Source organism: Pituophis catenifer, unplaced genomic scaffold (genome assembly GCF_029215685.1).
Source record: "Pituophis catenifer annectens isolate HBS135680 unplaced genomic scaffold, rPitCat1.0.hap2 SCAF_1, whole genome shotgun sequence".
NCBI classification, from domain to species: domain Eukaryota; kingdom Metazoa; phylum Chordata; class Lepidosauria; order Squamata; family Colubridae; genus Pituophis; species Pituophis catenifer.
Genome location: NW_027256881.1, coordinates 266,335,300 through 266,478,422, shown reverse-complemented (window position 1 = coordinate 266,478,422; position 143,123 = coordinate 266,335,300). Strand labels below are relative to the sequence as shown.

Sequence of the window (143,123 nt, the reverse complement as noted above, 5' to 3'; positions counted from 1 at the left end):
CTAACACCTACAACTAGAGAAATTGCTTCCTGTTATGTTATTACTGAAAGAACGTCTCATGACTGCAAGGCTTTCCCTAAGAAAGGTGAGCAATGCATCCTTAGAACTACAGTCAACAATACTGTAAATAAGTGCTTTTCTGCTTGGATATCAAGCTTCCTTCATCCTCTGGGGTGACAGAAGTTTTAAATTGTTAACTTTAGCTTAGTCTAACAATTCCGATTCTCTTGTTTAGTTCTTAGAAGCTATATGAAGTGGTTGTTCCAGTAACTGATCAGGCAGTGTATAAATTGAATAAATTATAATAATGATTTGTTCAGTTTATATACTACCTTTTCTCGTCTAGGTGCTCCAAGCAGGGGCGCAGAACAACCTCGACTCCAGTTTTCAAAGCACCCTGTTGAGATGAAAGTCATTCCAGATCAGGATCAGATTATTATTAGATTTCCCTCTCCACTACTTCCCTATCCAGGCTCTCAAAGAATATCAAAATATCCAAACTTGGTCTGAATATGCCATGATAACCACATATGATTTATTTTACATTTCAGGTACTTCCTTCCATGTTTTCGATTAGCGATCCCCTAACCCTAACCTTTTGGGCACCAGGGACTGGTTCTGTGGAGAGAGGTTTTTCTGCGGACTGGAGGGGGCGTGGTCTCATGTGCTGCCTGTATCCTGGGAATGTTGCTTTGTTTTGCACAGCCTGGTGGCTGACATGCCATGGATTGGTACCAGTCCACAAATCAGGGGTTGGGGTCCCATTTTAGATGATCTTTACTTGGACTAGGACCTAAAATTTAGCACCCCGTTTTTCCCAACGTGGAGCCCCCAGATCTATCGCACTACAACAGAATGATGCTACTATTGGGCATGTTTCAGTGTTGATAGGTTGGAAAAGGGTTAGTTCTAAATCATGTCTACAGTTATGTGGGAGTATAGAAGTATCCCTCTTTTCCTGCAGATGGAGAATGGGACCTTGCTGAAGTAATTTTTAAGACTTTTAGGACTTGAAAGTACTGTACAGCTGAAAAATTAATAGAACAGGCTTGTAGGCCTTTCTAGCCCTTAATTCTTTATAGAAATATATTTTAATTTCTATTATATTATAAGTAGATCCTAATAGTTTACTTTTGCCCTTTCAAATGCCTTTTGGGTAAAAAATTTTTTCCATGGGATTACACCATATTTTCAAGCTTTTTATTAGTTTTTTTCTTTCCTGACTTATCCTGTATTTCTAAATTTCCAAAGTTCTGTTTTGCTATCTTTTTTTTTTAAAGCACAAAGCAGTTGGCAAGGGTTATACTTGTCTGTGCTAGCATGGAGGGATGTGGCTTTGGCAGAAGAAACACACACTGCCTGAGGTTCCTTAATTTAGTTTTACAATTTTCAATGGAGAAAATTTGGTTGTGGAAGCACAATTCCAAGAGGTTGGTTTTGTATAAATCCAATCAGGGATATTCCCTGGTGAGAGAAGGTAAAAATAGTCAAGACAACACAAGCATGCGATCAAAAATTCAACCCTTTTTATTACCTAAATACATGTAAATAGGGGCAGATTTTTCAAGGTTGCGGCTGCTGTCTTCCTTTTTTTGGCTCACCTCCAAAAACACTCCTACATCCAATTACAGGTTATCATAAATATAATTATAACGCAGCTGTGTTTTTTTTTTAATCTAACTCAAAGAACATTATTAATTGGGAGGAGGCAATGGTTAAAATTGCTTTTGTAAAAATGAAGCCATTGAGATACAGTATATAGCATGCTGCACATAAAATACAATATGCTGTTTGATTTAAGCTAAACAGACAAAAAGCAGGGCCCTGGAATATTTGATAACTGTACAGAGAAAGTCCCAGGTTGGAAATTACAATGTGAGTCAGGGCCCCACAGAATATTTTTGTTGCTCCAGTGTGGGTAAGATCATAAACATTGGCCATTTGTTTGATATTTTGCAAGATTCTTTGGATAATTGAAGGAATAACAGAACCACTTCAAGATTTGTACCCATTTCACTCTACTCGGTGGCTCTAACTCTATCCAGTTTGGGATTATGCAAAGTGTAAATTTAACGGACCAAGTTATTGTGTAGGTTTATTTGTATTTATTCATCACATTTCTACAATGTCCGTCTCACCTAAGTGACTCATGTTTTCATGAGGAAACAGCTTAAGATCATGTCCCACTGTTAGCTATTAGCATATAATAGCTTGAAAGGAGTCTGTATTATTTCTTTTTATTATTACTTTTCACAACAGAAAATTAAGCTGTTACAGACCATTGCATGCTGAGTTACTGGAAAATACAGCCCATGGCTACATCAGTATCCATGGATAGGGTTGCCTGGTTTCCCCCAAAATAAGACATCCCCTGATAAAAAGCCCAATTGGGCTTTTGAGCACATGGCAATAAGGCCAAGCGCTTATTTCAGGGTTCAAAAAATATAAGACAGGGTCTTATTTTCGGGGAAACACGGTATCAGATACAGGCACGTTCTTTGTGTTCATCTTAATAGGCCTGTGAATAAACTGTCTACTGTACATCTATACAGAAACAGCAAAAATTAGGAAAATCTTTTAATTGAATAGAACTTTGCAAATCTGGCTACAGAAATTTGTTAAACTATTATGTGAAAGCAAAATGTTAAACATTTTTCTGTGTTACTTTGCTGCCATCTAATGAGCATTCATTTCTGCAGCCCAGGCACTGGTTGAGGGCCACCTTATCTTTAAAATTATTTGCTGAACATGAGTGCTTTTCATTCTGCCATCTGCTCTTCTCTTGATCTTCTTCCTTCCAACAGCAAGGAATGCAGGGGAAAAGGAAAAATGGTTTCCTCAGGGTCTAAGTTAATAAGGCCTTTTTGAGCTGAATACACTTATAGGCTGCCTAGTGCTGATATAATGAAACTTAAATTGAAAAAGATTATATCAGACATTATTGTATTTTTTAAAAAAATTATCTAATGACAGTCTTCTCTTATGAATTTTTAATTCATTGCCAGAACAGTCTCTTCTGATTAATCCTACTGAGTTTCAGTTTCTTTCACAGCTTCTTCAACATAATCTGCTGCTAGATTCATTCGACAGTTCCTTAGAGCTCTTATTATATCCTCCACCTTTGCTTCCTTTCCTTTTGATTTTTGCCATTCTAGAAGCGATTGCATCAATTGTTCTTCCAAATTGTAGGGATTAGCAACCATAATCCTATCCATTTTGGCATCTGAAATTCCAAGTGTTCGAGCGAGCGCTTTCCAGTTCCTTCCAACATTTTCACATATGACTTCAAAAGCTCTCTTCAGTTTATCTAGAAAGAAAAGCATACTACATATCAAATAGGTGAATTGCAGTGGGACACCTCTGCATCATCTATTATGTATCAGTTTTATCCCTTCCTTGTCCTTCTCTGAAACTCTTGCAGCTTAGGGGTTCAATACTATTAAATAAGTATTTTCAAAGTTCTCAGTTTCAATCAGGGTAGATAAAAATCAATGATTTTTTTAAAAAAAATAAAAAAATCACATTTTTTTAAATTTAAATCGGATTTTTTTTATTTAAATCGGAGTTTTTGATTTTTATTGAATTTATTTTAATAAAAAACTTTTGGGGTAAAAATCTATCGTAAGATAGTTTTCTATTTAAGATACATAAATAATTTAGTTTATTCAGCATGAAATGGAGCTTAGTTATGTAGCATGAGGCTGTATATTCTGCAGCATTGGGACTATCGGTGAGTCAACAGTGCGTCAAAGGAGTAGCAGAGATGACAGTTGCTCTTTAAAAATTATGATTTAAATCAAATTGATTTAAATCAAGTTTTTTTACTAGTGATTTAAATCATGATTTAAATTGTGATTTAAATCAACTCGATTTAAATCAAATCCACCCTGGTTTCAATTTCTAATATGGTAAATATTGATAGCTATAACCCACATTGCTTGTCCCAGCTTCTGCCCACCTAGCGATTTGAAAGCATGCAAATGCAAGTAGATAAATAGGTACCACTTTGGTGGGAAGGTAACAGCATTCTGTGCACCTTTGGTTATAGTCATGCTGGCCACATTATCACATAAGTGTCCTTGGACAATACTGGCTCCCTCAGGCGGGATGTGGCTATCAGAAACATTAATATGGGGCTATTCATGTCCTCTTCTACAAGCTTTCTGGGAATCTCAGAAATTTTGTTCTTAATCAACACCCTTCAATCGCCATCACCCTCCTGGAAGATTAGTCCAAATTAAACAAATGAGATTCATTACAGAACTACCACAGGTTAATGATGATTTTAAATTTACTACACGTAGTCCTTGAGTTATGACTAGCTGTAATTAATGTCAGTCGTAAGTTGGGTCACCCATGTGATTGATCTGTTTCATGACCTTTTCTGTGCCAGTCACTAAGCAAATGCTGCAGTTATTAAGGAAACCAATGGTTTGCAATGGGCCCAGTTTTGCCAAAAACTGGAAGTAAACACCATTTTTCAGTTGTTGTAAAATGTGGGGCAATGCAAATGGATGTAAATACAGCCTGGTTGATGAGCGCCTGGTGTGATCACATGACTGCAACAACCATCGGAACTTCTAATTTGAGTCATAAGTGCCCCCAGGGAGGTCCATCATAACTTTGAATGGTCACAATGTGATCAGTATTAAATCAAGGCCTACCTGTAAAGCTTCTCCCTCCAAAAGCTGAAATCTATTGTTCCCAAAGTATCCAGTTACATTTTTTTAAATATATAAAACTCCTGAATAGGACTGAGCAAGGTGCAAGGGCTGCAGTTACTTAATAATATTCTTTCTCCTATGCCTCCCTTCTCTCCTGCAATTACCGGAGGAACAAGAGAACTCTGGGCAAGGGAAGGTGGGATGAGGTGCCAAGAACCAACAGTTAATATGGAGCAGCTTGTTTGGATAGAAACAACTTGCCTTTTGAACAAGACACCTTAGACTTACACATTCTACAAAGTATTCCTATGACTTATATTTCACAAAAATAACCCCAAAGTGTCCTATAGCAGTGGTCCCCAACCCCCGGTCCGCGGACCGGTGCCGGGCCGTGGAGTACCTGGCACCGGGCCGCGCAGTGGCCGGGGGACATAAACGCTGCAGCGCAAAGGCTCCTGGGCCGTGCGCAATGGGCCGTGCGCAAAAGCTCCTGGGCCGTGCCCCCACCCCTGCGCGCGCTCAGCGGGCCGCGGCGATAAAAAGGTTGGGGACCACTGTCCTATAGCACCTATAGATCAACCTTAGCAGCCTGAATATTTACCAAAAAATAAATCCCCCCAGAGCCAGTGTGATACATTGCAAACTGGTGCATGGAAGACTGCAGCCCTGCCCCTCAAGGCAGTGGTTGAATTCAAATTTTTTTATTACCGGTTCTGTGGGCATGGCTTGGTGGGCGTGGGCGTGCAGGTGAAGGATACTGCAAAATTTCCATTTCCACCCCACTCTGGGGCCAGCCAGAGGTGGTATTTGCCAGTTCTCCAAATTACTCAAAATTTCTGCTACCGGTTCTCTAGAATCTGTCAAAACCTGCTGAATTTCACCCCTGCCTCAAGGTCCAAAGCACCTTTTTTTTTTCCAGATCAAATAGTAACAAGAGCAACCTACATTTCTCTTTATCCTCTGGCTGACGATCTGGATCACCGTCCGCTGTTTTGACGTACTGCTCTAGTTGGGTTAGTAGATCTTCTCTTTTCAGACTTTTGAGCATGTATCTCAAAACCCCAACATTGTTGTACGCAATTTTTTCCTGTTCCAGGAGAATCGTGAAGAGCTCATTGCCACTGCTTACACCCTCCAGTTTTTTTTTACCAATATGGCTCTGGCAAAGAAATTTAAGGTCTTTGAGCTCCGTGGGCGACAAGGCCCTTGAAATCGAGTGCAGCAAATCCAAAAAGGGATCCATTCCCGGAAACCTGGAAAGAATACAAGGAAGGTTCAGAAGCTTTTGTCAAGAGTCAAACTTCAAGCACAGGTTTTTTTTAAAAAAAATTATTTCTCTCTTTAATTCTGATATCCCCTTTTCCGGAGTCTGCCACATCTGGCTATTACAACTCCTGGCCAAGCAGAATCCTAAAACAAAAACTACAAGTTCTTGAAAAACTTTTGCGCAACTACTTCAGCTTCAACCACAATACACGAACAAATAATAAGATACAAACTCAAGATAAACCACTCCAAACTCTGTTGAAGAAAATATGACTTCAGTAACAGAGTGGTCAATGCCTGGAAGGCACTACCTGACTGTGGTTTCTTCCCCAAACTCCCAAAACTTTAATCTTAAACTGTCTACTATTGACCTCACCCCATTCCTAAGAAGTCTGTAAAAGGAGTGCATAAAAGCACCAGCGTGCCTACCATCCCTGTCCTAATATTCCTTTTTACTTACTTTTTTTCCCTTTTACTTACTACTTTTTTTAGGCGAAAACGCGTCTTTCTCTCCAGCCAACTAGTCTGCAGCCTTCTACTTCTACAATGAATCCGGTTCGAGCTTTAATGACATAGAAATCTTTTTTGGACTTTTCTAAAGTGCTCCAGCTAACATTTTGCGCGATCCTGACGAGATATACTCATTTTAAGAATCTGGACTTTTTAAAAAAAAAAAAAGGAAAAGAAAAACCTTAGGACTTACTTCCTGCTTCTCCGCGACTTTGCCGCTTCCAGGCGTCACAAGAGGAAGAGGCTGCCCCGCCGGAGTGCGCTCCGCCCCGCGTCTTCTTTCAAGGGAGACGCTCCGGAAGGTGGCGGTGCTGCCCAGCTTTTCCCACCAATCCGTTAAATCCGTGCACTGTTTGATCCCATAGGCGTTGGAGGTGTTGCAGACGTACGGAAGAGCGGAGATAAATTGGTTGCTTTTAATAGCTAAATACGAGTATTGACATGTTTTAAAAAAGGGTTTGATGTCGCCGGAAGGCTGGTCTAAAGTATTTCTCTTTTATTAAAAAGAGCCCGCATAAACTCATCCGTTACTCTGATGAATCTTTAAAGAAAGGCATTTCCGAGTCGCCGTTTGTGTTCTTCATTCCCTTCCATTTTTTACTTAAAAGATTCAGAACTGTCTTTCCGGGAGCTCGACAGATGTTTCCAGGTGAGTTTTAAGGAGGAAATGGTGATGGTAGTATTGGGTGCAAAATGTTACCCTTTGAGAATGACAGCTTCTAATATTCTTAGTCAGAACACAAAGCCAAGGTTCAAGTTCCTTTAAGCTGAGCTCAGTTCTTGGGGACTTCGTGGATCCATACGTGGCATCAGGATCAGCAGGTATACAGCATCAGGACACGAATGGTGCCATTGGATTCTTTCTGGTTTTCTCAATTTCATAGTCTAGCTAGCACATTGCTTCTCAATCCCAGCAACCTGAAGTTGTGTGGACTTCAACTCTCAGAATTCTACAGCCAGCGTGCTGGCTGGCAAATCCTGGGAGTTGAAGTCCAAATAAATTCAAGTTGGTGAGGTTGAACAACAATTAGTCTAGTTCACAGCCCTGGGGCTCCCTTAAGGTCTCCCTTGGACGTAAGAACACAAGAGAACCCTAGGGCTAGGCAAGGAACTTGAAAAATCTTGTGGTCTCCAAGAATAAACCGGATTTCTTTAGGTTAGCCACATACTATTTATTCAACAGATATTTCAGTATTTGCCCTAGTATCATAGGACCTCAAGGTATGAACAATTGTTACCATCTAAGATGTGTGAGTAATCCTAATTCATTCTATTTTAGAAATGCAGTAGGTGTTAACATGGGATCCCCAGACATATTTAAAAAGAAAAACAAAAAACAAAGCTACTTGCAGGCATTTTTTCAGCTGCATGAAAAAATTTCTCTGCAAATTATGCTGTGGCTATTGTATTCCTGTTCTTGTAGAACAGGGCTGTCAAACTCGTGGCCCGCGGGCTGGATGCGTCACACATTGCCCACACCCACGTCCAGTTTAGCAAAGAGGGAGGGGGGTGGGAAGTTAACAATACATCACGTGACGCCGCCGTGACTACGCGAGTTTGACACCCTTGTTCTAGAAGGAACTAGAATGATAATACTGATGCAATCTTTCACAGTGAGTGTCAATCCAGTGATGATAAGCTTCTGGGCTAATAGGCCATGATGTAATTATCTGATATAATTTCCACAATATCATTTTGATGCTACTTTAACTGCTTATTTACCAGATTTCCAGTATTTCAGATAAAGTCACTTTAGGCTAAATTCAACTTGATCTCCATAATATGTACCTACCCTTAGCTTGTAAATATTTATTATAATTTGATTCTAAAGGATTGTTAGCATACACTGGATGAAGAAAGAACGTTTGACCCAAATCCAAATTCAGCTCAGATCAAAAAGAATACCCTTCCCCCAAATGGCAACCTGGTCATGCTCCAGATGTTGAAGAACTACAATTTACAGAATTCCTCCCACAGGTGATGCTGGACAGCTCAGCCAGAAACTGTATAGAAGGTTATATCATTGAAGAAGCACTGCACCCAAGGCTGTTTCATCCGACAAGAATATGTAAGATGTACTTGTTGAAGAGCACTTGCATTGCTGGAGAAAATAAACAGGATGCAATGAAGGGGATCTTAAACTGGTTGGAAAACAAGTCTGGTTTGCAAAAAAAGTAGTCTGTCCTTTATGAAATGGTATCTGCTGAAATACAGGAGAAAGAGCTCATCAAAGAGCCTTGGTGGTACAGGGGTTTAAGGCACCCTGTTATTAAGCTTATTAAGACCAGCTGCCTGCAATTACTGCAGGGTTCGAATCTCGCCAAGGCTCAAGGTTGACTCAGCCTTCCATCCTTTCTAAGGTAGGTGAAATGAGGACCCAGTTTGTGGGGGCAATAAGCTGACTTTGTATAAATATACAAAAGGATGAAGGCTATTGCTGAGCACATTGTAAGCCGCCCTGAGTCTTCGGAGAAAGGCGGCATATAAATCAAATTTAAAAAAAAAAAAAATTAGAAATGACAGAAAAATGTGCCTCTCAATAGAAATAGCTGCAAACATATTGGTACGTGAAAGATATGGAATTATCATGCCAGTGCACATGATCACATGTTCTCTATTTGGATGGCAGCCTAGTCAAAATCAGTTGAAAGACATAAAAGGAGATCGAAGGCCCTAAAGATACCTATCAGCAAAAAGCATTTGCACAGCAGAAAAAAAAAAGATAGCGATTAATTATAATGAGAAGTGAAGCATTTAAATTGTTTGTCTACATGATAACATATGTATTAATATATTAAATATTACAATGATAACTCTTTTTCCGTGGATGGAATTAATTCCTTTTCTTCCTGGTATACATAATTTTATTTATTTATTTATTTTATTTTATTTGTCAAGCATACATAAGATAACAGGTAAAAGTATAAACATAATTTGAATGCATGAAAAGAGTAAGAGTAAAAAGGAATATTAGAACAGGGACGGTAGGCATGCTGGTGCTTTTATGCACTCCCCTTACAGACTTCTTAGGAATGGGGTGAGGTCAACAGTAGACAAGTTTAAAGTTAAAGTTTTCGGGGTTTGGGGAAGAAACCACAGAGTCAGGTAGTGCATTCCAGGCATTGACCACTCTGTTACTGAAGTCATATTTTCTTCAATAGAGTTGAGTGGTTTACTTTGAGTTTGTATCTATTACTTACTTGTGTATTGTTGTGGTTGAAGCTGAAGTAGTCATTGACAAGTAGGACATTGTGGCAGATAATTTTATGTACTACGCTTAGGTCAGACTCAAGTTGGCATAGTTCTAAGTTGTCTAAGCCCAAAATTTGAAGTCTGGTGGCATAAGATATTTTGTTCGAGCAGAGGAATGGAGGACTCTTCTTGTGAAATATCTCTGGACTCTCTCAATTGTATTAATGTCCGATATACAGTGTGGGCTCCAGACAGATGAGCTGTATTCGAGAATTGGTCTAGCAAATGTTTTGTATGCTCTAGTTAGTAGTACAATATTACCAGAGAAGAAGCTACGCAAAATTAGATTAACAACTTTTAATACCTTTTTGGCAATGTTGTTACAGTGGCAGCTTTGGCTGGGATTAGATGACACCAATTTTTTAAAATAAGTTGTGTGTATTTCCTAACAAAGAAAGAAGAGGTTTTTAAGAGAAAAGCTCTCCATCCTGGAAACAGGATTAAGATGCTTTTAAAAACATGGTACTGACCAAGCAACTTAAAATAGGCAGTTGGATGAGTCTACACTTTCTTGAATTTTTTTCCCCTCTGAAAAAACTCCAGGAGAGGGAGTGAGAGAGGAAGAGGCAGAGAGAGAGAGAGAGAGGGAGAGAGAGAGAGAGAGAGAGAGAGATGCAAGTTTAAGTGATATAATCTTCAGTAATAAATTGAGATGTGCTGAGATTTGTGTACTGGCTGCTGCTTTAGTGCAAAAGAAAACAAAGGAGGAAGCCAGAGTCATCCATATTTCCCCAGGTATGTGAAACAACAGCTGTATATGTAAAGAAACAACAGTTACTACTGAAATAGAAGTCTGGGAAAAACCCCTAATTCTGAATACAGGGTTGGTTCTGCTGTATGCTGTTATGCGTTCAAATTCTAACTTGGTACGTTTTCTCTGTCATGAGTCATCTCCCCGTCTCAGGAAGTGCAAACAATTTTGCTTTGTTAACATTCTATGTACAAGGGAGTAGTCCTGCCCATTCCCAGAGAGTGTGTTATCTTCAGTTCTATCAAAACATTGTACAGGATATGACTGTATGATTACTCATACTTATTCAGGATGGTGCATTAAAATTAATGCTATACTTCTGTCCTATTCTCCCTACTTTTTAAAATTATTGCTCTCTGTTTTAGCAACCCCAACATTCATAGTGAAGCTCAAACATAAGCCTCCTCTGTATACAAAATGCATGCCAAGCATATATTGCTATTTGCCAAATTCTCAAAATACAGTATACATGGTCTTACTAATATTACCAACAGCGCAGTATGACTATACACATAACTTTGAAGCACTGGCATGAGAATGCATAACAAGGTGAAAGTTACAACACTAGATAAGTCAAATGAGTAATTTTTATTGCTTAGCTTTAGCTTGTATATCCTGCCTTACCTCATGGCAAGTAACATTTAACTAACAATGTAGTTAATTTTCTTTTCTTTTCATTAACTTGTATCTATTTTGAAGAGTAGTACATCTGCTCAGCAGGTGAAATGCACTTACCTTCGCTACTGGATCACAAATGTGAGCGCATGTGCCCCCTCCACACATGCACAGAGCCTTCTGCGCATGCGCAAAGGGTAAAAAAAAAAAAGGGATGTGATGATGTCCGGGCAAGTGGGCAGAGCCTCCCGCCACCGACCCTACCGGATTGCGCGAGCCGGATAGATCCAGCTGGATTTCACCACTGCTACTCAGCTATAAAAAGAGGTAGGTTAATTCAGAGTAGGCAACCTGATGCTCTTCATCCAGATGCTTTGGGCTTCAAATCCCATCCATTCCAGCCAGCACCCCAATCCAGGGTCAGCCATGAAGTTAGTGTAGCAACAGTATTTCCTTGTTATGCAATTTGAGAAGTTTTCTTGCTGCAGATAAGTGCAACCATGTCCTTGCTAAAACTGTGTATTTTGGCTGTATCATATCACACAATTTTCTCTTTAAGTATAATATTCAGTGTGAATTTAATATTCTTCTACTGAAATTCCCATTGTTGCATGACTATTACTGCATCTAAATTCTGCATCCAATAATCATATGATCTTTGACTTGTCCAGTTTCTGGATCATACTTCTTCAGCAATTTCTAAATAAGACCCAGAAGATGCTTGAGCTACATATATGATTTTAAACTCAAGTCACATCTGTTAAGTTCCCCCCCTTATTTCTCCAATTCTTTTAATTCTGAATTTATTTGAAAATATTGAAACTAGTCACATAGATTAAATCATTATAAAGTAGGAGCCTGAAATATTTTATCTTTTTATATTAATAATAAATTCTGCAATATAATCAATTTATTATCTTTTCACTGAGCAAATGTCTTTATGTTTTCCTCTGCATAAAATAAAGCTTTAATAATAAAGCAAGTGGCGGGGGGGGGGGGAGAAATGCTGGACATATTTATTTTCCTTATTTATCCCAGGCATGTAACCCTTTGGAATGGGTTACCCACCGAGTTCCGGACGGCTCCCAATCTCCGCACTTTCCGCGCTGGCCTGAAGACATGGCTGTTCCAGCAAACTCCCTGATCATTCTACGAGGTTTTAAATTTGAGGATTTTAATTTTGGATTGGTTTTAGATTTTATTGTTATTGTTTTTTATTTATGTGAGCCGCCCCGAGTCCTTTGGGAGAAGGGCGGCATATAAATTTTAATAATAAATAAATAAATAAATTACATGCCATGGTGGCACAGTGGTTAGAGTGCAGTACTGCAGGCTACTTCTGCTGATCATCGGCTGCCAGCAGTTTGGCAGATCAAATCTCACTAGTTTTCAAGGTTAACTCAGCCTTCCATCCTTCCAAGGTGGGTAAAATGAGGGCCCAGATTGTTGGGGGCAATATGCTGACTCTATAAACTGCTTAGAGAGGGCTGTAAAAGCACTATGAAGCGGTATATAAGTCTAAGTGCTATTGCTATTATTATTGCATGATCAGTTATAAATTGTTTATTTTGATTTGAACCAATCTAGAGATATTTTGTGCAGACTGCCTGGAGGTTCTCCCCTTCCGTAGAGGTGGCCAAGAGCTAAGGAGATACAGTCCCCTTTGTATTCCATGCTAAGCAAGTGGCATGATGTTACAGTTTAAAATTTGAAGCCACTCAAATCTTGCACAATCTTTTTATTGGACTATAAGGAATCCATTACTTGTACTGTATATGTAAACATTTTTTGTTTATGCATATCTAGTGTTATATTTTTCCAGATCTGAGATTTGAATTGTGTTGTGGTCCGCCACCGGCCTGCGGAGCTGGCAGCAGAGTCGGACAGTGAGGAGGCTGGGGAGGAACATGGGCCAGTCCTGGAGTCTGGGGAAGGCTCAGACCAGGGCTCTGCATCAGAGGCAGCGATGGGGCCAGGGCCATCTGGGAGTTATGTGTGGACTCCGGAGCCTCCAGAGTCAGATATCAGCGAGGCAGAGGAACAGGGGGAGCCTGTTCCCAGTGCGAGCATGTGCAGAGCTGCCAGAAGGCAAGAACAGTTAAAACAAAAGGGACGACTCAGGAGTAGGGCTTGGAGATGATTGGCCCCTCCCATAACACATAAAGGAGGAGCAAAGGCACGTGGGCCTTAGCAGGAAGCAGTGTTGGCCAGTTTCACTTCTGCAGCTCCGTTTTGACTCTGTGTTCCATGTGGCCTTGCAAAGTTAATTGCCAATTAGGTCTTGGCAGCGTGTCAAGGGAGATAAAGGGGGTGCTTATCAGCCTTATCCCGAAGGACTGTGGCAGACTTCTGTCGGACTCTTTACAACTATTTGGGACTCATCTGTGAATGAACAGATTGAGAATGAATAGGCTGCGAATGAATAGAATTCACAGCCATTGAAATAAAAAGAGGGTTTTTGGGACTGATTGTGTACTTTTACTGTATCAGGAAGCCTAGGTCAGAACAAATTGTTACATCTTATGCTTGCGTGTGTACATATAAACAACGAGTAGCAAATAGATGTTAAATGTTTCAGCAAGATTTTTTTCATCCATATTCTATTTTCAATCCTGTTTAAAAATTGCTTTATCAAAAACCAATAACCCTCATCTTTCCATTTAATAAATTCCGTTCTCATCTCAGTTCAAACCAGTTTGTTTGCTTTTGCAAGGAGGTTTTTGCAAGAAGCTTGGCTACTCGATGGCAAAATTTTGTATAAGACAATTTCCTATGTTTTTCTAATCCTTTCTAAAACAGCTGTAGAGCAAAGTAGATCATATATTCTAAATGTACCATGTTTCCCTGAAAATAAGACCAGGTCTTATATTAATTTTTGCTTCAAAAGACGCATTAGAGCTTATTTTCCAATTAGGGCTTATTCTGGGGAAATACAGTACTAAAATGTGTCTGTCTGGCTGACAATCTTAACTGGGGCTTATTTTTGGGGTAGGGCTTATATTACAAGCATCCTGAAAAATCATGATAGGGCTTATTTTCTGGTTGGGTCTTATTTTCGGGGAAACATGATAGAAAGCTGTAGATTTGATCCCTTATATTTCTAGGTAGGGTGAAGAGCTACTTGCAGCGTTAACTGGCTCCAATGTCTCTCTGCATGGAGTAGAGGATTTGCTACACTTGATACTCTAATAGAGATGATAACATTCTTGTCTATGTCCTAGCAGATGGTGGCTTGATAGTATGATCTTCTTTTGGGACCACTGCGTGTTAAATGGAGTTGATTTCAGTTTATTTTCCTGCTGCTGCTGTTGGGCAGCTTACACTTTTAAAACTAAGAGCAATAAAACAAGAGGAAAAGATCATGAACGTCTGAAAGCAACGAACAGAATATGCCAAGAAAAAATTGACAGGGATTCAAAAGCCACTTTACACCCAGGGCTAGGAGTAAAGCCAGGTTTTCAAATACTTTTGGAACATCATGAGGTTAGGAGCTGCAGGCTCTCTGGAGGAAGATTTTCCATCCATTTTGCAAATTTATAAAATAAGGCTAAACACAGCAGTAAAGTCTGAATGGGTATGAACCCAAAAGATGACATACTGGTTGGATTCATCTCTCTGTGAAATCATGGCATTATATGAATGCTGCCTTTCTGTTATGTGTGTGTGTTTGATGCTTGCATTGTGATAATGTTTGTAGGAAAACACCAGGAACTCTTGTATATATTGCCATGTTCATGCAGCTACTGTTATAACTATCATGGTTATAGCAATAGCATTTTAAGCAAGGTGCTGGTACAGGTAGTTACATTTATCAGCATGTGACTCTCCAGATATATTGGCCCATTTCTATCTTGCCAGATTACTTGCCTTCTCTGCCACAGCACCAGCACTTTAGAACATCCAGCCCTCCAGAGTGAGATCTGCCCCCAATCTCCTATTTTTTTTATAAGAGTCTAAAGACTTGGCTCTGCAAATTGGCCTGGGAGATCCAATGGGGGAATTCAACTTTGGAAATGGCTGCTAGATTGACAGCAGACTCCTCCTCTCTGTTCCCCACACACCCTTCTTTTTTTAATCAGTCATATCTATGTATTTTCTTTGTTTTCTTTTTCCTTGTTTGTTTCCTTGTTCTATTATTTTAATTATTGTTCAGTTTATTTTTCAGTTGCTTAAACTTCCTCTTTATTTCTTTGTCTTTTTATGGTGGTAGCTCATGGTGAGATAGGTGGCAAATAAATTTGATAATAATAATTATGGGATTTGGCACCTAACATTTCTACTGCATAAAACTCTATTATGTTTACTGATTAGATAATGTCTCATTCTCTTCTATTCATAACAATGCTTTACCCCTGACAAGTGTCCCTCACCATTAACGATTCTTAGTACTTCCAATCTGAATTGTTTTTATGAAAAGAAATTAGATGGAAGAAATGAGGAAATATGGAATAATTATATATGGAAAATTTTGCCTGGACCACCCATACAATTCTGGGCAAAGATCAGACAAGGAAAGCCTTATCTGGAAGCACCCCAAACCTCAATTTTGAAAATCATTGTATGTAAGATGATCTTCCAGATGGAAAGAAGTAACAATGAATATATGTGTCCCAGGATAATAATGCGAAATCAAATTTGAGTTGGTCACCAAGACCAGAGATTTACTCTTCTGAATTTCTAAGAAGTAACAATGTTCTCAACACTTATTGAAATACTGAAACATAAAACCTTTTCAATTGACATATTACATATCTTAACTTCCACACTGTTCTCTCCTCTTTAAATGAATGCAGAATGGCATTTTGTGAGAAAGTTTAAATGAATATTAGTTATAGAAATAAATATTCAACAAAAAACTAGAGCGCTTTAGTATGCATTTACTTTTTTTTTTTAAAAAAAAGAATCCATGAAAAGGAACATTATATAATTTTCTAGATACAACATTATATACAAAACCCTTTTTCAAAAAATGCAGTACAAAAGAAACTATAAAAGAGTCATAAGCAGTTATTATTTTTAATGATCTCAAAAAAATTGAACATTTCTAAGTATATAGTTCTTATTTTTATCGGAATGTCAGTATTATGCCAACATTTTAAGATAATGTTTTACGTTTCTTTTAGTTTCACATCGTCCCCCTGACTAATTCGGGCTATTCATGTCAACTTCATGTTCATCACCTATGAAATGAACCTAACATTTTTTTGTACAGTACATTATTCCTAATTTCTAGTGAAACTAATTGAGATATAATAGTTCAGTATAAATTATACCTGAATATATATTAGCTAGGAAGACTAATAGTAATAGAAAAACCAGAGAAGGATTAACTGATAGTTGTGAAAAGAAGTAATTACATCCTACCTTACTATTTTTTTTTATTCCCTTATAGTCATGCCCATTTACAACCACAATCTGTTTACAATTGTAACTTGCTCTCCTCAATGTTTTTTTTGTTTTGTTTTGGCTAATGAAGAGAAATGAAACCAGCTCCTGTCTTAATACTGAATGTTCTCAGGTGCTCTAATGTTGCATAAAGCTGTATTTACAAACAGAATTGGTGACAAAATTCCTAATCAAGAGTGAGTTCTGTTTTTCATCTTTTCTCTTCAAAAACATACATTAGTAGAGCTGCAACAGTGCTTCAGATATGAAGGAGAAAAAAGTATGAATGCTTATGTACCCACATCTGTAACTTCTTAAAGCAGCTATGACTTTTCCTGGCTTGTGTAATTGTCCTCTACCATTGCAATGTAATTCAAAATTTATTGGAGCAGTGGATTTTGTGGATAAATGCTACGTGCATGATTTGCAGGCTCTCAAGAACCTTTTCCCTTCCGAATTCTAAGTGCTACTATAATGCAGTAGTCTGCTCTGCTCAGATTTTTTTTTGGGGGGGGGGGTTTATTATTGTAATAAATAATTCTCAGTAGTACTTTTTTATACATTGCTTCAAAAAAGTTGGGTAACTGAATTCATAATTAAACCAAGAATTATATAATTGGTGTTTTGCAAGTTTGGCTTTTGTTGAAAATAAACTTATCTTGAGTTTGTGATTAGTGAGTCTGTAGGTATGTTTGGTAGTAGGGGAGATTGAACAGGAGCTCAAAATGCAGTGACAGAAACTATAGTTTGTGTATCTATATCTGTATGCACAAATGTTTATTTACATTAGAAAATATATAAACTTACTGAAGCCTGGAACAGATTAAGCTTTAAATCCTAGTGTATGGCATCACGTCTAACACAAAACATTTTTTGACTATTGCAAGAGGAAACAAACCTCCATCTGCATCAAGTAACAAAAAGAAATGTGAAGTTTCATCCACAATATCCAGTATCTTTGGCATTTGAAATTCATTGAATGCTTGCATATTTAAATCCAAATTCATGCATACAGGTCAGTATATAAACAAATTGTTTTACTTTGTATAAGGCTCTTAGCACAGCTAAAACACATTTATTGGATTATGTCAAATATTTTCTTTCATGGATTCTATGTCAAGAAAGGTAGATCAGGCTGATTACATTTATAATAAAACACTAATGATTTTAAAATAAGTGACATTCCTGCAATGCAGTTTACAAGAAGCAGTTATAAACAAAAGATAAGCCCTTTATTCAGAATAATCTTTGGCAAGAGTATTATGTTTGGACAAAATTTCATTAACATAATACATTTTCACTTACACAGAACATCTTGGATAAATTATATTTAAAAAGAACTGAATTCATTCATAATTTATATTAAAACTAATAAATATTATAAAATGGGGATTTTACTTTAAATAAATTTGCAACAAACTTTTAAAACTGAAATATAACAGTCTTGGGCATTTGCTTTTTGAATAAATCACACAGTAGGCTTACTTGCAATATACAGATAGTCCTCGACTTACAACAGTTCATTTGGTGACCGTTCAAAGTTACAACATCACTGAAAACAGTGACTTATGACCGTTTTTCACACTTAACAACCGTGTGACTAACTTAACAACCACAATGATTCACTTAACTGTATCAAGAAAAGTCATAAAATCGTACAAAACTCACTTAACAAATCTCGCTTAGCAACATAATTTTTGGGCTCAATTGTGGTCGTAAGTCGAGGACTACCTGTACCCCCAAATTAGATTAGTCATCTATACTACACGACTAATTTGTTATATTTTATGACGTCCTTATATTGCGGCAAACTGTTACTTAAAATCATGCATTCATGAAATCTTCATGGCTAAAGTGAGAGACTCTTGCACAGGTTTTATTTTTGGGAAAATAAATAGGTAAGACTGAACAGATGGACTGTCAAGGAACATACACACTGCACTGGTATCTATAATTCTGATTTTGATTTCGCAAACCTTCATTGGCTTATCTCTCTTTTAACCATATGTTTTCAGCAGTTAATTACTCCTAAGAACCTGGCCATGGTACCTGGACTTTGATGGGAGAACATCCACAAATACTAGGCCTACAACCTAGACTTGAATGTTGAAAACGCCCAAATCCAAAAATCATCCCAGAAAATGGCAATGGCAATCCACTTCAGTACTGCTGCAAGAAAGCCGCATAGTGTCAAAGCCGTCACTAGACATTGAGTGTGGCTCCAAGGATGCTCTGTTTTTTATCCTACGCAAAGGGATTGATATACTAGCTGTAACTGAATGGTCTTCCAGGTTTTGGTTTATAATCCAGATCTGCCTCTTGGATTACCTTGGAAGGAAGGTTGTCATGTTCCTTGGCTGCCTAGACCCTGTCAACAGTGCTGTTTGTTTTCAAACGTTTGGCAGAACCAGAGTATGTGAAGATTGCGTAGTGACAACTAATTGATTTTCCCTATTCCTTCATTTCTCAAATCAGATGATTCCTGTCAAGAGTCTAATAGATGCTGCTGGACTTTCAGCCTGAATGAAGAAGCAAATACTGCATGCTGATTTTTCTTAGGAAGACAATGAAGGTTGAACATCTTTATATATATCTGTCCATGATACACCTGCATCTTATCAACCTTTTCAACAACATAACATATCTGAAAAATTCTGAATACAAAAAGCATATATATTTTTATACATAATGAAAGTCATACAACTTCCCAGTTGGAACTATTTTAAAGAGACAAGGACAAACTATGAAACATACAAACATGACCGTCAGACCTGATGAGAGCCATGTCACATACAGATTGGTTCATATTTGCCATCTATATCAACAGTCAAGGCCCTGTGGATTCCTTTTTCTACCTTGGTTTGCTGATATAAAGGCAACATTTAAAGTGAAAATTGGCTTGAAGGGCTATCTTTACCAGGATTTATTCTTGTTTTGGCTAGACTTTGATATGCTCAGAATTGCATTACAATATGCTGTTGTGGCAAGTCTTAGGATTCACTGACACACAGTCATTTGATTGCTGTTCATAGGTTCCATGACTTTCCAGGAAAAACTTTGGTATATCAAAATCTGTAATGTATTTGTTTTCTCTGTTCACCACTTTGGCTTGCTGGTTTTCTGTAACATTCATTTCTATCTTGGTCTCCTTGAATTGTTCTACTGCTTTTTTTTAAGATTGGAAAGATTATAAATTGCTCCTCCATTATCCTTCCAAAACAATTTTAATTCAATTCAATTGAATTGAATTAAAATATGTAGCTATTTGAAGAGGAAAAATAAAGCTAGGCTTCATTGGAAGTCCATACTATTCACTTTTTCATTTTCATATTTGGATGTCCAGCAACTAGTGATGGGCACAGAAGAACCTTCCTTTGAAGCAAACTGAAATGCTTCTTAATTCTGCTAACCCTTTTCACTTCCTCATTTTTAATCTTATCTGAATTTAAAAAAAAAACCTAAAAAGAAACAAGAATAAAATGCCACTTATCTGACTGTTATCATAATTTAACATTATCACTAGTGGATCACTAGCACCTTCAAGATATTTCCATGCAATTTACTAGCAATGCATAAAAGTAATAACTTGACATTGTTGCTTATCCGCTACATTAATTTCCTGTACTGCCTCTGAACAATTGCACCAACTATTTTACTATTCATTTATTAATCTATTCTCAGTAGATGGAATAATCTCTTTTAAAAGACATAATTTGGTAATCGTAGATTGTGTGGCACCACATTTATTTTTTTCTGTTCTGAATTTGCTCCTGATCAATTTTCATAAAATGACTCTAGCATTATGAGAGGGCAAAATTGCACATGTCTGTACTGGCTCCATGATACTCATATCTTATAACCTCTATAATATGATACCAACTAAGAAAGAAAGAAAGGCCTGCATTTCACTGGAATGGTGCTCAAATAAACTCTTTGACCATTTCAATGTGAAAGAGAGCAAGATAAATGAATCAAATTTGCAAAAGGCAGAGAAGTTGTAAATATGAAAAAGAATAATATTTAGAAATGAGCAGCTCAGCCAAATTACTTAATATATAAGAGATTATGACCTACAATAGCCCTATGGCCAGTGAAATGACGGAATCACATTAATTGTTTTAGAAAGATGTAATGTCCCTAAATGTAGTATGTTGGCTTTACTGAGCAGAGGTGACATAGAACCATAATTGAGAATACATATATTTAATGTGTTCCTTCAGCAACTAAGATTCCAGGTTTGTGGTGGGCTGCAATTTGCTAGTATTTGTGTATGTGTGTGTGTGCTCTTAACTCAGGATACTTTTTCTTCAAAGGTCCTTCAGTGTTTGGGGAAATTGTGCTGATGCTAATATTCTTCTTGTTCTCTGGAATCCCCCTCTGGAATGTACACTAGACACTTTGAATTACTAAACTAAATGCCCTTCCACAAATTGTTCATCTTTCATAGAAGAAGATATGAAAGACCGTAAAGTGATTTGCTCTCATTAGTGTTGAGACTAAGATTACAGTGATTTGAGTCTGACTATTCTATTCACTAGAGTAAATGAAATGAGGATGGAAGTGATGAATTGAGGCAAGAATGTCAAATGGAAAACAAAATACTCTTGCTTCTGCATTCACTTAGGAGAAAATGCAGGGTATTCAACATATCATCAAGGAAACTCAACAGGATTTCTGTTGTAAAAAAGTTGGCAGATTCAAGTCAGAGCTTTGTTGCCACAGCCTTGCAAAAAGCACTCCACAGTATAGTGTTATTATTATTTGCAGATTGCAAAAACCCAGATGTAGCTTATCGGGAATGGGGGCCTTTTTATTATTCCAATACTTGTAGTTTGGTTCATACATTTTATCCTATTTTAATAAATACGCTAATATAAAATTCTCAGAGAAGAGTCTACAGAATCTTATCTCCTTTTAAAAAATAAAACTGTGATAGCTCTAAGCTAACTATGCAAGTTACCTATCTATTTATATATATATATAAAAATCCCTGCATTATTTTTGTGCAAAAAAGGAAAGAAAATTAAAAAAAGAAAACTTGTCAGAAATAGAATATGGTCCTCCCTGTTCTTAAGAACATTATTTCTCACATAGATATAAGCGAAACAGTTGCATATGCTTAAACATGCACCAGGTTGTTAAAGTATGAAATTCTATCATGTAAATATTGGCTGCTTTATGAATGGAATGCCCCAGTGTAAAACATTGTCTTCTTCTATACCTCAACATGGCATGAGTGACAGGAAGACACACTCCCTCTATGGCTCATTGATGACCTGGGACTGTGACTGTTACAGTTTTCACCTCTCCTTTGATCCTTGTCCCTCCAGTTTTCTAGCAGCTGCAGCTTTCCTTGCTCTTCTTTCATGAAGACTTCCACCATGAGAACTTTCTCCTTGTGAATCTGCTGACTAATGTCCTTGGGAATGTCTGGAATAATCCAGTCAACAAAGTCACTCATAAACATAACCAAATTCTGAAAAATAAAAACAAAAGAGAAAAGGTTAACCAAGTCAAAATTATGGCCTGACTAATTTTTTTTAAAAAAAATAACTGATATCAATAGCTTATTAGGAATTCACATATATTTGTGATTCCTAAGAATGCGTCAGTACAATGCATAGACTGCTTAATTCCAGAGATCATGTGCAGTAGTCCTCGATTTATGACCATAACTGAGCCAGAAATTTTGGTCATAAGTGGCGACAGTTATAAACTTGCTTATCACACAACCATGTCCAATTTTGCATCCTTCTTTTGCAGCAGTTATTAAGCAAATGTGGTTGTGAAATGAATGCAGTGGTCATAAGTGAATTCCATGGTTGTTAAATGAAGCCATTGTTTACTATGAGGTTTTGGGTTTTTTTGCTGGAAATTGGAAGTAAACACTGGTTCCTGGGAAAAATGTAAATCATAGTCACGTAAGCTTGTGATGCTGCAAATCCAACGATGCCCTTGATGTGATGTCCCGCTGCCTGGAGGCCGTGCGGGCCTGGATGGGGAGGAACAGGCTCAGACTCAACCCCTCCAAGACCGAGTGGCTGTGGCTTCCGGCGCCCCGATATGGTCAGCAGGTGCCATCGCTGACTATTGGGGGTGAATCTTTGCCCCCCACAGAGAGGGCTCGCAATCTGGGTGTCCTCCTGGACGCACGGCTGTCTTTAGAAGAGCATATGACGGCCGTGGCCAGGGGGGCCTTTTATCAGGTTCGCCTGATTCGCCAGTTGCAGCCCTTTCTGGATCGGGACGCCTTGCGCACGGTCACTCACGCCCTTGTCACCTCCCGGTTGGACTATTGTAATGCTCTCTACATGGGGCTCCCCTTGAAGAGCACTCGGAGGCTCCAACTGGTCCAGAATGCGGCCGCGTGGGTGGTTATGGGTGCAACCCGTTGTGCCCATGTGACACCCCTCCTGCGCGAGCTGCACTGGCTGCCAGTGGTCTTCCGGGTGCGATTCAAGGTGTTGGTTACCACCTTTAAAGCGCTCCATGGCATAGGACCCGGGTACCTTCGAGACCGACTTCTGCCACCAATAGCCTCCCACCGACCAGTTCGCTCCCACAGGGAGGGTCTCCTCCGGGTGCCATCAGCCAAGTTATGTCGGCTGGCGACACCCAGGGGGAGGGCCTTCTCTGTGGGAGCTCCAGCCCTGTGGAATGAATTGCCCCCCGAAATACGAAAGATTTCCGACCTCCGGGTGTTTCGCTGCGCTCTGAAGACCCTGTTGTTCCGCCAGGCAGGGCTATTAACATAATGTTTTAAATTGGGGTATTTTAAATTTCTGGGATTTTAATTGGAGCCTAATTATTTAATGATTTTAAATTTTAATTGTTGTCGTGTTTTTTGTGTTTTTAAATAGGCTGTACACCGCCCTGAGTCCTTCGGGAGAAGGGCGGTATAGAAATAAAATTATTATTATTATTATTATTATTAAATGGCCATAAATGTGTGTTTGTTTCTAAACCCCTAAAATGTGATCACATAACCACGGGGAGCGGGGGGGGCACAGATATCAGAATAATGAATGGGTTGTAAGTGGCTTATGAATTAAGGCAAATATATGTGTCCCAGAATAATGCTGCAGGATCTATTCTGGATCCTGAATTATTTTGGATCGATCACCAGGACCAGAGGTTTTTTCTTTCGAGTTTTTGGACTCGTGCTGGAGTTCATCTTCAGGGAACTGCTGAAGATGAACTCCAGCACAAGTCCAAAAACTCAAAAGACAAAACCTCTGATCCTGGTGACTGATCCAGATCAACGGTGAAATGCTACCAGTTCAGGCGAACCGGTATTTCTGATGATCAGCTGTGTCGCACGATTTAAAATAGCTACAAAGCAGGAAATCTTGTTTTCTAGTGAATCTAAATCACGTGGCACAGCTGTTCCATCCCTCACTGTTCTACTTATCTTCCCAAGCTTTCTTGTTCCACGCGAAACGCGCAATTGGTGTGTACTGTGCATGCATGCGTGTGCAGCATGTGTTTGGTGCACACTATGCTTGCGCGGGCAGCGGGCATTTGGCATGCACCATGCATGCGCGGGCAGTGAACCAGTGGCAAACCAAGGAGGATTTCACCACTGATCCAGATTGGATCTTGTAAGTTGCTTTTTTAGTGTCTGTCATAACTATTACTAAGTGAATGGTTTATTTCAAATATATTTCCTTTCCTTTTTCTTATTTCATGCCTGCTATTTTTCCATCTTCTTCTATACTCCGTATAACTCTGTGTAACAGTTTACCCTAAAATGGGACAGTGTAATGAATATATATATAAATGTACATGTGTTTCACAGTAGTTAAACTGATCCCAAGATTAGAACTAAATGATAATGAGCACTAACTATACACTGCTTCATGAAATTAATATATACTGTAATATATCTTCATAATGTTCATAGTTACCTATCTGAAGGGCCCTGACAAAACAGCAATGAATGGAATTCCCTGATGTCAACTTTAAAATTAATTGATGTAACTCTGCTTTTCTGTAAACAACTTTTTAATGTGAAATATTACTAAAGTTATTCTATAACTTGTGAAAATTACACCAGTCAACTATGTATTTTTATCTGAGAGCTGATATAAGTGTAGACAATAAATACTTTGTGTAAGAAGACTCAAAGATTAAAAAAAAGTATCACAGAGGGTCTTCTTGAATGCAACTCTAAAAGTCTACTTGAAAATAAATCCCATAACATTCTCTATATCTAGGGATATTCATAACGTTCTCTATATCTAGGAATACACCCCTGAAATGCAATCATTGAGAGGACATTCCAGCTATATTAGATGCACCCCAACAAGAGAGAAGGGGAAGGAGCTTTCTTTAAAATGGGGAACATCTGATTTTAAAACATCTTCCTCCAAAGCCAATTCTTATTTACCATCAGAAATTAGGCACCAGAGGAAACATCCTAAGAGGGGACTGCAAATTCTGCAGGACTCTGGAAATGATTCTCCAATAGCACAAATATAAATCAGGCAGGGAGCTAAGATAAACATTTCTCTTGCCTCCAAAACTAATAGGAGAAAATTTAAAAACAAGAAAAAGAAATCAAACTGAATTAAGTGACGACACAGGTGGGCAAGTCTAACCCCCAGATTGAATAAAAGTAAAATACTTTGAACTTGCGCAATTTGTTTCTGCTTATCTCACTTAGGCCAATGAATACTAACATTGTCTTCTGTGGTTTTAGTTGTCTTTCAACAGTTTTACTATAATTTTGTTTTATTTATCAGCAACATCACTTAGTAGGACAAGGCTAACAGGATTGGTTGAGCTGGCAGAAAAGGTATATAAAGTTAAGAGTGAAGACAGGCAACATTTCATAATATGATCCCTTTTGTAAAGGAAAAAAAAGCACTGAAAGAGTTGAAACATAACTAAACTTAAATTACACAAGGACACATGCCATTCGGAAAAGAGTGAACCCTGGGGATAATGGTGGCACCGCAATGAAGAACACCCTGTTGTAAGCAGGAAGTGAGAAGTCCTGGTTGTGGTAGTCATCCAACAGATACTATATTGATGGAAGAAAGGTGGCCTGTTTTGAACAATAAGTGATGCCATAATGAGCATCCTCAGATTGCCTTTGTTATTACCCATGGTGCTCTCAACTGTGCTAGCGCTGGCTCCACCTTGTTGCCCAGCCACACAACCAATGACAATGAGGACAAATGTAAACCTTCTGTTAGTCCAGACAAGAGGAAAAACTACTTAATTTAGGTGACCCTTATGACATATGGCTTCCAAAGCTGACAACAACAACTAACAGAGGTTGAACACCAATGGTACCTTTGTTTTCTTTCCAGAGCTGTCAGCCTCTCAAGTAGACTAGAGAAGAAGCACGGCAATGCTACTTTATCGTAAAGCTGCATTCACAGAATCTTGCAACTCTGAAAGTATAAATTTCCCGCCATCTCTTTTTACCACCTGATAAGTCAGGGTGGATCCTTTTTATATTTCTTCCTCTGCCCATTATTCAGGGGCAGGCTCTCTCCCTTTGATCATTCCCTAGGAAGCATCTCTTCCCTTCATCATTCAAGAGCATTCTTACATACTGTTACAAGAGACAACAAAAGGGAAGAGCTGATTCCTCATATGGGCAGTCTTCACTGAGCTGCTGGTATTCTGGTATACTCATTTAAGAGTCTCTGTGTGCAATGCAACAATTTCTGCCACAGTATAAATCACAGTACAAGTGCTGTATTTTTGTAAAATGTACAATATCATTTTTATTTTACTGTAAATGTTTTTTGTGTAAAAGTAACTGGAATTTGAAAAAGTTGTTGATACCTACTAGATAAATAGTATTGGTAGTATAAATAGTAATGGTATTTTTCAAATAATGTTAGATATCATACTCTCCTAAAACCACAATGTATTCATTTTATTATGGTTTAATTTCTAGAAAAAAATACAAATTTTGATTGTACTTTACCTGAAACACTATTACGAATGCTAATCTTGCTGCAAGCACAGCCCAAAAATCTTTTGCAATGTCATATTTATTTTCAGACCATGGAGGTTCTCTATAATCTTTGTATCTGAAAAACATTAGAATTGAGAATCAGAAGGTTCTGAGAATAATTTATTAGTTCATATCAAATTCTATCATCTATCTATCTATCTATCTATCTATCTATCTATCTATCTATCTATCTATCTATCATCTATCGTATTCTATCTATCTATCTATCTACAGTCAGGTCCAGAAATATTGGGACATCGACACAATTCTAACATCTTTGGCTCTATACACCACCACAATGGAGTTGGAATGAAATAAACACAATGTGCTTTAACTGCAGACTGTCAGCTTTAATTTGAGGGTATGTACATCCAACTCAGGTGAACGGTGTAGGACTTACAGCAGTTTGCATATGTGCCTCCCACTTGTTAAGGGACCAAAGGTAATGGGACAATTGGCTTCTCAGCTGTTCCATGGCCAGGTGTGTGATATTCCCTATTTACCCCAATTACAATGTGCAGATAAAAGGCCCAGAGTTCATTTCAAGTGTGCTATTTGCATTTGGAATCTGTTGCTGTCAACTCTCAAGATGAGATCCAAACAGCTGTCACTATCAGTGAAGCAAGCCATCATTAGGTTGAAGAAACAAAACAAACCCATCAGAGAGATAGCAAGAACATTAGGCGTGGCCAAAACAACTGTTTGGAACATCCTCAAAAAGAAGGAACGCACCGGTGAGCTCAGCAACACCAAAAGACCTGGGAGACCACGGAAAACAACTGTGGTGGATGACCGAAGAATTCTTTTCCTGGTGAAGAAAACACCCTTCATAACAGTTGGCCAGATCAAGAACACTCTCCAGGAGGTAGGTGTATGTGTGTCAAAGTCAACAATCAAGAGAAGACTTCACCAGAGTGAATACAGAGGGTTCACCACAAGATGTAAACCATTGGTGAGCCTCAAAAACAGGAAGGCCAGATTAGTTTGCCAAACAACATCTAACAAAGCCCTCACAGTTCTGGAACACGATCCTATGGACAGATGAGACCAAGATCAACTTGTACCAGAGTGATGGGAAGAGAAGAGGATGGAGAAGGAAAGGAACTGCTCATGATCCTACGCATACCACCTCATCAGTGAAGCATGGTGGTGGTAGTGTCATAGCGTGGGCATGTATGGCTGCCAATGGAACTGGTTCTCTTGTATTTATTGATGATGTGACTGCTGACAAAAGCAGCAGGATGAATTCTGAAGTGTTTTGGGCAATATTATCTGCTCACATTCAGCCAAATGCTGCAGAACTCATTGGACGGCGCTTCACAGTGCAGATGGACATTGACCCAAAGCATACTGCAAAAGCAACCAAAGAGTTTTTGAAGGGACAGAAGTGGAATGTTATGCAATGGCCAAGTCAATCACCTGACCTGAATCCCATTGAGCATGCATTTCACTTGCTGAAGACAAAACTGAAGGGAAAATATCCCAAGAACAAGCAGGAACTGAAGACAGTTGCAGTAGAGGCCTGGCAGAGTATTACCAGGGATGAAACCCAGCGTTTGGTGATATCTATGCATTCCAGACTTCAGGCTGTGATTGACTGCAAAGGATTTGCAACCAAGTATTAAGAAGGGAAAGTTTGATTTATGATTATTATTCTGTCCCATTACCTTTGGTCCCTTAACAAGTGGGAGGCACATATGCAAGCTGCTGTAAGTCCTACACCGTTTACCTGAGTTGGATGTACATACCCTCAAATTAAAGCTGACAGTCTGCAGTTAAAGCACATTGTGTTTGTTTCATTCCAACTCCATTGTGGTGGTGTATAGAGCCAAAGATGTTAGAATTGTGTCGATGTCCCAATATTTCTAAACCTGACTGTATCTATCTATCTATCTATCTATCTATCTATCTATCTATCTATCTATCTATCTATCTATCTATCTATCTATCTTCATCATCTATCATCTCCTAACTAAAATCAGTGTGTCAGTCACTACATTGAGTTTACTACTGACATATTGAAAATATTGTTATGCTCATTTCTTTTGCTTTATCAGAATAACGTTAGTGAATTGCTGTATTTCCATGTACTTTGTTGAAGAGATAGGATGCTCTATGTATTTTGCATAACATATTTGAGAAAAATGTGAAATTATATTAAGCAAGCAAGCTAGTCTCAGAGTCTAGAAAAGGAAACATTGACTGAAAATATTCTCCAGAAAAAGGATTAGCTTGCTATACTGCAGACAAGTATGCAACCATTTATTAATACCTGAATGGAAGGACATGGAAAGAAAAATGCCGTGAATATTATATGTAAGGATATTATAGTTCAGTGAGACAAGCCCTGGGCAGCCTGCCTAGGGCAGGGACAGCAAACTTATGGTCTTTCACCTCTCAACAGTCTTAGTAGAATGACCAATGACATAGATACTAGGGATTGTAGTTCAGAGGCATCCTAAAAGGCTTTCAATTCCCCTCCCAAGTCCAAATGGCTAAGTAAGCAGGAAGGAGAATGAAGCAGAAAAAGTGTCTTAATACAAACTCTAAGTAGTATCATTTAATTAAAAAAATAATAATAGGGAAGATATATGAAAAGAGGTTACATTGGAATTTGGGATGCAAAGTGCATGAATTCTGAGTATCAAGAAAGCAATTTTGTGGCTATCAAAATTAGATTCGTACAAGATATGGAGGAAATATATTAGAGCAATTTAGAGATTTATTCTATCATATATGAAACTGAGCAAGCTTATGTGGTAATAATTAATGAATTAGTGAGATTTTATCTTTGTTTTATTTAGAGGTCCAGCCACAATTCAATGGACTGAAGACAAATTAGGGTTTACAAAGTTTTGGCGTATAAAGGACTGCATTTAGGCACTTTTTGAATAGTGGAGTGTGACATTTATAATATTTGAAAGATTCAGATTACGTAATAGGGCTGGATATATTATTTGAATAGGATTCTTCTCAATATGCACATGAATGATTACAGCAGCTATGTATTTTTTAGCTAATGAAACTTGTCTCTGGTACTATTTCCATATGTATGAAACAGTTTTTTGAGGAATTAGTATAGCCATAATGGAAATTAGAAGCAGAAGGGAATAAAGAGCAGCAACAACTTTCCATTAAATAAAAATATTGTAGATTTCTGTGTCAAAAGAATATTAGATTAAGGAGCATATGGCTACTAGGTTTTTAAAAATACATATCTGCTAATATGCTTGATTCATTCATGAGGTGATTTAGGATAGCTTTATTTTATTATGTGTATGTGTGTGTGTGAGAGAGACATATGTTGTCAGACAGTAGATCCAAACTAATCATAATGGATCAGAGAAATACCAGGGGTCTCCAAACTTAGCAACTTTTAAGATTTGTGGATTTCAACTTCCAGAAATTTTCAGCCAATCATGCTGGCTGAGGAATTCTGGGAGTTGAAGTCCTCAAGTCTTAAAGTCGCCAAGTTTGGAGACCCCTGGTCTAGACAGTAACTCATAAAACTGTCAAGGGAAATAATTCGTCTTTTCAAAAATGGGGTTCTACTGGCTGAATTTTTGTGCCTTTGACATTACGTAATTGGACTGGGGGAATGGTGCTGGCATAGAAGCAAAGGTGGGAAGGCAGCCTTATCTACAGAAAGATGGCACTTTTCAATATATACAGCCTAGAATAAACACACCGAAAATTAAAAGAGACTTGATGAAATGCACGACAAATAAATTTCCTAGGTGTGGTCTAGGGAAAGCTGTTTCAAAAAAATGTCATTATATACCTGCATATTTGCACTGGATAGCCAAGCTCCATATCATCTTTTGGAGCAGTTCCTCTTTGAAAATCGCTGACATTAAAATAGGATAGTGTATGGTTCACGAAGCCATGCATGGTGCCACTCTCACTGTACATATACAGGTACACGAGGCGTGGAATGAAGTCAGATGTGAATGAGATCACAAATGCCTAAGCCACAAAAGTAAAGAATGAGCGCAGGTATTCAGGCCACATTTCATTACATAACCAGACTCAATTGTCTCCTCCCCCAGCAGGGACTGCCATGAATCAGTCTGGTTCAAACCGTATCATCGCATCAGCAGGCTAATGGTTTTCTTTGCACCATGGTGGTTTGAGATTCAAACTCTAAAAGTGCAGCAAATTGAGTAGCTGAAATTGACTGGGAAAGCTAACATCAGGTGGAAAAATGGCTATAGGCATTTCAACACTGACATCCTTTTAATTGCAAAATTCTTTCAGATAACAGCCCCAAGTTTGCCATATTGCCATTCCCAGTATTTTTGCTACACACATGCCCTCCCATCCACTATCAATAAACAAATACTGTCTGGGGCACTGATGTTGCTTTCGTTATCCTGCACGCTGGGGGAATTTTGAATCACTTTGCGTTCATTGTTTTGAAATTGTGCGCTTTTTGTGCAAATGCTCCATTTAGAGGTTTTATCAAATGCACGAAAACTTGACAAATAGTGGACAAAGAGTTTTATTTTGATCCAGCAATTTAATATTTTTTGTCTTTCACAATTAAGATAAATCTTACATGAAATGTTTAGCTGTTGTTTGCAGGGCAGATACCTTACTTATTACTCAGAAGAGAGTAGAAAGCTTAGTATTTGGAATTACAGTCAATCTTTTCCATATGGATCCATAGAATTGCACAATTTTCTTTAGCTTTAGTGTATACCACTTTTTTTTAACCTCTGGCCTGCCTGCTGGGCTGCAGGTTTTCCCAGTGATGCTTAAGGCAATTTGGGACTCTTTATTGGGGACCTGGTATAATTTCATTTTCTCCTTTTTTTAGCTGAAAATTGTGTTGCCAAAATTTGGCCATTTGGCTTTTCTGTCATTTTCTGTGGGGTGATCTCAGAGCTACAGATTAGATGCCTGCTAGTTGCCCCCTTTTGTTTTAGGAAAAGTCTTTATGACATCAACATCTAAAAACCAATTCCAACTTTCCCTTTTGACCTAATAGAAAAAGGACAAAGAATGCCATGCTTAACAAGCCTGGGAGCAAAAGAAGAGAAGAATTAATGTTGGCATTCAGAAGTGAGAAAGCTACAGTCTGGAAACACAATGGACAGACAGTGAAGGATCGGTAGGTTTTGAGGCCATACTGCCACGGAGCTGCTCTAGACCATACAGGAAATAGGAAATGAAGTCAACGGATAAAGGAAAAGGAGATAATGGATAGAAAAGATGGGCCTCTTGACAAAGGAGGAAGCTGGAGTCATCTGAGAGGAAAATATAAAAGACGGAGGCAGAGCCATCTGGGAAATGGAGCTGAGGTTAGTCCAAATGTCAGCCCATCTTTATGGCTGCTTTTCTAGGTATATTCACACTTTCCTACTTTAGTAGGAGAAGTAAACCTTTAAAATAGTTGAATAGGAATGAGAATTTTGTCTTCATATATTATTTACAGAAAAAAAATACTTACATTTATGATCACAGCCAATTTTCCTACCCCTCTGAGGATATTATACCATATCCCTGGGAAAAGACAAGCAAGCTGTTCAAGAGTATTATCGCAAACTCTGATCATAGAATCACAGATTTGGAAAGGACTATCAAGGTCATCTAGACCAGGGGTTTTCAGACTCTGTTCCAGAGAACCCCTAAGGTTGGGGTTCTGTGAGAGAGTAGAGGCAAAAGTAAAATTATACTCAAATGCAGCCAGTGTTCTATTCTTATAATTTTGTCCTTTGATCAGAGATTCCAGGATCTTTTTTCCACAGCCTGAAAAAGTCTGAAAACTCTTGATTTAGTTCAATCCACTGTTAAGTGCAGGTTCTACTACTAAAGCATCTCTGAGATGAATGTCCAGTTTCTGTTTCAAAACCATTAACAAATGTTTTGCCTAACAACAGAAATGTTGGGCTCAATTGTGGTCGTAAATTGAGGACTACCTGTAATTGCTTCCTAGGATCTGGGCTGTTAATGCATAGATCACTAATATATCATATATAATACATAATTTAGATATTATAAATAATAGCAATGGTATTAACTTTTTTTCATTCTTTCTTTAGTTCAAAGTTCAAAGCGAAATATATATTTCTTTTAATATCTACTCAGTTTGTAAATTCACTTATTTCTAGATTATATTCCCTCATTTCTACATTCTACATTCCATTCTATGGGGTAACATGGAACTTCTTGTCATTTTTTCCCCCATCTCTTTTCTGCATTCCAGTTTTGCCTTTTGAGAATCTTTTACTGTTTGAACAGTTAACAGTTGGTTAGTGGATGCATCGAAGGATGATTCAGTTCTACTGGTAAATGATGAATTTGATACAAGCTATGTTTGTGCTTTTCATTTACGGTAAGTCTTTAGCCTATTGAAGGGGCTGGGTGTAGAACCAAGGAACACAGATTCTTTGGTAGTTACAGTAAAGTTTAGAATGCTTTTCCTAAGAATGTCAAATGGCCCCTTCTTTCTATGCCTGCTGGCATATGAAGTGAAACCCTTAAGGAGAAAAAGTTTTGTTCAATTTTTCATGCTATTTACACTGGTATTTCAAATATCTATAACTACTTGTATTCCTTTAGTAAAAAAATAAAAGCAGGATAGAAATCAAGAGAAGAATAAAATAGCTTTCCTAGCTATTGAGGTCAGACTGCCACAAATAAAGAACACTAGCTGGTATTCAGTGGTTATCTTTCACAAACCAGGGGACTCAATTTTCTGTTTTCTAATCAATGTTTATAAATTATATATAGATATTGTATAAATAATTACTAACTTACCTATATCTTTAGCTCTCACTGCAACTGGCCTCCTAAGCTCAGTGACAAATTTCTTTGCATCCAGACGTATCTCGATGATATTGTTTAGCAATGCAAACAAGGGAGCCAATGGGAAGGATGCAACAAACAGGGTTACAAAACCAAACTGGATTACTGAAAATTTAAAAAGAAACTACTGTCAATTACCAATTTTACTCTTGTAGAATTTGCTTTCCAAAACACAACCTCGCTACAAATCAGTGAATGCATACTATGCATAAATTATATGTATTTTCTTAAGTGTTTGATATGTTATACTATTTGCTACTGGATATTTTATATAAATGTATGTATTGTGTGGGAGCATTTCTGGACAACATTTCTTTTATTTAACTGCATGCTGCTTTCACTTTTTACAATTCTCCCACCCAAACATCCACTAAACTATGAATCTACATATATTCCTAACACAAGAGAAAAGAATGTATTTCATGTAGTTGATGTTAAGTCCATTAAAGGGTGAAACCTAGTACATTTTTTTTTACTTTTAATGAGCTACAAGATTCTTTGTTGTCTTTGCTTTAATAAATTAACTTGATTTATTTATATATTTATTTACTTTGTTTAATTCACAGCCCATATATTTAAAATAGCAAAAATAAAGATTATCAAAACAATGAAACCATTAAAAACAATTAGAGCAATTAAAAGCCATAAACAGAAAACATGGGAGATTCAATCAAAATCTTATACACAATACAACTGTTTGGCGGGCTCCACATTCCCATGGAATCTCCAGGCTCCATGACAAAACCGAATTTTCAGAAGGCCATTAGGGTTGGGGTCAATCTCACTGCAGGGGAGATGATGTCCCAAAGACTGGGTGTCATGGTTCTCTTCCTAGTTCTGCTCAGATGAAGCTCCTTAGCAAGTGGGATCCAAAATATGTTCCTTATGCCAGGCCTGATGAGATGGATAAATGTAACTGTCCCTCAAATAACCCATCCCCATGTAGATGTCTATGGAGATTCTCAGTCATTCAAGTCATGATTGTCCCAAAGGTGCTTTTTCAAGAGGCAACTGAACTTTCTGACTTTTCTTTGAAGACGTTTTGCTTCTCATCCAAGAAGAACAGCCCACCCTCAACAGATGGGGAGGAATATAACATCATCTATCTCCAGTCTACAACACAGTACTTTCAACAGTTCCAAGAAGGCTCGACACCCATTTGTACCAGTCAGATGACCCTGATGACACAGACAAACCTCCAGGTGGCCTCAATGATTCTCTAAAAGAATGCAAGTGACCAACTGTCTGTAAGGAGTATAAATCCTTTCCTTCCCACTATCCAGTCAGAGCTGTAGAAGCTTCTTGGATGAGAAGTGAAACATCTTCAAAGAAAAACCAAACAATCCAGTTGCCTCTTGAAAAAGCACCTTTGGGATATCCTCATGTAGGCCTTTAGAGGTCATAACCAGCGCTTTTAATTGAACTCAGAAGCAAACTGGCAGCCAATGCAGCTCTCAGAGCACAGGTGTAACATGCACTAATCCAGTGGCATAAATAATTGCCCAGGGTGCTGCATTTTGCAGTGCTTGAAACTTCTGAATGCTTTTCAAAGGCTGCTTGTAGAGCATTACTATAATCCACTCGGGAATGGATTAAGTATATGAGGGCTGAACTTTCTTATCAAAGTTACTCCTCTGGAAATTATATGTATTAAACTTCAAATAATAGAAACTTAAAGGGATAATATATATTTTGTTATTGAATCATAACTGCATGAAAAAAGAATTTGAAAAAAGAAAGAACTGGAAAACTGGAAAATATAATAACAGTCAGGCTGGATAAATAAATCCATTTTGAATGTAAATTCTGAGCTGAAGAAATTTCTTGGATGAGAAGCGAAACGTCTTCAAAGAAAAACCAGAAAGTCTAGTTGCCTAGACTAGGCAAAGCATGTTTGGAACATCCATTTTGAATGGATAATAAATCATTGAATGGATAAAACTCTGGTTCACTGCAGAACAAGTAATCACTAGGAAACCCCACTTTAAATGGTTTAAGTCTTACTCATTTCCATGTATTCTGGAGTAAGTCCTGCAAAAGGTTCCAGATTATAGTCTACTTCATAACGCTGTTTTTTCTTCAAATGCTCTTCATAATCCACAGGACTTTGTCGTTTCAGCTTCAAGTACCTTATAAATTTTTTCATTTTCCTAACAAGAAAGGGGAAAAGTAAAATTGCTTTAGATGTCTTATATGTTTTATAAAAACATTTAGAGATTTGGTTTTCCATTTTCAATATTTTATGACGTTCTTTGGGAAATAAAGCAAATTCCCAAATTATTTGTAGCTGAATGACAGTCTTCTAGTTTGAATTCTCTAGTATCTGAAATGGTGTCCAAAGAATCCTGTGAAAATGCCCAAAAGTTTCATATGCACCCCATTACTGTTTTTATGTCATCTCCGCTATAAAGGTTTTCCTGAAGTTCTTTTCTGTTTAAAGCAAATTATGTTAATTCACAGGGCCAGTAGGCTTTCTAGTTTTATTGGGAAAATAAGAGATTCAAATGTCTGAAAGATTCTGGCAAAATAAATGAAAAAAATTCTTTACTATCTCCTAAAGGGACATGAAGATTTAATTACTGGTCTATTATAATCTCTACCAGCCTCTACAATCCTGATCAAATTGTTAAAAAATGTGGCCACTGAATAACTATGAAGACTTTTATTCTATGTACTATTATATTAATACTATATACTATATTAATTTGAGTATTTTGTACTATTCTATTTATCTACCAAGTTGGCCCCACTGTAGACTCATAATTCTTATTTATTAAGTGACATATACAATACTTTGGGAAAACACTGTTGAAATGCAAACTACAAGGTTTACTGATAAGGAAAAGAATCCTGAATTTAAATTATTGCAAATAAATAATTTATAAATAAATTGTTTGCAGAGAAAAAATAGTCCTTCAGATAAAAACAAAATGTATTGAACTAACAAAACAAATAATAAAGTAACAAAACAAATGCACACTATTTTAAACTTTGGTGTATCCAAAGTTTCTTGCACGACATGGATATCAAACAAGAAAAAATATATTTAATTTATCAAGAGATGATATGCAATCATTTTGAGAAGATAGGTAATATTTTCTTATTCCTTACTACTTACGGGATGCCAATTTCAAAAAGATTATTCTGAATCAGCTGTTTGCCCAACATTATAATGCTAAGTTGTATACACAATTCCATCAGGCAACCACCAGGAGCACACTAAAAGAAAGGGAAAAACAAAATAAAAAGACTGGGGACATCCGTATACCCCAACAGAATGTTCATAGCTGTTTTCTAGACACATGAATAAAATAAGCTACAGTTACCTCTTCCATTCGAAAAGAATGAAAAATGTAGACATAATCTCCTGGGCGTCCAACAAATCTAGATAATTTGGAAACAATGGTTAGAATTTGTGTTACAGACACAAACTTTCAGACACTTCCTGCTATATTTTACATGCCTCTAAAATCATTCTACACAGATACACATTGTACAATGGATGATTAATTTAGTTTCAGAGAAAAAAAATACAGAAAAGCAAATCTAGCTACCAGGAATATATTCACTTTCATCAACACAAACGTTATCAGGAACATTTTCAAAGAAGTAATTTGCCTTTGAGCTGTGTTTATTAGTGTTAAACATCATTAAAGGAAAGAAGATATGATGAGGAAAATCCAATTAATTAATTTATTGGATTAAATATTTCTGAATAGAGTTTTAAAAAGCCTGAATTTGCTATTTCCACTATCTGATTGTAGTTCTTGACACTGCTTTAGTACTGCTTTTGACCTAAGAGCCCTCAGAAGAGAAGCAATGCAAGGGAATGTATCAATAAGACTGTTTCCCCCAACCTTTTCTTTGCTTGTGGAAACTTCCCTTTGTGGTATTTTCAATAATATTCCTCAATTTGATGATTCTAAACAGTAAAGCTGTTGACTGCCATTTACTTTTGTAAATGCTTCTATCTGTAACAACTTAAAACAGCATGAACATCTGAATAAACACTCAAATTTTAACCAATGAAAGTGTATTTTGCCTTAGTATTTAGCAATATCCCTTCTTAATGTACACCGATATGCCAACATGCTTCTGTTGGGCATAGAAAAAGTGCTCCTAACAGAAACATAACCAACATTACACAATGGGAAATTACCATGCTAGCATAATTAATTCAGTTAAACTTTATGATTTTAATATTTGGAGGTAGGTGTAGTCTGGGAAACTCAAGTGACAATCCTTCTAAAGAGCTGTCCCTGTTTGAATAAGAGCTCTGGAACAGCATAAAATACTAATCAATTAATTAATCTATGCAACTTACCGGCCTTTGAAGAAAGCAACGTAGAAAATGGGAGTGTAAGCATTAACGAATTTCAGAAGGAAGGCCTTGAAGATAAGTCGTTCTTCAAAACTTTTGTCTGTTTTTGGAACCTCTGAGGAAAATGAGATTAATGCAAATGTGACTGGAAAATCAATCTAAAGTACTAAGTATTATACAGATAGTCCTTGACATAGGACCACATTTTATGCAAACGGATGAAATGCCAAAATTCCTGCAGTTGTTAAGTTAGTAACACAATTGTTAATTGAATCTGGCCTCCCCATGGACTCTGTCTGTCAGAAGGTTGCAGGAGGTAGGTGATCACATGACCCTGGGATATTGCAACTGTCATGATTACATGTTAGTTGCTCAGCATCTGAATTTTGATCATGTGATCACGGGGATGCTGCAATGATCATAAGTATAAAAAATGGTCATAAGCCACTTTTTCAGTGCCATTGTAACTTCAAACAGTCGCTAAACAAATAGTTGCAAGTCAATGAGTACTGCACAGGCTGATATTTATGGCAGTTAATATAGAGTCTTGTCTTCATAGAAAAAGGTGGAACTAGAAACTGATTACACTTGGCAATTACCGTATTTTTTGGAGTATAAAATGCACTTTCCCCCCCTAAAAAAGGGTGGAAATGTTGGTGCGTCTTATACACCAAATACAGCCATTTTTGGCCTCCTGAAGCCCTGCCCTGCTTGTCCCATTTTTGCAAAAAATGGGCCAGTTTTTCACAAAAACAGGATGCGCAGAGGGTTTGGGAGGCCTGCAGAGTGCTCCTGGGGCTGGGGAGGGCAAAAACGCCCCCGTTTTTTCCCTCCCCCAGCCCCCAGGAGCACTCTGCAGGCCTCCCAAACCCTCTGCGTGCCCCATTTTTCACGAAAAAGGGGGCGTGTTTTTGCAAAAACGGGGGCGTTTTTGCTCTCCCCTAGCCCCCAGGAACACTCTGCAGGCCTTCCAAACTCTCTACGTGCCCTGTTTTTTGCAAAAATGGGGGGAAAAAGGGCCCATTTTTGCAAAAAACAGGGCGCGCAGAGGGTTTGGGAGGCCTGCAGAGTGCTCCTGGGGGCTGGGGAGGGCAAAAACCTTTTTTTTCTTACTTACCTTTTCAAAATTTTGGTGCATCTTATACACCGATGTGTCTTAAAGTCCGAAAAATATGGTACCTAGAATAATGTGATCAGAGCTGATACACTACAGTCGTCCCTACAATGTGGTATATATAATGTCAATCTGGCTTGATTATTTTCCCTTTCAATAAAAAAATGCATATTGAAAGAAAGTCTGGACCCCTCCATTTTTTACTTCTTGATTTATATTCTTAAAGTAAGCAGTGACTGGAAATGAAGATAAATCATGTTATTTGGTTTTTTTTAAAAAAAATTGGTTCACCAAGGTGACAAGACTCTAAATGAATTTAAATAATTTCCACACTTAAAATTAAACCGAATATTAGTTACTGAAAGATGTGACTGCCGCCAAGAATCCTTTTATGTTATTATCTCATGATTTGTTCCTATGTAATTTTGCTTGCAAAGTCAAAGCTGAATCATTAGACAGGTCATTTAATGAAATCATAATTCTAAGTCAAATAATGGGAGAATATGTACCTACCGATCTGAGTCAGCCATCTAGCTATGCAGCCATATACTTCATCCAAGATTATTATCACCACCAGATTAATAATTACTGCAGTGGCTGTGACCGTCACTCTAACATTTGACCTGCCTCCTGGAGAGGAGCTGATTGCTAAAGCTGCTGCAGTGGAGATTCGGTATATAATAACCCCAAAAACAATAGCAAATGTCAGTCCGATCTGAAAAGGACATAATCAGTTATCGAAAGATTAGGTTCACAATATTACTATGGCCTGACGTAGTTCATATGGAAATGTTTCAATTACTTGTGCCAATTATAATATTATAAAAGCTGCATGCTCCCATATGGTTTACAGGGAAATGGTTACAATCCACATGGATAAACTAAACATTTCTATAGTACTATACTACTAAATAAAAATGTCAGCTCTGAAGTTAAACACAATATAGTTAGAATAGTAAAGAAAATGCCATAAAATAATGATTCTGCTTATGAATTCTGCTTTTCAGAATTCAGAATGCTCTTCGTTCATTATTATCTATTTAGTAAAAACCCTGCAATTATATTCATAGACTTATAAAGTTGTAAGAAAACTTGGAGGCTTCCTAGTTTAATTTTCTATCTAAGGGAGGAATCTTCACTTTCAAATCACCTCAGCCAAGTGGTTGCCAATCTTTATTTGAGAAGATTCAATGATAGAGCACCCATGATTATGCTTCCACCTATTGGTTCTTAGAACCACACCATCTTCCTGTGACAGTCCTTCTGTTTTGGACTGGAAGTATTGGAAAGCTATCAAGTGCCCTTTAGCCTTCTGTTCTTTAGACTAAATCATATCTAGATGTTTATATGGTTAGACTGCAGATCCTCACCAAATTTATTTGCTCTTCACTACACTTTTCCCAGTTCCTCAGTATCCTTCTTGCATTGTGATGATCAAAACTGAATGAAGTATTATATGTGTGGTATACCAATGCAGTATAAAGTCGAACTGTCACTTCTTGTAATCTTCACATTATACTTTTGTTGATGCATCCAATATTACATTAGCTTTCTTGGTAGCTGCAGCATGCTGCTGACTGATGTTCAATCTGTGGTATACCAAGACACATAGTTCTTTCTCCCAAGTATTATTGTTGAGCCTATCTTGTACATGTACATCTTTTTTTCCCTATCTAAACGCAGAATCCTATGTTTCTTGACATGGAACTATATTTGTTAGAAAAAGTCCAATGTTTAAGTCTTGAGCCTATCTTTTCAGCCTGTCTTCTGAGGGGTTAGCAATCCTCCCAGACTTGTGTCATCTGCAAATTTGCTGAGCATCTCTTCTTTCCCTTTATTGAACTCATTTATAAAAATGAACAGAGACCATGCACTGGGTACAGTTGTGAAACCAACTGCAAATCCATATAATGATGGCACCATCCATTCCACATCATTCCATTTTATGAGGAAGGAGGTTATGGCCGATTTTATCAAATGCCTCATTAAGTCTGGGTACACCACATCCACAGCATTCTCTTGGTCTACTGATCTATAGTCATTTTGGGTGTTTTTTAAAGTGGTATAATTTTTAAAGTCTGATATAACCTATTTTTAATAAAGTCTTTTTGGTCTCTAGTAATCACCTTCTTGCAAACCCGTTGGATGATCTGACTTATGATTTTCCCAGTAACTGTTGTCAAGGTAATGTCAATTCAACAAAGCAATATAATGTCTTATGTTGCTCCCCTTAATCAGTTTTAAATTCTTGTGAAATTTCAGTAATGTGATAATTTTTTTGTGGACTCTAAACTCCTCTTCAGAGAATAGGTTTGGCAAAATATGGTGTTCAAATAGCATAATTACAGGGGCACAGATACTGTATCTGCGAAAGAAAATACAAGTAGAATTACAAGCTTTGTTATTATTCATTATAGAGCTAAAACTTTTAAAATGTGTTATTTGAAAAACACAAGCCAATTAATTAATTAATTTTTGCACCATTTAATGGAACCCTCCCTAAACTGTCACCATGCAAATGTACTGGAAATTATGAAATTTGCACTTCCAACAAGACAGATAAAGGAAAGGTTTGTTCCCTCCTTTAAGAAAAGTGTCCCTATTTTTGAGAAGAAAACTAGCCCATGAAAATAATGTTTCCAAGATAATGCTTACCATGAAAATAATGCTCACAAAATTTGTGAAGTATGCTGGGAAACGATCTTTCCATGTCAGTTTTTCTTTTTCAGTCTAGCACACAAACGAAGACATAAAACAAAGCAATTCATTATAGCAATTAAATAAGTTGCCTTTTTGATTCTTGCTTGTTATCAAAATTTGAATAGGCAAGACCACAATTAAAGTGCAAAGACACATAAACAGAGGTAAACATTCTAAAAAGAGTAAACAAAAGAGTGTCAGTCAATTGACAAGCTTTCATCAAGCTACAGCTAAGTCAGGCAGTCTGCAAATTACTTCAAACAGAACAAATTTGTAGATGAGGCTATTTGAGGCTATATGTAGTACTAACAATTTGGGCAATGGGATTCTTATTCGTTCTTTTTCATTTTGCAGACCCATCATCAATTATGGAGTTTTCCCAGCTCTTTCATGTAGGGGGAAATGCAAGGTCAAGTGGAGGGAAAAGGGATAGGAGAACATTTGCTAACACATGGTTTGTTTTTTTTTATGCGGGACAGATGCAGTTTTAAGGCCAGGCAGCTTCTTCAAAACAGTTCTCTGGAAGGGCTGTCAAAACATATTTAGCCCAAACTAATTTTGGAAACTGGTCCAGTTTTCCTTCAGACATTGTTTAGATTGTTTTTTTTAAAAAATGCAATGTAATTTTCCATTTAGAATAAAGTATTATTAGAATATTTCCTGAAAGCTTAATTTATATCCAAGTCATCACTTACAGGAATGATAGAATGACAGTGAAAGCAAGTAAATTAGCAGCATCCCCTCTGCTTTTCCCATGTGAACACAGAGTAGCTGTTCTCTCAAGGATAGTAAAGTTTAGGGACACCGGAGTCTGGCAAGCATGAAAAATGGCACATATTGTATTATGTATTTTTCAAAAGACATATGGGCCAAAGAATATGGACTGCAACCACATAAAATAGGATGATGGGTATGTACATATGGAATTATATTTGAAAAGTCACAAAGAAGAAAAGATGCCAATGATATGAAGCTTGAAGGAATAGCATAGTGGGTTTCATGCTTTCTAAACCGGATTTGTCTGCCACATAGTTTTGTCTGATCTCTTCTGTACTTTTATGGGGTTATAAAGGAGGGAATAGAGGCACCTTCTTGATTCTCTTCTTCATCCCATTATCCTGTTGTAAACTTAAATTAATGAAAGTGAGGGGAAAGAATTGAAAACCAAGTGGTTGTATATATGTAGGAATCAGTTCTGTGTACAGTATTAGTATTCTGTTTGTTCATAATGGTTTTTAATTTTTATTATGTTTTCATGCCACCCAGATCCTTTTTTATAAGATGGGCAGCTATATATATTTGCTAAATAAATATGTTCATGGTTCATTGGGTGATCGATTTAGTTCTATATACACCATCTTTAGGACCACTTTATATGTAAAATTAAGGATTAGGAAATGATCATGTACAACTCCATAAAGCTCCTATAAGAAAAATAAGCACTTAATGTTACATGCACATCACATGCATGTTCTTTCTTTCTCTCATTCTCATTCTCTCTCTCTCTCTCTCAAAAAAAAAAAAAAAAAAAAAAGGAAGCCAGGAAATCCCATCAAGCATAAGGCATGTGCAGTGTTGTAAAAGCTGCACATCAACTAGAATGAAAGATCAACCATGCAGTGTCATTCCAAACAAAGGCAAAAACCCATCTCAACAAGAGTGATAAAGACAGGAGAAGGGGAAAGCCATATATGTGAATATTATAAAATAAATAAAAGAAAATTGTGTTTTATAGATATTCAGAAAGTTTCCACAAATGGTAATGAAATGTACCAATTTCATCCCAGCCATGACTCTCTTAACTCTTTGTCGCCATTTGTTAGCTGCCTCTTCTGGCAATTGCTGGCCCTTCTGATGGCATTTGAAGGAAACAGAAAAGGATAATCCAATATGGCTGTTACAAAGCACTGACATATGTAAATAAATAAATCCCTAAATAGAATATGGATATGGTAGAATTTAAAAACAAATAAAAGATGCCTATGTGCTGATGTTAAATTTTCTGACATAATATAAATCACTATAAAAGAGAAAATTCAAAGTAAAACTTGAGAAAAATAACCACAATTAACTGGCAAATTAAAAACAATAGTGGTTACATATCATGTAAGCATTTTATATCTACATTATTATGTAAAACAGCTGATAGATCGTCATGGAGAAAATCTACCTGGTTGCTAAGAGTAAAAAAGGGCTAGATGGCATAAAAACAATTCAATGGTATTTAATTTTTTCACCAATGATCTGGGTTAACAATGAACAATGAGATGACTGTATTTGCAGGTGAAACAAATTATTTAGTACAAGTAAATGAAAAGCAAAATGTAAAGAAATCCAGAAAATCAGTCCATTTCCTCTTACTGCCCGCTATCCTTTTTGAGATACATTGAGTTTAGCATACTCTAATATGAATAACCCAACCAATAACAATACTGGCTTTTTTAGAAAAGGACTTTCTATATAAATTTCTGAGATTGAACTATTTCAACATTTTTGCACACTGTTGTTTTTATCATCTATTATCTAATTAGTTATATCAGTCCAGTCCCCCTCAGTCAATCATGTAGTTAATTTTTTTTTACTCCAAAGTGGTCCATTCATTATTTATTAGTATTTACCAGTTTGTTGCTCCTTACTACGTTTGAAAATATCCTTTTGGATTTCATTCTAAGTAATCTGGAGAAGCCCACAAACTCAGTTGCTTTCCTATTACTTTCTACTTCCTGTTTATTTATTTGGAAGAAGATCTTTCCTTTTATAACACAGCACAACTTTCTATATTTATACTAGAGCATTTGGATAGCATTTTTTTGTCTAAAAATATTGACTTTAATTACCCTGGCCTATCTTTGTTGTGCTGGGTTCTTCCTTATATTTACTTAGTAGTAGACCTCACTGATTGCTCTTTCATGCCTCCAATTCTTCACAGAGTAGCCAAATCAGTTCTGGGCATGATTTTTATATAGGCAGTCGAATCTAAAATAAAACTGCTGACACTGCAGTACTTTATAAAAATTTATAGAAATTCCGCTTAGCACACTTTAAAAAGGATATTATGGACTGAAAAAGATTCAGACAAATACAAACAAAATAATTAAAAGCTCAGAGCAACTGAGAAAAAGGTTCAACATTAGATATATCTTATACAGCAGTAAGGGAGAAAATAACAGAAATATATAAAAGCATGTTATACAGAAAAATGGATACAAAATGGCTATTTGGTCTCAAACTATTAGAACTCAAAGTTGCTAAGTGAAAGTAAATGGTGGGAGATTGAAAAACATTTTATTTCATTTATCCTTAAGGAGCCAAATTATAAAATATTCTATCACAAAATGTAATTATGATGACTCTCAACTAGGATGATTTCAACAGAGCAAATCTATTTGCAGAACAAATAGACAAATCTATTCAGGATAATCATGATTATTATTACCTGTACTATAGGTATGAGAACTGGTGGAGAAATTTGACCAAATTTACACTTTCCAAATCTATGAATGAACCAGATTATTATACTGTAATCCTTCAGATTTTTCATTCTCTGAATGTTGTTATATAATTTTCCAATTCTTATGTGCCTACACTTTATTCACAATTATTAATATGCATTTTCATTTAGAGGGTGTTTTTTTGAAGTGTTCACAAGCTGACATAGGAATGGGACCAGTGATGGTATTCAAAATTTTTTACTACCAGTTTTGTGGGCGTGGCTTGGTGAGCATGGCAAGGAAAGATATTGTAAAAATCTCCATTCCCTCTCCACTCCAGGGGAAGGTTACTGCAAAATCCCCATTTCCTCCAGATCAGCTGGGACTCAGGAGGCAGAGAATAGATGGGGCGGGGCTAGTCAGAGGTGGTATTTACCGGTTTTCCGAACTACTCGAAATTTCCACTACCGGTTTTCCAGAACTGGTCTGAACCTGCTGAATACCACCTCTGAATGGGATGCCACAAACTAGTGCCTGAAAAACTGAAAGAGATAAATTCATATGATCCTAATCAGAGCCAATATGATTCTGAATAGAAGGCTTCCTCTAATTTAGCTTTTTGAAAACTGAACATATCCAGGTGGAGAGATCTCAACTTCAGTTTCCACAATTCCTCAGCTAGTCTGGCCATTCCTGACAAATCTGGGAGTTGACGTCCATTCATATGGAGAAGAGTCAGACTGAAGAAGATTGCTGCAGTTACCTGTTAAACTACTAAAAGAACAAATATTGGAGTATATTGGTTCGGTCTGATGAAACATTATGTCTGTTTCAAGATGTGATTACATTTAGTACTTTAGAAACATGGTTCAGAATAATAATTTCCCAGTGTTTTGTGCTACTGTACTATAAAAAGAAATTCAGTTCAATATCTAAAAGTTTTGTGATCACCTCATTCAAAGAAGATACCCATTGTATCATTGGGTTGCTGCTCCAGAACCTTCACAAGTGATGGGCTCTTTACGGTAGGTAATTCTAAATGTTTTTACGTTCTGACAGTAAAATCTAAATTATGTCTCTAAAATTAGAGTAACACAGATTATTCAGTCAGTCATTTATTCAAAGGCAGCGTGATTGTGAAAATTAATATGTTTAAAAAAATTAGTCCCTGGTATTTTCACAATTGCACTGACTTTGAACAAATGTCTGAGTACTCTGTATTATTCCATAGCACTTCTGAAGCTAACTGCATTTCTTTTTTCTTGATATTTCATTTCTTTATATTCAGTAACAGTATCAGAATAGTAATTGCTTATAATGAATAATATAAATGTGAAGACTCTTTGCTATGATTTTTAAAACAAATGTTTTGTACTTAATTTTTATTACATAATTTTTTAAAACAAACAGAATTTTTTATCTTACCTCCTTATTTCTGTATTCTTTCTTGAGAGATTTTTCTAATACTTTTGCTTCATACTCAGCTCTTGGGTGATCCTGTAAATAAGCCATACGTACAGGGAACTATGAGACCTATTGGATATCACTTCAAATTATTACAACAAATCTGAGTAAAGTTCTGCTATAACTTAATTTAAAAGTCTTCCTTTATCACTAGCTGTCTGAAAATATTGTAGCTTAAGACTATGTGCTCTCTTTACCTTAATGGTGAAGATGCTGCTAGATTGAAGTTGTTCTTTCACCAAAAGACATACTAATTTGGGTAGTGTCACAGCCTTGAACCCATTTTCTATAGAAGTAAAGGACTTCAGATTCACAATATGCTGGTTTGCATTATTTATATATATATAAATGCATTATGCATTATATATATATATATATATATATATATATATATATATATATATATATATATATATATATATATATATATATATATATTTGCCAAGACAACTACATGGACATGTTCATGAAGTTATCAACTATCAGCTGAAAGGAGTCTTCATTTTGTAATCTGTTTTAAACCTGAATGGGCCTTTCTGGGCATTGCAAAGAGGCCATATTTGAACAGACAGCATGTCATATATGGGGCAAAGGGTTGACACTAAGTTGTTCTGAGTTTAAATGTGCAATTAAGGGATTCTCCTCTCTATATGACTTTGATCTTAACAAAAAAGGTAATTTCAGTTCCGTTAATTAAAATTAATAATTTGTAATTTCAGTTTAGTCATACATACAGAGAAAATGTGTGGAAAAGAATCAGAAATGAAAAGAATGAAATAGGTGAAAGATTTAGAGATTATTTTAAAAAGTTCATTGGACTGAGACTAGATGGATATGAAAAAGCCCTATTTGAGAATATTATAAAAGAGGAAAGAATAATTTGCACTGGAAATTCTGAAGACAGACAGATGCTGGGGGAAAATGAGAGGAGATCGAAATGCATCTTTCACTACCAGATAGAGAAAAAGTTACAAGAAATTATAAAAAAACAAAAAAAACAAAACAAAAATGCCAAACCTTGACTGCCTCCTTCAGGAAACCATAAAAAACACAAAAAACATAAAAATTAAAATTACTTCACTGTTGCAAACTGTATTCTTGATACAATTATTTTTATTTGTGTGAATGTGGGCACTGCATAAGAATTAGGGGGTACATAGGGGTACATCCATGGGGTGTGGGATGGGTTGGTCTTCTGTTGTATTTATTTTATGGAAGTATCAGCATGAAAACACACAGTTACTCAACATCCAGAAAGACTGAATAACATTATGGTCCAGAACTCTGTTGGTATCAAGCAACTGAACACATGGGGTGCATTGTCCTCTTATATAATTATTATTGGAATAACAATTTCAAATAACCCCCATATGGCATTATTCTGATATATTAGAGATTCATTTCTTCAATAGGATTTGAGTGCATACTCAAGTGTTTTGATCACAGGACTGAATTAAGATGAATACGTTAAGTGAAGAATAAAATACATTCTATTATCAGCAGTTGTCTCAGGTTACTGCTATCACTACAGGGAACAATGAACATAATCCTGAAAGATATTTCCTACTACAAGGATACAGTTAATCCTTCCAACAGCTAACAACAAGATACCAAAAATAAAAGAACAGTTGTCTTATGGTGTCTATGATACCATCCTAGCACTGAGATTTCAACTTTAACATGTCATTTGTGTTAATGCTTTGGGTCAAAGATCAAATGAAATCATAGACGTAGAACAATTAATTGCTATTGAAGATTTTTTTTTAATGAAATCAGTTGTAAAATGTAATATAGTAATGAGACATATGCATTATTTAATATATTTCCGCTCAAGAAAAATAATGTTTTAATTAATTGAGCAACACTCTTCATAGAAAGTTATATATATATTTGTAAAATGACTTTAAAAATACACATGATAATCCTTACTGAAAAAGGGGGAGGTCCCTTCCACTGACACACACATGTGCATCATTAAAAAATGAAAACAGCTTAATTTTCTCCAGTATGTGTTTATGAAAATATTCAAAATTAACTGATTAATCCATTAAAACTGAAAAATATTAATTCAATATAATTAGCTATAACTTATATGGTTATACTTATAGCCAATTTGGTGCAGTAGTTAAGAGGCTGGGCTAAAAACGAGGAGACTGTGAATTCAAGTCCCGCCTTCAGCATGAAAGTGACCTTGAGCCAATCACTCTCTCTCAGCCCAATCCACCTCATAGGGTTGTTGTTGTGGGGGGGGGGAAATAGGAGGAAGGAGTATTATGTATGTTCGCCACCTTGAGCTACTATAAAGTAAAAAGGTGGGATACAAATCAAATACATAAATACTATTAGAAGAAGACAGACTGAATGGACTGATCATCTTTAGGTTTTTATAAGCAAAACCTATTCATCAGTTTTAGAGCTTCTGATAGAAGAAGCACTTTCTGTTGACAGCTTGAGAGGTGGGTAATTTCCTTTTTCCTTGTGGCTACGTAGTCTCAAAATAAAATTAGAAAACATAAACTTGATGTGGGTAGGAGATTCGTGGAAGTGGAACAATTATTGCAAGAGAAAGAATGGCTGTTCATTGTACTCTATCTTCTTTTCCTATAACAGTACTACTCTTAGTGTTCTGTTTAATAAATATATTATAAAGTCCTAAGATTGAATATGAGCAAAATCCACCTAATCTATCAAAGAGATCCAGGGCTTTCTACTTACAGTTAGTAAGACATTTATTTGGTTGAATACTTTCTACTTATAGTTAGTAAGACATTTATTTGGTTGAATACTGAATTTGACATTTGACTAACACAGAATTAGACATCTGATAGGATATTTTAAATTTGTCAGGTTTGTAAAATACAGATTTACAATTAAAACTAAATGACTGATTAACCTTCTTTTAATTTAAATGGCATTGTAAACACAAATGTGTACAAACTATTTCCTGGGAATCTTAAATTTCGAATAGAATTAGGAAATAAAACATTTTTAAAATGTAAAGATAAGACAACCATTTCCACTTTTTAAATATAAGTTAATAATTCCAGTCTCCACTCAATATGCTAGACAGAAACAATATTTAATTTTGAACTCATACAGAGAATACATTTGTTAATTGTAAACTTCTGTAATCATGGCAACTGTATCTTTAAAACTGAACAAATTATGAGTATGTTCACATTTTATAGTTTCTACATCAAGGGAATAATTCTTGAGCTATATATGTTTTAATGCCCACATTACTAGGTGTAACCTTCATTCTCCAGCCAAGGCTTCAGGCTTCCATGGTAACAAGACTGAAACTAACACACCCTTCCCAAATTTAGAAATGGTTATGTGCAGGATTTTCCACTCCAATGGGTCACTGGCTGAAAATTAAAGATCACTTAGCTAAAGTAACAACCAATGAAACAGCATATAAAAGAATTAACATACTTCTTCTTCTTCAAAACCAGTAAGATCCCATTTGTAATTCAGACGCATCTGTTTTCTCTTCCAGTGTTCCATAAAGGTAGCAGCTGCATAGTTGGAAAGAAAGAAAAAAGGAAGAAGGAAATTATCTCTATCCATCATTTAGTTGTTGCTACTGATCTTAATCTGCACTATTTTCCATTCTGTGAAAATATAAACCCCAAACTGAAATTGCTTATAACTCTGTCAATTTTAATACAAGACAAATATTAATAATTGATTTGAGTCAGTTATTAAAAATTTTAAAAATGATACATTTTTTTACAAATGTAAAAAAAAACCCCACTGCAGGCAATTCTACAAGAGCTGGTTATAGCTTCTTTGGCTTTAATATAAGAGCAGAAATAAATGACAGAATGAGAAATCAATAATTAGAGTGCTCTCTGTTTTGTTCAAAGTTTAAAATGCAATTTTGGAACAGAAGAAGTCCATCTGGATTGAGATCCTAACACTGAGGAAATTGATTTTTTTTCATTCCATTTATAATTTGTCCTTCAAAAATCCTTAAGACTGCTTACAAAAAATTAAAACCACAAACAAAACAAAATAAGATAAAAATCTATATCCCAGTATAAAACCATAAAGCAAACATAATACAAAAACAAACAAAAAATGGACACAGAAATAAAAACAAGAGGAAAATAAAATTGGCTTGTTTCACTTGAAATACCAATACAGTTGTGTTACCAGAGTTTCTCTGTAGAGGACATTCCAAAAAGAGCCTTATATAGGATACCTTTAGTACTGCCAGAAACTATTCCTCTGAAGAGTAAAACTTTGGAAAGGAGTTATATCTACCCAAGAAATTTCCATTAGATCTGAATCAGTCACTACCAAATGCTTTTGATATAAAGAAACATGAATGATCGTTCCACAGATGTCTGGCCCTCATTATTTTTAAATTTTTGGTTAACTACTCAAGGAAAGCATGGCTTTGATTTGTCTGTAATTTCCTGATGTGTTTATTGGCTTGCAACTGTTCCATATCTATAACGAGGAGTTACAGTAGGAGAGTACCTTTCCAAAATCATCAACCAATAAATTAGCTAATGATAAAAAAAACAAAAAACCAAAGTGAATATCAGAATTTGGACTTAAACTGAGAGGCTCAAGTGTACCTCCTGCTTACCATGACATGAGAAGAGCCTGTGAAGGGTTTCAGGAGAATACTGCACCTTGATATAAACTTTTATTTATAGCAGTTTTGACAATTATTCAGTTACCTTACATAAATCAGGTAGTATCATGCTAGAGGACCTAGAGGTTTGTCTTCTTGGAACACCTCCTTCCCCTCAGCTTCCTTGAAAAGGCTACTTAGAATTTATTTCCTTGGGTAAAAATCCCCTTTGGAACTGAGCAGTTGAGACAATAATACAGTGAATCAGAAGCTACAATAAGGGCTTTTGGGCCCTTAGGGTATTTATACCTGAAACTCTTCTCCAACTCTTGCTAGGAGACCTGATTGAGCAAACTTATTTAGAATCCTTGCACATTTAGTTCAGTCAGGGCTATTAGTTACAGGTCAATATAGATAGACGAGGAGCTGAAGCTGGTAACTGGAATGGGAGCCAGAAAGCAGCTACATTTTAATTTTCAGCAGGAAAACTATTATAAAACAGGAAATGGTGACAAATTACAATACACGCACTCTACCCAACATTATAGAACGTCTTTGGGACATGGATGTGAATAATGGGAACAAACCCACGCTATACAGTAAATAATTGTGAAAGAAATAAGCATATGGAGAAAAGCTAATCAACCCCATGAGTGTAATTCTGAAGTAACTATGAATAGATATGATCAACACACTGTACTGTTGTCTTCAACAAACCACCAGAGACTTGGAAAATGAGACGAATCAGACAAGGTCTCCATGTATCTTAACTGTGTGGCAACTCCATGCATCTTAATGGGAGTTTGCAATTTGTTTTTTTTTTTTTTAGTATGAATAATTTCTATTTTGGTCTTATCCAGTATTCTTATTCAGTTTTGTATATTCTGTATGTAAGTTTAAATATTCCTTCATAATATCAATATGCTCTACAGTATAAGCTTCTCTGAAGTAACCATAGAGCTTGCAAGTTACTTTTAGTTCTATGCCTACCTGTTGCATGCTGCAAATAACAAAATACCTGCCCCACTTCGTGCTCCTATTCTATCAAAATTCCTATCAATGCCATTCATTCATAAAGCAAGGAAAAATGCAACATCATTCCCCATACTTATAGGAACGCCTCAGGCAACAGGAAAATGTTGCTAAAATTTGAAACAACTGGAGGCCACAAGCTGTGCAGCATCTTGTAACCTTTCTTAGACCATTATTCAATTAACTTCAGACCACAGTCTTAAAACTTCTGGCACGTAACTCAGTGGTATAATATTTGCTTTCCAAGCAATCGGACAGAGTCCTGTTTGGATTTGACAGGTGGAACAGCCTGATGTGTATAAGACAGCATTCTATGTCTGCTTAGCATTGCAGTAGCAATGTCAGGATAGAGGGGCTGCTTGACAATATGCTTCCAGGCCTCCCTCCTTCTGTTTACTCCATGCTCCCTGTTGTCTGGTTATCTCCCATTCTGGTAGATGCACCATAAAAGAAAGTTGGGATGGACTGGCCAGTTCAGACCAGACTGTAATCCCCCACTGGTCAGCATCTTTTTGCCTTAGCTCTGCCAATCAAAATTGGGGAAATATATGCATTCAGAATGGTGTCTAGCTTGACCATCTAGCCATTTATTGCATAGTGCACCTGATGGCCTCGCCTCCTGCTTCTTTAGAACCTGTGGGGTTTATTGTGCATAATTCATCTTCCAGCAGTTCTGAATTGGATCTGGAAATATACTGATATAGCACATGGAGCACAGCTGAAATGTGTGTTGTTCTAGAAACACACATAACTGCCTGTGCTGCTTTATTTTGCACCAGCTGAAATTTTCAGATATTTTTCAAGGGCTGTCCCATGTAGTGCACATTACAGTAATCCATTTGGGAGATGACTAAGGCATGAGTGACCATAATAAGCCAAGAGACACTTGGTTGGGTTGGGCGGTTATAAAAATTGAATAAGTAAATAAAAATAAAATATGTAATATGATTTATTTGTTATAATATAAAGGAAGAAAAATGGTCTAGTAAACAATAGATTGAAAAGAAGGGAGTGAAAAAAGAAGTAAGAAGTACAGGGTAAGAAGTATCATTTTCTGTCCCCTATGAGGAAGAAAGTTCAGTAAAGGGAAAAAACTAAGTACGTTTTGTATTTTGCCATTCCTCTACTTATGATAATAACTTTCCAAACATGTTTAGTGCAAGATATATGGCACTATTTTTTAAATCTAATTTTGATCCTAATTGTCTTGTTCAACCTATACTTCCATTTTATCTCAAAATAACCTTGCGTTTTAAATGTCTTTAAGAAGATCCAGAAGACACAATTTGCGGAGAATGTACTCTGTCAAGAAATATTTGATAATGGGAATATTAATTTGCAACAGTAGTATGTGAGATTAAAACAAAATTAATACAGCTTGTCCTTATTTAGCAACCATTTGCAATTATGATAGTGATGAAAAATTAACTTTGTGACCAAACCTCACATTTATGATGAAGTAAAAGAAAGATGAGGTAAGCTCATAAGAGCTGTGGTGGCGCAGTGGTTAGAATGCAGTACCACAGGCTACTTCTGCTGACTGCTAGCTGCCAGCAGTTTGATTCTCACCAGCTCAAGGTTGACTCAGCCCTCCCTCCTACTAAGGTCAGTAAAATGAGGATCCAGATCGTTGGGGGCAATATGCTGACTTTGTAAACCACTTAGAGAGGGCTGTAAAGTGCTATAAAACAGTATATAAGTCTAAGTGCTATTGCTATAAGCACAACTGCTGTTTTACTTAGAGAGACCACTTTATTTAATGACTGAATTGCTGGATCAAATTGTGGTTGCTGTATGAAGCTATCTGTACTCAAGGGAATAAGTATCTGTATAACGATTATGAGAATTAGGACTATCTATTTACAATATAAACTGTTTTGTTCTTAGGGTTGACAGTTTATTATGAAAATGAATTTGTATTTTGCTTTTGACAAAAAAGCATGTATGAAGCCAAACCATCATGATAAACACTAAACACAGAGCATAGAGATGTCTTTATGTGTACCAGTTGTTCAAAATAAGCTTAGAACTATTAGCTCTCTGATTACACAAAGCTTATGCCTGCATTTTCCTTGGACAATGCCCAGATGCCTTGGCTCACAATTTGTTCCGGAAAAACGAGCCAAACTAAAAGTTTGTGAGCCTGTTAGGAATGCTTTGGAAATGTATTTAAAGAAGACAAAAAAAGAAAGAAAGAGAGAAAGAAAGAAAGAAAGAAAGAAAGAAAGAAAGAAAGAAAGAAAGAAAGAAAGAAAGAAAGAAAGAAAAGAAAAGAAAAGAAAAGAAAAGAAACGGGAAGAATATGTTTATTTTAAAAAACCAGATCTCTTCAGGAGCAGATTCTAGGTACAAAGCAAACTGCCTTCAAACAAGTTAGTTCTTTCTCTAAGGTCGCTGATATTTTTAACAGAGAAAAATAATAGCTGATTCATTTTATCCAAAATTGAACATGAGATTTCAGCAGTAAAACTGGGGGCTCTATTTTCATTTTCTACAAATTGATAGCTACCATCACCATTTTCCTTCTCCCATTCGGCATTCTCCTTTTGCATGTGTCCACGCATACAAAAACAGAGGAACACTTTTCCAGAGTTTTTGGAAGCAATCCCTGTACATTATTCTGTTGTCAGCCGGACTGATATAGGGCTATGAGATTCTAGTCTCTGCTCTTGACCACTGGATTTCTGTGAAGTCATTTCCTGACTTCTGAGTCATGCTCATAAATTTGTAAACTTTCTTCCATGATCAAAAGGCAACAGTCTTTAAAATGATGTTCAGCAGGATGATATCTTCTGTAATGTACATTGCTAAATAGCACCCATGCAGACTCACATAATGTATAAAAGGGTCATAGCACCCAAACGGGAAAAAAAATATCCAAAGCTGATGGTTAAAAACCAGCATCTATATCAAGTTATTATAATTAAAATCATGTCACTTCACAGGTTTTTTATATTCTACTGAAGCATAACATGAGATTTTTTAAGCTGCAGAATGTAGGGGTTTTGCAGTACAAGCCTGAAACATTCATTATTTTGCTGGAGCAAAATGTTTTCAAAGGACTCAAACTGGGTTGTATGTACTAAACTAGGAATGGACTATGTATTCGCTCCGTATCTTTTAACATTGTATTTATAAAACCTGTGCTGTAAGGAAACACACATAGGGATCATAGAATAAATCAGTCAGAATTCTCACCTAGCTCTCTTTAGAAGTCTGTAATGCTGGGAAAGGTAGAAGGAAAGAGAAAACAGGATGACAGTAGCAAGGGAGTAATGTATGTAATTATAGCAGCTATGGATACCTTGCTGGAGTACCTGAAGAACTAGGTTAGGGACAGATTAACCTGCAAAAAATATATCTATGCAGTTTCTAAGAGTCAAAATTGACTTAATGGCATATAATAATGATCAATCAGTTTGTGCTGAGCTAAACCTATTACATCAGTACTGTCTAGATGATGAATAGTAGTGGCTTTCCAAGGCTTCAGCAGCTTTTTCTGAACTTTATTTGGACACAATGGAATTATAACTATGTTGCAGAAACATCGTCTTGCAAGTCATACCTGTGACTAATAACATATGTAAATACACGAAAGAAGAAACCATGAATGGCATAGGACGGCTGCCTTACATGCAACGAGGCTTTTCTTAAGAAAGACATGTGCTTCAAGTAATATGTGAAGATCACCTGTGTAGAAATTGTAGTGCACTTTATAGAAAAGTATTTCTTGCTTCATTTTTAGAAATTCAGCTTTAATATGCCATATTTGGGAATGGTGCTTCGTACAACCATTTCATGCATTAGATTCTGATCCTGACAATCAGATTAGCGCAAATTTGGAGACATGGATTCCTGTCATGAGATATGCAGGAGCTGATATGAGTCACTCTGCTGAAATTCTTTGCAGTGGATTCCCACTTCTGAAATTATAGCTTACTTTCTTGGCCTAACTTTATACCAGAATTCCTGAGGCAAGGAAAATTGTAGAGAGCTGCATTAATGTTGGTTTTGTGCATAGGGTAAAACAGAAGCTTGTCCAATTTCCCTCCTATGAGTTATAAACAAGTTTTACAAAATTCCATGCCCAAAGTAGGCCTGAATGACACATCTGATTTTGAGGTGCCTACATCTGTAGGCAATTATCTTACAATGTCTTTTTCTGAAGGATATTTATGAATATTTATGAAAAACAGTAATCAGGTGAAGAATCTAAAGAGAAATCTCTCTCTCTCTCTCTCTGTTCTAATTTATCTTGGAAACAAATAAGGGGTGATACTGAATAGGCGTCCCTCCTCAGAAAAGGGAGGGCAATAATTTCCAGTAATCTCCTCTGCAGACCTTATATGATTTCCTGTGACTGATACTTTCCAGCAATAGAAAAACATGAGTTGTGTCCACCCACAGTTTTAACATGATCTTAGTATTTGTCCAAGGATAAGAGAAAACTTGGTCACACAAGAAGAACAACAGGAGAAGAAAGGTTTTCCTCCTGTACTGGTTTTGGGTGAGGAGGATCACAAGAAACATTAGTTATATACAATGAATAATTAGCCAGGCTCAGTAAAAAATAGTTGTTTGACAGTGTTTGTGCTGGACGACTACCTTCTGGTATCTGATCATTTGCCTGATTGTATCTCTCATATCTCCCTCTTCTGGCCCTTAAGAATTATATTTGATATCTTTAGTCAGTCTGCGTTGCCCCTCAGTAAAAAAAAAATGTGAAAGGTTTGGTGAGCAAAAATTAAAGTTAAAAAAAAAAAGTTTTAGCCCAAAACTGAACTGAAAATAAGACAGAAATGGATCCATAAGACTATCTGGAAATAATCTGTTCCTTCTGGTTTAAGCATCTTGCCCCAGATAAGAGACTATATTTAACTACAATTTATATTGTAGTTATCAATATCTACAATTGATATTAGATGAAATATTAAACTTAGAATCCAGAGACAACTTTTGGAATAATTTCACAAAGCTACTTCCTTCAAAACAACTGGAACTGTATTCTCTCTCTTTGCAAGGATTAACTACTTTCTGTATATTTATATGATGATACCAGGCTAAAACTGTAGTACAGTGGACTAAAGCACTGTTATTAACAGATTAACATCTGCTGCTTGCAATTACTGCAAGTTCAAATCTCACCAGGCTCAAGGTTAACTCAGCCTTCCATCCTTTCAAAGGTAGGTGAAATGAGGACCCAGATTGTGGGGGCAATAAACTGACTTTGTATAAATATACAAAAATATGAAGGCTATTGCTTAACGCATTGTAAGCCACCCTCAGTCTCCGGAGAAGGGCGGCATATAAATTAAAGCAAAAAAAAAAAAAAAACCACGCAACCATAAAGGCAAAGATTATACAGCTATCAATTCATAAATAGTTCTGTGAAAGTATTCTGCATAGGAACTACATTAAATATGTCCCGCAGAGTTTTATCTCTTCTTCCTCCAATTTGGCATCTTCCAGACATGTTGATATGGCCAGTGCTCAATCTCAACACATAGTTGGAGAGTTCCAATGGTGTAGGATGGCCTAGTACAGGGGTGTAAAACTTACGGCCCACGGGCCGAGTGCATCATGTACTGGCCACGCCCTCTTCCATTTTAGCGAAGGGGGAAAAGGTTGCAATACGTCACATGATGACGTATCACGAGTTTGACACTCTTTGCCTAGTAGAACTGCTATGGAAAGCAATCAGATCAATATGAGAAGCACAAAATCAGAAAATACTGCCAAATCTTCCCGCTCCTACTCCCTAACAACTGGTATGCAGAACCATGTGATTTGATGCTGGAAATAATAAACAACCATCATGATGGTTGTAGCCATTGACAGACTTGGAATGTGCCTTTACTATGTACAAACCAGGGGTGAAATGCTCCCGGTTTGGACTGGATCGCCCGATCCGGTAGCGATGGAGGCGGGTGGTTCGGAGAACCGGTAGCAAAAATCCCTGCCCCCTGCCCAGCTCAGCCGCACAATCATCAGAGGCTTTTTTCTTATTTTTAAAAGCATTTTTTCTACAACCTCTTCGGCTGAAAAAATGCTTTTAAAAGTAAGTCTTCTGATCAGATCAAGACCAAGTCTACAAGCAGATATTGTTGACATGCTATACAATCCCTAAGTAGCTTTGTGCCGTGCTTTGCTTTGTATTCATCCAAGCAATTTTCTGAATTTCAATTCAGAATATAAATGTAAATGTGACAGTTTTATAACAGAAGGACCAAAAAGGGACAGTACAGATAATTAACTGATGATGACATATTGTCCTACTTGTTCTCCATATAAGGAAAGTTAAACTCAAAGTCAAATGAAAACTTCAAGCATATTATTCCAAAATGATATAAGCATTCTTACCCCAGAGAGCCATGAAGACTGAGAAGAAGACAGTGGCTGGATTATCAAAAAGATGGCTAGCCCGAGCAGTGGCACAAGCAGAGCTCAATTTCCAATAGCTACATGTTCTGTCACATAAGGGGCACATGGTGATATTGTTTCTCTGGTCACACATCTCCATGCTGAGGGAAAACAAACAGTAAATGAAAGGTGAGCATATCCTTCCCTTTGCTTTCTACTGAAACCCTGAGTTGTGAAATACATACATTGAATATGACTTGAATCTAAGCATATTTATCCAATCTTAATTCTTTCCCCCCCATTTCAGATGCATTGTATTACAGCATCAGCTGCATGGCCAGTAGCCAAATGGCATCATGGATTCCTGACAACTGGAAAAAGCAGATTAAACAATTGGGTTTATTACTCTGGGACAATCTTCTGCACTTAACACCTGGGCTTTCTGAGTACTTTTATATTAGTATAATCACTTGGGCTCTGTTTTTTATACTCTATTACTTCACAAGGCTGCAGTAGTGCAGTGCACTAAGACTATCTAGTCAGATCTTTTGAAATATAATCCAGTCTTCTAATCACAGAAATATAGTGGTCTAATACTGTATCAAAGGATCACTATTCATTTTTAAACTATGACAGAGTGATTTGAAGCAGACTGCAGAATCATGCATTCCAGGATTCTCCTTGATCTTTCTCTTCTCTTTCCTTTCCAGCATAAATTATTACTACATTTGTATTATTCATGTTTAGCGCTAGCTGGTGTTAGTTTTCATCCAGAATTCCTCCCTATTTGAGCATCATGTCTGAACAAGGTAAATTTGTCTGAAATAAGAAGGGTTGAGCCATGCACATGATCTATGTCATCAGCAAACTAAACCTCATGGTTTGTAACAAGTTTTAGACCAGGGGGTCCTCAAACTTGGCAGCTTTAAGACTTGTGGACTTCAACTCCCAGAATTCTCCAGCCAGCTGGCTGGAGAATTCTAGGAGTTGAAGTCCACAAGTCTTAAAGCTGCCAAGTTTGAAGACTTCTGTTTCAGACAATATGAATGTAAAAAAAACTATCATTTATCCAGACAAATCTGAATGGTAGGTCCACTGCCTTTGTTTATCCAATCCATCAGTTGATGTTTTCACCATGAGACCATTTCCAATTACAACAATTTATTTATTTAATGAATTTATATATCACTTTTCTTATCAGATGGTACTTATCCGATCAATGTTAACATTGAAAAAAACCTAGCAGGATCAAATCTGGTTAATACCAGATGGAATATCTCCATTAATCATCAGGAATAAAATTTGTCTCACAAGGAGTCTTTAATTAAACATATTTCAGAGTTGTGTAATTCTATTTTAATGAATTTAAGTTTTTGTGATATTGAATACAGGCTTCAGACTGAAATTTTAGTTGATGACACAGTCTGTACAGGACTGAACACATTAATACATTTTATCCAAATCAATTTGATTATTATATTAATATATTCTTATTTTAGGACATTTTTATGGCTGTGCACTTTATGTACTTTATACTTTATAGCTGTGTTAACATTTTTGGCTACAGTGGTTTAGGTATTTATGGGAGTTGTTTTGGGTGAATGGAGGGGACCTTGAAGACAATTTTTAAATTTATATTAAGTTTATTGCACGACATATGCCACAGTTCCCATGTGTCACAAATGATCAGGAATTGTACCACCACATTCAACAGTAGCAGTCATAGGAGATTCTGGGGGCTGCAAAGACTGGGCCCAATGACCATAGGTTGCCATTCTTCTTTTAAGATAATTTCACAAAATTCAAAAGGCGTAAGAGCAGAACACCACAGAGCAACCCCCACTTATATTGTTCTGAGCTTATTGTTACATTCATGAGTTTTGCTTATAAATAATGAGAAGTTAGGTATCAGCATTTCCCCAGGATTCAGTCTAAGGTTGAAGTTTTGGGGGTTTGGGGAAGAAACCACAGAGTCAGGTAGTGCATTCCAGGCATTAACAACTCTGTTACTGAAGTCTTATTTTCTGCAATCAAGTTTGGAGAGGTTTTCCATAAGTTTGTTATATCCCTGTGACCAAGAAAACTGAATCCTGGGGAAATGCTGATACCTAACTTCTCATTATTTATAAGCAAAACTCATGAATGTAACAATAAGATCCTGAATTCAGAAATGAATGTTGTAAGTTGTGATACACACACACACACACACACACACACACACACACACACACATATATATATAAGTATGGTTGCAGAACCTAAAGCATTAGCTTTAGTGAAAATCATTTAGGATATTTTTCAGCATATTAACAGTAAAAAAGATAGTTTTGTACATCAAAGTGCAGAATATTTTACCTTGGTATATTCTCATCAACAGTTGCACAACCATAAAGGAACACGATAATTCCCACAATAGAAGCTGGAATGAGCATTTGTGTATAAACTCCCAGCCAGGCAAAATATAGTCCAATCTTTTCACCAAAGTACTTCCTGAAATATATTATAGGAAGAAAACACTATCTGTATCACGGCAAACGTAGCAGGGCTAAATTTATGAATTAGACAGCGGGCTGACTGAATGAGAAAATAAATCCTGTTGATTAGCCAAAATGCATTTCCTCTTGGAGAATTCATGTCCACATGCCAGTTGGAACAGATCCAGGATAAAAACACCAAGTAAATACTCCACTCTTGCTTATTAAGTAGCTTTACCTTTCTGTTTCTATAGTTGTATCTGGCACTGTTTCACAGAGGGAACCAGGAGCATACTCAGTTTGTGAAACTTGGGGCAGAAAGAAATTGGATATTGGTTTATGGTCCCATAAACAACCTTTCTGGTCTTGTGCCATGAATAAGTGGTAGCCATCACCTTGAATTGTACCTGGAAGCCTACTGGGAGTTAGGCCCATTTGCAAAGCTGTGGTCTTACATGGGTGTAGTTTAGTGTACCCATTATTACATGAGCTGTCACATTCCAAATCAATTGTGACTTCCACGTAGTCTTTATTAGTAGAGCAAAAGGTCTGCAGACAAAAAATTCCAGATTGACTCTCTTGGTGGAACTGGGAAAGCGCTATCTGCAATTTTAGACACTTGCTGTTGTTCAGTGTATACTAGGCATCCTGAACTTGGTACCTTCCAGTTGTGTTGGGAAAACTAGTCTTGAATTTTGCGACCAGAAGACTCAATACATTTAGAGACCATTAAATTCAGGAGAGCTTGTATAGTTCTAAATCTATAGTTCTAAATGTTCTAAATCAGTATTTCTCAGATTTGACAACTTTAGGATGCGTGGACTTCAACTTCCAGAATCTCCCCATCAGCATGAAGTCCACACATCTTAAAGTTGCCAAGTTTAAGAAACACTGTTCTAGATGGGTCAATGGTTTGATTCAATATAAAACAAACCGTTATGGCAGAGGTTCCCAAACTTCTTCAGTCCATAGTATCCTTTAATGTCTTAGTAATAATTTCATCCCTACATCAAAAGAAATACTTAACAGTTCTGTTTATTAAAGTTCCTGTAGGTCCAAGTTTAAAGTACCACATGCAAGTGCCCTGGTATATTTGCTGTGGCAGTTGCTTTTTAATAAAATTCAATAAAAAAATCTCCAAAGGAAATAAACAATATAATTTAATAGCAAGGGATATAAGAGAAAGCACCCTTCACAAAAAATAGGTGAAAAAGGTTTAGATCTGGAATATGATATTTCCATATTGATCTGGAAACATGAGAACTACTCATATTGGAAATGGTTTATAATATCCCTTTATAATGTATAATATCCCTTTAAAATTATTTTTGCCTGATTTTGCTTCCAACTAAGATCCATGCATTTGAGTATATTTGTTGAAGAAGGGGGAAAAAAATCCAAACCCACCCCAAACTGCACTGTTCAAATGGTTTAAGACCATTGCTTGTAAATCTGGGGAAAAACAGATGACTATAGTATGGCCTGTGCAATATGAATTTTTATCCTAAACCTGAATATGCTTTATCTCTTTGGTTCCGTTTTTCAAAGGCCACTTTTCATAAGCTGATGTCTAGCTATATGAAAGATACAGTTTTCTACAACTGTTACCCAAAAGCTGTATTCTGCTACTGTTAATGCACATATACAAACACATAAGGACTTGTAAGAGACAAGTAAGGAGTTATCACTGTTTCTTACCTAACTAAGTCAATTGGTTGATATTTATAAAATACTCCATAACTTGCCCATTCTTCACACAGGAGCTAGAAAAGAAATTTAAACAGAAAATGAAAACTGGAAACAAGTAATTTCTTATTTCAATTCTACTGCTTAGTTCTCAATGTCTCTTGTGTCATTATATTTTAGTTTTTTATGTTCCACCAATATATTCAGCTTGCATTAAAAATTGATTGTGTCTGTGGTTTGGCTCACGGTCATATTCTTGTATTCATTTATAGAAAAACTAATAAACAGAGAGTAGTGATATGCAACTGAGATACTAAAGCTGAGACTGGATATATGCAGTTACCAAGTTAATGTGAGATCCAGTTTGTTGTAGTGGTTAAGAACACCAGGCTAGAAACTAGGAGATCATGAGTTCTATCCCCACCTTCGGCATGAAACCAACTGGCTGACCGTGGGCCAGTCACTTTCTCTCAGCTCTAGGAAACAGGCAAGGGCAAACAACTTCTGAAAAACTTTGCCAAAACCTTGCCAAGAAATTAAATTAGATTAAGATGTTACTTTGCTATTCACTTTCTTTGCTTTTCTTCAGTGTATAGTCATAAAAAGTCATAAAAAAGAAGAAAATTAGGCCATATATTTAGAATGTTTCTGACATGTTAACTATTCATGATTAAATACATCCAGTAAAACAATTTGAGATGTTATTTTTCAGAGGCTACAGAAAGTCTTAATTTTACATTAGGATGGATAACTATTTTAAAGAAAGTGAGGAGGTAGCAGGACAGTTCTGAACTTAGATCAAAGGCTCTTTCATGGATAATTACCTCCAATCCTTCTTCAGAGTTTATGGTCGGAATTTTATATGCCACCAAATAACTTTTGAATTCTGAGCTGGGACCAGTATACTTAACTCTAGATTCAATAACTCATACATTTTTAAAAAATCCTTTTATTTTTAGAAACAGTTTCATTTAAACATTTGTACTGATAACAATATGCATGTTGGACTATTTGTCCACCAGCAACTCTATTTTCATTCACAGCACACTTTCATGACAGCTGAACTGAATTTTCTATATTACGGAAAATGGTGTAACATGCTATTAACAACTGAAATATGAAAAGTCTCTGATGAATATATTAAGGGAAAACAAAAATGGAAAAGGAATGTGATAAATTTTCTGGGGGATTGTGGTGGTGAAACTGATTAGGGATTAGGAGCCTAAAAGGCAATTGTGATTATATGAAATCTTTTATCTAATGGAGCTGTACATATTTTGATGCCCCTTGGAACATGTGCAAATGAAGCTGCTGCATTAAATGATCCAAGTCTGCATCATTCCCCCATATGATGATGTAGTTGCTAACATTGAGATCTGGAATGCACATGGTCACATAATTAAGTCAAAACCCCTCTAGACTGGACTGAGAAAATGATCCCCTCCAGAATAGAATAGAATAGAATAGAATAGAATAGAATAGAATAGAATAGAATAGAATAGAATAGAATAGAATAGAATAGACAGAGTTGGAAGGGACCTTGGAAGTCCAACCCCCTGTTTAGGCAGGAAATCCTATACTATTTCAGACAAATGGTTATCCAATCTCTTCTTAAAAACTTCCAGTGCTGGAGCAGTCAAAACTTCTGGAGGCAAGTTGTTCCACCGATTAATTGTTCTAACTGTCAGGAAATTTCTCCTTAATTTTAGGTTGTTTCTCTCCTTGATTAGTTTTCACCCATTGCTTCTTGTCCTGCCCTCAGGTGCTTGGGAGAATAGCTTGACTCCCTCTTCTTTGTGGCAGCCCCTGGGGTATTGGAATACTGCTATCATGTCACCCCAGTCCTTCTTTTCATCAAACTAGACATACCCAATTCTAGCAACCATTCTTTATATGTTTTAGCCTCCAGTCCCCCAATAATTTTTGTTGCTTTTCTCTGAACTCTTTCTAGAGTCTCCACATCTTTGAATTCTATAATAGCAAGGATGGCCAAGTTTTTTTTTTTTTAAATATCCAGAACCATTTGTCCTTTAGAATAAAAACAGATACATTTGTACTGAAATATGATTTCTCCAAAGCTTTCTAGTAGATCCAGATTTCTGAGCTTATTTTATTGTCATGAAATGGCAGGTGTTCCCGATATTGTTTTTCTATTGTGCATCTCTCCACCATCCTGCAATTTCCCTGGGTACTTGCCTTTCCTTGGAATTGAACACCAGGTAGCAGATTGCTGTAGAGATAATTATATAGTGCAAAACAGGACACCCGTTTGCACCACTTATTCACACAGAACTAAATCAAGTGATAGTGCTCTATATTTTACTTATCAGGATTTGCCTTGGAAAACAAAAAAAAAACCTAAATCCATTTCTTTTCCATTAGTATTGATAAAAATGGCAGCAAAAAGGAGAAACTTTAGTGCAGCACTAAAAAAAATTGTAGTAAAAATATAATAAGTAATTTGCTAGCTTTCGTAACACAAATAATCAATTGTATGAGGGGACACTATTTCATATAAGGACGACACTGTTGTATTAATTACCATCACAGGAGAAGTGGCCTTAAGTTACTTGAGTTTTGTTTAATACACCAGTCTCCAACCTTGTTAATATTAAAATGGTTTCTTTTTTGCTTTTGACATCCACTTATTGTGTGATTGACAGTATGTATGTGCAGAATATGTCAAGCTTGAGGACTGAAGCTTCCAGGAAGTATGCAATTGGAAATAGATATCTAGGTTTTCATAAAAGCTTTGGCTACTCAATTTGGGTATTGCTGATTGTCCAAATACTAGAGGAGTTATTGTGCCTCTTAGTAAATACAACCAGATACACAAGCTCTAAGAGAAACAATTATGTGCCTGCAGCACTTCAATCTTTTAAAACTAAATTGCTAAGTCTTGCTGTATAGCCCATGGAGTTCTGCTAATGAACAGTGTTATGCCAGAAGCATTCAGTCCAAATTCCTCAGGTCTCTGCATTGAGTTCCTCTTATTGTTGCAAATGCACTTCTTTAGTTCTTGGACTTGAGGCTCTTCCACTTAAAAGTTCTGGCTTAAACAAACCTATCTAACTTGTACTAATAAGACCAATTAGTTCTAATCCAATTTGTACTAATAGACCAATAAAAATTCCCCCTAGAAGAAGTAAGTAACATATGGCGTAGCCTGTTATATTCTTATCCTCACAAGCCTTATCTATGCTGAGCTTTGCCAAAGCCTGGAGTAAGATGAACTAGAGATTGTTCAGTATCAACATCATGCCCATTGTTCTCTATAAATTCATCTATGTGTTTGTATATTTATTTCATGAAGCTTACTTTAAATCACATATGTGTATGTGTGTGTCATTTCGATCCATTTGATTTAAATATATATTTGATATATATTTGACATATTGATTGAAGACAGCAGTCAAGAGGGTTGATTGCCCCAGAGGACAGGACAAGAAGCAACAGGTGGGAAGCTCATTAAAGAGAGGTCCAACCTGGGACTAAGGAGAAATTTCCTGGTAGTGAGAGCAATTAACCTCTGGAAAAAGCTTGCCTTCTGGTGTTGTGAATGGCCATCACTGGTTTTCAAGAAAAGATTGGACATTCAATTGTGTGAGATGGTATAAGAAATCCTGTTTTGGGCAAGGGTTGGACTAGAAGACCTCCAAAGTCCCTTCTGGACCTATGATGTGATTCTAAATGATATACAAAGGGATAGATTTACAGTAAACCTTGCACCTTTACTACTATGAATTCAGGTATTTCCTTTCACCACATACTTTTAGATATGCTTGTGTCATTATAGAGGTGAATACTCACAGTCATACCTAAGTGCTCTGCCTTCAGAGGTTTTCACTGTGAGATTCAATAATACTTCTATTCAAAATGCTTATGACTAAAACTGAGTGTTGTGGTCCGCCAGCAGCCTGCAAAGCTGGCAGCAGAGTTGGACAGTGAAGAGCTGGGGAGGGGCCAGTCCTGGAGTCTGGGGAAGGCTCAGACAAGGGCTCTGCGTCTGAGGCAGAGATGGGGCCAGGGCCATCTGGGAGTTATGTGCAGACTCTGGAGCCTCCAGAGTCTGACATCAGAGAGGCAGAAGTAGAGGGGAAGCCTGTTCCTAGAGCGCATATACATAGAGCTGCCAGAAGGCAAGAACAGTTAAAACAAAAGGGATGATTCAGGAGTAAGGCTTGGAGATGACTGGCCCCTCCCATAAGACATAAAGGAAGAGCAAAGGCACGTGGACCTTTGCAGGAAGCAACGTTGTGGATGGTGTCAGTTTGTACTTTGAAGCTCCTTCTTTGACTCTGTGTTTCAATGTGCCCTTGCCAAGATAATGGCCTATTAGGTCTTTGGCAGCATGTCAAAGAAGATAAAGGTGGGTGTTTACCAGCCTTATCCGAAGGACTGTGGCAGACTTCTGTTGGACTATTTATAAACTCTTGGTGATTTAGCACGTGCTGTGAATGAAAGGAATTCACAGCCGTTAAAATATAAAAAAGGGTTTTGGGGATTAATTGTGTGCTTTTTACTATATCAGGAAGCCTAGGTCAGAATACTGAGACAGTTGCATGCACACCTTAGAAAGGTAATTCCTTGGCAAATGGAGCTAATCTATCTTCACTTCTCCAATTATCGAAGTACCAAACTAGTCCTGACAGGCAACTATGCGATTTCTATTAAATATCCAATATTGTGAAGTCTCTAAGAAAGTGACCAAATTCTTGCCACAGCAATGGCAGACAGAATCTGTTAAAGCTGAACATAACAGAGGCCTGTTTAGTTTTTGCTGTGAATAAGTTTATACGTGGGATAGACTGCATATTGATTTTCCTTTTTGTCTTTTTGGTCTATGATTGTAAATTCTTCAATAAATAATGTCTGCCTCCATCTACCGAGGATGTCCTGCCACAGTTAATACAAGAGTTTAAAAGAGCACTTCTAAATACCTCTGACTTTCAGTAAAATATTGGCAATTGTCTATATCACAACACATAATTCAAGTTGACACTTGAACATGCTTCTGTTCCCCTATATCAACTTACTTTTCTGTCATTAGGCTCAACATATTCACCTTCATAATCACCCTTTAAGAAAAGAAAAATTATGTTATTCCACAAGGAATACCCAAAACTGGAATATATTTTATTTGCGTCTAGCAGTCCTTTCCATAAAAAGCTAATAATAACCCAAAGGTCCAGAATCAATGAAAAATATATTCCCTTCAGAATATTTCGTTCTAAATCTTCTGATTAAGTAGATATAACCTTAACAACATAAGATTTGTATTACTAAAACATAAGTTATTTTTTAAAGTTTCTGTTAACATTCATTTTTCAAGCATGACATTGACTAAATTGTCACTTTTAAACAAAACATTTTATTTATTTATTTAAATTTTAATATTGCCCATCTCCCCTATAAGGTGACTCTGGATTTTAATATTATGATCATGAACATCTATCATATAAATGTATATTATTCATGAATAAGAATCCACCATAACTGACAGCTACCTGCACTTTTATATTGTATTTTGTATATAAAAAGTCACCAAAGAGGGCCATGCATGCAAAAATATAAGCATCATTTAATATGTAGCCAGAATAAAAAAAATAAATTGAATGGTTAATATATCTTCCTATTCTATCACCATCCAAACCTTTATAAGCATAAAAAGATATCAGATATATTTAAATCAGAAGATAGATAGCTAAGTAGGATATATACTTCTTGAAGGCAGAAAATCAAAGTGAGTATTTGCTGAGTTGGTTATTTGCTGAGTCGAATAGTTCTATTCCATGTAAAATGGAAAGAAATTCAGTTTGGAACTAAATCCATAACAAGTTGGCAGATTCTTAAACAAACTGCTAATTTTTAATCTAAATGTACAGCTGGCTGGCTCATGAAATACTGAAGATGTTTAGCATAGTGTCATTCATACCTAATGCATTAGGGATTCTTGGTATCGTCTTCTAGAAACACAAAATATATTTCAAGACTACTTACATCATGCAAGGGATATGCAGCACTGTAAACACTATTGGCAAGTAGACTGGTGATCCCTGAAAAAACAAGAAGAAATTCCTATTTATATTACCACAATTGAATTCTCTCAAGTAATTCCCTCACTTTCCATGTGTGGAGATTTCCCTCTCAAATCTTCAATGATTTTTATTAAAGAATGAATCTTGGCCCATTTCATTTGATTCCTTATCTTTTAACTGTATGGACTATAAAGTGGATTGATATCAAGAAAAGGAAATGTACAGAGAATCACAAATCATGATTTCAAATCAAGAGAGAAAACCAATGAACTTCAAATTAATCAGTGTAATCACTTACCTACCTTGAATCTTTAAATTGGATTTGAAAAGCAAGCTCACAGATTTGGAAGGGTAGCAAAAGGCGAGATTGTAAGAAAGAGAGAGCTTTGATTGAGCATTGGGGACAGGACGCATCCCCACGCACATCCTCATGCAAACCATATGCACACACTCACACAGAGTTTTAAAATCAGATTTAAGCTTGATTAGAGAAGCTATTTGGAAAGCCTTTGGAAAGGCCTTAGCATCATACTTACCATATTTATCACATTTTCGTCTTTTATTTAAAAGGGTAGTGTCCTTCTTTCTTCCCTCTCCTTTCCCTGTTTACACATTTGTCTATTAGTTATATAATTAAGCAGTTACAATGCTTGTGCGACGGGAGACTCTAGGAAATGTATATTATTCCTTCAGAGGAATTATCTTTAGTTTGGAATTAAATAAGATTAGACACACTGGGAGATGCTGAGATTTTGTAGTGAATGAAGAATGCACTTTGATAAAGCTGATCATAGTCCAGCCATTTATAAATTTTTGAAAGCTATATTTTATTCCTAAATGTTTTTTTTTCCCATTATAGCAGCCAACATTAAAGTAGCAGCTTTCTAATTAAAGTAACAGTTTTCTAATATTGGAATCCTAACAAACTTTGAAGAGATTATGTTACCTAAGAATACATGCTTGAGGTTCCTGATAGCCTGTTTTGAATACTGCCTTTAATCTAATCAGTAAAACCATACAAAAATTTAATTTTTTTTTTTAAAAAGCACTGGACAGGAATACAAAAGGGTTTACCATTGTTTGTTAAATAGTATTTTGAGAAAATATTTTCAGTTTCCTTAAAACCTAAAATTTGTCTTAACAAACAGATTACTTAACTATAATTATTTCTTCTGAATGCAGCATTATAACATTTCCAGTTGTATTTTGTGCTAGCTTCTCATTGATTATTGTTGCCAAATGTTCTAGAAGGCATTTATGTGCAATGGTTGGTTTTCTCTTGATAATAATATAACAGACAATTGGGATATTCCACAAAAAGTTTACTAGGAATACCAAAACTTTTCCTTTGCTTTTTAAGAAAGTGAAATGATCAGTGCAACTGATTTTGACATTATTTACAGAATTGCAACATAAAAAGGAGCACTCATGCATGCACAAGTTAGTCTATTATCAACATTAGCAGCAACCTTAGTGAATTTTCCTCTCTAAATCATCTGCCAATATATATTTATGATATTTAAAATGGCAAAGTCATACAGAACTGCCTGGCCGTAAGATAAAGAGTTTTATTTTCTCAAGCATTCTAGTATATTCTTCTGTTTGTGGTTCTAAATTGCTTAAGTTGCTTAATGCCTTATACGCCGTCCTGAGTCTCTGGAGAAGGGCGGCATATAAATCAAAATAAAATTTAAAAAAAGTGGCAAATGTAAAACTGGTTCTTTAAAATGACAAAGACTAGCTGCTTCACTTTTAAATGGGGTAATTCTCAGTAGCCTAGATCCTGTTGTTAAAAAAAAAATAGAAAAGCTAACCCTGCTCATTTGTTAAACATCATGAGCATAATAATCCTACCTGCAGCACACCGAGGCTGTAACTACATTCTTCCATTGAGTTTTAAAAGCTTGAAACTATACATCTACATTTTGACTACAAATTGGCCAAGTACCAACAACAGTCCAAACAAATGGCAGGAAACATTTGTTGGTATAATATAATCTTCTTCTTCCAATACTGAAGCTGCTGGTCCATTCATTTGAGGGTAAAATACTAATTATTTGAAAACAGAACCCTGGAGGTATCTTAAGTCAGTTTGGAGATAATGAGACCACATTTCACATCTATACATTTTATCAGTATCTTGATGCATTTAAAATAAATTCTCATTTTTTCTAACCAATAATCCCTATTATTATTTATGTTAACAGACTGCAAGCATTCACATTTTTTTGATACAAATACATTCCAGGAGATGTAAGATCCATTTACACGCAATCTACTTTTTAAAAATTAGGGTTTTTCTTATATACATAATTCTGGTGAAAGGAGATCCTTTATTAATGTAACCAAGCCTATTAATGTAGCTTATAATCATAATCACAAATTGCTTGGTAAATGCTAGGAAACAGCTCTGTGCGAAGAAGGCATGGACTCCTTGATCTTGATTGAAAAATATCCTTTTTCAAAGATACCATCAAGATATCACCAAGGTTAAAAAAGTGTGGGTTGATTCCCATATTCAACAGATTCAGTAAATGACTGCAAGAAAGTGATCTACTACACTCCATAACTCAAAATTATGATTGCCACATTTCTTGGTCTGTGTAGTATTTGGATATAATCCAAAAAATCTGGAGAGCACCGGGTTGAGAAATGGTATCTTAGATCAGGACTGTCAAACTCATGGCCTGCGGCCTGGATGCATCATTTTCTGGCCACGCTCATGCCCGGTTTAGCAAAGGGGAAAAAAAGTCCCAATAGTCATGTGATGCTGCCATGACGCTGTGAGTTTGACACCCCTGCCCTAGATGAACCAAACTACTTCAACACATGCCTCTAGCAATCCGATGTGATACATGTAAAATGTAATTTGGAACATATGTAGGCACACCTGTTAGAAAATAGAGGAACAATCTCCTTTTCTTTATTGCATGGTAGAAAAAGTGTTTTTGGGTTAAAGTGCTCTCAACAAGTGGTCTCAGCATTTGGTCCTTTTAATCTAAATTGCTGCACAGCACTTTGCCTTCAACTCATTAAAATCTTTATAATGTTTATTGCAATAGATCAACACAACAATAGAGAGCCCAGTTGATCTAGTGTTAAGGCATCAGGCTAGAAAGCAGGAGATTGTGAATTCAAGTCCCACCCTAGCCATGAAAACCAATTGGTTGACTTTGGGCCAGTCACTCCCTCTCAGCTGAATTCACCCACAAGGTTATTGTTGTGGGGAAAACAGGAGGAGAAAGGTGTGTAGGATATATTCACCGCCTTGAGTTATTTGTCAAAATAATAAAGGAGGAATACAAATAAATAAAATAAAAATTCAACTAAAATTTAGATAGGCTAAAATTTAAATAGGCTGTACCCCGCCCTGAGTCCTTCGGGAGAAGGGCGGTATAGAAATAAAATTAATAAAATGAATAAAATAAATAATAATAAATAATAAAACTCTACAGCTTCTCTTAATGATATATCTAATGTCATATGCATTTATGCAGAGACATGTCTCTAGATATTTCCTGCAAAGTGTTCCCAGCAGCTTACTATGGAAGAAAAGCTGCTGTACACACAGAAAACCAGAATGCAATGCCTTGAAGTTATGAAAGCTACTCAGCAAATGTAAATAATGGTTCGTGCTAGGGCTGATTGCTGTTCCAGATATGGGGTAAAGGATACCTTATTTAAAAAAATATTGTTGTGAAAATTATGTTTATGAAAAGTTTTGGATTCAAAGAAAAAATGCATTTCTGCATCCATGAGTATATATGAAGCATCTTTTTACAACTGTTTAAACGCGTGATGGCGAACCTATGGCATGCATGATGGAAGTGGCACACAGAGCTATCTCTCCAGGCCTGCAAGCCGTCACCCATTGCTCTTCCAGTTTCCGGCAAGTGCATGCACACCGACCAGCTGATCTTCGCGCACGCATGTGCACCAGAAACCAGAAGACCAGGTGGCCGGTGTGCATGCATGCACTGGAAATCAAAAGAGCAACTGCCCAGTGATGCATGTACATTGGGTGGCTGCTCTTCCGGTTTCCAGGGCTCCCATGCGTGCGTGCACACTCCCATTTTGGCCCTCGGTGCTGAAAAGGTTCGCCAACACTTAACACTTAAACCAAAAGCAACTTCTACTGGGTTCATACTAAAGCTAAAGAGGGCAGTCACGCAGCCCCAGGAAAATTGTATCTGTTTTAAGGAGCTACAGACAGGTTCCACAAGTTCTTAAATGCCTTTTGCTTTGAATCTGAAGTGTTGCATAGTCTTCATTTCCACAATAATATATTGAATTTAAAAAACACTGTTTAATGGGGCCACATAATTAATGAGCTTTTTAGAATGCAAGGAATAGAGCTGACACAATGTTCTTGAATGAGATGTAAGTATATAATTAAAATTCAGCACGAGTGACATCAGATTTAGGATTTTTTTTGCTAATTCATTATGCCCTTAGTTTAAAAGTTTTTTTTTAATTATAGTTCTTTTTATGATAAACAATAAACTGTTCCAAAATATATTTTCAGGATCAGTCCATTTATATCCAAATACACAAGCAGCAGTGATATGTTGACGGCATGACATGTTTTACACCAGAATTGATACGATCAACTTGATTTGCCTTTTGTTTTCAAAAAAGTGAATCACTGTTTTTTTTGTCAAAACATGTATTTATATACAAATAGCATTAATTCAGTTTCCCTTTTTAAATTAAATTCTTTACTGATAAAGAGCTCGTTTACATAGTGCAAATTAAAATAACGTGATACTGAAATTTAAAAAGAAAAGTCACATACTGAAACTAAATTACAGTCCCCAAATCTGGGTTGCAAAAATCCAAAAAGCCACTATATTAGAATAAATGCATCTTTGCTTTCATTAAATAGATTTTTATAGGTTAGATCTAGAAGCTTTCCCCTTACTTTCTAGGGAAAACAAATGACATTTGCTTCTAAATAAACATGAAAAGGAATACAATACATGTATTTGTATGACAAAACCAAATCCAACAGTCTTGGTTCTTATAAATAAAAATTATATTAAAAGACATCTGTAAGCAATGTTTATATCTATAAGAAATTGTTTTATTTATCAAAATCTTGTATATATGTTATGAGCTAAAAATCATTTCACAAAACGTCTTTAAGCAGGACATCTACTGTATATTGCATTCAGCATCTTATGGAAAGGTGTAAAAACTTATAATCTCTTAAAGTATAAACTAAAAACATTCAGAAAGCTAGGATACAGACTAATTTGAAATGTAAATAAATTTTCTTACCCATGCTATACTTGGCTTTGGTGCATGTAGTTCTTTTCAGTATTTCATAAACCTATAGGAAAAATGTTTCATAAACATTAGAGAACAAGTAGCTGCTTGGGAAATGGGAAATAATATTTTCTCTGTGTACCACTCCAAAAACTAACAAATGCAATTCTTAAGCAAGCAAAATACTAAAAACGTGAAATTCCTATTATGAAAACAATTATTTTGTACAACTTTGAGAAATACCATTATTATCAGCTACTCCTTTTTTCCTAGGGTTAGAAAATATGATGTTTCCACAGTATCAATGAATAATTAAATGGGCTCAATTTAATTATTATTAAACCAATCTATTTGATTACTTCCTCATATTGTGGAAGCACCCTATTAACATGCAAAACAAGTTTATTCATTGTTGTGACTTTTATTTCTGACTATAGGTTTCAGGGGCTAATAGTACTTGTCTCAACACATAAAGCAAATACCACCCATTTATCAATTAGATTTAATGCTATTGTTGGGTGGAATAATATGTTTCCTTCATTCATTTCTATCCATTCAGTTGGGCTATAAAAATCCAAATGAATCAAAGAGATTTAGAAAACTCTACCTATGGTAGTTCAGATTTTTGCAGCCCGACTGCTGTATTTTTGCAACTACATCTCTCCACCTTCTTTGTAGACATTGTTAGTTGACTAGATGAGATACTAGAAAAATTAGTTCCAAGGAAAATTGAAATAATTTCAGAAATAACTATTTTGGGGGAGGTTAGTTGATTTCCAAGACAATCCAAGTGGCTAGCTTTTGCATCAGAAGTGAATTCTGTCCTGCAGAAAGTCTGCGGCATTTATTAGTATCTTGATTACATGATTACAACAAACCAAATCCCTTTGAGTTCAGGTAAGTATGCTTATGCCTTCAACAAGTAAAGATTAAGATCACATAAAAACATTTTTATTACACCTTTTAAAAACCAGAGTTGGTTAGTAAACTTTTTTTTATTAGTATAGATATTTCAAAATGTTAAATTATTTATTATGGTATATTACAAATTTTCCAGTTATAAAATCATTGCTCTTTCCAGTGAAATGGGCACAAATGATGTTGAAAAATACATCATCGGTCTTAACATGGAAATTAGTCATCAGGGAATCAACTTATATAAATTCATATAGCTCCAAACTAGCATTCAAAAATAATAGTGGAATCTAAAAAGTGACTTTAAAAAGGGGGCATTTCAAAATTTCTAACATGGGGAATAGCCAATGTTTACATTTATATCAGTATCACCTCATTTTGTTCAGTATAAATGTAAATAATATAATCAGGAAATGTAATATAATATAATAATAATAGAGTTAGAATGGACCTTGGAGGTTTTCTAGTCCAACCCCCTGCTTAGGCAGGAAACCCTACACCACTTCAGACAAATGGTTATCCAACATCTTGTTAAAAACTTCCACTGTTGGAGCATTCACAACTGTCATGTTTATCAGGCACAAATTGAATAAAATATACATTAGTCAACTGTCTGTAATAACTGTTTTCAATATAAATGAAAGTATTGACTAATAAGATACAGTTGGTACAAGCCCCACATGACATATATAATTCATTCATATATTTATGATTGCAACCCTTCTGAAATTAAGATTAAAATTATTGTAAAACTTCAAAACTTTTCCAGCCTAATGAGTCACAAAGTGGCATATATAATCTCCAGGGCTAAGCACACCTTTAGAAACTGTGTCATATCTTTTTTCTATTTTGTTTTGCTTAATTAAGCCTTATTTTTTAAATGGATGGTGGTGAATAAAACAATAGTAGCCATATCTAGTAATTAGCTCTTACACAGCTGTGTTTCCAAGCCATGGAAACCAATTAAAAAAACTTGCCACCTTTCCTCACCTTTCTATTTTTCAGGGGAGGGGAAGCATTCTGGACAAAAACAATACTGACAGAATAACCCAACTAATTTATGTTTAGCAATTCCCAATTAGTTCAGAAAACAATGGATAGGACTGCAGTTCACAGAGATTTTTTGGAACATTTGTATGAAATTGTATAATTAGAAACAACTTTATATATGTTAACATGTGGCATTAGATAGTGAGGAAGTGTATTTTATTAGGTCATTTGCTATGTATGTAAATATGCATTTATACATAATTATCTATCTATCCATCCATCCATCCATCCATCCATCCATCCATCCATCCATTCTATTTATCTTCTATCCATCTGCTTTATAGGAAGCAAAAGAAACCTGATGTCTATAGAATTTTTACACACACACACACACACACACACACACACACACACACACACACAATATCCGGCTGGGCTTTGAGTATGATTGCCAATTGCAGATTGACTGTAAACCTGTACAACCTGTGATTTTAATTCAAAATATCTGAATGGCCACACTTTGTCCATCCTCAACTTCCTATTTCTTAAGAAATTAAAATAACATATTCACAATTTCTTTCCGTTTCCTTCTCTTCCTGAAATTTAAAAGCTACTCCTTGACGTATCTAAGACTGTTTTCTGAGTTAAATGAAATAAAATCCATGTAGAAATAAACGTGGAAGGATATATGGAAAAATCAATTCCCATAAATTCTATACGGTAGAACTGTCATTCATTAACAATTTAAACTCTTCATAGCTAAACTAAAAAAAACCCTTTTTAAACATAGGTTTTAATAAAATACATTTGTTAATAATATTAGCTGGCTTGTTTAGTCAAAATAAATGGGAGGATAACAGGGGACAAAACAAACCAGCAGTAGAATAATTAAAGAATCTGAAGGCTCTTCAGATAAGAAAAGTGGGAGTTGGAAGCAGAATTTATTATGGTATTTGGTATAGGATTACTGATGACAGTTTAGCATATGGAGGAAGATGCAGGAAGTACACAAAGGCAATAACATTCCTCATGCAATTTATACAGACTCCTTGGTGCTATAAAACTGACAAAAGGAATCTACTACAAGCTGAATACTAATCCATAGCAACTTGTAGTTAGTTCTGGGTATCGGAGCTTCTTCAAAATGCAAATGTTCCAGTTAAACATGAACTATACCACTTCAAAGCAAGATACCCCAAATGCTGAGAAAGAGTCACACTGCTACTAAATCTGGCATCCCTTCAGAGCCATTCTCCAGTTTGTTGATGATTACATTACAAATTCTATTTGGGACTACTTTGCTATGCATAGAAAATTATCCCATTGAATTATCCCTTTTTCAGGGAGTGAAAACTTTATTCAGTATTTTGACTAAAGAATGAATTATACAGTGATGTGTTTGATAGTATTTGTTACTTTATATTTCACACTAATTCTACCTAGAGAAAAGGAATATAGTTCAGGTTGAATTTGTTTAGTATGGTATGTACAGTGTACTAAACTATGTATTTTTTCTGCAACATACTGTGACATCATACTAGGCAAAATGCAAAAAAGCTCTATTACATTTAACTGACAATATTTCTATATAAAGCTTTAAGAGACGAGAAAGCAGGGAAGGCCACTCTCCTTTACCTTCCTATTCGTTTGGGAACCATGAGCTCTTAATTGGAGCAGCCTACACTTATGTTATCAGGGGATAACAAAAATGTTATATTATGTTATCAGGCATGCGGTGGCTCAGTGGCTAAGATGCTGAACTTGTCGATCGAAAGGTCGGCATTTCAGCAGTTTGAATCCCTAGTGTCGCGTAACATGGTTAGCTCCCGTTACTTGTCCCAGCTTCTGCCAACCTAGCAGTTTGAAAGCACATAAAAAATGCAAGTAGAAAAATAGGGACCACCTTTGATAGGAAGGTAACAGCGTTCCATGCGCCTTTGACGTTCAGTCATGCCGGCCACATGACCACGGAGACGTCTTCGGACAGCACTGGCTCTTCGGCTTTGAAACAGAGATGAGCACCGCCCCCTAGAGCCAGAAACGACTAGCATATATGTGCAAGGGGAACCTTTACATTTACCCTTTTACACTTATGTTACAGGATTTTGTGAAGAAAACTAATTAAGTTTTTCAGCTGTGGGAGTTTGTATTAGTAGAACTAGTAGACACTTTCCTACTATCTTGAAGTTCCTTCAGATGTCCTCAGAATCTATTCCCAAAGTCTTCCCAATTCTCTAGAACTGACTTTGGTGGCACCTACAATGGGAAAAGTGGAAAAGAAAGCTTTCCTGCGAGAGCAGCAATGCATTCAGGCATACTTTAGTGCTAGATATTTATCCTGCTTTATGACATCAACATGTTTTGCAATATTTCCCAATGATATATTGTACATTTACATATTAACAAAATGTTTTAAGACTGAGCAATAAAAATCAGTTATTCACCACTATCTTTTCTTCATTTTTTTTTTGTTTCTAAGAAAAATATTTATTTTGGATTTTGGTCATTCTAGTTTTTTTTGTTTTGTTTTTTTTTTGTTTTGTTTTTTGTATTATCATTTATGTTTGAATTGATTATTTTTTTATTTTTTTAAGATTAAAAAAATAAAATACATCTTTTTAGATTGACTAGTAGGTATGCAGAACTTTTTCTGAATTGAGAGTCATAATTCAAAAGAATAGTGGCCTGGAACAAGAACTCAATTTTATTTTATTTCATTTACATTTAATTAACATTAAACAGTTTACACTTTACACTCACATATTTAATAAGTTTCCTCTCCTACCACATTAAAAATTAAGATAAGATGGAAAGATGTATGAGTCAGGTTATTCACTTCTGATGTAGATTTTCATATAATGAATTATATAGAAATCATGAAAACAGCTAAAGAGGAATACCATATTACTGTAATATTTTAGAAATACATACTTACTATGGTACTTCTAGTTTTGCTATCAAAAAAGGAGTCTTTATCAGAGAGGTCAAACCTGTGATAATAGTAGAGAAGGAAAAGAAAAAAATTAAAAAAAACCCTGAATAAATGTAAAGCAATATACAACAGAATCATTTTATCGACCTCGGAAGAATGGAAGGCTAAGTCAACATTGAGCCTGGTGAGATTCGATCTGCCAAACTGCTGGCAGCCGGTGATCAGCAGAAGTAGCCTGCAGCACTGCACTCTAACCACTGTGCTGCTTTCTAGACCTATAATATATAGACCTGTTGCTTCAGCCTACAATTCTGAAAGGGCTCTGCTGATGACCATATCAAAACATTGCTTTTCAAGAAAATTGTACAGTAGAATCATAAGGCGGTACGGTCTAACAACATCCCTAGTAACTAAAAGTCATATTCTTTATTCAACTGAGAAATATCCTGTAATGATTGCTAAACTGAATACTGTCACATGGAGACCGAATTAGAATATTAAAAATGTCCTGCTGGATCAGATCCCTGGCCCATTTAGTCCAGCAGTCAATTCTTACAATGCCTAACATCTACACAAGGAAGCCCAGTAGACACCCAGTAGAAGTTCATATACTTTAATTGTCTGTGTGCTGTTTTTCCTTGTATTACAACTTTTATGAACTTTTAATAGGTTGCTTTTCTCATGGTTTATATTGTATTCTGCTTGTGGTAAAAAAGAGATTACAAGATAGACTTGGCCGTAGAATGTGATGCTGCTTTCTCTCTTGAACCACTTTTGGGAAAGTGTGGCATACACACCAATGGGTTTTTAATAAAGAAAGAGAAAAAGCAGCCAAATAAGATATCTACCATTCTTTTATTAGTCTTAGCTTTGGGAATCCAACTATTTGTGTATCAAGCTACTTGTATGTCTTTAGAAGTAAGCCTGATTGGATTCAGCTGGCTTATTTCCCGATCAGTCAGGGCAGAACTACAGCCTGAAACTGGAATCCTGTATCTCTTTACTTGGGGGCATGGCTTGAACTCAGTGGGATTTAACTTGCAGATGGGTATAGGATTATTTCGTAAGTCATTAAGGAAATTCATCATGACAAAAATCTTCCATGAGCTAGACAAGATCCTGTTTATTTGGAAAAAATGATAAATTTAGTGCAAATTGTATTCAGGCACAACCCTACACATTTCTATTAATATTCACATATTTGAGCCTAGTACTATTCCCAGGGGCCAATTCTGTTGTAAATGACATGAACTAAAACCAATGAACTTTAACTTACAAGTGTTGCTTCTCCCTTGAGAAAGGATAGGAAAGTCGTTTCACTGTCTGATGCTTATGTTCTGCCACTTTAGGTTGAATGGGTTCTGTTATTTTTTGGATTACAGAATTGATCTTTTTCAAAAGGCCATGAGGTTGATGAATTTGATACACCTAAGGATTGAAAAGACTTTTTTTAAAAAAAAATCCTACTTCATTTAAATCATTTGTAGAATGTACCACGGCTTTAAAAAAAGTAAAACTTTTAATCAGGACAGTTAAAATTAGAAAATCATTATGGGTTGTTGTTGTTAGTCACAAAGTCGTGTCCGACCCATCATGACCCCATGGACGACGTTCCTCTAGGCCAGTGTTTCACAACCTTGGTAGCTTGAAGATGGGTGGACTTCAACTCCCAGAATCCCCCAGCCAGTGCTGCTGGCTGGGAGATTCTAGGAGTTGAAGTCCACCCATCTTCAAGCTACCAAGGTTGAGTAACACTGCTCTAGGCCTTCCTGTCCTCTACCATCTGCCGGAGTCCATTTAAACTCACACCGACTGCTTCAGTGACTCCATCCAGACACCTCATTCTCTGTCGTCCCGTTCTTCTTTTGCCCTCAATCATTCCCAGCATTAGGCTCTTCTCCAGTGAGTCCTTCCTTTTCATTAGGTGGCCAAAGTATTAGATAGCCAAAGTATTTACCCATAAATCATTATGGGTGGTGATGTCCAAATGTTGAAATGAAAGGTCATGTAAAGATAGGACTATAGGAATATGAATCTTATGCAATTATGGTTCTAATTATGACAGAATGGCTTCCAACAATAGGGATTGGATGATAATTTTTATATTACATAAACTTTCTGCAAGCAAAAAAACAAAAGCAAATTTTTGTTTATAATGTATACCCCATTACATTATACAAAATTCTGTTTCCAGCACCTTATCCTTGCTGATTTGGATCATATTACTTCATATTTTTCTGGCCAAGGAGGCTCAATTCCTTCTGATCTCCTTAATTCAGATTTTCTAAAAATGATGGATGGATTACTTTAAATTTAGAAATTTAATTAAAATAAATAACATGATAAATAGAACTTGATCAGATACTGTTACAAAATTCAAGCCTAATGTTTAATTTTAGTTTTACTTAAAATAAATTGCTTTATACTCTAAGGCTGTCTGTTCTTCCATTAGAGACATTTCCCTTCAGAGTCTGGGTTCTGCACTTAGTATGTCATTAAATATTGATCCATTTCTCAATTTTGCACCCTGAACAGGTACAGACACATCTTTCAAAAGCATAGTATTCAATCACATAATATTCTATGGTGACAATGGGCTTTTAGAATTGTACTTCAAATATTCATTGGAAATTAAAACTAGATTCTACTAGTTCTTTTATGCTTGTAATTCACATATCCATGTCTATATATAGAATCATAATTTCAGCATAATATTGTCATTAAAATAATTTGACTTTTCAAACTTATTTTTTAATGAGAGAAGTATTTAACTGAAAACACAGAAATAATCTTATTTATATAGACATACATTAAAATTTCCATGGTAGAGACACAGACTAGAATGTTTTAAACAACAGTTTGTTGTGCCTACTGGTCAGACTCAGATGTAACCCAGACTCCGCAGGGAAATGTCTCTAGTGGAAGAAGAGACAGCTTTAGAATACAAAGTAATTATTTTAAGTAAAACTAAAATTAAACATTAGACTTGAATTTTGTAACAGTATCTGTTCAAGTTCTATTTATCATATAACATTTATCATGTTATTTATTTTAATTATATTTCCAAATTTAAAGTAACACAAAGCTATAATACTGTGATGGTGAACCTATGGCACGGTAAGCGAACCCATGTCGCCCGGCATACACAGACTTGCCTATTTGTCTTCCAGATTTCTGGCAGCCATGCACGTGCGACGATCAGCTGTTCTTCGCATACACGGCAGTGCCGAAAACTGGTGTGCGCATGCACACCAGCCAGCTGATCGTCAGGTGCACATGCATGCCAGAACCCAGAAGTCCAGTTTTTCCAGAGCGCGATCCCTTCATGCACGCGGCAGTGCTGAAAACCACCCTGCACATGCATGCCAGCCAGCTGATTGTCGAGCATGCATGCGCGCTAGAACCCGGAAGTTTGGCTTTTCTGGAGCATGCCCCCAACGAGCGTGCGTGCGTGTGATGTTTCCACACGACTTTTTCAGCACTTGGTGCCAAAAAGTTTCACCATCACTGCTGTAATAGATAGATTCACACATTATATTAAACTCAAAACCTATTAGGTTTGAACTAGGGTGTTAAGTAAATTCATTGAAATCAATGGGACTTAAGTAATGATATGTTAGTCATAATTTCAGTAAATTTATTCTTATTATGATGATCCATCCCATCCTCTCAAAGGATCCTTTAGAACTGTAGCCTCATAAACTATGATTAGAAAAGATGAAATTTAGCAAAGTTAAGGCATACACAGATTTATGTCTGTAGAATAGCTAATGGCCTTGTTTGCTTTAGCAGTCATATTTTCTTTTTAAAAATCTACTATATTTAGCATGTACTGTAGTAATTCTTTTTCTTGAGAAGTGCTGTTTCTTTATGTAATGCATGTTGAATTGCCATTCCAATGGCCATTCCAATTGCTGAGCATCTGACATAAAATCTAACATTTAAACCTCATCACGCATGCACATTGAAGACAATAATGGCTTTATCTGTGGTGTGAAATCAGAAAAAGATAACTAACACTCACTTAATTGTGGGAGACCCTTGGTTACCTTGTACTTTCCAAATATTTTGGACGATTATTCTATAAATCATATCCAATATGGCTAAAGTCAGAGAGAATTCTAATTCTGACTGAAGAGCATCAGGTTGCACATTGTTAATATCAGTGAAATTAGAATTTTAGGATGGGATGAGAGGAGTGGCTGATGGCAATAGAAAAAAACCTGCAGCTGAATCAAAAGCAAACACAGGCAGCCTGTTTTATGCATGATTTTTGGAAAGACATGCAATAAATATTTATAAGATTAACTACAAAATGGCACCAACTATGTCTACGTATCTTTTAAGGAACACATTTCTGCAATGCAGTGCAATGAACATGCATAAACATTTATATCTTGCAGCATTACAATTCATACATTGCTCTATAAATTGTGTCACAAACTGTACCAAGAGGTTTAGTTAAATATCCTGCTTCTCTTACAGGCAGACTATTTTAATTTATGAGGAGACTATGAAAAGAAGTTAATGTCATGTCATTTAAATGTTTAGACCTCCTGATGTTAAAGAATACTAAAACTAACCTTTTTTGTGGGCATCTTCAGTTTCATAAACTCTGCTTCGCGGCACAAAACATTCCAAGGAGCATGAATTTTTATAAATCCAAGACCATGTATTTTTGTCTTTAAAAAAAAACAGACAGAAAAATAAACCTTTAAACCAAATAAACACAAAGCACCATTTGTTCAATTTCATTTATATTGCCTTGCAAGTTTTTCTTCTTTAAAAGGAGAACATAATGATTATGGAGCAAATAAAAGAAGGCTGATGAAAGATATATAGACCAGGTAAAGCATTTTGGCAGAAGTAAACAAAACCCAGTTTAAATAATATGCCTTAAATAAAGCTTTCGAAATCAACACTAATATTAAATGGTACTCTTTTCAAATGAAATAGTGCTACTATAAAAAAGTTACTAACCTATCATTTGAACATTGCAATCTGACAATTCACCAGAAACATTTGGCTACAATTTATTACTCATTTACTCTTTTCAGAGTCCCACTCACTGTAATTGAAATTTTACTTTATTTATGCTCAAATTAATTAACATCTTCAAATTCCTTGTCTAATTGACAAGATCATTGTTTTAATATTAATTATTTCAGATACACCAGACCCTCTTATCATTCAAAGTATTAGTGCCAGTGGATTTCCTGGGCAATCCACTTTGACAATCCTACAGATTTTTGTTTTTAAGACAATTTTCCAAAGTCTGGGCAAGTTAACCCTTCCAAGAAGACAAGTTACAGAGCTAAGATCTGTTCTCTGTCTTTGATTTGATTGCCATTATTGCTGTGGTAGTTTACACAAGCATAAAAGCTTGTTTTCATACTGCTGCCCTGAACATCTGCTTACAAGAAATACATTACTCAAGAGACATAAGTAGCTGCCAATCCCAATATGGCAGAGCTTCAAAAACACGTACGGTATTAGCTTACTTCATGGAGGAGAACTTAATCAATTTAATATATGCTTTCCTTGAAACGAGCTTTTACTTTTATCCAATTTAAGGTCAACAATAAGGTTTCAGTGACACACAATTGCAAGAAATTCTTTTGCCACATATGCCATTTTATTTTCCTGTGAACATCACCGGACATTTGCTTATGTTTTTGATGTCACATATTGCTGACTAGTGTCTTGCTGAGTAGTGTCTTATTCATGCTTATATGGAAGACAGTCTCATTGAATTCAATGACTTAACTCAATGACTCAATTCAATCTTATAGATTCAGACTTACAGTCAAGATGTTATTATAGGATTACAGTACTGAACTCTAATGTTCTAAGTTTTTCCTGGGATTAGGTCTTAGAGAATACAGTAGAGCTTACATTACAGTAGGGCTTAGAGAATACAGTAGGGCTTACATTGTACAGCTGGTATATCAAAATGCCTTGAAATAAACTATTTATTTAAAATTAATTCATACAAATTGTAGTTAACTACACCCTAATTATTTATCACTGCTATGACCCCACTTTTGTAGAAAACAAATATTGGTCATCAAATTGCAAAAAATACTAATAAAATCTCACATTTGCTTTATATAGATGATCTGAAGCTTTATGGAAAATCAGAAATTGAAATACAGTTATTAAACATTATAAAAATTTTTATCACAGTGATATTTGGCCTAGAAAAATGTGCACTAGCAATAAATAGAGGTAAAATCATGAATGGTAGTACAATTTAAATACTGAATAGCTAAATCGTTAGGAGCCATCAGGATGGAGCCTACAAGTATCTTGGCCATTTACAGTTGGATAACATCAAGCATGGAAAAGTTAAAACTGTGATTAGTAAAGTATACATCCAAAGAGCAAGAACATTGCTAAGGACAAAACTAAATGGTGGAAACACCTTCAAAGTTTTTAATTAATTAAAAATAATTCTATAGCTCCCCATTTTATACCAAACTCTGGGGGGGCTCCCAATCAAGAATTAAAACAACATAAAAACCATATTAAAACTATTTAAATCATAAGCATTAAAAACAAAAAACTGGCACCAAGTCAAGCTACCAATACCAACATGTACTGTAGTTACCAATGCCTAGGCTATACTTGTGATATGATACACTGCTAGAATTAACTAGTTGCAAGTTGAACTAGACAGTTTGGACTTAAGAACAAGAAAACTGATGACTATTCATTATATATTAAATCCCCGTAGTGATATTGACATATTACACCTGTCTGCAAAAATGGAGGCAAGGTTTACTTCAAGTTAAATACACTTCTGAAGAAGAAAAGCATGCACTACATTAATTACATAAAAAACCAGGCAAAATGAGCTTTGATGCAAGTTACAAACTGGAACTCATTGAATGTGCAGGAAACAAAACATGAATATCAAAATAACATTATGAAAACACAGAGAGAATTCTGGCAAGGAAAAATATTACATGGTCAATTTGTACAAAAGATTAAGGGGAAAGTGAATTAAGATAACACCTGGCAATGGTTGACAACTGAAACATTCAAGAAAAGAAACTGAAGGCTTTTTTTTTGTCTACTCAAGAACAAATTATTTGAACTAATGTAGAGGAAATCTCTAAGCTACACCAACAACCTGTTAATGCATTTGAAAGCCTTGATGCTTATAGTCAGCTAGACCAAAATAGATAATTGATTACTGATTGATTGAAGTTTTAATTTAGCTAGCAGATATAACAGGTCAGCAAACATACTGTGTTCCAAATATACTTTTTTTCTGAAACAGATGTATCACACTGAATAATCAAAGATTCATATAACTTTCACCCAATATAAAATGAAAACACTTTTACTACTTCCTTTTCCCTTATCTTAGTATATGGGAAGTCTGGCATGATAATTATTCCCATGTCAGGTAAATTAGAGTCACTCCCATTGAAATACATACGTTTTTCTATTTTAATTATGCTGGCACTATTTGATTTATATCTCAATTATTATTCTAGATGTTTTATTTAACACCTATACTGTACTACCGATTTCTAGTCACAACCTAATTGCATTTTTGAGCCCAGCATTTAATTTAGAATATTTGCTAAAAGGTTCCCATCAATAAAGAGAAGCTACAATAGTAACATCAATATTTCTTTTTCACAGAGACTTGGAATTCCTATAATCTTTAAAAACAATGACATGAGTAGTCTTTGGTCCTTTTGAACACAGTTTCCCTTAAACATAGGAAAATGTTACTACAAGATTCTAAATACAGATGAATCTTTTTGTTTAAAATTGTCTGCCCTATTCTTGTATGCAACGCGATGCAAATGTGCTGCTTAAAGGATGCAGAATGCCCATCAGCATCTTTCATCTGTGAAAATTTACACTGTTGGAACAGTATGTTATCAAACCAATCACTTATTGGTTTGGGTTGGAAAATATAACTTACATTTCTTCATTCTCTGCCTTCCAATAAAGTTTGATATGCATTGAAACAAACAACAGTAGGACAAACGTTTTCTAAATTTGTGGAAACTAAGATGTGATTCTAAATGCCTTTGAATTCTAAATACTTCTAGGATTATTTATACATTATTTATAACATTTATTAGGCACCTATTTTACCATAAGGTAACTCTGGGAGGCTTACAGTCATTAAAATATGTCTATACGTATACATTAAAATATAAATAAACTAAAATCAAACATGTGGGGAGGGTGAGGGTGGTGTGGGAGGAAGTGGGATCTGTTATTATTTGATCAACCATCTTACTGTGTTGTTTCCCCATTAGGGCCCCAAACCAACTGGCAGAGTTATATTTTAGGCCCTTATGAAAGGATAGGAGGGTTGGGGCCAACCTCACATGTGGGGGGGGAGATGTTCCAGAGGGCAGCAGCCACAGCAGAGAAGGGTCTCCTCCTGGACTCCACCAGCTGGAATAATTGGGCTGACAGGACCCACAGCACAAGTCTACTAGCACAAGTGGGACAGGCCAGTGGGGTGAGACCATCACTCAAGTAATCTGCATAGGAAAGATTTATATCTGCAACAGCATCAGCTTTTTAAACTATATTTGAAAGAAAGTATGTTTAATTAGTTTGTTTACCTCTAACACTTAAATCATTCTTAGAAAGTGGCATTCTTCAGCTCTGCATGTTTAAAACTACAATATATTTTTTCAATCCATAAGATTTAATTCAATGATGCACAGGACAAAATAATGAGGTTCATTTTATATCTCCCATATAAGGCCAGATCATACGATCAAATTCAATAATTTGGGGATATGGTTTGAGTAAGCCTAAAATCATGGATTAAGAACATAGGATTTAACCATCAATATGTGTTTGAATGTTTGCTAGTAATACAGCTCTCAAAGACGCAGCTTTTGTCTTTTATTTAGTTATTTATTTACAAACTGTTATTTAATGTAAAGGCATTTCTATCAATGATGGAATGACTCTCTCTCTTTCTCTCTGATACACACACACACACACACACACACACACACCTTTTTGGACACTTAACAAACCTTTGACAGGGCATTATCACAGTATACATATGGCCACATGAATGGACTAGTTGTATTGGATTACATCTAGACTGGTATGAAATAGAGAAATCCTATAGTAATAGCATAATAGTTTATTATAAGAAAGAATTAGTTGGAGTCCTAAAGGAAAGGAAGCAAATCTGGCAAGATTAAGCAGATTTTCAGAGAAAACTTGTAAAAGTGTGTATTTCTTCAGGCATTCTACTGGGATTAGAGTGTACTGGGATATTTCTACAAAACCCTAGGCCTTGATCTTATTTTAGTAAATATGACTCTTGTTTTTTAGTTACTCATCTTCACCCTTGCGTGACTATCCTTGCAAAAGGCCACTGGCAGAGAGGGACACATCCCTTTGGGAAATAATACTGTCAAGTCAAAATATACTTCCGTGGGAATCTCTTTACTTGTTTGTTTTGGAACCCTTCCCCTTGAAGAAAAACATATTCTCCCACCTATTTATCTCTCTATTGTACAGATTCATACATGGGCTGAAATGACTATGAGCTAAGGTGAATTCTTCTGAACACAACATTAGAAGCCTGCAATATTGCCCTTTATTTGTGTTATTCTTTCAGAACTAATATCTTTGTACAGATAGGATAGTAATTCCATGGAAATGGGTACTTATCTTAAGATATATCATGACATCACTGTAAGTTGTGGCTTTGTCTCCAAATTCAAAGTCATCCAGGGAAACTAAATGCACAAACCAACAGAAGAAATACTTTTTTCTGAATGTAGTTAAATTGCCCTCCTATGAAGAAAGACTACACTAACCGAGCCTCCTTAGCTTGGAGTAAGAGCCAGTTGGCATAATGCTTCCAGGCTAGAAACCAAGAGACCGCGAATTCTAGTCCTGCCTTAGGCATAAAGCCAAGTGAGTGATCTTGGGCCAGTCACTTTCTTCAGCCCTAGGAAGAAGGCAATGGAAAACCACTTCTGAAAAACCTTGCCAACAAAATTACAGGGATTTATCTAGGCAATCTCTGTGAATTAGATACAATTGAACAGAAAGAAAAAAAAGAAGGTAAAAGATAAGAACATGATAGTTATATATAAATTCATTCATGTCATAGATAATAGGCAGAGAGGAAACTTGCCTCATTCTTACAATTTTAGCAGTTTAAGGTATCCACCAAAATTAAATACAAACAGTTTCAGAACCAATAAAAGAAAATACCACAGCACTGTAGAAATGGCTACCAGTAGTTCTAATGTTTAGCCAATTTCTGCCACTTTAAAAGAGGACAGAAGGAGTTAATGGAAGAATAGGCTGTGGATGGCTACTAACATTGATTGGCTCTTTATCACCTTATGAATTATAGACAGTTTACTATATGCAATGATGATTGAGAAATGATGGGGATATCTATACTCCCATCCAGCCTTATGAACTTTCCAAATGCATCTAGTTTGCCATGGAAAATTAGACTACCTGGGCCTATGATTTGATCTACAAGTGTGTTTCCTATGTTCCTATCTCTTTAAATTCGGAACTTAGAATATGTAATATAAGAAACTTTAAAATAAACTTTTTATAGCCTACCTTTAGAATCTTTATATTTTATACCCAGTACAACCCTGTGAACTGTTGCAAAACCTGAATATGAGGGAATATGAGAATCTGCATTCAGTAAAATTAGTATTGCTTTTTCCCAAGCTTATTACATGTATTATGAAAGGTATATAGTATTACATACCATGAATGATACACAAGGCACTAGCACTACTACTGTTTTATACTGTTCCATCTGGATATCCTTCCACTTCTTTTTGTAAGCACGCTGAAAACATTGTTATTTATTTTGGCAATGACATTGTGGTGGACTAACCACATTCATTTGTATGCATATGCTCTGATATCTTTTTGCATTGCTCTAGATCATACATTGCATTTTAAATTCTATATAAGAAATATTAATATTGTACAATGTGGGGATATGCATACCATGATTGGGAGAATAAAAATACTGTAAATGAATAAAGTGATCTCGCAAATTAGATTAGATTCTGTCTTCTTATATATTTGAGTTAACATGAGTTTCAAATGAAAAGCAGTACAGTACTACTCAACATTATGAAGCATTATATTTGATTTATAGGTTTGGTAAAAAAAATTATAACCACCATCTGCCCAAGTGCCCAAATTAGTTGTCCCAGATATAAATTTATTATGCCTCATTTCATCATAATTTAATCTCTTTCACATAACACATGGATTTAGTTGTACCACCAGAAGTCCCTGCCATTTCTGAGAAAAACAGCTTAATTACCATTATTTAGCTTTTTTCTTCTTTTAACTGATATAACACATTTTGACTAATTTATTTGATGAGTTAGGAGGTACCTTTAAAATTTCTGAAATCGGACTTCCGGTGGCACCGCAGGCGCCGAAGACGCTCCTTTTTGAGTGCCAGCCCCGCGATCATGTAAAGCCGCTAGAACAGCGCAAATCAGCTGTCTAGTGGCTTGGAATCTTTCTTCCCGGGAAAAGGGGAGGAAGAGAGCAGACGGGCGTAGGTAGAGCTCCCCAAGGAGCCCCAGGAACAATTCTGGGGCTCGAAGGGTGAGAGCTCCCTGGAAGCCCAACAGAGCTCCGGATCCGGGACGTTTCTGCTTTAAGCAGAAGACGACGACGCGACCACCCCTGCAAACAACGCTTGGAATAAACATCATTCGGAAGCAGGCTGAGCAAACTCAGGAGAGATCAGATTTGCAAGTACTGAACTTTAACTCCCAATGTGTATTACTTCTTTCTGACTCATTAAGGGGAGAAAGTGAAACCAAGATCGCGACTGAGCTTTAATGGGGCGTGAAAACGAAAGTTAAAAAGGAAAGTTTCGTTTAGCCCCTGTTCAAAATTAGAGATTTTTGCTTTAAAAAAATAAAGAAGATTAAAGGCTAAAAAGACTACAGCAGTGATTTTTTTTAAAAAAAGGATTGATATTATTTAAAGACTTTTTGGAATTTTTGGATTTGGTGGATTTGTTGTTCTGGCTGCTGAATAAATTCAAATTGGAAACTAAAAATGGCTTCAAAACAAATAAAGACTATTGCCCCTAAAAGTGCAGGGAGCTCGCCAGCTCAAACGTCCAAATTGCAATCTCTCTCTGTTCCAACGGAACCACCAATATTAACACTTGAAATGTTGCAGGAAGCCCTTAAAACACAAGCCTCTGTTACAGAAAAAAAAATTACTTCGGCATTTGAGGATAAAATTCGAGATGTTGCTGAGGAGATAGTTCAAATTAAAGAGATTATTCAAAAACAAAATCAAGAAATTAGAGAAGGTATTATCATGGCAGTTCAAGGTCTGGCAGGCCATATTGAAGCAATAGATGAAAAAGTGGAAGAAATTAAGCAGTCTAATGAGAACTTGGAAAATAAAATGGGAGAGGTCCAGAATAAGATGGAAAGAGCAGAGGCCGATGTGATAATGATACAATACAGAGATATGGAATTTGCTTTGAGAATAAGAGGCCTCAAAGAAAATAAGCAAGAGAATTTGAGAGAGATCTTTTCAGAAGCATTTGCACAGATAATGGGAGAGCAAAAAGCAAATCTTGAATGGCAAATTGACAACATTTACTGTGTTAATTCATGGGTTGAGAGACAGAAACATTTACCAAGAGACATTGTAGTCTATTTTACAACAAGGAGAATACACAATGAAATCCTACAAGTCACTTTTAAAAATAAACTTCAAGTGCAGGGGCAGGAGGTTTTAATACTGAAAGAAATCTCCCCCAAAATGTTGAGAGCCAAAAGGGATTATGCCTTTCTGGTGGAAGAACTGAGAAACCGTCAGATACAGAACAGATGGGAGGTTCCAGCTGGACTAGTGGTGAACTATTCAGGAGAAAGATATTGTCTTAACTCAATGTGGAAGGCAAGAGATATTTACACCAATGTACTAAAGGCTGGATGCCCACAGTCCCCAGAAGCCAGAAGGAAGACAGAAGCAGAGGGGGCAACAAAGGGGGAGAAGGAAGAATCGCTGGCACAGGCCCAAAGGGGAACTTTTATTACTCAAGAAGATTTAATACAACTTTCAACTACTGCTCAAGCTTTGAAGGTATTCGATAAAATAGAAGAACCTAAGGATCAAAGACAGACCCGAGTGGCAGCCAAGCATCAAAAAGCATTAAGACTGCAGCAACTACAGATGATTCAAGAAACTACAAAAACAGAAGCAGTGGGAGGAGTAAGACCAAAAAGCAAAATGCATGGAGATTTCCAGCAGATGCTACAAAAGCTTCAGGTGGCCAAGAATGGCAACTAGATTTCTGACTTGGAATGTTAATGGCCTAAATTCACCACAAAACAGGAGAAAAATATTTCATTATTTGAAACAGTTTAAAAATGATGTAATCTGTCTACAAGAGACTCATATTAGAAGGAAAAATCAAAAATATTTAATAAATGCAAGGTTAGGCATACATTTTGTTGCATCTGCCTCCGAGAAGAAGAATGGTATAGTTATATACCTAAAAAAAGACGTAATTGCTAAATTAATTGAAGCAGATGATCAAGGAAGATTTATAGCAATTGAACTTTTAATAAAAGGAGAAAAAATACTTTTAATTGGAGTCTATGCACCGAACCAACAACAGGAAAAAATTTATAAGTTTTTACATTCCAAGTTACTACAATGGGATTATAAATCATGTATTTTACTGGGCGATTGGAATGGAGTTTTGGACACTAAAAAAGATAAGAAGGGGCTCTTGCAGAATATCTCAACGCGTGCCAGATTGCCAAAATTGTTTTTTGAAATGATGGATGATATGGAGTTGAGAGATATCTGGCAAGAGAGGAACCCCGAAGAAAAAGACTTTACCTTTTTTTCCTGATAGACATCAATCTTTCTCTAGGATTGATTTCATATTAACTACTAATGATATTTTTTCTAGGGTGAAGAAGACAAAGATCTGCCCAAGAGCTTTAACGGATCATAGTCCAGTTTGGATGGAATTAGAGTATGGAATGGGATTTAAGAGGTCTTGAAGGTTAAATGAAAATCTGTTTAGATATGAGGAAAATGTAAAAGAATGTAAAAAATTTATGAAAGAATTTTTCATTATAAATATGCATAAGGGTACATCTATGGAAATGGTTTGGGATGCAAGTAAAGCATATATGAGAGGTATTTTGATATATTTGAATAATAAACATAAACAGGAAAAAAAAGGAAGAACTTAGAAGAGGAAATTTAAAAAAAAAGAACAAGCTTTGATATTGAACCCAGCAGACAAGAAAATAAAAGAGGCAATTAACTTATTGCGAGGGCAATTTAATATGTTAATGGCAGATCAGGTCGCAACTAATTTGCAATATGCTAAACATAATACTTTTTCAATGCTAATAAATCAGGGAGATAGTTAGCATATCTGTTAAGGAAAAAACAAAAGTCACGGACCATAGAGAAAATAGAATATAAAGGTAAAGAGGTTTATCAGCAAAATATGATTAAAAAAGCATTTTTAGAATTTTATACGAGGTTGTATGCTAGTGATAAAATTCAAAGTATAGATATAGATAGATACTTACAGAAAGAGAATATTCCTACAATTACAAAAGAGCAAAGGGAAGGTTTAAATCAACCAATAACTTCCGAGGAGATTATGTTTGCAATTAAGCAGTTGAAAGTGGGTAAAGCTCCTGGGACGGATGGTTTGACAGCTGCTTATTATAAACACTTGCAGTTAGAACTGGTGGGACCATTCAAAGAATTATTTACTAACATACAATCTGGAGGAAATGTACCCCCATCCTGGAGGACAGCTTATATTTCTTTGATTCCAAAGGAGGAGCAAGACCACACCCAGCCAAAAAATTCTAGGCCTATATCACTTTTAAATACAGATTACAAGATTTTTGCTAAAATACTAGCAAATAGGTTAATGACAGTCATGCAACAAATGATTCATAATGATCAAACTGGTTTTATAATTGGTAGACAAATGAGAGTAATGTAAGGCAAGTTGTTAACCTATTGGAGTATTTGGGAAAGAACAACCAAATCCCTGCGGTGCTGATATTTCTTGATGCGGAGAAAGCATATGATCGATTGAATTGGCAATTTTTATTGAAAATAATAGAAAAGATGCAGTTTGGAGAATATTTTACACAATCTATTAAGGCAATATATCAGAAACTAACAGCGCAAATAATAATTAATGGTAGTTTAACAGATACTTTTAATATAGAAAAAGGAACAAGACAAGGATGTCCTTTGTCTCCATTATTGTTCATCTTGACTTTGGAATTTTTGTTAAGTAAGATACGTGGGTCCGACAAAATAAATGGAATTAAAATTAGGCAGTATGACTACAGATTACGAGCATTCGCAGACGACTTGGTTGTTACTTTAACTCAACCATTACAGTTGGTTGTAGGTTTAATGGATATAATTAATCAATATGGACAAGTATCTGGATTTAAAATAAATGCAGGGAAAACGAAGATAATAACTAAAAATATGACTATAAATCAAAAAGATGAATTAGAAAGACTAACAGGATTTGAAATTGTAAAAAAAATTAAGTATCTAGGTGTCTATATTATGACATCAAATGCAAAATTATTTAAGCATAATTATGATCCGTTGTGGCAAAAAATACAGAGAGAGATGGAACATTGGAAAAAATTACAATTATCTTTGTTAGGAAGAATAGCAACAGTAAAAATGAATGTTTTGCCTAAGTTTTTGTTTCTTTTTCAAATGATACCAATACTTAAAAAAGATGAGAATTTGAAGATATGGCAAAAGGGTATTAATAACTTTGTCTGGGCAGGGAAGAGACCGAGAATAAAACAAAAAATAATGCACGATATATGTGAAAGAGGAGGTCTCAAAATGCCCAATTTAAGATTATATTATGAGGCAGCTGTTCTGTCAGCAATTAGTGACTGGATGAATTCAACAGAAGAAAGAATATTGAATATTGAGGGATATGATTTGGTTTATGGTTGGCATGCTTATTTATTATATGATAAGAAAGTGCACAAGACTTATATTAAGAATAATTATATTATATTAAGTCCTATATTAAGAAATGCTTTATTGCGTGTCTGGAAAAAGTATCAGTATAAATTAAACAATAAATTACCAATGTGGGCAATACCCAGACACGCGATAGAGAATATAAGTGTAGAGCAAAAACAAGATGTGATTACTTATAAAGAGCTTCTTAATAAGGAAGGAGGTATGTTACAACTAAAATCTTTGAATCAATTAAGAGAAGAAAGGATAATTCAAACATGGTTTCAGTATGGACAGCTGCAAGCTAGATGGAGAGAAGATCAGAAAATTGGTATCTTGCAAAATGAGGAGAACTTGGTAAAACAAATTAGAGACCAAAGTCAAATGCATATAAAAAGGTTGTATAATGCATTGGTAGAAAGAGATTCAGAAACAGAGCTAGTTAAGGACTGTATGATAAAATGGGCAGAAAATATTGAAGAACCAATAATGATGGAAACGTGGGAAAAAATATGGGTTAGAAATGTTTACGCAAGCCCAAAACTTAAAGAGAGAATTTTTATAAAATGTTTTATAGATGGCATCTAGATCCTAAAAAGCTAGCCTGTATGTATCCAAGTTTGCAACCTAAGTGTTGGAGATGTGAATGTGATGATGCCACGTATTATCATATATGGTGGACATGTAAAAAAATCAAGGCATTTTGGATAAAAATATGGTGGATTATCCAAAACATTCTCAAAAAGAAGATAAAATTTACTCCACAGTTCTTTTTGTTAGGTATAATTACAGATTGTACGGTCATAGAGACTAAGGAGGGAAGGTGGGGAGGAGGGATGGGTAAAAATTGTTGTAATACTTGTTAAAACTTTTTAATAAAAAATAAAATTTCTGAAATCATTGTTCTTTGCTCAAGCTCTAATGCATGTCTAAATGCTGCAATGCTAGGCATCCTAAAAAATATTGAGACTAATTCCTGGTAACCAAATGGACAAGTCTATATACATATTTTAACAATAAAATACAAATAGTCTGGAACTTTTTCCTGCTTCTGTTGAGATTTTCCCATTAAACTTCAGCCAGCTTGGCCCTGTTTAGCCTTTTCTAGATGAGTCAAGGTTATCTAATGGCTCCTATCTGGTCTATTGTTGGCTGAATGCTAATAACATTCAATAGCTGGACAGAATATATTCTTCCATCATATTTTGATAGGAGACTTGAAAAAGCTTAAGGTAACTCATCAGTTTCTCATTTTATAAAATGATCGCTTGAGATGTGATTATTAGAAATGAAAGCCATGTGCCCTTCTGCAGGTTTGTTAAATATAATGGCTCTAATAATATACAGTGGTGTTCAGTTTGCATTTTTGTACAATCACTTTTAAGAGGAAATCCATTATATACTGTGTTTCCTGAAAATAAGATGCATCCTGAAAATAAGCCCTAGCTTGATTTTTACATGTATGTGTATGAATGTGTCTGTATATGCATGGGTATGTATGTTTATATGTATATGTATAGTTAGATGTTAGATGATAGATAGATAGATAGATAGATAAATAAATAGATATATGAAAAAACTGCACTGTCAGCAAGTATTATCCCATAGAAAATTATCTCTATATGGTAAAGAATGTGCATGCAATGCAAACGTTCCTTCTTGTATCTTGGTAAATATAAAATATGGATGCCGAGGGTCACATGAAAAATAAATGATATTAAAGACTAGTTTCCAAGTATGTTAGAAATATGCTTAATTGCATGGGAACCTATGAAGGCTTTGAGATTCTCATGAACTTTTCAACAACCAATCAATATACTAATAATTTTTATATACACAGTAAAATAAAAGAAAAAAGAGTAATTACATCTTCATCTCTTTCCAACTCAAGGCCAGCCTGCATAAGGTTGCTTTCATACTCTTCTCTGCGGAATCTCTTGTCATCTTCATGATAATCCATGTGAGGTGCACTTTCATCCATGCTAAGCTGCCCTCCTTTTCCAGGAAGTGGTTTATCTTGCTTAACACTTCGAGGCTCCAAATCATTGAAATGGATTAGCCGAGCGAGTGTCCTACTAAACTTCTTGTAGTGGTAAACCAGAATATAATCCACTTTTCTTTTGCCATCTCTAAAAAAAAGTCCATATTTGCAGTTGGCATCTGGATCTTGTGAGAATGAATTTAATAGCTGTAAATGAAATGAAAGAGATTGAAAAAAATGTTGACATTAAACATGAAAATAGTTAAGGATTTAAATAGTTATTTTCGGACACAGCAAAGATCACCAATGGGTAATTTTGCCAGACTGTAAACTTACAAAACACTGTTCTTTAATATTTAAAACTTTGTTGGTGGGTCAGGGGCCTGAAATGGTAAACAAAGAACAAACAAATAACAAGCCATCTGAGGTAACAGATGACTTCACTCATTTGTTTTGCACAGTACACTGGCTTTGTGAAATCTGTATGTTAAGATCTCAAATTACTGCATCCTGAAAATCATTAGCTGATTTTCAACTAGAGATACAGATCACGTTAAGTGCTTTGGGTTTTTTGTTTAATAGTGTGTTAAACATGTGTTGAAATCACATGCTTTACTCCAGAAAGGATATTTGTCTTTTTACTACTGACAAATACATTAATATTACATTCAAATATTTGTCACTTTTCTTCAACATCTGAAAAAAAAAAGATAAGTTTTAATAAAGACTGAAAGAAACCAGCTGGTCATACAGCTCAGCCAAAAAGATCCATGGACTTTGGCCAGTAAGGGACCAAGGTTCAGTTTTTGCTTCATTCGTGATTTTTTCTCATGGAAAATTAAAATGGAAATACAACTGTCATCCTACCCCCTGCAGTTTTGTGATAACTGGAAGTCGTATTGCAATTAAAGTTTGCATTTTTCAAAAGATACGTGCTTCTTAAAAATAGGTTTCTGAGTAAAAAAAATGTAAGGGTTATGAATCTCAATTTATCTTCCATTAGAAGTATTTGTTGCTTATTTGTAGATCATGATTAAGGAAACCATGGCTTAGTGTAATGTGTGGGCACATTTAATGTGGATAAACAAAGTTTACTCAGAGATGTACAGCAGGATCTGATTTACAATTCCTAAAACAATTGCGGCACTTAGGATTGTTATTTTATCCCCTCAAACTCTCAAGCTAAAATGTAGGTCACAGGATAGAACTTCTAAACAGAAGATAGCTTTCAAAATGCTAAGTATCGAGTGCTACATAAATAGATGCACCTGTAAAGACTTTTGCAACTCACTACATTAGGAAAATTTGATACCTTAGAATCACCATATGACTAAAACGATTGAGTTACTTTGGGCGGTGAAAACTCATGCTGATGTCTCAGATTGGGAATGCCATTTATAAACCTAGTTATCCTTAATTAAACAAAGTATTTCAAATCATTACTTTATTGGACTATAAGAAGAAAGAAAACCTTCAATGCTTCCAAGTTTGCATGTGTGGTCTTTCTCCAGAGACCACTTTCTATAAATTGGACTGAGGCATAAAAAACAGATGCTTCCTTTTTAAGGGGAAAAAAATTTAATCCATCTTTTTTTATACTTTTTGACAAAGATACTCTGACCTTTTGAGTCTGTGAAGTCTTTTTGTTTAAGAACTTTTGTAAGTTTTAGTATATAAATTTTAGCTAAGGTGACTAAAATGCCTTTAAAATCTGCGGTAATAGAATTAGTTGGATGTTTAAGGTTATGCTAGTCCATGATGGAAGACTGCATATAGACAATTTAATTTTTTAGTGATCTGTTAAATCTGTTGTAGATTTCAACACTGTGTCTTTGCTATTTTTTATTTCTTCTGTTTTTGTACTGTCTACATTTATTGTAGGGGACCTATAAACAGTTTTTAAAGAATTTTAATCTTTTTATTCAGGGTGTGTGCCTCTCTCTCTCTCTCTCTCTCTCTCTCTCTCTCTCTCTCTCTCTCTCTCTCTCTTTATGTATGTATGTATGTATGTATGTATGTATGTATGTACATAAACACAATTTACTTTTCCATTCATTATCACTGAAAATGTCTAATTAGTTTCTTGTTACATGTGTTTGTATTGCTTTCATGTCATGTTTACTTATTTATTTGTGACAGTAAGAAACCTAGGCAGATTTCTCCACTAGAAAAACATGGTTGGTTCAACACTGTTTCAAAGCACTGAATCAAACTTGTATTTGATTCATAGTTTTGCAATTTATAAGAAATTTAAAAAGGGCACAAGATTCTATTGAATGCAAATTGGTTCCTTTTCAGCTACATGGCTTCATTCAATTCCCTAGTGCTTGTAAGAATTGTGTAGGGGTATAAAAATATTGAATTTAACAATCATTATACTCCACCCACAAATGGAGTATATTGATTAATTTTTATTAATGCTTTTAATGTTCCTAACTAGCATACCACAGTACAATTTGGACTTCCAAATATTTTGAATCAATATAAAAATGTTGCTTCCATAGTTGGCTCAATGAATCCTTAATGTAATCCTTTCAAAGAGCTGCTCCCCACACAATTACTATTATGAATTACCATGGCACCATAATTCCATGCTTACATATATCCCCCATTCTGACCAAATCATCTAGACACAGGAATATATTCTTTCCCCTTTAATGTTTGTATCATGGGAGAGAGACATGTAAGTGTTATACACCCTAATTATACACCCTAATTTCAATAGGTGTCTCTAAAAGTATTTTTTTCAGGTCATTACATTATGTTATTGTTACACTAATTTCAATTTTTTATTGGAAACCCTAGAGTTAAATTTTATAACAAAACCTCTGTTCTTAAAAAGGACATGTAAAGCCTGACTGCATATGCATTCAGTTATTCCTGCCAAATGCCATATAAATTCACTAACCAATAAGTAATTATTAATGGAAAGGATACAAATATTTTCTCTCCCCCATTTCTGAAAGGCAATTCAAGTTTTATGACTTTGCAAGTCATAGTTCTTCTAAGTTCTTCTCTTAGTGGGGTATTTACAATGCTCTATTAAGAAGCAAAACATCGTGTTCCAATTTTCTTAACCTACTGTCTTTTTTATTCTTAATTTTTATTAGTTTACTCAATCACAATCCTATGTATTAGCAAGGTTTTTTAACCATGCCATTTGTACTGTTATAACTTTGTCTTCTCTACATATATGGATTTCTAAGCCTATTAACTTCATTCTTTTATTTGTATTTGTTTGTTAGATTTATATCTCTGTTTTTTTCCAGGACTACATGGCACTCCTTCCTCCAGCTTTTTTCCACAACAACAATCCTGTGCAATTCAAAATCATCCCTCAAATTTCAGTAGCTATTCATAGATTTGGACCTTGGTCCCTCTGTCTTGCTCCAATACTTTAATTGCTATTTCTTGAAAGCTTTTGCCATCCTATTTGATAAGTTAAAATTTAAAATTTGATTTTTAAAAAATAGTTGAAACAATGAGCTTTCAAAATTGATTATATATACAAAATTGGCTTATGAATATGTTAAGATTGTCACTTTGTTTCTGATAATAACTTACAAAATAAGCATATTGATTTAATTTAAAAATTCAAATTAGACCTGACTTTGCATGTCTGTAGGTTAAATACCACTAATAATTTAATTCCAATAAATAGTCACATATTTTTGAGGATTGCATTGATGTAAATATAAAAAAAACCAATAAGATTAAACTTACTTTGAAAAGTTATACAATGTGGGTACTTAAAGATAAAATTGATATCAGTGCAAAAATCAGAAACTCTATATATTATTTCTGTAATGCAATTAGATGCAAAATAGTTACTTACATATTTGTGTGTTTATGCATATATATGTACTTGTATGTGTGTATACACAGAACAATTGTAAAGGCATACACACACAGAGAGATGTCTGTCTTTTTTCCTATACGGTTCTTCAGAATGATGCTGTTCCAAAAAAACCCTTTTCATTCTTATTTTTTATAAATGACCAAAAAAGCTATGCCATGTTTTTAGTGACTAACACCAGAGCCCAGGAAGAGAATACTGTGAGCTGTACAACGTCAGCCACAAAATTGTATGGCACTAGGGAAATTAAGCTGCATTACCTAGGTGCCTCCTGATACCACAGACCAGGTGAGCAAGCGGCTCTTTTACTCACCGTACTTTCTGTGCGAACATAGCCGATGTCTTCAATAGCTCTGATGTTGATGATGTGGATTCCCTTCTCCTCGGCAGGTAATGTGGAGTATTTCTCATTCATCCTCATTGTTGTTTCATTAGAAGCATCTCTGAAATTTTCTGGGAGAAACTCCACCCCATGAAATGAACCATCAGGGTCTAAAGAAAAGAGAAACAGCTTAGCTTAGAGCTTTTCATGGTATCTCTTTTCCAGCTGGAACATGTCCAGGACTGCCTCTCCCCCTGTCTTTTGTTGTCTGAAAGGACCTCCCCTGTCTTCTCTCCCTTATGCTCCTAGCTCTACTCTGAACACTTGTATGCTTTGCCCAGGTTCCTTCTTGGCATTGGCTCAGCTAATCAGCACTGTAGAAAAGATTTCGTGTCACAATATAGATGCTGCCAGACTCTTTAGACTGCAGTAGCAGCTGAATGAATTGAATGTCTAATTAATTGTTTCACAAACAGCCATTACAAATTCATTGTCCTCAACACACAAACAAATAATAGTAGCATATAAGCAGAACAAAACAGAGACCCACACGGAATATGCTGCATGCTAACTTACCTACACAGCCGTACCGTATAAATAATGTTATAGTCAGAACACAAATTGAGTCGATTCTGTCAATTGTAAAGAATTATGAAATTTTAAACAATGACAATGTGCCAGTGTGTATACCTGAGCCCCTATACTGTTACAGGTGTTAACAATGTAAGATATAAGGCAGAACAAACGTATTACTTAATCAACAGGAAATCATAAAAAGGTGACATGTAAATACTTCAGTAATATAAAGCTGTAATCTAGAAAGTAAAAATGAACTTCTAGTAAATTCCAGGATAAGTGTAATTTAAATCCCAACTTTTGCATCACCAGTACATTATATAGATGCTGGTTTACTTACAAAAGTGTAATAGGGATGCATTATATCACAACGCATTTATCTCAATTGTCAGTATCTTATACTAAAACAATACCTTTATTGTGATTTGTTTTTGAGATTGCCGTCACTCCTTTAGTCACTATGTGAGGATAACAGGGTGATTCAAGGCTTTTCATACCTCAAGTAATCTATAATCCTGAATCTTACATTAAGAATGAGATGGTCTAATGAAGTTGGTATTTTAAAAGATCCAGAGAAGATTAGACATGCATAACTTGCTTCTCAAATTATTTTCTCCCATGAAGCACAAAGTTTGGGTGACTGCAGGCAAAGCTAACTATCATGCAACTATTGGCAGCGCATCTCCAACTTTCCTGTATGAAATGCTATGTGCAACTATATTTGGGACCTTCTTGTAGGCACATGATAGAATGCTCTGCAACAGAGGGCAATCTTCATTGTGACACTTGTTGAATTGATACAGCATAAAAAAAAAACTATGAATCCAATCTGCCACAAATAAAAAATTATGACTAGAACACTAATTGAAACTTTTCTCAAATTAAGGCTGGAACTGGAACTGACGTGTACTTTTGAATCAGCACTTATTATAATTTTAAAATTCTGGAAAAAATATTGCTTGAGCAATATAACACAGTCACTTTTTGAAGTTGAGCTGTTCCCAACTATCTTAGAGATAGCTTGATAGTAATGGCTCAACAATTAATAAAATCACAGACAATCAGGTCAAGGATAGGTTTTTTTCCCTTCTAGTTGAAAAGGGTAACTCTCTGTGTGCTGTATCAAAACCCACTTTGAAAAAGCAGGTAGGACCAATCCCCTACAAGTTGAATACTGAGACTAGTTGCAAAACGTTCTGGGCAGGGATCGCCTGACATCAGTTCTATGTGCTCTAGTAACCTCTTGGCTGGATTTCTGCCATGTGTTATATGTGGGGCTATTTTGGAAGTTTTGGAAACTTCAGATAGTCTAAAATAAAGTTGTAATGTTATTAACTGGAGCTGGTCTAATCCATATTATGATATTAAGTCAATTTCATTGGCTTTCTCATTCCCTTTTTTCCCAAGGCCCAATTTACGACTGTAGTGCTAATTTTTAAAGAACTGAGTGGATTGTGGCCAAAATAGCTCAAGGAATGCTCCTTCTTATGCACTAGCGTGATGAATTAAATGCAGGAGGTTTACACAATTATATAAGGAGGATGTTTGTTGAATTCTTGAAAGAGAAGAAACTTTATTCTAAATATTCCCAGGTCTGCAGAAGTAATCAGCTTGTTTCCTTGAATTGATACTTTTAATATAATAAGAATACATAAAACAAATTAACTGAATAATTTGCAGTTTCATAGGTACATAATTGGTGCAGGAAGCTATTAACCCATCATTTGTATTCACAATTATTTTACACTAGAGCAATACTATATTTAAATAAACTGATAATAAAATATACAAATTTTCCCTAATGGTAATTTGGTTAGATAATTCTGAACCAAAGCAAGTTCACCCTCTGGCAGAGAAACTAAACCATTTCTTCTTCTAGATCCATTATCCTTTGGCTTGAAAGAGATAGGTATTTCTGACACTGACAGCTCTTCCTTCCTCCCTCCCTCCCTCCCTCCCTCCCTCCCTCCTATTGGCAACAGAAAAAAATCAATTACAAATGCTTTGTGGATTGGTTCCATAAAACAGATGTAAAAGCTGACCTGTGACCCCTGTCGGAAACATGTTAAGATGTAAAGAGACAGCCATGCTTGCACATACTTGCCTCCAAACTTTATTTGGTGTAATATTGGCACATTATTACTGGGTTAAAACGGAGGTCTACAGTTGTCCCTAATTCCAATGAACATGCGAATATGATGGATCATGATTCAGGTGCATATTTAGTTATTATTTATTATCTTAAATACATCACAGAAATAATGGCCAGGTGAACATATATAAACTGGACCTTGGTATTGTATTTAGTTGGCATAAATTATATTTGTAGTATTATGAAGAAATTTTACTCATAACAAGATTATGTGGGTTAGCCCAAATAAAGTAACATCCCAACCAAATCCTTTCAGAATCAACTCAAAAAAGCTGCATATACAATTTTTTTGACAATAAACTCTTTTGGGAATAAGCAGTCAAGCAGTCCAATATAATTGGACTGCTTGACTGCTATCCTAGATATATTTAAAGAGAAGATAGTATCTGTAATATCAATCCTGAAGCTCAGGATTGAACTATAGAGTCCTTGGTGCTCTCTTAGCTTTGTTATTTGCTTGTAGATGATGCTATCTAATCAGGTAATGAAATGTATGCAGGCAGAAAAAAGCTAGAACAGCATCAAGAAGTCTACATACTTGAAGAGCTATCACTTCCAAATGGTACATTCAGCATATTAATCACATTATTTAACCAAAAGCAATATTTTAATAAGACCATGTCTACTGAAAGTTCAGACATTATGATAACAAGAAGTGTTTTCATTGTTGCTTCACTATGTGGAAAGATCTACTACTGAAGGCTTAAGAAATCTTACCAGTAAATTCTTTGTGCCTGAGCTTATTCCAGAAGCCACAGTTAAATTGACTGTAATGAACAAGCATTGTGATCTATTTGGGGAATGTTGTATTGTATTTTGAATAAATTAAATTTAATTTCAATGTTACAGTAACTTTTTAAATGGGGCATATTACTTACTGTATTTCAAAATTAAACACAATTATTTTATGTATAAAATATTTTTCTAAAACAGCTAGTTTAATCATTTTGTTTTCTCAATCAAATAACACATTTCATAATAATGTGTTACTTTTAGAATACAGCAGTGCCAAAGGGATAATGAATAGTAGTTGCTGTCTGTCTATTTACAAATGCACACATACACACCCATACACACACACACTGTATATAGATTCTTAACATTCTTTACTATTCTTAAAAGGTAAAATTGTACAAAGAGTAGATGCAAGGAAGTAAACTATAAACCTTTCATTCAATTATTGTAAACTGAAGCACTGTAAGAGTAAGTGAATTTCCGGAACCACACAGGAAATATTTGTTAGAGTCAAGTATTTGCTCAATCCGTGAACACTAAATCTATCATTTTAATATCTGTACTTCCCCTTTCTCACTTACTTTATGTTCCATAAATATCACAGATAATGTAAAATAAATAGTGTAATTAGGACTTCATATGTGCTTGTTCCATCAAAACCAACTAAAGTTGCTAATGGCTGAGCCTTTCTCATTGTTATCAGCCATTCAGTCATGTCCAACCCTTGGCCACTCAATGGATCAGCATTCTCCATGATTCTCTGTCATGGTCATCCTGGTATCATTCTTTATAGCGTCCAGACAATAGGTACTAAGGTGGCCCTTCTCCTTTTTCCACTGATCACTCCTAGCATGATTGACTTTTTGCGTGAGTCAGCTTGCATGACATGATCAAAGTATGACAGCCTCTGTTTGGCAATCTTGGTTTCAAGTGATATTGAAGTGATACTTCCTATGCTTATTGAAATAGCTTGAGTCACATTACTCAGAAAGTAGGCCTTAAAAGGAGGGGTATTTATACCCTCAGCAAAAATCCTTTTGTTACTCATAATCTGTACATGACAAAATGAAGAGACATCATTCTTGCTCTGAATTAAATGATTCAGTTTCATTCAATTTTTCTGATAGGAATTGATTCTCACAAGTGTTTCAGTAGAACAAATGGTTGATGAGAAGGAGAAAGAAGTTTGGTGAGGTCCTGAAGGAAAGACGACTAAGTTGGTGAGCCTGATTGAACCTACAGGCTAGAGCAGGGGTGTCAAAGGCCCACGGGCCAGATCCAGTCCACAGGGTGCTTAGATCTGGCCCATGGGGCCGTCCTGGCACACCCAGCCAGCGGTGCTTCTGCAGCAAAAATGGAGCCCAGGAGGGCTGCATGTGGCTCCCCTGGCCTCTGTTTTCACTGGCAGAGGGCTTCAAGAGGCCATCCAGGCTGAAAACGGGGCTTGTGTGCGCCTCCCAGGTCCATTTTTGCTGTCAGAGAGCTAGCAAAACAAACTAAAAGCTAAATAAAACAAAAAGTGAAATGTTTCCCCCTTTGCTTTTGAGCATCCAAGAAGGGACAGGAAAGGAGAAAGGGAAAGAGGAAAGACAAATAAAAAGAAAGAAAGATGGGAAGAGAGCAAGGAAGGAAAAAGAAGAGGGGAAGGAAAAAGAAAGGAGAATGAAGATGGAAGAGGAAAGGAAAAGAAAGGAAAGGAAAGGAAAGGAAAGGAAAGGAAAGGAAAGGAAAGGAAAGGAAAGGAAAGGAAAGGAAAGGAAAGGAAAGGAAGTCCTGCCTTAGCACTTGGCCACCAGCAGATGACAAGGCTCCTCTGGAGGATAAGAGTTTGGACTTGCCTTCCTCCACTGGAGACAATGGATCCCCTCAGCCCCGCCCAGGCCTCCACAGGTGCCCCTGACATGAGTGATGTTAAGCTGGCCATGCCCATCCTCGCCACATCCCTGCCTCACCCCCAAGGTCAAACACAACCCTGATGTGAAATCAAGTTTGAAACTCCTGGGCTAGAGGCCCCCTAACCTTAGCTTTAGTTTGGCAACTTCAATAAGTGTAGTACACTAGGTAGGCAGAACAGCAGCAAAAAAATACTACTGTGATTACTAACACAGGCAAAAGAGTCCCTCCTAATATTAAATGATGACAGATGGCATATTCAGAGGCCACTCAGCAACAATAGTCACTTTTGGATTATAATTCATAATTGAACATTTTAAATTTGTTATATAATAAAAAATAGGAAGTCCTAAGCAAGCATGTGAAGCCCTCATGGCCTCATGGAAAGAAAAATAGCAAAGGTATATAATCTCTGTAGTGATAACCATTTTATAAATGTCCTCATCATTAAGACGGTATGTGGATAAAACATAGAAATTAGAGATTAGAGAGCTAAAATAGAGATTAGAATAGCTCTCCTCAATCAGCTTGGCTGCAGAAAGTTGATAGAAGCTTGTCAATTGAATATATGTTTTATTTATATTTATACATTATTTATAAGTATTTGCGAATATTTTTAAGTGTCCCCTGAAGAAACAAGAGATATTAAATTAAGTTGGAAGTGGAATAGTATTTCCTCAGAGATTTACAGAGCACCCCTCATAACGATGTTTCAAAAATGTTTGAAAACCTTGCTTTTCCTCCAGGCTTTGGGGTAAAATAGTAGTAGCTCCTGTAAATTGTTTTTATTGTTATGTATGGCTTTCCCTTCTGGACAGATATGATGTGTTCCATAATTTTTATATTCTTTGCTTTTAAAGAAAACTGCTTTTTAGTAAGGTGGCTTCTAAACTCTATAAATAAATAACTAGACCCCTTAACCCCAGGCTTTCTCCCTGAAGCAGGTAAGCGATTATAAGATTTCTTCACACATATGCTTGGAAATACTTTGATGCTTAGACTATGATGCGCCTTGAATTTAATATCAGGGAATAAAAAACAGATGATATAGAATAACTGCTGTTTCCTATTAAGTTATCACTATGCATGTTATTTCTTTAGGCTGCCAAAAGATTTTTCTGCAGTTCTTCACCAATATGCTAATGCCTAAATTGAAGGTTGCCAACCTGATGTCCATCAGATTTGAACATTATCTGTCCAAATAACAACATGATTAACAATGAAGGATTATAGAAGTTTATTCAATCAATTTATATAGTTGCCCACTTCAACGAGTCTTAGAGTTGCAGTCCAGCATACACACACACACACACACACACACACACACACACACTTTTCAGTCTTAACAAATGCATCTTAAACTGGGGAAACATAAAAGTCTCAGGTTGTCTACCATGTTCTGAACTGAGTGCCCTTTGCATCAACTCATCTACAATATAAATCCTTCTCTTGTTGATCCCAGCAACAATGACCCACACAATCTCTCAAAATTCCAATTGTACCCACTTGCCTAAAATATTAGGCTCTAAACTTGTCCTTCTTGAGAAAATATGTGTCTTCCTATTTTGTCCATCATATTTCTTTTCCAATTTGCTTTTTCTAGTTCACATTATATAGCTCATGTTAGTTGCTCTAATTAACTTCTTATATAAAGTTGTGGTCCCTGAAATGTTCCATTTTTATTGAATGGTCTTTCCCAACTTGCATCTTTCCAGAAATCCATGCCAGAATAGCCATCAACTGTATTGGCAGGTAGTCTAAAAATTATAATTCCAAACATCTGAAAGACTGCACTAAACTGAGTATGGGAATGTAGGTCTGTAATAAAATCTGAAGAGAATTCTGGATTTAAGGGATGGATGACAAAATGTTCTATTAAAAGCTTCAAAGCAAATGTGTATTTTTTGTACCTTCCAACAAACAAATACAAACACACACAAGAGAACAATAAACAATCTAGGATATACAATTAGGATGAAGAATTATGGCGTACTGAGTAGATTGCTTCATTTCAATGGCAGTGAACACATAAACTATGGACTTTCAGGAACATTCTTCAAAGTATGTATTTGTGTGTGTGTGTGTGTGTGTGTGTGTGTGTGTGTCCTCTTTGTCCTTTGCTTACTTTTCTAATGTAACCAGCAACTTGCCTCATTTAAATGCAACTGTATCCACAAATGCAAATTTTTCTTTGTTTAAAAAATGATAAAGTAACCATAAAAAGAAATTAAACAATCTCCTTAAGATAAACTACCAGGAAAACTGTAATAAGGCCTGCCTCTTGTCAAAAATTATTAGGGAACAACTGTGACAGACTTGTCTCCAAAAGACATCACTTGTACATAGGACATATTTAAGGCCTGTCAGTGATTTTCCTCTGTTGATAGGTCTGCTTATTCTTAATATACACATCCTTTTATATTTGAATTAATCTAGTGCATTGTACAGAATGGTGATTTATTTGCTGAAGGAAATAACATGGCTTTCCAGTACCTAAATTTGAGCCCCTGCACATTAGTCTTTTGTTTACCGAGATTATAAAAGAGCAAGGTCTTAAACTAAAACCAGTCTCCTTATATTTTTCTTCCTTTTACATAACAACTAAAGTTAATAAGGCTTTCAAATCAATGTATACAAAAATAGGATTGTTTCATCTAAAAATAAAATGTTTGTTTGATTGATATGCCTAAAGTAGCTATTCTTAACGTACCTAAGTAACACTACTGATCAAACAATTGCACCCATATGACAGTGAAGACAGCCATAAAATATTGGTGGTAAAAGAAAAAATGTCAAGTTTTCCAATATAAATACCAGTCCTGTAAAAGATAAACTAGTATTTTACCTCTTCCATGGCACTGAACCATCTAAGAACCACACTATTTGTTAATTAGATCAACCTTCTCCAACTCGTTGCCTGTCTACTCTCATATTGGCTGGGAATTGTATGAGTTGAAACCAACATCTCCAGTAAACCAGCGGTCAGAAATTCCAACATTTTGTTTCTAACAGCAGCTAGCTAGTCTAGCAAGGCATAATGGAGGTGCTCTTTTGATTGTACCAACAACTGCGTAATCAAAATTTGATTGATTTTGAAAGCATAAAATCCTTACCATAGTGAATAATCACTCCCTTGCAAGTTCATTTTTTTTGCTCTAAAATTACTAACAGTCAAATTTACTCAAAGTCTCAATAGTTTTGCAGCTTGCAGGAACAATAATCCTCATCTAAACTGTACATGAGGATTGGGTCTAGCCAGGTTGGTGCAGTGGTTAAGGTACCAGGCCAGAAACTGGGAATCTGGGAATTCTAGTCCCACTTTAAGTACAAAGGCAGCTGGGTAACCTTGGTCCAATCATTTTCTCTTAGATTTAGGAATGAGGCAAATCACTCCTGAAAAACCTTGCCAAGAAAACTGCAGGGACATGTCCAGGCAGTCTCAGAGAACTGGACACAATTGAAGAGAAGAAAAAAAAAGCTAAACATATAGCATATCTGGTAAACTGGAAACATCTGAACATGGGAAGACTGTGAGATGAAGTTGTTCTGTACTATAATTAAAAAGGAAATTGTGCCAAATGAAAAGTTTACTGGAGGAGAAATTTTTTGAAATTCCTCATGGGACTGACCACAATTGTGAATATTCTTTTACAAAGCTCCTACAATTGGGTACCCGAGCATTAAGTTTTTAAGAATCTCAATTTTTTAAAGAGAGGAAAAATAAGATCTGAATGCAATTGTTAGGATAATTTGGTATATTCATATCTATCCCATTTCAAAAGAATTCATGTGAATCAACAGAGAAAGGCTTTTCTAAGAACCACAGGATTTTGCTATCCATGCCATCAGGGACAGAAATTTTGCAAAATATTTGAAAATGACAACCTTTTCCTTTTTCTTTCATTTCACAAACTAACTTTCCTCACAATATTGAGGACTATCTCAAGAAACACATAAGTAAATTTATTTTTAACATCTATAGTAATGCTAATCAGATACTACGTTAAGTCACTGTTAAGTAAAGAAGAGAAAATTCTTTCAGTTCCTATATAATAAATAGTTCAGGGAACTCTAAGAGTTGTATTCAAATCTCCCACCAAAATCACATTTGATGATATGTAAAAAACATAGATTTGATGATATGTAAAAAACATGGATTTAAATTTGTGCTTTCCATAAGTGGATATCCACGTTCCTATCAAACAAAGCAACAAGTAGTCAAAATAGAGAATGCTCTATTAAACCCTGTACCTGTTAACAGCGGTGTCCTCCAAGGAAGCGTTTTAGGACCCACACTCTTTATACTTTACATAAATGACCTTTGCGATCATATTATAAGCAACAGCGTTCTCTTTGCTGATGATGTAAAACTATTCAACACCACCGACAATGCTGCTACCGTATCTGTCAGAATGGTCAAACAATTGGCAATTCCAAATCTCAACCAACAAATGCAAAAAGAATCAGAACACAAAATAGAAGCTGGGAGGATACAACCTCGTAGACGACCCTCACTCTGTCAAGGACTCATTTCAAACAATCTAAGTGCCAGAGCTCACTGTAACAGCATTGCCAAAAAGGCATTATAAGTTGTTAACCTAATCTTGCGAAGCTTCTTCTGTTATATTGTACTACTAACTAGAGCATACAAAACATTTGCTAGACCAATTCTCGAATACAGCTCATCTGTCTGGAACCCGCACTGTATATCGGACATTAATACAATTGAGAGAGTCCAGAGATATTTCACGAGAAGCGTCCTCCATTCCTCTACCCGCAACAGAATACCTTATGCCACCAGACTTCAAATTTTGGGCTTATACAACTTAGAACTACACCAACTTGAGTCTGACCTAAGCATAGTACACAAAATGATCTGCTACAATGTCCTACCTGTCAATGACTACTTCAGCTTCAACCACAACAATACACAAGCAAACAATAGATACAAACTTAAGGTAAACCGCTCCAAACTCGATTGCAGAAAGTACGACTTCAGTAACAGAGTGGTCAATGCCTGGAATGCACTACCTGACTCTGACTCTGTGGTTTCTTCCCCAAACCCCCAAAACTTTAACCTTAAACTGTCTACTGTTGACATCACCCCATTCCTAAGAGGTCTTTAAGGGGCATGCATAAGTGCACCAGCGTGTCTACCATCCTTGTCCTACTGTCCCCATTTATTCATATCTATTTCCTGTATTCATAATCATGTTTATACTTATATCTGTTATCTTATACATGCTTGACAAAATAAATAAATAAATAAATAAATAAATAAATACATAAATAAATACATAAATAAATTAAACTCATTTCCCCTTGTACAAGTAATTCATTATTTTTCTCTCTCCATTCTAGCTATAAAACAAACCACAGTTCATAATTTTATTTGAACAAGCAAATCTGATTTCCTTAAAACCTGAGTTATAAACAGAATCAAATAGTGCCTTCCAATCCTGATTCACAATGCAAATGAAAATCAATATGATGTTCATATAAATGGATAAATTATGTTCGATAGAAACCAAGGAAGTGAAGAGGGAAATGCAAGCTTAAGGATTCTTGAGATTCATATAGTGTCAAGTCTTAGTTTGATATTATGTTCTAAGCTAGATCTATGTATTTGGCTTTGAGCTAAAACTTGGGTTAAAGTATACAGTATATCAGCATAAAAGCAGAACAGAAAAACCAGCTGACTGTTCAAATGGAAATGTTACATTGTCTATTAATATTTTAAATAAATATGCTCATTTTACAACATTATCAAACAAAATTATGCATAATTGTTACAAAAATCAGTGAAATGATGATTGATTCCAAATATTATTCATTTGCACAATAGCAATAGCACTTAGATTTATATACCGCTTCATAGTGCTTTACAGCCCTTTCTAAGCTGTTTACAGAGTCAGCATATTGCCCCTAACAATCTGGATCCTCATTTTACTGACCTCGGAAGAATGGAAGGCTGAGTCAACTTTGAACCAGTCAGGATTGAACTGCTAGCAGTCGGCAGAATTAGCCTGCAATATTGTATTCTAACCACTGTGCCACCATGGCTCGCCACCACAAAACTGCCTGATGTAATTGCCATATTTAACTGAGCACTTTTTAAACAAGTGCAATTCTTGTGAATCAGGCATACCACAACTAATAATATATACTTCTCCGCTTATTATATTGCCTAAAGAGGTTCACAAATATTGATGTCTACATTGTTCACAGTCATTTTCACATATCTAGATTCACTATTCAGAATATTAATACATATTGAGCTTCACCTTAGTTTTAAAAGCAAATTCTGAATTCTCAGAATATTGATCCTTACATTGGAAGGATTTTTTGGCAGAGGTCCTGAAAATCAGGATAAGAAAGGTGATGGTCTATATGAGCTAAAAATTGACTTAACACATTGGCTGGCACCTACAGCCAAGGCAGCCTATTTTACAATGTTTTCTTTCTTTAATTCTACATAGCAGGCGCACACAATCAACACATATAAATTGTATATAGTACTGTATTCTATCTTTTTAATTTCTGGCTTTTTAGTTTCCTTTAGAAAAGTTCTTTCCAGCCAAGTAGGGAAGCAGATGCACTAAAATAATGAAACTGCTCCAAGTCTTATTCATGTTCCGGATAGACTACAAACTTCCAGTCCCCTGTTTATACAAACATGCATATCCTTTTTGAGCACATGTCACTGTTTTATCTCCATTTCTGTTAAAAATAAAATATGAAGTCTTCCAAAGAAGTGGTAAGGAAAGGATAGAAAACACAGAAATAGCTGTACTTTTACATAAATTTCAGAAGAAAGCTTGGAAAGCATGCATGCCTAAATCAAAGAATAAATAAATTAATTAATAAACCTGTTATTCAGGAAAAAAAAGCCAAAATATGATTTCCACTAAATTTAGCCTGATATGGGCAGATCTCTCTAAAGTAATATCCCTCTAGACATGTCAGTCATCTTATCAGAGAATTCTGCAAATTGTAGTCCAACGTATCTGGAGACACAAGCTTGGGAAAGACTAAACAAGAAAATTCAGATTCTTTTGTTTGCTTTTACTGAGTTTTGTGAACATAGGGTATGAAAACTGAAAATTCGTGACAGATGAAAGGATTGTTCTCTTCAGAAATGTAGTAGTTGGCAACATTTAGCTTAACCATTTCAATTATGACATCTTACATTTGGAATCTCCTGCCCCCAGCAATTCAAGATGCACCTCGTTAAAATTTTGCATTTACTGGTGGTTGCCAAATGAATCAACTTTTAATACTTGTTATTTTAAATATGCCTTTTTTTTAAAAATCCATTTATCACTTTGTGGGACTTAGATACAGGGAGAAGATAAATGCATTTTAATACTGTAGAATAAATAAATCATTGTTATGCCAAGAAACTAAGTCAGTGAAGAAAACAGTGAAGAGGATACACAATATTCAATGTACTGCCAAGATGGTTGTACGTTAGCAATAGAGTTTGCAGCTGAGTTAAAAGATCAAGGCTCAGTTGAAAAACTAATATAAATTTCAATACCTGTAACTGGAAAAATGAGACAACCTCCTTTCCTGAGTTTTACTTTATACCTTTGAAATTTAAAAAAAGAGAAGCCTCCAGGATGAATTGTACCTGCCTCGATTTTGCTGTAACTTTATGGCAGTGTATACATTGGCAGTGGTTGACCAAGAAAGGATGTTGGAATCATGGTAGACAGGTTTATGAAAATGCCAATATAGTATATAGCTTTTTTTTTATTGAAATAATGCAATTTGCATGTTTGGAATTAAAAGGAATTGGAAATGTAACTGTTGATATGATACCGTTATATAAATTTATGGTCCAACCCTATTTGGAATATTGTGTAAGTTCTGGTCACCACATCTTTAAAAAGTTATACATATTGTACAGAAGTAAAAAATAATAAAGATGCAAGCAACATTATTAGGTGCTTGGAACAACTGCTCCATTAAAAATAATACATCAATTAGAACTTTTTAGTTTAAAATGAAGGAGGAAATGAAGACATAATAGAAGGCATTGATAATGGGGAGGAAATTTCCTCGTTCACAGTGTTAGAATTTCTAATCATTCATTAAAATTAAATACAGATAGATTCAGGAAATATTTTTATTCAGCATAGATTTAAACTTGGAATTTTCTACTAATAGTTGTGGTAATTGTCCCAACTGGTTGGCTTAAAAAGAGACTAAATGCCTTCGGTTGGCCATGGCGAGACATAGAATCCTGGATTTCATGGACCTTCAGCTTTAGCCAGAAGGCCTCTTCTTATATCCTTGATGGAATTAAGTAACAGAAGGACTGAACAAATAATGAAGAGTTGTAAAGGATACGAATAACTACAGGTAATCCTCAACTTACAACAGGTCACTTAGTGACCATTCAAAGTTAAAATGGCACTGAAGAAAATGACCTATGACCATTTTTCACACTTATGACTGTTGCAGCATCCCCATAGTCCTATGATTTACATTCGGATGCTTGACAACAAACTCATATTTATGACAGTTGCAGTGTCCTATGGTTATGTGATCACCATTTGCAATCTTCTGACAAAGTCAATGGGGAAATTGGATTCACTTAACAACCGTGTTACTAATTTAAGAATTGCAGTGATTCACTTAACAAATGTGGCAAGAAAAGTCATAAAAGGGAGCAAAACTCACTTAACAAATTTTTCACTCAGCAACATAAATTTTGGGCTCAATTGTTGTCATAAGTTGAGGACTACCTGTATTTCAAGATGAGTGGTTACGGCAGAGAGTGAGTGTTTAGGTGCTTTCTTTTCTCTATTATTCAGACGATCGTCCTCTTCAAAGGTTCAAAGGTTCAAACCTTCAAAGGTTCTAAAACTTAGATGCAAACAGAGAAAAGTATCAAACATATTAACTTATTAAACACCCAGTCGAGGTAAATAGCAGCAAAGGACACTATTGAAAAATAGAGAACAAGACTCCATTTTCCAAAACTCCTGCTAGTTTCATCTAGCATCCTTAAGTCCCTGAACTGTAGCAAAGTTGAGTTGAAAGTAAAGAGTTGACACTGAATGAGAAGGGGACAGCAGTGCTCTGGGTATGGCACTTCCCAAGACAGATGGAATGGGAAATCTTTTACTGATCATATCAAGAACTTCAGTGGGCTTCTGGGCACCAGTTTTTTCCTGAATAAGGAGGCATCAATAATGCAAAAGTGGGGATGGGTTGGTTTAAAATCATTTTTCTAATTTTATCTGCAACATATTCTTTTTTGTATAAACTGTTCCCTTTTCAAACAAAGGAGATTTTTCTTGCCAGGACAGTCGTCACATTTTGCAAGAAATAATGAATGCTAAATGGGAATGCTTTTAAAAGACAATTTCAAAACTACTGCCATCTCCTATTAAGCACAGACTGTCATTAAAGAAGTTGTGCATTGGAAAATCAGACCTCAAAATGAGCTGATATTTTTTATCCACAACACTTTTGAATATCTAACGCATTGCTTTCCCCCTGGCAATGTAGCAGTTGCTTGTTTTCACCAATATGCCTATCCTGTTCAAAGAAGGACATCTGCAGTAATAAAGCTGACAAATCAGGGTTGCAGAAATCTGGATAAACACTTGATAGCAGGAGAGACATACAGAAAGTAACAGTGCCTTGCACATGTGGCAAATGCTCTATAATTTAGTACTGAAAATGTATTTTTCAAATAAATAAAAAAATAAATTTGAAAAATGGATATCACAACTATGTGATGTATGCTTACACTTGTACTTTATTTTTTCTATTGGTGAATATATAACAGTACCAAGTTGCTTTCTATTCTCACAACTCAACGTGCACACAATATTTTTTCTGCTATTATGCTATCCTAAAAAATTTTGATGCAAGTTTGAGAGAGAGAGAGAGAGAGGGAGAGAGAGCGCACGAGAGAGAGAACACTAGCTTACATCATCTTCCAAATGAAGTGCTTTGACTCACCTCTCATGGTAAAATGCATTAAGCTCAGGCCCAACCACTTGCCAAATATCATTATTGATAAGGGTAACAAATGTAAAGTAAAGCAATGCGTAAATCTTCTCCCATGCTACATCAGCACAAATTGCTGGAAAACAGGTTAGGCATTCTGCTTGCCTGTTAATAAGCAACATCTCTAAAATGCTGTTGGAGTTGCCACATTATTAAGTGTTAAGGCCTAGAGTTTATTTCTGCATACCTATTACTTATTTCTGAACTCAAAGGTTCACAGAACATGTTTTGAAAGATTAGTTCATACCTTTTACATCCATACTTCCATACCTCCAACTTCAAGTTTAATGGAAACTTGAAAATTTCTAAAAAATATTTCTCTTTTTAAAGCTGTGAATTTAAAAAAAAAAAAGGGGGAATCCTGAATCTTTTTTTTTCTAAATTTGGGTGCAACCCAAAATAGCTAACCTGCTTTCATTAGGAAGACTCTTGGTTCTTAACACAGAATGGTCTGTTAAGAATTAATAACTAGGAGTTAGTTGAAAATATTCCTCTACATTAAAAAAATATACCTAACCAAGCCTGGGGAATTCACTGCCCCCCACTCCAATTTAAAAATCTTCCAAAGAAAGAAAAAAGAGAAAGTAGTTTGTTACTTGAACAGGGCAGAAAAAAGTAAAAACACCTTGGAGAGGAACACAGTCTCAGTAAAGACCAAATGCGGACTTGTAGCTTTGAGTATATTTTCATTCAAGCACATTTTAAGAAGTGCAAAACATAAAAGTGCTTTAAAACCCTAAATTCTATCTAATTCTAGCAGGACACTGAATTTTTCTAGGGAATTCTAAAATCCACAGAAATGCATATGCAGATCATACAGTGCAGTACTTTCTCAACTGTGGTGTTCATACTCTGAAACTATCCACTTCTCCAGAAGGCTAAGTTCACTTCCTTTCTGTTAATATTTCAACATCTAGTTAAGGCAAACCAACCCAGGCTTCTGCTTCCTGAACATACGTGTCTGCATATCTCTATCTATATTTCAGAGTCCTTCTACAGCTGAGACCGCTCAAGGATGGGTAAAAGTGCTAGACCCAGGGAAGTGATGTTTAGCCTTAATATTCCATCTTAAACTGTGGCGGGCAACAAAAAGCACTTTGATGGACAGTCTGAAATGATGTTCTGTGGTTCTGTGGTTCAAATTTTGCTGGTTTCTTATGGGTTTCAGCCTTCAATTTGATTGCTCATCTCTTCACCCATTTCTTAGTCCACTTTTGGCTGCTTGGGACATAAAAATTCCAGTCTCCGCCATTTTTTTCTTTTTGAATGGGTTGGTTGACTAGTTAAAGCCTTGAAATTGACCAGCCCATGCTTCATTTAGTGTGCAACTGGAAGTATAATTGTACTTAGCTCTTGTATTTTTGTAACCTGCCAGGTAGAATTCTTTTCCATTCTCATTATTCCTAGGAAGGAGCTACCTGATCACTACTTCTCTAACATTACATTCTTAGAATAGTCTTCAGCCCTACATCAACCCACAGAACTTCTTCAAGTTCCAATTCTTCAACAGGACTTACTCAATGGCTATATCTTGGCTAGTCAGATCCTGACACCAAGCAAGCAGTCAAGCAATAAAAAAAACTGAACTCATTGCTGCCACCCTGAAAGGTGGAACAATTGAGCAGTCAACCAACAGTTTTAAGAATCTTTTTTTTAAAAAAAAAATCCACTGATTGACCTACAGAAAATTCAATTCTTTTTTACAAATAAAAATAAAAATGCAGTCTGTAGTGTAATCAGAGAATTGTGCATGGCAAATGAAGGAGGTTTTTCATATGCTGGATAGCATCTGGATGGAGCTGAGGGAACCCCCAATCATCACCCTTAAAATATGCTAAAACTTTCTGGAAGCAGCTGACCAGAAACCTATTCCAACTGTGTAACAAGGATTATCTTGTTTGGGCAGCAACATTTAAAATATTGTCTTCAGGGTGGAAGGGAAAACTAGCAAAGTAGATACACAGATGTATTGCTTTAAAATCCTCTTCATTTGCTAAGCAGTGTTGCTACTTGTTATACACCATGAAGCTTGGTACTATACGTTGGTTTCATAGCATTCATTTTGATATAAATAAAATTATACTTCATTAGCCACTTTATTTTATGGGGCAGAGTTTTGGCATATAAAGAGTTAAATAAATAACATAAACTAAAAATAAGTCATAATCCTCAAGCTCTCTTCCTCCCAAAGAAAACAAAAAACAATGAAACATTGCCTGGAACTTGTCACAGAAAGGGAAAGTAGCAAACCAAATCAAATTCAGAAGACAGAATAAACAGTATAGCCGGCAGTTAATTCACACTGAAATTTTCTTCAATGGGTTACTTTTCCAGTCTATCTGTACTCCCCAAAATTATTCTTAAATAAATAATCTCTTTCTCTGCAAAGAAGAGAAACAGATTATTTTATTTAGAAAATAAGATAACCCACCTATAAGGCCATAGCTGATGTTATGGTTCTGCAAAGAAAATGTTAACATAATTATTTCGTAAGAAACAGATTCCTAAATAGTAGAGATTTTAACAGACTAAAGTGCACAGACACGGTGCATACCATTCGTACCAGATAACCTGAAGGGTCTGTATTGCAGAACAGTCCATAAAGGAATGTATGGATGGAAAGGATAAGAATTCTTATTTATCTTATAAGACACACAAGGTCAGAGAGAGCACAGGAAAGCTGTATATACTTCTAGGGGAGATGGATGAAAATTCTTTAATCTCTTGACTGCATACAGGAGATTCCTGAATAATAATAGTAATAATAATAATAATAATAATAATAATAATCTATAATATTAAGATGATAATCAAATCTATGGGAAGTTATTTCTTCGGAGAATTCAATCACTGCATTTTGCATCAGTGTCTTGTTCTGAGATTTTATCTAAACTATTCTACTCAAAAGAATAGTTGAAACTGTATCGATGTAGACACATCCTACCTTTAAAAGCGAAACCATATACAGGATAATCAATTTCCATTTATCCTGTAGTTTTATGGTTATCAGAGGTTCTCCAGCAATTATTTGTTCTCTAAATAGCTGAGCTTCTTTCCCTTTCTTCTTTTCTTTCTTTTTGCTGGAAAGACACAGCAAAATAGAAGAGTTTATGATCTTAAAAAACAAAATGATTACAGTGGGATTAACAGTGAGAAGATAAGAGAAAGGGAAGAGAGAGATCAGGATTTTAAAATACAAAAAAGAAGGGGAAAAGAAAAAGAAAGTAAAATATAAAGATAGAAAGGGAGAAAGAAATGGAAGGAGAATGGGGTAAAGAAAATGAATACTAAGGAAAATACGAAAATGTATTTTTAATGAAGTGATTTTAAAACCATATGGAAGTCAATACGCAGAAATGAACTGTATTTTTAATGAAGTGAGTTTAAAATATATGGATATATGATGAATGTAATAATTGGAATATTTTTAATTAATGAACGGTATTGTTACAAATGGAATATTCTTAATTATATAATTGGAATTTAACTAAATAAGAAAAATAAGTTGAAATGATATTGGATTATGAACTACTTAAATATATTTAACTGGTTTTTGATAAAAATGTTGAAGTGTACTATTTGGAACAATTGATAATGAAAAAACTATTTGAGATTGGAACACGAGAATTTAAGAAAATAATTGGGAATTGTAGTATGTTATGCAAATTTAAACGAAGAGGTATTGGAGTAAGATTGATACTTAATAGATTTTTTATTGAATATGTTTAATTGTTGAAATGTATTATTTGGAATAGTTGATAAAAGAATCATTGGTGATTGGAATAAGAGAATTTAAGGTAATAATTGGGGATTGTATTATGTTATGTGAAGTTAAATTTAGGGGTTCAAATTTTAAGGAGGGAAAAGAAAAAATGAACTATATTAGGATGAGAAGTAAGATGAAGGGTAATATTGGTTTCTTAGAATTAGAGAGAATAAATGATATGAGATAAATTATATATAAAATTGTGTTAAAGATGAACAAAAATCTGTATAAATTTAAAACTGGGTCAATATTCTGTTCAGAAAAGATGCATTGTATGTTTGTTTTATGTTTAAAAAATAAACAAAACTTAAATAAATAAATAAATAAATAAATAAATAAATAAATAAATAAATAAATAAATAGCTGAGCTTCAATAAAAGCATCCCAAATATTGCTTTTGGGTGAAATGAAAGAGGAGGTGGGGCAGTGATTAGAACACAGTGTTGCAGGCTAACTCTGCCCACAATCTGGAGTTTGATTCTGACTGACTCCAGGTTCACTCAGCCTACCATTTTTTCGAGGTCAGTAAAATGAGGATCCAGATTGTTGGGGGCAATATGTTGACTCTGTAACCCATTCAAAGGGTCCTGTAAAGCACCATGAGACAGTATATAAGTCTAAGTGCTATTGCTATTGCTATTGCTATGGAGATTTCATGTGAAAGAGCTATACTTGATTCCAGAGATATGCCAACCTAGTTATGATCTCTTTTAGGACTAACTTCCTTGACTGTAAGAGCATTTTTTCCCTTTCCCTATGGGTTACGGACTGTTTGGAGAACCACATATTTCAATATTTCAGACACTTCCTTCCTTCAGAGCAGCAACTGCAACATGAGAAAAGTGAAAATGAGAAAACAGTTCTTATTAATTTAATGAGAAACCTGTTCCCTATTATGTACTTCATGTCACCAGTAATGTATTGTGATACATGAGTTTTCTTAAGCTGAAAAAAAGTCTTACTGTGAGCATGACAAACTGGAGTCAATTATATTATTTGCTGGAGCTCATAAAACAAATAGAGAAACAGCAGTTGTAAGCCTGCTTGCGTGGTTACCTAGACCTTTGGATTCTACATCATATGAAATACTCATAAGAACAAAATCAAACTGGTATAAGAATATTTAACAGTTATTTCCTAGAAATATCATTAAGAATATAATTTCTAAAACAATTAGTTATATCAGGCCTTCATTTATTCTATTTTATTATTTTATTTATAATTCATTTTTCTTACTATTTAGTTACCCCGGAAGTGAAGTATAGCATGCATTGTTAATTTAGACAGATATGTCATATTTGATGCATCCTTTACAATTCATTTATTTGTGTTAATGACCTTTCCATTAAGCAGATAAAAATTATACCCCATATAAATTATATTTGTTTCTAATTTTATGGTGATTTTATTGCCCTGATTTTGTGCACCTTTGCATTCTATTGTGCATCTATTGGATAAAATTATTAATATAATTTTATTTCAGGTTATTACTCTAGAAGAGAATGCCATTAAATTTCCATTTTTCCTGCTGGTCAAAGATCGGTGATAGCCTCAGTTTAAAATTTGTCTAAGCATGGAATGTGGGAATAAGCTACATTCTTATGTACTGGCTCTATAATCTGGTCTAATTAGCACTGATATATGTATGCTTTGATTTTTATTTCTATTTAAAGAATGGGAGATAAAGAACAAATCTGTACTATTTCACCATAGTATAACGGCAACTCTAACCTTACATAATCAGGATGTTACAGATACAACTGGTAGAAATGAATATGCTAAATATGAATTTAGCATCAAACAAATTCACTATCATCACTAACACACATCCTGTACACTCCAGGGATATAAGATATACCAATTCAACAAACAAATACATAAATATCTGAGCATCCTTCTCAGCTGCTTGCAACTCTCTAGTCTAGAGGCAGAGGTGGGATTCAGCCGGTTCAGACCAGTTCAGGCGAACCGGTAGTTCCGACGATCAACTGGCCCAGCCCACCCACCCACACCCATCCCATCCTGTCCTTTATTTCCTTGTTTCTAGCTTATCTGAATCACACGTTACAGTTGATTTCCGTGCCTCAGCTGTCCTACTTACTGGGGCTGACTTAGAAGGTAAGCATCTGAGCTTTAAAAACCTCAAATTTTAGCGCTCTGTGTGAGCGCTTTAGGTGCGCACATGCGCTAAGCGCGTGTTCACCAAACCGGTTTTTAAACCGGTTGCAGCCTACCACTGTCTAGAGGGAGTTGCAACTCTCACTTTGAGAACCCCTAGTCTACAGCACTGGTATGCTTATTCTATTTGACCTAACAAAAAAAAAAAAAGTTCCCTAATTTGGCATCCTCCATTTGTGAACTCCAACTTTTGACATTCCCATACCTTGGTCCTTCTGGCTGGGAATTCTAAAGCCTGTAGTCCAACTCAGGCATAAGGAGAGAATAAGTTAGGGGAAAGCCCTTCAGAGAAACATTTATTGCCATTAATTAGTGTTGTATTTCTTTGGCTGCACACTGAAATATAGACTACAGAAAATCCTTCACTTAGTTTAGGTCAAAGAGAAAGTCCTGTGCCAATGGCTATATTAAGCACATTCCACTAATGAAAAAAGAGCAAAGTAGACATGATGCTGAAAACACTATTAAAAACAACATCAGCTTTATTTTTAATGGAATCGCAAACATAAGGCTGAGGGGTGGACAGAGGCAGGGTTTAAGTCAGTTATCCTCTGTGGTAATTTGACAATACTTGGACATAGTGAAAGGAATATCCTATTGGCACCATCTGAACTTATTTCTTAAGGTTACAGCTACAAAAGATGAGATTTTATTTAGGATCATAGCTGGGAAGAGAAGCATTCCTCCTTCCTTCTTTACTGGAGTTTGAAGAAATCACTCCTTTTATTTCCATTAAATACAATTTTTTTAAAACAAGAAGCATTATATTTATTTCAACCCTAGTCAATAGCCATCCATCTAATAACCAATTAGAACCAGAGATGTTATTAGTTACATTACTTTTTAAAAATAATGTATTTTTTTTCAAAAATCTCATGGGGTTGTGAAGGGGTAGAGACTAAATTTATATTTTAACTTTTTCCAATTCTCCATGAAAATTAAGTAGCTAAAATCTGCTATTGTCCTTCTTTGACAGTGATAGGACTTGATGGGTATGGGGTAAAAGGAAGTACACGGTAGTAACTTAGAACAGCCCCCAACCTTTTGGGCACCAGAGACAAGTTCTGGGGAGAGGGGTTTTTCCACAGACAAGAGGAAGTGTGGTTTCGTGTGCAGCCTGCATCCCATAGATGAGGCTTCACTTGTTTGCATGACCCAGTTTCTGGAATGCCGTGGCCCGATGCCAGTCCATGTACCAGGGGTTGGGGACCCCTGACTTAGAATATATTCTGGCCATTCCTTTTTTACACTTGATGATTTTGGAGCATAGACTTGAGCTTGGAATCTGATGAAAACATTACAAGCAGAAGAATGCTACATACACTGTATCTACCAGTGTAAACAGGATTGAGAGATTATCTGGATGTGGGGGGGGGGGGAACCATCTAATTTTAATTTCTGTGTGAGTCAAGTTTTGTTTAGTGTATCATGAACTATGAACACTGAAAAACAAAGCATTTATTTTTCCCACATTATCAGCCTCTGCTTATGAATATGAGAAAAACAAATGGTGTCGCAGTAGGTTTCTTAGCATGTACATTATGGTCCTAGAAAGGATGTTCTAGGAGCTATATTCCTTTATGGATCTCCTCCTTCTCCTGAAATTTATAGACTGATAATCACAAAAGTGTCCATTATCATTCATTTGACCAACAGCATTCCATTAATCTAAAGGAAAAAAAGAAGGCACCTGGAAAGATCTGGTAATCAAAGAAGTGCAAGCCTTCTTCCTTTTTTTCCCCTAATATATCCTCATGACATGCTTATGTTTCTTCCAGCTTTCCCTCTTCTGGTCTTTGTTGTTGTTATTAGTTGCGAAGTTGGATCCGACCTATCACGACCCCATGGACAGCATTCCTCCAGGCCTTCCTGTCCTCTACCATCTCCTGGAGTCCATTTAAGCTCACGCCTACTGCTTCAGTGACTCCATCCAGCCACCTCATTCTCTGTCGTCCCCTTCTTCTTTTGCCCTCAATCTTTCCCAGCATTAGGTTCTTCTCCAGTGAGTCCTTCCTTATCATTAGATGATCAAAGTATTTGAGTTTCGTCTTCAGGATCTGGCCTTCTAAAGAGCAGTCAGGGTTGATCTCCTCTAGGACTGACCGGTTTGATCGCCTTGCATTCCAAGGGACTCGCAGGAGTCTTCTCCAGCACCATAGTTCAAAGGCCCCAATTCTTTGGCGCTCAGCCTTTCTTATGGTCCAACTTTCCTTCTGACCTAGATTGAGCTATTTTTTTTTTACCTATTGCCATAATATAAGATTTCTCAGCTAGTCTAACTATAGTTTATAATCTCTGAAACCCATATTTTTTGGAATCCTATTCCTTCAACTTTATATGAACATTCCCTGGGTTGCATTTCTGTTGAAGACATCCTTCTTTTATCCCCTGATATGGGACAGTGATTTCTGTGCATTTTACCTATGAATGTTTTTATTACTAAGAAGAACTGATGGCAGGTGGACCAAGGAAGTCATAGAATGGATCCCACTTGATAAAAAGCATCTACAAAAGATACCTAAAACAAGATCAATGACATCAGCAAGTATTGCAGGCCCAATTGACAAAAGAAAGCTCAGGACCTTATTGGTGGGAAACATGTGGAAGAGGCCTTCATTCTGCAGGGGATAGACAATGGCTATGATGATGATGATGATTTTACTAAGATAGTTATAGCATGCCCTATCTTTTTTTGTTGCTTGTTCTTGTTTACCACTTAAAGATTAACTTAATGTAAGCAGTCTAGAAATACTTTTCTAAAGAAAAAAAAATAGAAGTACTGAAAATGCAGCAAGCCATAAGGTGGGTTTTACTTTAGCATCATGGTTCATGGGATGACTTCATATGATATGAAGGAAGGCTTATTATAATGCATGAGTCAGACTTAGGATTCCAAACATTTTGCATTACAGGTATGGTAACATTATTAACATTTATTTTTAAAGTCTATTTTCTGAGCAAATCACCCTAAAATTCAAACCCTTAAAGCAAAACATGTTGCATAATTAGATGCACATAAAACATTAAAAGAGTTCATTATGCAAACCCTAGAAATTTCAATGGAATCTAAACGTTTCCTTTTTTTCAAATTGGTGATAATAATATATAAATGGCTATGAACCTCTTTCTCATCAGCTTCTAGAATAAATGTTTTCTATTTTGAAGAAACATAACAAATATTGAAAATCATGCAGCTAATTGGAATGGATGGCAGTAATGAAATAGGTGAAGGAGGAGTTTTATGTAAAGTCAGGTTATCTGGCATCCTTACAGAAAGATAAATGAAGAAGCATTACTCTTAAAAGAATGCAGCAACAGGAACTCAACTGTGAATGCCAGTTGGGAGAGTAAAATTGAGCAGAACCTCATGAACCAGATATAAAGTAGAGTCCTTACAGCAAAACAATAAGCTAGCAAACCTTTAACAGTCATCACATGCCTAAATATATTTTCAGGAGGCAGGATGTACATTCATTATAATTCACAGGCATCACAAACTCCAAGTTAGGCTGAGTCTCTGCTTATTCTCAAGATTAGCGAGGTAACAGAGGACCCAGCTGGAGCCCTTCAGCCCTCCCTAAAATACAAAACAATATCCTCCCCGTATTTGCAAGTAAAGATAGCTGCTTTCAAACTCAACAAAAACAGAGAAGAAAGAGGATGGATGCTTTTGAAATTGGTGTTTGAGGAGACTCATGAAGGTACCATGGGCAGCCAAGAAAACAAACTGATGGATCATCAAACAGATCAGCCCAGAGTCCTCACTTGAGGCATAAATGACCAGGCTCAAATTATTCTACTTCTAATATATTATGCAAAGACCTAGATCTCTGGAAAAGGCTCTAATGCAGGGAAAGGTAGAATGAAAAAGAAGATGACAACCAGTAGCAAAGTGGATGGACTCAGTTACAATGCCAATGAACACATACCTTTGCGAATCTTGAAAATAACTGAAATAACTTAGGGATAAGATCATTATGGAGAAAATTTATCTTTGTGGTCACTAGGAGCTGCTGGCAAATATTCAATCAAAATCATAATTAACATAGAAGGCAATGTGTACCTAGTGGCATCCCTATACAATTTCCTATTGGCATCTATCAGTGGTAGCTGGCTTGTACCTAATACACCATGGCCCCAGCCTGTAGCATAATCTGTACTTACTAGGCCCCATAATCATTCTTGGAAAATAAAAATAGTAGGTGGCTGCAAGCCAGTCCTGAGAAAGAGAAAAAAAAAAAAAACCCTCGGAAGCTTTCAATATTGTTGTCAGTTCTTTAGGTAGCCAAGATCAAGAAACAGTCATGGTGGCAGCATTGGAGCTTCCGGATTACTTGGAGTGTGGGTTTTTCTGGAATGCTGACACATGGCAGGGACACTGGGAAAGCCCTTGATTGTAAGAGGGCACAGTAACAGAACCTTGAAAGTTCATTAGGGTCCTTTCTGCTCCATCTTACATTAGATAAAATTAAGGCTAGAGTTCTTTGGAGGTTCTTTCTCATATCTTCCTCTTTCCCAGCACTGAGTGGTCTTTGCTGAAAGTCCTCTCTTAATGGTTTGCTCATTCTTTCCCTGTTCCTAAATGCAGATTTTTATGGAGTTGCAGCAGTTTCATTGATCCTGCTTAAAATTTAAGTTGGATTTAGGTTATAAATAACATTTCACAATTATTACAAATACAACCTAATTTAGTGTACAAGCTGCAGTTTGACATCTACTTCTCTTGATATTTATTTCGACACGTATGACATTGTCTTTAAACTAGATCTAGTGCAATATAAGTGATATAAAATAATTGGGAACACAGACAGTAACTTTTCCTGACAGGAAGGGACATTTGTATTATAGTGCCTCAATGCAATCTTAAATTGGGTTTTAGAACAATAGCAGCAGGAACAATCTCCCTCTCTGAGAACTGTGGTTCAAATCTGAACCACTAGAAAAAGAGAAAAGAAACACAGATGTAATTAACTATCTTTGTAGCAGCATTTGTATAGCAGTACTTAGGATACAAGGAACGCGGTGGCTCAGTGGCTAAGATGCTGAGCTTGTCGATTGAAAGGTCGGTGGTTCGAATCCCTAGTGCTGTGTAACAGGGTAAGCTCCCGTTACTTGTCCCAGCTTCTGCCAACCTAGCAGTTCGAAAGCACGTGAAAAATGCAAGTAGAAAAATAGGGACCACCTTTGGTGGGAAGGTAACAACGTTCCATGTGCCTTTGGCGTTTAGTCATGCCGGCCACATGACCATGGAGATGTCTTCGGACAGCGCTGGCTCTTCGGCTTTATAACGGAGATGAGCCCCCTAGAGTCGGAAATGACTAGCACATATGTGCGAGGGGAACTTTTACCTTTACTTTTACTTAAGATACTGTTTATATGATAAAAATCTAGGAAATGATCCACTTGTTAGTAAGGTAGCCAGGCATTCTATGTTCATCATTAGTTCTCAGAGACGCACCATAATTGCTCCAAGCCTAGTCAGCAGCAACTGTTTTAATACAAGTAAAAAGAAAGGGCTAATATAAAAGAGACTGCCCAGGAGATTGTGATTGAACAGAATCATAAAATTAGAAAAGAAGAGAAGCTCTTAGTACTATCTGTAAAGAACAATATATTGCTACAAATTTATCCTATATTTCAGTTACTACAACAGATGATCATATGTTAATTGAAGACTCATGTGTGACACATCCTCGGTATCCATAGTATTGGTAAGCCTATACTTTTCAGGATAGCATAAGAGTAAGATATTCAACAATCATTTCCAGGAGATCAGTTCACGGAAACCAGTTTTTACTGATTTCCATAAGGGCAATGTAACATTTTACTTAGATCACCAAAGCTTCAACTTCTTGAGAAAGCTTATTATTTATTATTATTGATTCAATGGTGAAATGTAAAGTTTGTTACTACCGGTTCTGTGGTTGTGGCTGGTTGGGGGGGGGGGGGGTAATGTGACTGGGTGGGCATGGCCAACTTTTTTTTTTAACTTTTAAAACCATTTTTTCTACAACCTCTTTGGCCGAAGAGGTTGTAGAAAATATGCTTTTAAAAGCCTCTGACGATCCCAGCTGAGCTGCGTGATCATCAGAGGCTTTTTTTTTTTTTACTTTTAAAAGCATTTTTTCAGCTGAAGAGGTTGTAGAAAAAATGCTTTTAAAAATTAAAAAAAAGCCTCTGATGATTGCACGGCTCAGCTGGGTATTGGGGGGGCAGGGATTTTTGCTACCAGTTCTCCGAACCACTTGCCACCATCGCTACCGGATCGGGCGATCCGATCCGAACTGGGAGCATTTCACCCCTGGCTTGATTCCTTACATTATAATTTTGATTGTGTTAAATCTGAGTTTTGTTTCTCAACTATACTGATTTGGTCATAAATGTCGTATTCTGCTCACTGAGCTGCCCCATCACTGATGGTCCTGCCGGATATCCCTTCCCCACTTCAGTGTCGAGTTGGCTTGACACTCGACAATAAGATTTTTTCTTTGTGACCTAAGGTTCTGAAAGAATATCTTACTTTAAATTCAGTTTATTGCAACCACAGCCCAGTTACAGATGATAAGCAAGTAAAGTTTAAGAGTTAAAATACATTTGTTAAACAACTTAACACCTAAAAGTGAAGTCTAGGATGTAGCTTGTATTAAATTATAATGTAAACCCAAAAATTATATTAAATATGATAACGGTAAAGTAATAGTATCTAAAACTATCAGTATTAACGAAGTAATACTATCTAAAATTTAAATGAATTATAGTTACAAAGAATGCATTGTGGAAAATTGTTCTTCCATACTGCTGCACAAAACATAACTACATCCACTGTAATAAAGGGGAGTATTTCATTTGTTTTGAGGTGGGAAAATAGCAAATGGAGGTTGCATCTCCTTTCTCCATCTATTGGATGTAACCAGGGTCAAACCCATCTCCTCTCTTTGCCTAATCCTATCAAACCCAATTTGATCCTCTCTGCCCCTAGACAAAGTCCCCTGCAGTTCCATCTAAACCAAAGAATAGAAACCTTACTCAATTGCTCAGAGTACAGCTCAAAGACGGCCCTAATAAAGGAATTGCAAGATGTGAAAACTCAACCTTCTTAATAAAGCATACCCCAAAATCCATCTCCTTCACAATGGATGTCTCCTGTTCTGCTGCCATCCTGTAAGGACAGTTTTGCCTAAGAAGGACTGTCCAGCTTCCCCAAGTTTCAACTAATGAAATTCCTAGGATTTCCCATTCTCTAGCCCTCAACTTCCATAACAATCTTTGCTTTCCAATTGTTCAGGGATCCTCTTTCCTTTACAAACCCCACACAACCTGGACACGAACTGTTTTAACTCCTCCCCTCGGGATGCTGCTTTAGGACACTGCATGCCAAAACAACTTTTCCCCTTGTGCCATCACTCTGCTGGACATTTTATTCCCACACTACTATCTTTTGTCTAAGGATATTACCCATGCAGTATGACTATATTACTATTATCCTTCTCATCTTTTCTATTACCTTCTCTTATTGGTATCTTATTACTTTTTTGTTTGTATGTACACTTAGAGCTTATTCACATGAGACAAATTCCTCTTGTGTCCAATCACGCTTGCCCAATAAAGTATTCTATTCTAGTCTATTTTTGTAAAGTTGGTACCCTAATTGTTGAATCAATGGTTGGTTGTTTCTCCTCAGTGTTGTTCTGCAATATTGTTCTGAATTTTCCACAATAGTCTTACTTTATTTCTTATCTATCAGATCAAATCAACCTTTATTACAGTCAAATACCAAAATAAAAAACTGAGGGTAAAAGAAATTTAAAAACATTAAAAAAATAGAAAAATAACATTACATAAATCTAAAAGAAGGGGTAAAAACAATAAATGAACATAAAAAACACAGCCAACTAAATCTACTTAATGATATAATAAATCTTATACAAAACTTTATAGTAATGATCTAAATACTCATTAAAATTGATTTGTGGCACAGGTCATTTTAAAGTGCTGCAGACCCTGGCAACACTGAATGTTGTAACAGGGTTGGTATCTGAGAGCATCACGGAGGCACTTCAGATAGTTATGCACTATACTTTGCGCCCTAGATAGTTATACAATAATGGTAACATGAGACCAATACAAAAGTCTCTGTAATATAGGCACAGGAGAAATACATCTTGGGTTGCAGTGGTTCACATATGTAGGGTATTATTTCAGAAACAGATTAGGAACTTGTATCTCTGCTCCTTGTTAGTTATGCTGTGGTGTTCCACATACACCTTACTCTGGTTGCTGTTTAACATCCATATGAAAAATAACTGTGTGGTCCAGTGATAGGTTTCAAAAATTTTTACTACCGGTTCTGTGGGTATGGCTTGGTGGGCATGGCATGGCTTGATGGGCATGGCAGGGAAGGTTACTGCAAATTCTCTATTCCTTCCCGATCAGCTGGGACTCCGAAGGCAGAGAATAGATGGGGACGGGACCAGTCAGAGATGGTATTTACCAGTTCTTCAAACTACTCAAAATTTCCGCTACCAGTTCTCCAGAACTGGTCAGAACCTGCTGAAACCCATCTCTGGTGTAGCCTTAAGATTTTGAACAACATCATCAACATACAGCTCACTACAACACCCAATTCTATTTTATTTGAGTCAAATAAGTACCGGAGCCTGGATAGCTCAACAGACAGAAGCACTGTAATTTAACACCAGCTGTCTGCAATTAAAGATCGAATCTCGCCAGGCTCAAGGTTGACTCAGCCTTCCATCCTTTCTAAGGTAGGTAAATTGAGGACCCAGTTTGTGGGGGCAATAAGCTGACTTTGTATAAATATACAAAAGTATGAAGGCTATTGCTTAACGCACTGTAAGCCGCCCTGAGTCTCCAGAGAAGGGCGGCATATAAATCAAATTAAAAAAAAAAAGTAAGATTGGTGCTTAAATACAACTGTGGGGTAGATGATGGAGAGCAGAGGAATGTTCAGATAATTACTGGTCTACTGATGGTGCGAGATAAATTTTACCAATTACTATATTGTGTGTATGTGTGTGTGTGAGCTCATGTATGCATGTTTTTAATATAACATTTAAATAAATTGCACCCCCACACCCAAATTAATACATATCAATCACACTATTTCCTTTCGGGGCAAACAGAGAAAAAGCATAAGAAAGGTTAAACCAAAGAAATTAAAATGATAAGATAAAAAGAAAGGGAAACATCAACACTACTCATTCTAACTCTTCATATTGTTTTATCATTGAAAACCCATTCTCCTACCATATCACTTCATAAAAGTTTTTTATTGTTGAAAGTTGTTTTTCAAATTGTCTTTTTTTGAGAATCTCATAAATTCCTTCCAATCACACATTTCGATGTCTTCTGCATTTCAACCCATTAATTCTTCCTTCACAATTTTCCTTTTCTATACGGGGTATGCAGATAGCTGGCTGTATGAGCAAACTATCTCCATATACTTCTTTTGCATTGATCACCTACTCTTTGAGTAAACCCACTTTCATTTTTCTCTTAACTTTTCTTGTTCCAGCACACATGAACTTCTGAAAGGTATTCTATTCCCACTGCATTCAATTTACTTTCATCTTTGTCTTGGCATAACCAATTCTCACTCACAAAGTGGACCAAAACTCATTCTTTTACTTATAGACATTCTAGCTTCTTTCAACTCCTTTCAACAGATCACATGCAACCTACTTACTTTATTACTACTGTTTGTATGTCTTAACATTTCTCCGTCTATTTTCCTATCCTTAGTAAACATTCTACCAAAATTCACACTTTTGTCTACATATTTATCTAGCTTTTGGGCAAACAAAGGCATCTTAACTGAGCAGTTTTGCTGAAAATCCACTCTGCCTTGTAAATAGCCTTATGAAAAGTTTGAAAATTACTGGCAGATTTCATTTATTCATTTGTTCATTCATTCATTCATTCATTTTCTATAGAGGCCCATTCAGCCAAGCAACTCTGTGTGGCTTATAGTTCTAAAACTATAAAAACATTTAAAATAATAAAATAGACAAAAAATGAATATATGAAGCAGTTGATAGTTTACCAATTAACAGTAAACCCAAGAAATGGGGTCCACAACTCATTTAAGGCCCCTTATCAGCCATCATGTAGCAAACTACAGAATTTGTATCAGTCTCCGGAAGAGACTCTGATTTCCAATTAATATATAAAGTTAATGACATACATGTCTACCAGTTTCAAGGACAAAAGTAGGGATCTAATTAAATTAAAGTAGTTATTAATCTTTTGTCAGTACTGATTAATGGTTAACATGAGGTACTTAATCATTTCAATATATGCTGGAAATAGCTATCTGCACACCCAGTATAGAGTTGGAATAAAGACAATAAAGCTATAGACTTATCCTGGAAGTTCTAATTCAGGGCAGAACTGGATAATTTTTAATCTTAGAAAAATCTCATTACAGAGAAAGTTAGAGGAAATTAATGTGATTTTAAATTCATACTTTTTTCATCATATTCTAAAGGAACATTTCACTATTAACAGTATCATAAAAACCTATACCATAGGCATAGTTCTGAAAATAGCTGGATGTAAGGTCCTGTTTCTGAAGTTGGACTCAAGGGATAAGTTGGGGCTGCTACGTTTGTATCATTTTCCAACTTGTACAGCAGTGTCCTTCCTGAGCTAACTTGATCTCATTTCTGGATTGCTATTGGATTCTCCCAAGCTTATGGTTCTGAATGGCCTTGATGTACCTTTCCTGTGACCACGTTCAGAGATTGTGAACAGCTCAACAAATGAGGCTGACCGGGAACTATATCAAAAGGCGGCAAAAATAATCTGGATTAAGGAGTGGATCAAGTTACAAGATAGGAGAACCCTGACCCTGGAAGGACATGACCTTCTAGAAGGATGGCACTCCTACCTTTGGGATATAAAGAATAAGAAAAAATCTTATTTTCATAAACATAAAATTAGGGAGACCCTTATTCATACGTGGGTCGAAATTAGACAGAAGATCTATACGAAAGTACCCAACTGGCTTTCCATCATGGAAGCGTTGGCGGCACCAAACAGGAGAGATGAGTACAAATGGGGTACATACAAGGATATCCTCGATGAAGAAGGGAAACTTAAATCACTGGACCTATTGAGAGATCAGGGCCTAAACTTGGATTGGTGGAACTATTTTCAGATCAACTCAAGATTCCAAAAAGACAGAGACAAATTTGGTATAGCAGTGAAATTTGGGAACTTTGACAAAATTATTTGGGGAACAGATAAGAAAATGTTATCAAAAATCTATAACTTTCTATTAGATGAAGATAGGGCAGAGTCCATAGCAAGAAATCAACTGAACATCTGGGAAAAAAATTTAGGACATAGACTAAATTTCAATGATTGGGAGATAGCTTGGAATAGAAACTACAAAATAACTAAATCGACAACGTTTAGGGAAAATCATTACAAATTGTTACACAGGTGGTATCTAGCCCCAGCGAGGCTAGCCAAGATGTTTCCAAATCTCTCCCCCACATGTTGGAAATGTGGAAAAACGGTCGGTACCTTCTACCACCTATGGTGGACCTGCCCTGAGACTAAAAAGTTCTGGTCCAAAATCCGACATTGGCTCTGTGAAATAACGGCACAGGAGGTAGACTTAGCCCCAGAGCTTTTCCTCCTAGGCATAACCGAAGAAGGCTTCAACAACAATAAAACCCAACTGATAATCCAGATAATAACTGCGGCTAGATTAGCTTTCGCAAAATGCTGGAAAAACAAACTTATGCCCTCAGAAGAAACTCTAATAAATAAGATCCTAGAGTGCGCAGAAATGGCGAAACTGACAAGTGAGTTAAAAAACGAGGACAACTCAAAATATTATGATGTATGGGGTATTTGGTACCACTGGTTGAACAATAAGACGAAAACATGACCTTAGGATTTGACTTGGCACATGTATTATAGTTGTATTGTATAAAACAATGTATAGTTAAGGATGAAGTCCTTTTTTTAACTTTTGTTTCACAATATTGTATAAACACTGCACCTCCGAAAGGAGAGATAGATTGTATACTTTCTTTTTTGTTTTGGAAAACTCAATAAAGTGTATAAAAAAAAAACAAAAAAAAAACAAATGAGGCTGACCATATACTGACTGTATAGGTATTGTTTTTTGACTCAGAGCAGATACAATGTGATCCAAGGATGGGGAACATTAATGTCTGTCCATTGTGTCAGTTCACTACTATAGAACTAACCTGTGCCTCCTTCTTTAGTAGCAGGAAGGGACCAATTTTATTGATTCATCCTGGGTTCTAATAACTCCACTAACAGATCCGAAAGGGAATTTTCTGAACTAATGCACAGTTTTGTTGAGGCTGTGGTCACTTGAAAACTTGGCAAGAGCAGCCTTTACTTGCTTACTAATTCAGGAAAGTTCAATGATTTCTTGAGAAATTCCAGGTCATAAAGTGTAAAGGTGGGACGTGAAAGACAAAGTGGGTTTGAAAAGAGCCTACACTGATGGTAAGAATCATAAAGCAGCAATATTTGTCTGCTCTTATGAAATCCTCTGATTGCTGCCCCCTTTCCATTTTTAGAGTACTTCAGACATTAATGGAGAAAGGATAAGCTGGGAGAATGTGCCAAGCCACTGTGGAGAATTTTCAGTGCATCTTGAGAATAAAGTATTTTGAGTCTACTTGGAATTAGATGACAGCTAGGCAGGTCCAAGAAAGATGATTTTGCAAAATTGTTCTTTCAAGGACACAGGCAGAGTCCTTCAAACCACCAGTCTTTCCATCTGTGGACTAAACCCCTAGTCCTATTGATTGCTAAAAGCCACTAGGCTAGGGTGATAATGGGTGAATAGGTCAGAAGTGGTGGTAAATGCATCCATAAAAGTACTTCCATATTTGAAAGAGGCAATTGTTTTCCCATCCTTAAAAAGACATCACTCAATCCAGGTGTTTTGTGTAACTATCAATCTGTTTTTAATTTTCCATTTTGTCAAGAAGGTGGTGTGCCATTGATATGGAGGGCCCCAAAGAAAAAGGTTATTTGAATCTGTTTAAATTGGATTCAGGCTGGATATGGCAACTAGACTGCAGTGCTTAATTTTGTGGCTATCTCTTGGTAGGACCAGGATAAAGGGGGTATGCCCATCTGCTTCTATTTGACCTCTCAGCCCTTCCATACTATAAATCATACCATTCTGGTCTACCTCTGGGGTTGACAGTTGGTACACTGCAGCGATTCTTCTCTTTCCTCTGGAAATCAATTTCAAACAGTGATAGGGATTGGAGTGTAGTCCAAGCTATAAGGCCCTCTATTACAGAATGTCACATGTCTACTCTTTCATTTTGTGTAGATTAACATTAGGTGATATTATCAACCAGAACAGGGTGAACTATCATCAATATTAAGATAATACTCACTTGTATATCTTGACCATGTGCTTAACAGGAGATGCAGTCAATATACGTTAGTGCCCAGAGGCTATGCAGGATAGATAGGGAAGAAAAGACTCTGGGGCAGAATACCAATAGATTCAGAAAACAATTGATATCAATTATATTTCATTTTTGGTTCTGGACAGGGTCATGTTGACTCATAACTTCAGGATCCTCTTGGACTCTTATCTCTTTGTCAAATAGCAGCTATGGTTAGAGTGGCTTTCAAACATCTATATTGTGAGCTAGTAACAACCACTCATAAATCAGGAAGTCCTGCCTTTATCACCTCTTAACTTCACTACTCCAATCCAGCTGCTTTTATATCATTATGTCTGTTCACTGAGGCAGCCAAGTGATTGTCACAATTGCACCTATTCCTGCTGTCACCAATGCAGTCATTAACCTCCTGTGATTGTATTAGGGAAACAGAGCAGGCCATTCTACCTTTCAGCCTCCTTGGAAGCCATGTGCCTCTTTCACAGAAGTGTGTACCATTTTGGGAGCAACCTGAATGAATTGAGGCCGCTCCAAAATGGTGCCTGCTTCTAAGTTGGAGTTATGCAGCCTCCACTGTGTAGAAAGGCTGCATGGCAGAGCAGCTGCTTTCAGGACATCCACAGTACTGCAAAAAGTAAGTGGCCAATTGGTGATGGGGTGATGGGTATTGGACTCAACAGGATAGGAAGCAGGCCCAAGGCCTGCAGAGACCCAGTGGGATGGGTTGGGGAAGGGGAATAAGTACTAGGGCTGCTGCAACAGCCCTGCAATCAGTCATAAAGGCAGGAGGGATGCTAAGGGCCCAAATTTTGACTACGGGAATGCTGCAGTGGCCATAACTTGGGCAGGAGATTTAAGTTGCTTCATTCAGCACCATCGTAATTTCGCAGACCCTGAACTTGCGGGAATACTTCTTCTAGGAAGAAGAAGATACAGCACCATCGTAATTTTGAAAGGTCACTGAATGAACAGTCATAAATTGAGGATATTCTGTATACATTTTTCAGCCAATTTTTTGTGATCCAAATATTTCATATCTTTTTTCCTTAGTATGCATTTTAGGAAAAGCATATCAGTAAGCAAATCTTGTGAGCAAATCACATTTCATTTTAAAGTTTTCAAATAAAGATTTTTTTTTTCTTTTGAAGAATATTTCTTCCATTTATATTCCATGTTAAACATTTATAAACCAGTTATACAATATTTGTGGTACCGAACTAGGTATCATTTTCAGTGTCTGTTGTAATATCTGTCATTATCATTTCCATTTCTTCCAATTCTTTAAATTTTCTCAAAAAAATCTCTTGCTTTTACAAGGAGTTCAGTCTGAATCTCTTGTTTAAAAGTAAAAATTATCCTTCTCAACTTGTCCCACCTAAATGGAATCTTCTGTTTAAGTTTGCCTTTCAGAAAAAATCTTATTTTCTCTTACACAGTATTCTAACTGGAATCTCTTTAAGTACAATTCCATCTGTGTTATCAAACCTCAACTTAGTATTGAAATGCTGCTATAAAAATTGATCTCTAGTCTTCTTCCTGGCAACCTGCACAAGGACATCCCTTGGAACATTTCCTAATTTTGCAACTCTTGTATTAATCCTATAAATCTTACTGATCTTTGTCTCATTGTCATCTTCCTCCCAATCCAGAAAATCAGACAGAGATTTAACAATCTTTTCTCTTATATTTTCTCCATGTTCTTCTGGAATTGCTTTAAATCTCAAAGAAAATTCTTTTTCTCTCAGTTCCAGTAATGCCAAGTTGGCAATTATGTCTCCACCTCTCTATTTATAACTTTTTTCTTACCTTCCAAAACTTCCATATTGTTATTAATTCATTTTAGATCTTCAGCCAATTGTTCTACAGATTCTTCATTCTTCTTCTTTTAAAACCCTTTTTTATTTCTGCAAATGCTACCATTTCTTGTTAAAACATCCAAATTATTGGCAGCCATTACAGTAATCTTCTTGCCAAATTCCTCAACATTTTTGCAATCTAGTAAAATGGCCTTATCTGTAAGTTATTCTACTAAACCACTCCTTCCTTCTCCTAATTTTGCTACTTTTTTTTATAGTGGCCATTATGAAAAAGTAAAAGTATGTTAATTACTAGGGTGAAAGTAAAAGGGAAGTTCCTCCTTTTTGTTCTATTATGCTTTTCTCTATCTTTAATACCCTAGTCCCATATATATAAAAGAAATCTTCTGTTTTCCAAAATTACTATTCCCTTTAACCATTTAAAGGGCATAGTAATTTCTTGGTATCACAGTGTTCTTAAACTTTTTGTTTCTAAATTAAAAATTTTAAGATAGTATCTTTTTCTCTTGTTAATTCCATAATGTATTTTTATTTTTACCTTCTATTTGGAATATCTCTCAATATTGTGGGGTTTAAGAAATTGAGAGGTTTTTTTGCCAATCATATGTTCATAAATGCTGCACAGCAGTCCTGGGTGAATTGATATTCCTTGTCTCTCAAACCACTCAATTCATGATCTTGCACAAGAAACTTAATTCCTGTCGTCTCCTCACAAAGATCTATAGTGCAAATGCCTTGATCTCTTCTTCCTCTGGAGGAATTTGTTTCCTGGATGCCTATTTCAATATGATTCTGTCCCAGTTCTGTTCACAAGGATAACTTACCTGCCAAAGGTCCTTACCAGGAAGCCCTTGTGGAAATCTTTTAATAATGGTTATGAAAAATTCAGAGCTTTTCTAGTAGCTGTCCAACTAATGAGAATATTAATTATTGGGTCTTTTTGCACACAGCCTTAAAATAATGGTAGGCAATACTATGCCCTCCTAATATTTTAGATGTCAATGCACATGAACTCCAGCCAGCATTGCCAAAGGAAATGATGAATTATGATTCAAAATTATCTACCCATACTCTCAACCCAAGTTCAGCAGTAAAGGGATAGATTGAAACTCATGTGTTTTTTTTTTTTTTAAATCCATTTTTCTGTCCTTGCAGGATTCCCCCTGCAGCCACGACAGGAAAAATGTAAGCTTTACTTCTATTTTCAATCCAATTTACTAGTTATGTCTCAATTTATTGAGTTTATTTTGATTTCAGGCCATATGTCCAAAACGTCGAATTCTCCCGAGTACAATGCTGTATTGCTGAATTTTCAAGGTAAGTTAATGTCTGCTATGGGAGAAAAGAACCTGCTAGACCTGCTGTTACAGTGTATTGTTGCAATGTCTAGTACAGAAATGGTACTTTGGTACCAAAATTGTAGTTTACAATAAAATATGGTTGCAAGCTGGCTAACTTCTTTTTCAACAGTAGAAAAAATGAATTGTGAATTCTGAGAAGTTTTGAGAAGAATGAAATTCAACGCATTTCCCATTCCTGCCCATCAAACACAAGTAGGTCTTTAACTTGCTTTGAATTATCATTCAGGACTAGAAGTCACAAATACTGACTGGGCAGATACAGTAATGCAGGTTCCTTAGAAACATGATAACATTTGTTAATACTTCCCTGGCCTGCCCCCAACCAGTATCTCACACATACTCTCAAACTTCTCTAGGAAACAGGAGGATCAACATAAACTAGGGCTAGAAATAACATTAATGTTTGTCTCACAGGGTAACATGCCTATGACTCTGAAGGATTATGACAGAGCAGGAAAGTAGTCATCTCATTTATCCTTGCAGTGAAACCACAAACTCATGAAAGAGAATTCCTGTGACTCAGAGGGACAGAATAACTATATTCCAGAACAGTTTTCTGACTCTTTAATACATCTAAGTGGTTTACAAAAATCCCACTAAATGCAATGTTTTTCATGTCTCTATGGCAGGACCAAAGCTATAGCTCAGCACCTACTGAATTAGCCTTCCCAAACCTGGTGTCCTACAAAAGAGGCCACCAATGACTGCTGGCTGGGAATTATGGGAGTTCAAGGGTACCAGATTCAGACATCTGTGCCATATGCTGTCTTATAATTCAGAACACAGTGCAAACTACAAAACAGAACTATAGAATAATACTGACTACTAGAAACAAATAAGATGAGTGGCAAACAAGTCTAATAATAAGTAATTTTTTCAAAATACTATATATAAGGAAAGGCATCACAAAAACCTTTCCCCTGCCCCTTCTGCAATTAGAGAACATTTTTTCTAGGATAAAGAACCATAAGTCATATAGATGGGGGAGTCAGCAAGTATTGATAATAAAGATTGGAACAGAGTAAGGTATTCATAGTATAAGAGCAAGGGTCAAGCCTATCTTTGGATCTAGTATTTTTATGTAGCCCATATTTCTGAAAATTCATAGAAAGCAATTAAGTTGTTTTCTGTTGATTAAAATGAATCTGTGATCTACAGACCTTTTAGTAATGGTTTTATGCCATTGTACTTCGCTAATAGTCAATGCTACTTAACTATTCTGTAGAACTAAATCTAGATCTTTTAAAATGTACATATTCTATTAGCTAGGGAAAAACACATCTCTTCTCTTTTGGAGTATATCCTACATGTTTAATACAGAATAATATAATTATGTGTGGTCTAGGTTACTAGTACTAAGTTGAACAAATGAAAATACAAATGTCAAATAATAGTTTGTTCATTTGATGTTCTACAGAACTGTTGGTTCGTATGACTAGTTCCGTGTACACCCTATGAATAATAATCTGTTTTATAGTACCTTGTACCCACTGTCCCAAATATTAATAATTAATGCCCTAAGTTCTAGCTGACTTGTCTTTTTCAACAAAACCTCCATCCCTTGTGCTAAATTTTGATAAGGGGCTTTTTCACACTGACAATCAGAGTTATACCTACTATCCCAAAAAGTGCCAATGATCAAACCACAGCTGATTCATATCAGGCTAATTTTCTTAAGTGCTCCTTGTCTGTACTTTCCTCTCCTCTAGCCTGAGAGATTTGATGAGCATACAGCGATACTTTTAGATATGGGCTGAACTCCAATGTAATATTTGGCTGCTTTAATAAACAGCTTCAGGATACTGGTGGCACTTCACTTTAAAGAAGGAAGTGAAAAAAAGGGTTCCCCATTCTATTCTTAGAATCAAACAGCCAGATTTGGCCTCTTGATTACAAAGCAAGGAATTTATAAATGGTGCCATTCTAAATTTACATTTCATTTGTATACAGTTCAGCTGGCCAGTTGTATTTCTGCATATTCCAACTTAACCACCGAGTTTTGAAAAAATCCTGGAAACAAACTAGAACTGCACAATGATTATCACCTGTTGTGCAGCTCTGAAAAACATAGAGATATCAAATGGATATTAAAATGTGAATATGTCATCTTTATCAATTAATTATGGGGAATATGGAATTGCTTCTAAGATTCAATTTTCTTCTACTTTTCCAAACTCAATATCTTCTCAACAGCCTCTCATCTTGGCTCCACCAGTAGTATTTTGCCATTCTATTATGAATGAAATTCACGATGATCTCATTACTATTTACTTCTTTAACAAATAACCATCACAGATTTTTACCTATGTACAGTCTTACACACACACACACCCAGCTCAGTCCCTATTATCAGTAGCTAAATTGCACGTTGATTTTATAGAGTTACAAAGGAAGCTAGAGCACAATTCCCTGAATACTGAGCACCACAAATAACGACTATGTAATCATTAGCAAATACATATGCAACCATGCTAAATAATCAGCAGAAAAATAGTTAATGCCATTCATATATGACAGCTGTTATTTGCATGGTGATGTCTCAGAATCAATCTACGGATAAAATCCACACGCGAATGAACAGAAATTCATCGGAAAACCTTCTTTTCGTGGGTCACAGGCGCAATAGAAACTATTACCCAGAGAATCGTCCTTGAGAAAATAAGCTGAGCATCTCATGCTTGTCCGATATTAAAACCCCAATTTCATTTTTTTTAAAAAAAAAAGAACAACGCCGCGTTCGTCCTTCCCTTTTCAGCAAAGCTGGCCTGACTACAACGCAATGCCATCCTATTATTCCATTTATGAGGAAGATCCAGATGTTTTCGGTGGGAGGGTTTTTGATCACTTGCATCCCGGGAAGAATAACTAAAGTTAAAAGAGAGACTTTACGGTCCCTGCTGCTGCTGCTGCCATCCCTGAAGCCCAAGCTCTGCTTTTCCTTCCCAAAGGAAACGAGTAACACTTACATGACGCGCGGGGCAATCTGTGGAGGTGAATCCCATCCTCATCCATCTCGAGGCGGCTGAGCTGAAAATTTGGGAGTAGAGAAAGAGACGCGTCGTGGATTTTTTTTTTCTTTTTCTTTTCTTTTTTTTTCTTCCTCCTTAGTTTGGCTCCCTTCTCTCCCGCCGGGCGCGTTTCATTCAAGACAGGCAGCTCACAACCGCATGGCAGGCAGCAAGCATAACTTGCCAGAAAGCAGTTTAATAGTTCACGCTCGGGAACCCATTACCCCGAGGCAGCCTTAGGTAGGGATTAAAGGGAAGGAGTGGGGGGGGGGGCTGGGAGGGGGGTAGCGGGAAAACGGGGCGTTCCGCCTCAGAAGGCGAAATCCTGCAAGGCGAGATTCCGCTGCTTTGCCCCGGACACGTGCGCGCGCGCGCACAAGGCGCCTAACGAGTATAACCTTTATTGCCTGGGAGCCGGAGGTTGGAAACTGAGACGGGTCCCGAGCTAGGAGGAACTCCCTGGCGTAGAAAGAGAGAGGAGGTGGGTGGGTGGGTGGGGAGGAATTGACTTTAAAATAGCCACGCCGCTACTGCGGAGACTGGGAAAGGAGCCAGCCCTCCACGTGATTTCTGCCGGCGAGGAAGAAGAGCGGCGGTGGCGAAACGGGGCGACCTTCCACTCGAAGATGGGAGCAGGAGCAGGAGCTGGAACCGGAGCTGTTAGCGCTTTAGTCGGTGCGGCTGGACTGCTGCCTTCCTCCTCCTCATGGTGGTTGTAAGCCATGCCCTTCTAGGACGGCCGCCAATGCAAACGTTGCGAACTCTTTGCTTAAAGGAGGGCGGGAAAAGAGGGGTGGAGGCGGAGAGCTGCCGCCCGTTTTCCTGGTACCGTCTCGCGAAAAGAAAAAAAAAACCCCAAAATCCAGCCCCGGAGGACTCTTTTGAGCACTGCCGGTCCCATTTAGGCTCAGAGGACTCGGAGACAACGCCTTTGGGTAAAACTTTGCTTAGTTTCGGCCGAGAGACGCATGGCTCTCTGGAAGTGGCAGGCTCGGACCTTACGTTAAGCTTTGGCTCTCTCGAAGTGCAGACCTCTCGGACCTTAAGTTTTGAATGGCCCAGAGACGGGGGAACCCGACTCAGCCTTTTCTTCCTATGCCAAATTCCGATTTGCGGGACTGTTTTTAAAGTGTGCCCAAATAAATCTCTTCCCCATTCTCTGGTGATAATGTTGGGAAACTCTATAGAGGCAAATGCCTAATTGGTTGCAGTTAGATGCACTCTAATCATCTGGGGGAGGTCGACAAAAAAAAAGGCACACACTGAATCCTTGCTAATTTCCCCCCCATAACACTATAGTTTACAGTAAAAGACGCTTTCTCCTGGGGAGGAAAGCTATGGCAAATCTAGACAGCATACTAAAAAGCAGAGACATCACCCTGCCAACAAAAGTGCTTATAGTCAAGGCTATGGTGTTCCCAGTTGCAATGTAT

General features: G+C 36.1%; 2 protein-coding genes across 4 annotated transcripts; both read right to left on the bottom strand.

The window, feature by feature from the left end:
• Positions 1-1,504: 1,504 nt before the first annotated feature.
• FADD (Fas associated via death domain) lies at positions 1,505-6,685 on the bottom strand. Of its 3 annotated transcripts, none has more exons than XM_070957566.1 (3): positions 6,634-6,685; positions 5,610-5,917; positions 1,505-3,307 (listed from the first exon to the last, which is right to left on the bottom strand). In XM_070957566.1, the coding sequence occupies exons 2-3, from the start codon at positions 5,905-5,907 to the stop codon at positions 3,027-3,029; spliced, it is 579 nt and encodes a 192-aa protein (XP_070813667.1). In that variant the 5' UTR covers positions 5,908-5,917; positions 6,634-6,685; the 3' UTR covers positions 1,505-3,026. The 3 variants fall into 3 exon arrangements, with proteins under 3 accessions (XP_070813667.1, XP_070813669.1, XP_070813668.1); XM_070957568.1 differs by lacking the exon at positions 6,634-6,685 and adding an exon at positions 6,391-6,566; XM_070957567.1 differs by lacking the exon at positions 6,634-6,685 and adding an exon at positions 6,411-6,566.
• A 14,900-nt stretch (positions 6,686-21,585) lies between these two features.
• On the bottom strand, positions 21,586-141,920 carry ANO1 (anoctamin 1). The gene is made up of 28 exons (XM_070957565.1): positions 141,649-141,920; positions 100,728-100,906; positions 96,445-96,765; positions 83,126-83,224; positions 79,819-79,970; positions 78,546-78,600; positions 73,718-73,769; positions 68,974-69,039; positions 68,400-68,455; positions 67,436-67,477; positions 62,412-62,476; positions 60,595-60,729; positions 58,240-58,400; positions 49,695-49,777; positions 47,277-47,288; positions 46,221-46,292; positions 43,138-43,215; positions 41,320-41,394; positions 39,178-39,379; positions 37,554-37,665; positions 36,556-36,613; positions 36,348-36,448; positions 35,234-35,379; positions 33,182-33,334; positions 31,872-31,924; positions 30,201-30,385; positions 26,390-26,495; positions 21,586-21,919 (listed from the first exon to the last, which is right to left on the bottom strand). The coding sequence occupies exons 1-28, from the start codon at positions 141,692-141,694 to the stop codon at positions 21,659-21,661; spliced, it is 3,126 nt and encodes a 1,041-aa protein (XP_070813666.1). The 5' UTR covers positions 141,695-141,920; the 3' UTR covers positions 21,586-21,658.
• Between the last annotated feature and the right edge of the window lie 1,203 nt (positions 141,921-143,123).

Excerpts from the sequence above, each read along its gene's own strand:
- FADD (XM_070957566.1), bottom strand. The coding sequence starts at position 5,907 with ATGGATCCCTTTTTGGATTTGCTGCACTCGATTTCAAGGGCCTTGTCG. Across the intron at positions 3,308-5,609 it reads GCCAGAGGATAAAGAGAAAT|ATAAACTGAAGAGAGCTTTT; the intron begins GTAGGTTGCTCT and ends TTTTCTTTCTAG.
- ANO1 (XM_070957565.1), bottom strand. The coding sequence starts at position 141,694 with ATGGATGAGGATGGGATTCACCTCCACAGATTGCCCCGCGCGTCAT. Across the intron at positions 30,386-31,871 it reads AATTGGCTGTGATCATAAAT|GCATTTGTGATCTCATTCAC; the intron begins GTAAGTATTTTT and ends TTTGTGGCTTAG. Across the intron at positions 26,496-30,200 it reads TATCCAGTGCAAATATGCAG|ATACAAAGATTATAGAGAAC; the intron begins GTATATAATGAC and ends AATGTTTTTCAG.